This window comes from Amia ocellicauda, chromosome 17, assembly GCF_036373705.1.
Source record: "Amia ocellicauda isolate fAmiCal2 chromosome 17, fAmiCal2.hap1, whole genome shotgun sequence".
In the NCBI taxonomy this organism is placed as follows: domain Eukaryota; kingdom Metazoa; phylum Chordata; class Actinopteri; order Amiiformes; family Amiidae; genus Amia; species Amia ocellicauda.
The window spans coordinates 19,602,146-19,746,324 of record NC_089866.1 but is presented as its reverse complement, the minus strand read 5'-3'; the positions used below and the strand labels follow the sequence as shown (position 1 = coordinate 19,746,324).

The following is a 144,179-nucleotide window of genomic DNA, read 5'->3' as shown; positions in this document are numbered from 1 at the left end:
GAGCTTGTGCAAATTGTAGCCTCTTTTTCCTATTTGTAGTGGAGATGAGTGGTACCCGGTGGGGTCTTCTGCTGTTGTAGCCCATCCGCCTCAAGGTTGTACGTGTTGTGGCTTCACAAATGCTTTGCTGCATACCTCGGTTGTAACGAGTGGTTATTTCAGTCAAAGTTGCTCTTCTATCAGCTTGAATCAGTCGGCCCATTCTCCTCTGACCTCTAGCATCAACAAGGCATTTTCGCCCACAGGACTGCCGCATACTGGATGTTTTTCCCTTTTCACACCATTCTTTGTAAACCCTAGAAATGGTTGTGCGTGAAAATCCCAGTAACTGAGCAGATTGTGAAATATTCAGACCGGCCCGTCTGGCACCAACAACCATGCCACGCTCAAAATTGCTTAAATCACCTTTCTTTCCCATTCAGACATTCAGTTTGGAGTTCAGGAGATTGTCTTGACCAGGACCACACCCCTAAATGCATTCAAGCAACTGCCATGTGATTGCTTGGTTAGATAATTGCATTAATGAGAAATTGAACAGGTGTTCCTAATAATCCTTTAGGTGAGTGTATATATATATATATACACTTATATTTATAACAATTTTCCCCACAATGGGTGATCTCCAGTTTTTTTTTTTTTTTTTTATCCAGGAACCCTTTCTAGTAAACTAAACTTTTAGCACGTCAGTAAACATGTCTGGAGAATCACGGCCCTCAGCCTTGCTGTGAGGCACTTGCCGTGTTATTTCTTCTGCAGTTCTAATTTGAATGAAAAGATATTAGGTTTGATTAAATCACTTTAATGAGATGTCAGGCTACAATCTCAAAATCTGATCTTGTTTTACTTTAGAAGTTAATCAGAATTGTCAGGACATGCACAGAAGATACAGAACAGTAACCAAGCGCTGCTGACAAGAGTTAGTAATTAATTGCAGAACTCAGAGATTAACCCCCCCACCCCCAAATAAAAAAAGGAAACTTGATGCTGTTTAAGCACATTGAAGAGCCTCATTAATAAGAACACGCCGTGTTAATCATTGGTATTTGTAAGCACTGCCATTCTGAGACTAAAACAAAGTAGAAAGGTTTGATTTATTGGGGGACAAATAGCAGGGATGCAGAACACAAATATATTGTCGTAATCATCGGCACATCATGTCAGTACTGAACTCTTAACCATTCACATCTTGACAAGTTTCGAAACATGAAATGCAGTGACGGTTAAGATGTCAATTTGCCCACTGTCTGTATGCAGTATCTTACAATCTTGTAGCACATGAACACTGAGAAAGTGTACACATTCAATTTACACATTTAATTAAACAATTAAACCCTGTGCTGCTTAAGACAATATATTTTTCAGAAATGCTACTGTCTGATCCTTAGTACTTGCATGCACTAGTAGGTTGGAATTAAGTCTTCGAGTGTTCAGATGTCCAAAGGACCAGACAAACACACCCTTGATACAATTAAAAATCTCATTTGAGATCATTATTTGATGTCTGTACTCTTTTTCAAATTTGCCAAAAGTTATTGAAGTCAGTGAAACAGATGCAGGACATGCTGCATGCTGTTTTAAGTGTGCAGGAGACATCTTGCAGAAGTTGCAGATATGACTGGCTGAAATACACCAGCCCTCGCAATATATTTTTCATTAGAGCTGTTTTGATGTATCTGGACTTGAAAGTGTATATAGTCACTCCCACTGTATGCTTGTGTGTTTTGCTCTACCCAGCTTCTGTAACAGCTGTTACTGCTTTCCTTGAAATGTTACTTATTTAAGATTTTGTCCGCATCAAGGCCTTAAGTTGGGAATGGCATTTTTATGACTGTTCCACATGGACATGGCACATTTTAATTGCTGCTACTCCATCCCTCCTTGGTTAAGAATAGTTTTAAGGAAGGAAAATAAATGGATTTTTAGAAGAGAGAATTAATGATTTGCTGCACCATGGAAACACTGAGGCAAGGACTCAGGATTTCAGAAATACTCCTGTGGACTTGTCACCTGATGACTCTGTAGCCAGCAGCTCCAGCATGGGCATGTATTTATATTCACATTGCTGATATTTTAATCGTCAATGCTTTTTTTTAACTTTTAGTTATTTCCCAAACCTGTTGAAGATTTATTTTAAACAAATTCCATTTCTGTTTTTTTCAAAACAATGAACACAATATCCCAGCAACTCATCCCGCTATCAGTTTTAAATGCAGTTTTGGAACTGTTGCATCCAATGTACTCTGACTGGTTTCCATCCACAAATCCGCTGAGATGATTCAAACACACTACACACTACAAAAAAGTAATGAATGTCACTATTTAACGCTTGAGTAGCCTACAGCTCACTGATATTTAATTCAAATATTTTATAAAGTTTTATAATGTAGGAAATAAAGGTACTTGAAATTTGATTTGATTACAGAGCTAAAAGGACTATTGACATAAAAATCAAGTACATTGAACTGGACACATATGCCAGAATGCAAGAACACCTTAGAGCAGTGGTTGCCAAACCGGTCCTGGGGGACCCCCTACCCTGCTGGTTTTTGTTCCAACCGCGCTCTCAATTACTTAATTGAACCCTTAATTGAACTAATATTTTCCTAAAACAGAGACTTTTAATAATTTTAAACAGTAGGGGTGTTAAGTTAAGTATAGAATTATAATAAAAAAACATATTGAAGAAACAACTATTTTCTTACAAAATTTAAAAAGTAAAATCTACGCAGATTGTTACTTTAATTAAGGTTCAATTAGGTAATTGAGAGCTCGGTTGGAACAAAAACCAGCAGGGTAGGGGGTCCCCCAGGACCGGTTTGGGAACCACTGCCTTAGAGCAAATGTAAACAAACTATCCTGCACATTGGAATTTTTATTGTTTTATTATTGTTTACATTGCAGCGCCGCAGAATAAACGAATCCCCTAGCAACAAGGAACAATGAGTCGTCTAGCAACACGCTAATGAGTCTCCTAGCAACGACATTACGGACGCGTATAAAAGCAACGCCAGCGTCACTCGCGCTCATTCTCACTTCAGCTACCAGACTCACCTGCGAGGAGGAAAATCGACGATTTTGCAGATCGGACTTTGGATATGAAGTCCAACAACGCGCATCGGGTGGAAACAGGCGACGTCACGATCACCATCGAGGACGAGGTCACAGTCCGAGCTGAAATGGCTGAGAGGAAGAAGCGGTTCGTCATCCACCCGCACGGGTCATTCCGGAAAGGCTGGCTCATGCTGATGCTCCTGGCCACGGTGGTCAATGTGGTGATGACCCCGCTGGGCGTGACCTTCTTCACGGACACAGTGCAGGAGAGCACGGCGTGGATCGTCTTCAATGTCATCGCCGACTGCATCTTCATCTTGGACCTGGCTTTGAGTTTCCGGACCGGCTACACCAACGAAGAGGACGTGGTAGTTCTGGATCTGAGGCTCATCCGCAATCGCTACCTTAAGTCGTGGTTCATCGTGGATCTGCTCGCAGTGATGCCCGTGGACTACTGCTTTCTGATCAGCAGAGCTGTGGGGGCCCTCGCACCTTCCGCAGCCGGATACAGCGGCGTGCGCATAGTGCGCATGATGAAGCTGATGCGGCTGTTCGCCTTGTTGCGCTTATTGCGCCTGTCTCGGCTGCTGCGCTACGCCCGCTACTGGGAGGAAACGCACGGCTGGGACGTCGGCGGGATCGACGTGGTCCTGCGCTCCGTCTTCGCCCTGCTGCTCATCTTCGTCATCTGCCACTGGAATGCCTGTTTCCAGTTCCTGGCGGCGGATCTGATGGGCTTCGAGGGCAACACCTGGGTGGCTCTGGACGGATTAATCGACCAGCCGATCAGCCGCCAGTACACGAAGGCGATGTTTCGGGCCCTGTGCCACATCATGACCCTGAATTATGGGTCGAGAGGGGTCCCGAAAGCGACCGCTGAGATCTGGGTGGTGATCGTGAGCATGCTGGTGGGCTCCGTTATGTACGCGCTGATCCTGGCGAAAATGATCGCGCTGTCCACAGAGTCCGGGACCAGCGAGCGGATGTTTGATCGGAAGCACAACGAGCTGAAGGAGTACCTGCGCCACCATCACCTGCCCAACCAGCTCCGCGGCCGCGTCCTGGAGCACCTGGAGAACACGCACCGCGGGAAGTGGTTCGACGAGGACGCGATCCTCAAGGATCTCTCGGAGCCGCTCCGACAGGCCGTCATCGCCCACAACTGCGAGACCCTGGTGTCCGGCGCGGCCTTCTTTCGAGACGCAGAGCCGCTCTTCCTCTCCGCGCTGCTGGCGGAGCTGCAGTCGGAGATGTATCACACGGGAGACGTGATCCAGCGGAAGGGCGCCGTCGGACAGTGCGCGTACTTCCTCCAGAGAGGGACGGTGCTGGTGGAGGCGGCGGACTTCAGGCACACGCTGGGCGACGGCGCTTTCTTCGGGGAGCTGTGCCTGCTGTCCGGCGGGCGGCGCGGCGCCACTGTGACGGCGCTGACGCCCTGCCGCGTGTACCGCCTGCCCGCGCGCGGCTACAGGAAGCTGCTCGCGCGGTTCCCCGAGGAGGGCGCGAGGGTGCAGCAGGCCGCGCGGGAGCGGCTCGAGGCGCTGCGGGGGGGGGGGCAGCTGAGCAGAGCCGGGCTGAGTGAACTGGGGGGGTAGAGAGCCGAGATCAGCACTGAGGGGCCACAGCTGCCAGAGGGGCCACAGCTGCCAGGGGATCCGGCTGTGTAGGACACGCATGTTTCCAGCCCTATTTGCGGTTCCGTGTCTTACGTGTCTACGCAATGCTGCGCATGCGTGTTTTTTAAACAGGAGAACTCATGCGCACACTTCATTTCCCAGCGGCAATGGCGTGTGTGTATGTACAGTGAAATGGCTTTTAAAACTGTGTTTCAAAGATAAGATTGAAGGATTACAAGGATAAACTGTAAAATTCACAAAAAAACAGCTAAAATGAACCACCCCAAAAAGTGAAAACTTTCAAAGAAGAGGTCGGGTGCTGTAAACAGCCAGGTGTTACCTCCAAATAATATTGAAATTCAAGGAAAACAAAAAAAAAAAAATACAGTGCACATACATAAAATAGGTAAAATGAAAAACTGACAAACATGTTTTACCACGAAAAAAAAAGTTGTGTGCTAAAACATAACTTACAATAACATAAAAGCAGTAGATAACATGGAACGATTAGTATTTTTGTTTTTAAGTGTTGTTAAACACTTGATTTGCACGTTTAAGTTTAACTCGTATAAAAAAGTATTACCTTTCCAGAAACAAAACCTAACTATAATAATACATTTTAACACTTAAACTACTGACTTAAACTAGTAACCTACAATTATAGAACTATGACGAAACAGTAACAACTAAACACTAGTGCTTTGATTTCAATCTTTTTCTTTAAATCCCGATTTATTATTATTTCTGTAATCATTTAAATAATAAAAATTGTATTACAAAAAGTGAAGTGTCTCCTTCTGAGGATCAGTATTTCTTCCAGTATCATCTTTTCAATACTCTTTTCACAAGGTAATGTCAATGGAATGAAGTTGAGGGTGTAGTCTATGATGCAATAGAAGACTTCACCAGTGGAAATTAACTGATTACAGTTCTCATTAGACCAACTCTGGGTTAAAAAGTGTGATAAACATCCTGGCGGTTGCCAAAGTACATCTGTGTTTTGGTTTCTTGGTTCACAGAGCTTTGGCATCTTTCACTACACAAAGCACATCTGCCTGCCGTAGGAGTCTGCTCCTCTTCCCCCTTGTGGAAGGGTGATGACACTCTGAACCATTACAGAAGCAGCTCACAAAATGCAAAACTCCCATCTTGTGACTTGTTATTTCACTGTAAAATCAACCAGCCACTATGCCCCGCTGAGCCTATTTTGGGAGATGATAGGTTTTTGAATGGCTAACGGATGTGCAGCCTTCTGGGGTACACAATGTATTAATTTGTAAAAGCGATATACATATATATGAGACCCTGGTCAGTAAGAATGTATTTAGGAAATGCCAGCCCATGTAAAGAGCAAGTCACAGGGTTCCCAACAAAAACATAGAATTATTCCTCCCCTTATCCTGCTATAGCTTATCAAGTAACATAATTGTAATATTTCTTTCCATTGGGACTCGACTGATGTGTTTTTTAAGTGAAAAGATGTCCTGTTATTGTGTGTGTCTGGTGTGCCCCTCCTGTGTACCCTTTGACCTCCCACCTTGCAACTGTCTAATTGTATTTGAATTGTTAACAGCAACATCTCATAATGTCAGATTTAACCATAATTTTAGAGGATTGTTTTATATCTTGGAAGTAAACCTAAGAACACCTACATAGGTTGTTTGCAGAACAGTTACATATACAGAAAATAATATTACACGCACAAAAACACACACACACACAAGCACAAAAACAACACATTTTAATGGGCCTTCTCAGCGGAATCACTGAGAAGCAGATGTTTTTCTCACTGTTTTGGAACGTAATGAATTGTAAGATGAGACAAATGTTTTTTGTTCTTTTGTTTGTGATAAGCAGTGCAGTTCTTTTAATGTCTAGTTCTGGGACACAAGTTAAAAAAGAGAAACAACAATCAAAACAACAGAAACACAAGAAAGAATGTCATATTTCTTTTCGTATGTTAGATGAATGAATATGAGTTTTGTAAGACTTCTTTGTCTAAATGCAATGCGATAATTAGCCCTGGAACGCAGGCAGCACTGGCTCCTCGGACTGCATCTCCAGTGAGAAGTGTGTCCTCACATTAATGAAAGGAACACCATGTAAAATCACAATCCCCCTCCGTGAGCCAAAGTGACAGAGCTGAAAGGTCATGTTGCCATCTCCAATACTGGCCCTGTAAGGCATAGCCAAACTGTAGTAGCACGTGCACTGTGATGCAAACTGACAGGTCTGCAGGCTAACTGTGAGCAGGTCACGGGGGACCTTTAAACAGGGGTGATAAGATCAAGTAGGCAGTATGTTTTGTGTATATATAAACCTATCAAAAATACGGAATATGTGCATGCGATAATCATATACCCAAACATTAAAAAAATAAGGGTTTTCCTTTTATTTGAGAAACTATTTTAGACAATTTTTGTAAAACGACAAGCAGGCAAAATGAAATTCCTATCAAGACCAAAGATAAATATATCTCTGGAGAAGTGCAAGTAAGTGAAAAAAAATAAAAGAAAGAGACTATTCCCAGAAGATGTAGGCTACTTGCTATAGAATACCTCTCCCAGGGACAGGGATAGTAATGACTCCAAGCACCTGCACAGTGTGAAACTGGCAAAACCAGCGGTGTTGAGGAGCTAGGAAAAGCAGGACACACTCCTCACTGTGAAGTCAAACAGGAACAGGCCTGTGACGCTCGAGTCAAAGCCGCCAGCACTACAGGCTACACCTTTAAGAGATCAGTGCAATTCTGTCAATCACAAATGCAATAGCACAAAGTCAGTGGTTTTGTGCATGGGCTATTGTGTATTCCAGCACTCTTTCACTGGCCTTCCCATCCAGAGACGATGATGAAAGTAGACATTTTGCTAAGGCCACCCCAGCCCCCTAGTTGATGTCTACAATGCTTTATTCCTCGTGTGAAAGAAAACACAGTGTGGGAAAATATTCGTAATAAAGTAAGCGTCTGCAATTCCCAAAACATTGATTTATACATTTATCTGCAGGGTAAAGGAAAGTATCATACCGCCCACTGGTCTGGAAGGTGGAGGCAGGGTAGTTGTCTTCATAACATTACCTTGATCACAGCTCAACAGCAATCTTATGTTATATTTGCAAATTCCCAAACAGTAGATCTGGCCACTGGTACGGTTTCCACAGCAAGGACCATCAGACAGCTGCATTGGCTGTAATCCAGACTGAATAAGTGAATGGTCCGTGAGCTAATGTCTTTACACGGAACAACACAAGGATTAAATGGGATGTTTAATAGAATGTTTTGGAATGCAGAGTTTCTGCTTGAGGAATCAGCAAGCCAGCCAGCCAGGCTACAGCTGGTAATTAAACACGGACATCGACTAATATCAACTGTGAACGAGAGCACTCTACACCTGTTTGGTTTGAGGACCCAAGGTTAAAAAAACAAACTTCCAGCAAATGCAAGTTTTCAGTGTGTGAAACAGTGTACTTCTGAGAAATCATTAACAAGGCTCTGTGTTGTTTCTACCCCCCAAAATAGCATCTTTGTAGTCAAATCAATTACAGTATTTTGCTTTCACGTGGGTTCTCGAGGTTAAGCTGCCTATGTCAACTGTAGGAGTTTCAGACCATTAACATGAGAAGGTGGAACAGTATTTTTAGAAGGTCCACCTCATTTATATGCTGATGCTGTTAAACAGTGCTTGAAGAAGTCACTTTACTTGTTAAGGACAAATGTTGCAACAAAGTTATGCTTGGAAACAAATCAAGTTGAAATAGGTCACAGGGAAAAAAAAAACTTAAGGTCACTTACTAGCAATTAATATGGAAGCAGAATTTGAGATAAGGCTTTCGGCTAATTTTGTCCAAGTTCTTGTAAAGTTGATAGGCTTGTGTCATTTATAATTTCCATCACGGCTCAAAGAGAGGGATAGAAATTATTTATTCCGACAAAAGGGACTGAACCAACTTCCAGTCCTTGCTCTGGGCAGCACAGATGAAGTCAACTTCTACAGTGGACGCTGCACAATGAACCTATATCAGTTTCCCTTACAGATCAATATGGAAACCCAAATTCTCTACCATAAAAGTCTCTCTTGATTTTTAATCTATCTTAAAGTCAGTCTTAATAATTAATGACACACTATGAAAGAATAATGCAAACTTCAAAGTTATAATAAGACCGAAAGACAAATTCAGAGGATTATTTTGGGATGTTAGACATTTCTCTAATTGATTTCTGAGCGCTTTACTCCATATTTCAGAGAAGAATTTTCATTTTATGATTAAGATCAAAGGAAAAGTAATGTGCTTTTTTATGCTTCTAGGTGAGATCCAAGTAGTTTACATTCAGGGAAATCTTGCTTGCATATGTTGTTATATTACAGTTATACATTATCTAGAATTTGAAATTCCCTACCAAGATAAAATAAATACATACTTTTAAATGATTTCATTATGTATTGAAATATGAATATGAAACAAAAGTATGGAAAATAAAACTTTTACTTAAATAAACACCCCACAACAAGACCACCAGTACATTAGCCTAAACTCAACAATGCTCCCCAGGTCAATGTCTCTCAGTCCTTTGTTCCTCTACAGCAGGGGGTCCCAAAGTCTACACTTTGTATGAGTCCTTCTGTTGGGCACAGGGGCTCCTTAAAAAGGGTGTGGTGGCACACAGGGGGGATAATTGACAGATTGGCCAACCATACAGGAGACAGCAATTTGCTGCACTCTCACTGCCAATCACAATATATTTATCTTCTGAATGGGTATTTCTGTTTGCAGTGGACACCCTGGCAGTGAAGCCTCTCTAGCTGGCGCACACTGACTGAAGTTGACCACATGGCAGCTCTCCTTGAATGGTGACTTGCCGCACAGTGTTAGTGTGCTACCCTACAGTAGAGGGCCATTTGCTAAAATTATTGAGTGACTGGATATCGATCAGCAGAGGCTGGAGCACAAAGTGCATGGAGGGGAGGGAGGGTTGAGAGCGGAGGGGTCGTCCGGGAGGTTTCACTGACAGAAACAAATTGAGTCCCCCGGGGCGGCCCAGAGACATGCCATAAATCACCCTCTGATCAATAGACACGACATTGTGATTTTCAACTGAGAGCTACAGGAGCAATTTTAAATCATCTTCATGGAGAGGCTGCTTGGATTTTTCTCCTTCCCTATTTTCACAGTGGAACTCCAAGGCTACTTCGACCCTCAATATTACTACATTGCAACATGGTGGTCGTGACAGATGGCTGCTCTGAAATCTGTATTTCTGCTGCTATGTGGGTAGTATCCAAATGGTTACCAAAAAAACAAAAACAAATGGCAATGCCAGAGGGAGATCAACTGTGACTGATTTTCACCTACATTGCAGGACAAATGTGTTGGAGTTGCTTCTCACAATGATTCAGGTTGAAGAGCTGGAACTCATGTAAAACAGATTATTTGTCGACAATGTTAAAAATGAATTGAAAAGTAAATTGCTGTCTCCATTCTTTGGAAATAGCTTTGAACACGTTGATGAGTGGACTAGCCAGGTGATTTGTGCTTTGTAATAAAAAAATCCCTTTAAATAATCCTATTATACTTGGCTACATTTTCCTGTTCTGCTAATTTCAAGACAACTGGCAAATACATTTCCTTGAAATACATTGCATGTCAGTCCTATACGAAAAGTAAAAAAATAGGACTTCTTTCATGCCTCACTTCCTTTCCTGGCTGTCTGTGTAATACACATAGACCAGGCATTAAAACCAAGCGATCGCCGGTTTATTTTCAGCCATAGCCATATATACAGAACATGAGCGTTTCTAATCAGTTAGACACTGTAGGTATCAGGTGTTGTGTTCCTTTCCCCTTTAGTTGAACTTACTATGGGAGCTTTGAGTGGCTTGGTCTTGTTTCTGCAGCTCTGGAATTCCAGTGCACTCACACAGCAGAGCATCGTACGAAAAGACAGCTGCTGTCAGGCCACATCACTCACGATGGGCCGTAATAAGGCTCTCGGGGAGCTTTCTCTTGCGGATTCAAAGCTAAAGGAGAAAGGCAGTGAGGGCAATGCTGCCTTGTCATGGGTAATCTTTTCCAAAAGCCAGATGGTCCCTCGTTCAGAAGGTTTTCATTTCAGGCCGTTTTTCCCTCTCAGATTTAATTTGATTTATTTATTTGTGTGCACAACTGGCTGAGTGGCTGCAGCCTCAAGACATGGTATAGGAGACTCATTAGCTGGGTCTGTGCACATCTGAATAAGATATCAAACAATGTGCTGCACAGGTGTCTGTAGGTAAGGTGAAGGCTCCTCTGCCAAAGAAAATGAGAAGATGACAGTTAGCCTGTGCCACTGGAGAATGAGCAAGAGTGTTGGTTTGGACACCAACAGTGTCATTAAGACATTCAGTCTAATCCCCTATGAGTCTGTGCCAGCTGACACTGTTCTGGAATGCCTTCAAAATTGATTTAAGTAGCCAAACAGTTACTCTTAAACAACACAAAAGTGGCGCTAACACCTCTCATACACTTTTGTGTACCCCCTACCCATATGCAAACATATATTTTTATATCTGGAAGTGATGTGTGATCCTCATTTTTTTCATCTGCCAAAATTCCCTTTTCTGTGTATTTAAAATATATCGAATGTATTTGAAATATATTTTAGTCTCTAATCGATACATTAGTGTACAAATATATGTGAGGTTAATTTATATTATATATTTCCAACATTACAGACTAAAATATATTTAAAATGCATCCCATATATTTAATGGGTTTATTTGATGTACACTAGGTTTACAAAATTGGAAAAGCAGGTACCTACTGATGTAATACAACAGTGTAAAGCATAAGGCCTCTGCTTTCAAAATTGAAGTGCAGTAACTGAAGTCTGAACACAAATAGACATTTCAAGAATTTGAGAATTTGACTAAACTAAGTATTAATAATGGATACAGATATGTGTAGCCTGGTAAAAGAACATTATTTTTGAGCCATTTACTAAATAAATATAAGTATTATAAAAAATATATATTTTCTTTAGTTAAATCTATTAAAGAAATATACACAATATCTAGCACTGCAAGATAAGTGTGTCAGAGTCAGAAAACACATGATTAGTGCAGAGTTATAAAAGAAGAAGAAATTACCCCAAAATAGCCCAGTTTCCCTAGACATTATGAGTTCCTTTTAGCCATCACTAACTCAGCTGTAGCTAGAGTGAACCTACCTCCTCCTGATAAGGTTAGCTTAATTAGTATGATTGATTTATATTTACCTGCACTGCGTGAAGCCAGTTGCTCGACTCTGTGGCAATACAAGGAAACAGAATCTATGCAGAATCAAATCAAAGCTGCAAATGCACCTGGAATCTCAACGTTAGGTTCAAACAAGCAGCTTCACGAATACCAACTATCACAACACACTGAAATTCACTCGTTTTGGGAATGATTTCATATGCAATGGGCTCAGCCACAAAAAAGTGTGATGGCAAATAATCTGAAAGAAATGTTTGGTCAAACCTAAAAAATGTGGTCAGCACTGGGAGTATTGCTAAACCTGTCCAGCTCTTTATCGTGATATTCAAGAGACCATCCCTCCTCGCCGTACAGAAGCTATCAGTCTCCTTTCACCGGCTCTTTCTCCATCTTGCTCCTCGCTGTCTTCCCAGGACACTTTCAATTGACTATCTGACATCTGTCTATTGGCTTTCTGTGACATTTTAACCACAACATATAGTGCTTTCATTTAACAACCTTACAGAGATAATTACTCTCACTCCCTGGCTTCCAATCACAGAGTCTTTCACTCCGGGGGAATTCATTACTTTCCATATTAACATTCCCAATAATAAAGGGAAATCCGGTGAAAGCCCGTTTATAAAACGAAGTGGGACAATAAAAAGCTGTACAAAATGCCACTACTTTGTCTTAAACATTAATAGTTTGCATCCATCTTGTATGGCAAATCCTTTTCCCGATGAATACAACGACAGCTGCGCACATGAACCATAAAAAGTCCATTGGCAGAACAAAGAAGCCCATCATTATGATTTAGGCCCTGACATCTGAGACAAAGCAACTATCAGCACTGTAGTAAACCAAATCAGTGTGGGCAACTCTATGAACGTCTCATTTCAAGTTTTGATCATTAGGCCATCACAGAGCTTGGCTTTAATTTCCGACTGAATGAGTTGCTTCTGATAAGCAACGGAAAAAGAGTCAGTTGATGCTGTGATTTGTTATTGCAGGGCAGATAAGCTCTTATGTGCAGCAGAAACATATCTTATTAGCAAGCTGTAAAACTAATTAAACAGCAAATAGCTACAGTAGGCATATTGGATTTAGGTTACTTATATATATATATATATATATATATATATATATATATATATATATATATATATGAAGGAATCATTAACATTTATAACGCTTAAATCTAAATATGTGTGATGCACACACGGTAGTTTAAAATACGCGTTGGTATCTGTTAATGAGTTCGTTGGCAATCAATGATTTCTCTGCAGAATCAAACAGAAGGAGAACCTTTTATTAGTGACTGATGTAATACTTACAAACCGCAAAGGTCAGAATACTGTTATACTTAGGAACCACATCAATAACAATATCCTGTTGAATTTAGCATATTTTCCTATCTCAGTCGAAACAAAACAGGCCAAAATCACAGATATCGTGTTTTAGCGAGTCCTCTCTTTATCATCTGTGCTGGTGGAGAGCTTGAGAGACACACAGTGCCATCGCTTAGCCTCCTACATGGCAGCAGACATTGTAGCTCTGCTAGCGCTCTCTGGAAATGTGCCATCCGCAGAGAGGTCATGTCCAACCTCGTGTAGCTTGTGGTATCTGAAAAGATCAGGACCCAAAATAGTATGGCTGCAGGCAACAAGTCTGACCCCTGTGGGATTTCTTTTCCATTTTTTTTTTGGTGTCTTATTGAGAACTGTTTCCAGTTATGTGCCTGTGCCATCCTCTGAGGGCTGTGCTCTACATTAATTTTGATGGCTCGCCTCTTTAAAACATTAAGCGTGGCGTTATGTAATTAAAAAGGGGCACAGGAAGACCCTGGAAAGTCTTGATAAAGTTTCAAAATCATTATTAACAACAGCTCCTACACAAGATTTGTTTTCCCGATAACCTACAGGCACGGTTAACATCTTCAGATTTAGATTTGAAGACTTCAACAGAGACTAGACTACATAAATTACTGGCAACTGTGCTTAAAATATTTTGGTGATTAACAATGGGCAAATAATTATGTTTATAGGTATTACTTCAGCCGTCAGATTACCCAATAATTAATTTTGTTTTAGATAAAGAGTAATAAGACTATAATCCACAGTTAATTGTCTGATTATATTTGTGCAGCTGAAGGGATATTAATTCCTTAAGATAAAGACAGTTTCAATATATTTGAAGTACCTTTTTTTAAGTGTTTATCTGTTGCTGGCCTGCCTGTCATTAATGCAGGAAATTAGCCATCAGACATTAGGCAATCTGCTGCCACTAAGTCATCTACATGTTTTTTTTTTCCGACACAGGAGTCTGTTATAATACCAAAAGCTATCAAGTTCCGGCTATAAAAATAAATTCATTAAACAAGTGTCATTTATGGAGTCTTGGAAAATGTAGGCAACTGGCTTAGTATCAGACTGGTAGGATATTGAATTGAATGCCTTTTTTTCTGTGCATCATCTTCATCTTGATTTCAAAGCTCATACAACAGCAGAGCTGGTCAAATGTCACCTTAATACACTAGTTTGTGAATTAACATCCACACAGAGAGTATTGGATTAAGTATTTCACTGTCGCACAATGTATAAATAATAAACCAACAGTTATTGACTTCTTCTAATTTAATTCAGTTTTGCAAAAGTACATCCCAGACAAAATCCTTTCCCCCCTCTAATTATTATTCTGACTTCCAGCTGCCATTGTACATCACGTATGGGTTCGCAGGTTTGGTAGCAGACCATCTCCATGTGGATTGCACACCCAGATTAAAGCACGACTGCATGAAGAGATGATGATTTTGGAATGACAATTTCTATTTTTCATTTTCAATCTTCAGAAATTAAGAGTGGGCCAGCGCCATCAAGTCTATTACCTTTTAGAATCCATTAGGAAATTGTACCTCTGCTATCCCCAGAGCCAGAGCGGGAGCTGTTATAAATAATCCCTGTCAGTCTCACATTGCTGATAGCCCGGAGTTTGCCGTGAGAAATCTCCCTGAGAGGAATGATGGAATGTTTTCATTAGATGGAAACAGCACATATTAAATGAAAACATAACCCAAAAGCTTAAAGCCCTGCCTTTCCCAATCCACCACTCTCTCTTTTTACTTTTTTATTTATTTATTTTCCATCGGTGGGGATGCAACAAAAAAAAAAAAAGCATATCAGCAACAAAAAGTACCCCTGCTTCATCAATCACAGCTTTCGGCATCCGAGAGGGGAATTCTCTCCACAGGGGGTAGAATCAGCACAGATTTGAGTGATGCAAGAATCTCTCAACAAGGACTAGAAGGAGAAACAAATCTGTAGCTGTAAGAAGAAAGAAAAAAATAAACAAAACAAAACAGAAAAATCACAGCAAACTTATTTTAAGAATCCATCCAGCACTCTGGAATGTTCCTTGTATTCTCCTTTCAATGAATATGCCGCAATACGCATGCAGCCTACTTGAGATGAGCAGCTTAAGTATTCATTGATTGAAACGAGGAACCTTATCATACGGTGCTCGAGCAGTAGGAGCAGAACTGCTAATGAAACTCTGACTGTCCTCCTCAGAGCTGTTTAGTGCAGCTAGTACAACATGTTTTCTTGCAGATGTTGTGTAAGCTTCTCAGGGATTCTCAATTACTAATTAGCATGCTTGTATGTAAATAAACATATATACACAAATATATTTCACAGCTGGGGGGGTTCAGTGTGAAACACATAACGACTACGCCACCTCAATTGATGAGCGAGAGAGGAACTTGCAACCCCTTCGAATTCTCTCCCCAGGCAAGCTCGATCTGACCCCAAGACACAACAGCAGGAGGTAAGTAATAACAATTATTTTATTTAAACAGGTTTGGTTTGACATGCACAGGGCACAAAGGCTGTGCAAAACAAATAACAAAATAAATACAATCTGGGAAGATCACAAAGGCAATAAATACACAGATAAAACATAACTAAAACCCGCCTTTAATATTCGTGGTGCATAAAAGACTAAAATACCCTAACCTAAAGAACATAAAGAAATAATAATAATGGATCTAATACACACTATCAATATAAAACTAATCTTCCCGTAATGTAAACAGTCACACTAAGCAGTAACAGATTCAGAGAGAAACTCGCAACCAAGGATACTGTTAACTTCTGTCTCGTCAGGCAGCAGCCACCCCACAAACTACCTACAGGTAAGTGAGATGCCTACTCCGGGACATAGTTTCTGTTAGGTGCCTCCAGGGCTGTTAGCCGTTTTGGGCCAGGCAGAAGCTCGGACCGGCTCGGCACCGATTCCCCGGATTCTGGGAGAGATATGGGTCAGTTGCACTCGTACAAAAACAGTCTGTGCAAAATAAGCAAATATGAATGTCTCTTCCCTTTTCTATTTCAGTTCGTAAATCCTGGGACAGCCACCAGAGGAGAGCGAGGGAAGACAGCAGCGGTTAAACAATGCAATTGCAATTTCAGCCCTGGTTCCAGAAGGACTCTGACCGTCCTTTACCACTTTCCGTGGTTTTTGAAATGAAGTGCGCTATGTGCCATGTTTTAAATCTATTATTGTCTTAATCACTTTTCCAGCGACAGGGAGACAAGTACTTAAACACGCTGGGCAGGCCCGTCTTTCTCCCACGGTCTTTAGTTCACTCTGTTAGTTGGCTCTCCCTTCAGGCCAGGTCCCTGGCGTCTGTTGCTTCACTGTCCAATCCCCTGCTCCTTCCTCCAGCACGTGCTTGTGTCTGAAAGTGCTGTGCTGTGTCTCTTGTACAGCTCTGCTGCTAGTGTGTCCCTCCTCACTCAGTGACGGGAGCTCCCTAATTTTATAGGCAGAACAACAGGGTCAGGGGTGAATAGTGAAAAAGATCCCAACAAACGATAACTAAATAAGTGATTAAGACCAGTCACGCCCTGCTCGTGACACTCCCCCCCACTGGACCGATGGTTGTCCTGAACATCCTCCTTTCCTTTACAAAGAATCACCCCCTTCCCTATACCGCTGGGGTCTTACCCCAAAGTTGACCTGCTGTGACCTCAGGACCCCTTCTACTACTTGGACCGCTGGTACCATGGCCAACTCAGGGGTCTCTACCCCAGGCTTACCCTCCCCACCTACCTCTAGATCCAGGGGGAGGAACCCTCGGGCTGAATCTGATACACTGGGCCCCCGCCCCCCAGTCTTGCCAATATCACAAAGGGATCGGGGACCCAATGTGGTGCCAACTTGCCCTGGGCCCTCCCACCCCTCCAATGTCTGGGGCATAGTAGATGGCAAAGCTCCGGTGACGCCCAGCTCATGACATATGTTGTATTTGTGTATTTATGTTGGTTTGATACATAACATTTAATGGAATCCAATCAATGAGATTTTGATTTAATTAAACAGTGCGAGGTATGAATTTGTTCCAAGGGGATACGTTCCCTTTCATGCTCTGAGAAATCATGTCACAATGAAGTGTACAGAATTGGGGCTGTAACACTTTCCAAGGTTGTGGCGGCCGTGGAAATCCAGCCTTTCTTTTATACCCTCTCCAGTCAACACCTGAGCGGAAAGGATATGCCTTTGTGAGAAGACAGGAGACGTATTCTTCTCTGCAGCCCTTCCATCCATCATGTCAGGAGAGCGTGCTGTTCATGGAGACACAGCAGGCCTCTTCCTGTTATGTATTCGCGGCACAATGACTGATCTGAAGGCCGGGCTAGGAGGGCTTGCACTTGTTGGAGCAAACAAATGCAGTGTCAAGCCGAAGGGGGGCTGAGGTTAAAGAAGCCTGGGAGAAAGTCTCCAATTCATCCAATCAGAGGAACGTGCAATTGTGACTTCCAACGGGCAATGTCTCTGCCTATGGTGCAAGAATTTGAAAAGATAGTATAATCTCTGCTGGAAATCCACACAGTAACTGTTCCTATCTCTAGGTGTTGGCAAGGCAAATCTGGACATAATAATAATAATGAAAAGCCTCCGAAGAGGAGACATTGTTTGAATTCATAATATACTCTGTCTTATCTTCCACTCCAGCTGGTTCCCCGTGTTCCAGAATGTCCGTCGCCCCAGAGTTCTTGAGTAGTAGATTGCAAATCAACGTGGTTGGAGGTCTTTTGCAAGAAATCAAAAGATGAATGAAATGGGATGGAGTGCATTGGGATGAAATGGCACACTGTTGAAAAGAAATCTACCCACCAAATTGACCAAAGACCAAAGAAAGACAAAATAAACTATCAAATGGTTCCCAAGAGGTGAAAACTTGTTTGTGCACGAATGCTCTTTGATCTTAAAGTAATATAGACAAATATTCACTAGAACATTCCCTCCAGCATTGGGCTATAATATTTCTAATATAATCTAATGTATATATATAATGAGAACAGTTCTGATTTGAGCTGGGGAATAAAACAGTAAAATCTGTAGCTCTCCCGTGAAGTATTACTTTCAAAGCTACTAAATGAAACATAATTACAGAGCTTTTCGGTATTTTCCTCTACTTTGTGATCAATGTTCTCCCCTAAGCTTTAAAAGACTGAGCAGAGGATCAATAATGGATCGCATATGACAGTCTATTTGCGCCTGAGGCCTTGTCCATCTGAACACACTCTTCTGCTCCTTAAAACCAGTGAAATGAAACACTGATGAATGTAAATTACAAATGATGAATGAAAGTGGAAATAAGTGTAGAAAAAGGCAGCAGGACAAATGGCACTCAAGGACACATTTCCTTTTGACAAGAGCTTGGGGTGGGGGGGGCTGGTTGGAAGAATAAGTATTATTAATAGAACATCTTGTGCTTCACTATATATAAGTGAGTAGTCTCACTTTACAGATAAAACCCTAGTGTCCAAAAGATTATCTGTGAAGGTTCCTACCTACAATCATCCAGATCTTTGCACATAATTTTATTTCACCTCTTGTGAAAGGAAAATCATATGTTGTATCTTCCGGAGACACATTTACATTCGTGTTTTGTTCATATCACTGCTTTACATTTCAGACAGCTGCTCTTGTTTTGTTTTGTGTTTTTTTTTTTTTCCTTTTGAAAGCTACGTGTCGGAGAAAAGCTTTTGAGAAATCGGGCCCAATAAATCTTTAAAGACATCCATCCCAAAGTAGGTCAGTCTCAGAGCCATTTCTTTTGCCTTCTCTATCATATGTGTTTGCTAAACTTTAGTCATTCGTCTGATTTTGTTTTTGCTGTTCTCTGTCGTCGCGCATTAGGCCGGTCATCTATAAACAAAATTACAGCGTGTTTAACAGCCCAATCAATGGAATTTTAAACACCTCTGAATGACGTCTTTCTAGATTATGATGTAGAATAAAGTAACCTGTAATGATTTGGCTTCTACCGTGTAACATGTTTGCTCCGGGATTTTATGACCTTTTAACCATAAAAGTGCTGTTCAATAACATTTCTTCAAGGAAATATGTTGCAGCAAGCGGGAAAACATATGAAAATCAAATGCCTTGAGGGTACTTGGCTGTGAATGCACAAGTTGGGAATCTGTCTTCTTTGACAAGAACATTACTGCCATTCAAGCCACCACCTTTTCCATTTCGAATGAACCGTAATGGGTGATTTACTCTGGCAAATGCGTTTTAGAATCTCGAGCTTTGCACCGCATGGCATTCTTTACTGGTCATATTAAAAGTAATGTGCTGTGACTTCAAAACTCAGGCTCTTAACTCTCTGTGGTTCCTTCTTAATGTGTGCTGGATTTGTATGTATTCATTTAAATATCTGTTTTTTCCCTCCCTGCTTGAGGGAAACAAGTAGACTAGTGTGTTTAAGACCTGTAAAAGCCCGGGGACTGTATGATATTGCATGAAGGTTATGGCCAGAGCTTCCAGAGTGTTCTGTATCTCAAGCTTTTAACTTATTTACGAAAGCTTGCCAGCAGTGCAAGTTTCCACTTATAATATTTTCCCTGTAGAACCACAAGGAATCAAACAATTAAGACCTATGGAATGTGACAGTGTTTACTGGGGAATATTATTATTATTATGAAATATCACTTTTAGTGCATGCTTTCTCCTGGAATAAAACAGCCATTAAAAAAATAATTTTAAATATCGTAAGCAGCTGATCACACCTCACTGACCTCATAAAACTTGCTGGCAGCACGCATGCTGACTACCTTTTCTTCCCAGAGCAAACAGAAATACATTACCTTGGCCTACAGCTTGATCATCACTAATACCTCCCTGGCGTTAATTACAATGATTTTGCTTTCTCCACTGGGACTGAAATTATAGGAAGAGTGCAACAACCTTGCCAACGGGTGAAAATGGAAAGCTAATCCGTTTTCTTAATCCATAGACCCATATGGTCTCCTTACGATTGCAAAGTAAATAATTACTGTGTTTTTGTAATGTAAAAATAACAACCATTTACATAATGTTCTTTATTTCTCTGGTACAGCTGCAATGAAAGAATACAGATGTCTCTCCTCGTACACACAATGGGAAACTGCCATTAAAAACGTTCTTCATTCCACAAGCTTTTTTTTTCCCCTTTTAAAATTGTCTTAGATGTAAATGTGGAGTGGATTTCCCTAATTTTGCTCGACTGAACAGTACAAGGTGATAAATAGCATGCATAACACTAACCCTTTAGTATTACCCCCGGCACTGACTGACACAAAGAGGAGAAATAAATAAATGAACTGTATCTCAGCTTTCACGATGATGGTAATGCCAGCTCATTAAAGCAGGATACTAAGGGGATCCAAGCAACATGACATTTATCAGCTGTAGTTATGGGGATTTTTTTCTTTTCCTTTCCAATTTTAATACGCGAATTTATGCCGAGGTCAGATGAACAAACAATTGCCTATATTCACTTGTAAACCGATCTAACAGTTGCCAATTATGTTAATTGTGAACTCAGCTGCGGTTGACAAACTCTTGAACCGAGGATGAGGTGGGCTCTAATTCTCTCCAGGACCTTTGTGAGGAACCATGCCCTGGCAGTTATTTCATTTTCGACCTACCCCAGCTTTGTACATTCAGTCGTACATTGAAACCCAGCTCCTGGACTGGGTGAGCTGGTTGTGTTATGATGTGCCTGGATAAAAATCCTCTTGGAGTTATTTTTGGATAGCATCATACACTCCGTGGCTTCTTTCTGCTTATCGAGTGCATTTACTGTGCTCAAGAGATGATTGATTGGAGGCGACAATGCTGGATGGCAGGCACAGACAGGAGATGCTTTTTGAAATCAGCTATGCTTTATAAGGCTGTGAGAAATGTCTGTAGATTTCACTCATCAGGAAGCGCTTAGTGTGCATAATGATTCTGAGTGGCATCTTTCGCATTAGGCTGTTAATTATGCTATGGTGTTGGCTTAGTATGATGCAACATACTGTAACTTGCCTTGGTCTGTATTTGTAGTATAGGCCAGAAAACAAACAAACAAATAAACAAACAAAATAAATTAATACATTAATTACCCCCCTTCCACACATGATTTTGTCAACAAGTATTGAATTTCTCAAGGAAGGGAGCGAGGTGCAAGATATGGAATTATCTCATCCATCAAGACTGACAATATCAGCAAAAAATAAATAGAAAAAACAGATTAGACTAATGCAGAAAGCTGTTTAAAATTAAATACATCGATTTTTTTGGAAAGCACTCTGTATCTTTGAAATTCTGCCTCTTTCCTGTTTATCAGAGTATTTATTTTTGTGTCTTTTGAGTTATCATCCCTTTGAGCATCAATCATTTTGGGACCTGGTGGTGGGACAGATATATACAGCACCGCGTTCCTCCGCGGAGTTATAAGCCTTGCATGTTTATCGTGTTTGTGGGAAAATACCTGGCGGCGAACCCATTTTTGAAACTCTTTCAAAAGCCTCCCTCCTGTGATTTTGTGAATGCTGTTCTGTGGCTGAATCCTCCAGCTCTGATATGCCGTAATGCCACCAAACTGTATTTGCATATTAATTTAATAGAGGGGCCTCAGCCATATCATGTGTCTGGATTTCTACCTAATTAGATGAGTCTCAGGGAGCAGATTCAATCCAATAAATGAGAAAGACATTCAAATGAAAATTTTCCTTTACAATTACATCACAATGCATTTCAAAGCCAGGCTAATGCTGTGTTTATGCATGGTTAATGCAGGCGATGTGTGACAGGAATTCTCAAGATGTTCAGGCTGGTCGGCGACCACCAGACCGCTTCCCATCCTTAGTGCCCATTCTCTTTAAAAGGTGGGGAATATGTGGGGGTGGGAATGGCAAAATAATAGAGAAAATTAAATCACGAGAATGTAAAAGGTTCAATTGCCTAGGAAAATGAAAAAATCCACAGATTGAGTTTTGCTTTAATATCAGCTGAAGAAACACTAATTATACAGAGAAAACATTTCAGAAAGATTAGACAGTGGGAGCACTTTATAACAGTGTATTGTTTGGGATTTTGTCCATTGTGCTTAGGTCACTGAGAGAAAAACTTTACATATCTTTGGGCACAAGAAACCAAAGCCAAAATCAAAGATCTGATTCAGTGAACCATTTATTTGCTCAAATCTGTTCCTGCTATCATCTGCTCAAATAGCTGGTGGCATTTCCTTAATAAATGGTTTGTATGGTGCAAAAACCAAGAGGACAAAGTAGGATAATATCATTATGGTAAAAAAAAAACTGCATTAAATAACTATCAGTAGCTGTTAAATTCCAGCTATATGTATACTTACAACGTCATCTTCATTTTGCAGGCAACAATAATCACATGAAATATGTACATATTTTTTTAACTTGGCAAAGCACTAACAATACATCTCATTTACTATATTTTGTATAAATCAACAGCAATAACTGTAACAGAATCCTGGCATTCAAAATGAGACGCAAATGCTACTGTACACATCAAAAAGGGAGGATGCCTAGATTAGCATTTTCAAAACAAATCTTTCCTTCCTCCTGTACATTTCTAATCTGTTTAAAACATTGAATGTATCGCTCCAGGTCTGTATTTAATGAGCGTAAATCTAATTGTGTCAGCTTTCGTTTCGCAATACGATTTCCCATCACTACTACCAGCCCGCCCTGCAAACGTTACCTAGGTAAATAAATAGGCCCTGACCAAGAAAAGGTAATGTGGGAAAGTGTTCTGTAACAGTTTGACAAGTCACATCAGCACAGAAGATATTCACTGGCCTGCCATATATTAGACCTGCCACGCACCATGCAAATAACTTGCTCTTTCGTGCTAGAAGAGAAATTCATTGATAATTTTACAGTGTGATCCAGTTACTCAAAAATGGCATATTTCTGTAAAAGATAACGCTGTCACAAAACAATGCTATATTAGGATAGGAGTAAGGGAGGACCAATTTTTTCAGGTGTGTGTACAGTGTTTAAAAATGTGTTTTTAGCATTTATATATTTATTTATTTTTCTTTTTGAAAGCAGGCAATCTTTTGTAACTATATTTACCACTCTAATCCATGTTTGCCTGCATTATACCTGTGTTGTGGCTGTGGTTGGAGATTCACAGGGGGTTAATGCTGTTGGAAGATAGCAACCTAACCAGCAGTGGAGACCTGTGGTGAGACAGCGTCAAGCCCATAGAAACAAACGACTGCTCTTTCCATAGACCGCTCAGGGGCAGGTAAATTATGCCAAACCACAACACATCAAGCCTAAATCTTAAAGTAAAAGAAAACTTTACGACTGCAGGGTGTAATACAATTTGTTTAAAACTACTTTTTTTTTGGTTTGTTTTACTTATTATTTTATATACTTATATTGCAACAAAGCAGAGATCTTCAGAAGGATGATATTTACTTACTGTGTGTTGTTTGCAAAGTATATACCCCCTGACAATTCTGTCACAATTTGTATGAACATATGCATTCAGACAGACTGGAATAAAGAGACACACAAGATGGCTTTTAAAGATCTTTCCTCCAGCTCTGAGATGACAGTATATCAGAAAGAAACAGCAATTAGATTAATATCACCGCACCACTAAGAAAGAACTGGGATCACAGTAGAAACTGCAGTATATAATTAAAATGTTTGATCTTGTATTCATCTTGGGTAATGCTGGATTTTGTTGTTTTTGTAGATGTAAAGGGGATAAATGTTGCTTTGGAGTATAACCTTTTGGTATACATTTCCTGCTAGTCCGTGAAAAATATAACCGTAATAAAAACTGCGGGCTAGCGCTGCACAAATGGACTTTTGTGACACCAGCCTCTGCTATTGCCAGTGATTTTAAAGCAAGTCCTTCGTTCGCAGTGAAATGAATGAAGCATTGTGTAAGATCATGCTAGATGATACTCTTGCTTATTTATAGGTACCAGTATGTAAAAGAGACACCTGTTCCACTGTTTGAATAACCTTAATGTAAAAGCCAGTATAATAAGTTCGACACCTGGAAAACACAAGCATTCAGTGTTTCCTCAAATCATATTTTGTTAAAATTTTTGGTTTGAACAGGCATTCCATGGCGCCAGAGACTTGTCACTAGAAGTATCTAATTGTGTATCTTAAGTGTAAGTAAATACGTATCTTATTGTGTGTGTAATTAGGCCTGATTGCGACAAACATGTTTTGGTCCTTTTTGTGTTCAAATGCAAAAAAATCAATCATATTCTTGATAGAACCACAAACAAGAATAAATAAATAAATAAATAAGGACCTTTATCAGATGGATGAAGTAATCTATTTCACGGGTGTGATTTAAATATGAGAATGCAAAATGACATGTATTTTAAAGGCACTGTTATGTATGTTAATTTAAAAAACCCTCTCTCACATGGATACAGTGCAGTCAGTCCACACATGGAAAGCTAATTTGGAGTATTTGAGTAGAAAGGCACTATCTGTACACAGTTATTAGTCACTGAGCTGCTTTATTGCAGCAGAGGGGTTACTGACCTGAGTGCCCAGAGCTATGGTTGAGGAGGTTCTGGACTACCTACATTCAAAGCTAATTGTTCCTTACATATTGATATGCTTTCCCGCTCCTGTTGGGTAGCATGCTAAAACATTGATCACAGTCTCCTTCGTGATTTAAAACTAGAGGCTGGAAATGATGAGAGAATAAATTGGACAGCACTGAAAAATATATGTTTCTTCCCCACATTACATTCCTGAGAAGTTTTGGTGAGACAGAAAGCACAGATTTCCCTTGTCGGATTGCTTCATAATTCGCCCCCCACCCCCCACCCAAAAAACAACAACAGATAATGATTATGTAATTGCAATAGACTGTGATGCTGTATTGTAACTATAACAACAAGATCTTGGTGCAGAATTGTTATTGCTGTTGAAAGGGACTTTTTTGAGGAGGGCTCTTTATTTTTCAAAATACATATAAAATACTTATAATTCCTTCAGCTTTACACATTCATTATGAAGTATATATATATATATATATATATATATATATATATATATATATATGTTTCTTTAATCCGCGAACCCACTGTAAAATTGGAAAACAAATGTTCTGGCCTTTCAGATTGCAGTGGCAGTAACTGGTTTCCATGGGGCTGACTACTTATTTTAATTTACATATTCTCAAGGTCAGTTAAGGTATCCCACTGCAAAGGCTGGGATTTGGGAAGAAAAGAGCTGTGGTATCCCCAGAACCCAGACCTCAGCTATAAGATGTTCATTTATGTTTCACTTTTTGAGACTATACAGGTAATTTATACATTATTTACATTACTTATATATACAGCAGTTTGGATGAGATCAAAATACTGGTGTCTGGGAAGAAATCCCAGGCTAGATTCCAAAGTTTCATATTTACCTCCTCTGCCAAAATGTAATCTGTATTATTCTGTGGGTGAGATATTAGTGACATGGCATCTAGGAACTGAGAGAGATAACACACATAGGTTGTTACCCCTTTCTGGCATCTTATAATTGACAAGAACAGATCAGACCATCACCGGATTGCTTGTCCTGATGTGTTATGTTGATTTTCATCACATTGAACTTATGCATTTTTTCTTATTCGATTTTTAATAGAATAAAGAGAAAAATGGGGGAACAAATCTTAGCGTCAGACTGTCATCAGAAACGTGGTCAAAATATGAAACATTCACCGACACCAATATAAAAATAAGAGTCTGTTCTCTGTTTACCAGAAATAAAACTGTAGAAGTAAGTATTTCCATCGTGAAAATGTGTTTACTGTGTATGCATTCAGTATGACCTTGATTCACATTCGATTTAACGTAATTTGTAAAATCACTGCGATTATGATTAAAATGATAATAGAAAACAAAGGCATTCAGTGTTCAAAATAACAGCACGGGGAAATACACCTGTTCTAAGCATATATTTAATTAACATGCACTTTCAACTCCAATGAATGCTTAAGGCAGAGTCCTTTTCTTGGGGAGATATGATTGAGAGTCTGCAAATGTTTTCACTTTTCTATGTTAATTATTGTCACTCCTGGAACTGTACAACGTGGGGTAATATCCTGTGGCTGATGTGATTCTTTTGTCATTGACTAATGCAACATGATTGGTGTCTGTCTGGTGTCCATCTACACTTTTTGTTTCCAGAAAGGCACTTTCACACAATCCCGCGAATCCCCTTTTTAGCTACATTAACACATTCTATTGCCTGCTGATGAATAGCTAAAGCAGATAAAGTACTTCATCTGCTGATAATGTTTCCCCACTGAATTGTCACATGCTTTAATTTAGTATGTTCATTTGCTTTGCTAGAAGGTTCTTTGTGAGTGCCTAGAATGTAATGTTAAAGGTTTGCTTGGGGAACGTCTTTGATCTGGAAGGGCAAGGAGCTCGGTGCATGCTGACCCAGTCTCCGAGTTGGGCTTCAAAGTTTGTTGCCTCCAGAAGGAATGTGTTTGTTGCAAAACCACCTTAGCCACATGGTAGCACTGGGGTAGCTTCCACCCTGCGCTTTTGCAGGGAACCCTCCCTGCTTCTAAACTACTACATCAAAGCCTAATTACAAAACTACAGGATTAATTAATTTGAGTTCTGTGGGATTTATATCTTATATTAATTGCTATTATTTAGATGGATTCAGACAGATGCCCAAAACAAACAAACATTCTCAAACACTGATTTTAGCAGTCACTTGTGTCTTCTTCTTCTGTTCAATGCATTATGATATGTATACATGTGTTGCCTGGTCTTGTAAATGTTTTTTTTTTTTGTCTAACAGTTATTTATCTTACATTCCCATGCTGCTTCAGAGGAAGGATAGAAGGAATGTTAAACAAGTCAAATTATCTCCTGGATTGCGACTATAATAAGACTCACAAAGTTTTCCATTGCCATTGTGAGAAAACCCAGGTCAGACAAGGTTTGTGCTATTGAATTAATTTTATTTATACTGTGTGTAAATATTCGGATGGTGCACAATTAAAAGAAATGAACTCACTTTTCAGCACTGCTGGGAAACTATGTTATCGTTTCTCCCAGTGGACGTTTCAGAGAAAAAGAGAACAAACTGACAAGCTTTTTAGACATGAAATAATGTTGGCATTTGCATTTTTGTTCTGTGACACTAAAAGAATACAAAACAAACCATCCAACTGGTGAATACTAGTCATTAGATAAACGACTTTAATATCTATCTAGCTATAAAACCTTTCATAAAATCAGATTGCAGCTGCTAAGTACCTAGTATATCTATCTATATTATTATTCACTGATTTATATTTTATATTAGAACTGCACCGTCACTCTGCTGTCTTTTGGTCTGACTCAATCCCATGCTGTGTCTCTTTAAATACTGTAGGCAGTGCTGTAGGCCCGTGTGCTGCGCTTTACTTCAGTCTCAGTGCTGTGGATGGATGCTGGAGCTGCGGGTCTCTCTAACAGGCACTTGGGCTCCAGAGAGAGAGATCTCCCACCCGGACCGGCCACGGCACAGGAGTGGACATCGCGTCTGACCTGATCACTTGTAAGGGCTAGAGACTAGGGACTGGCACCCAGCACCCCTTTAAAAAGACTCAATTTCCCAGGCAGGACCTCAGTGTGACAGGGACATTTATTTGTTTCCCCCCCCCCCACCCACCCCCACCCCCCAAAAAAAGGACCACATCAGACGTGGTGCTGGCATTGCTTGCCCCGTGTTTCTGCAGCACCCAGTCCTCAGTGCTTGGCGCTGGCCAGTGGAGGAGGCACAGTCCAGCCGGGCGCATTTGGGAAGAGCTGCGAGAACCTGCAGACGCGCAGACGCTCTCCCTCTCTCCCCCCCTCTCTCTCTCTCTCTCTCTCTCTGATGGGAAAAGAAGTAGAATTAAGGGGAATAAAAATGGAAGTAGGACTCCAGCATGTGGATAGCCGGAGTGTCTCGGCACTGTGCATCTATTATTAAAGCCAACATCAAGATTACAACTGTGCGGGAGAGAGAAGGGGTTTTTCTCAAACTGATCCTTTTTTCGCGAGTTACTGCTGCACCGGCTACTCAAGTGCATACTGGTTTTCTTTTTTTCTTTCTGTTTTGGATTTTTTGTGTGTGTGTTGAATTGCGGGGACAGGTTTACAGGGATTTGGGCACAGTGGACCTGCTTCAGTACCGGGTCTGAGTTGTGCTCTGCGTGGGAAAGCGGACCTGTCCAAAGAGGTATGTAACCGGATCAATGACTAACGCGGGGCATGGTGTGGGAAGTGGCATGTGCAATATCCCATTCGGGGGAAGAAAAATATATGAAAGTTATTAATATTATAAAAGATATGAAACAACTCCCGGCTACTGGCATACCCAGGTGCGCAGAGCCTTGCACGCTTTTACCGGCGCAGGCGTGCGTAAGTGGCCGAATAGAGTCAAAATGTAATCTTTATTAAGATTAACATTGATCATAACATTTTCGGTAGTTTGATGTGTACCAGTTTACTATGATCTCCACCTCCCACCCGTCCCTATCGATACTTCCATTCAGATATAAATGGATTTGAGTATTCTGGTTCCCCCACAAATACACATGTCGGAGATCTATAACTTTTGCAGAACATGCATGCTGGGATCCAAGCAAGCCACTGGATAGAAAGGCATACAAGTCGCGATGGATCTTTCTGAGTATGCAGACTGCTCACCATTTGTGGTTTACAAAGTGCCAGGCTGAAAAACCAATGCACCATTGAGTTTTCTGAGAATGGTATTGAGTAGGCTTGTGTACTGGTTGTGGACCATCTGTGTGGTAAGTACAATTGTTCTTGGTCTAGGCTTTGTAAAAACAAACATCCCACACATCCAACATTAGTATGGTAAAAAAATAAAATTGTGCTTGTTCAAAATAGTATAAAGTAAGCTTTCATCTGCACATTGTATAGCTGCTTAATAATACATGTGTAAAAGACTTATTTCAACTGTTGTAGTTCAGTTAATCAGCTAACAAATCTATTCTAAAAAGATATTACTACTTTGCAATATCATGTATTATTTTATTTATATTAACTTAATGTGCTGTGTTGTTGGAGCTATCAATTGTATAGTAAATATATACTAAAATAGTATAAACAACCACCTTTAATGGACCTAGTTCCCGGACTGATTATATACACGATCAATGAATCTCTGCGTCAAACGCAATTGATTGTATGATCACCAAAGGTGTGGGGTTAATGAGTATAGGTTAAAAGGTAAAGATCTTCTATACATAAAAAATAACACCTGATATAGAAAGACACCGTTGCATTTTACAAGGGATAAAGCACTAGCCTTTTGTGTAAAATGTTTACCAGGCTTTCAAAACTACCTTTTATAATTTAGAAGGATGGTGTATTGAAATATATGTTCTCCTCTGTTTTGAAAGGAAATAAAGATGCAGAAAAAGATATTGGACAGTTAAAGGGACTGTTTGAATGGTTCTTGTGTTATATAGCTTTAATTTTCTCTTAGTAATTAAGATGATTCTTCACTTACAGTTATTACACTTGGTTCAGATTTTAATTTAGAAAAAGAAAAAGATTGGGCCTGTTGTGTGATTTAAATACCACCCAAATATACTTGAGCCCTGGAATAAATGTAATTTAACTTGTTTTGCTGACATGCCTGTATGGTAATGATGTCTAAATAGCAGATAGATTTGAGAAGCTGCTCTCTTTCCTGTCAGCTTTCCTCATAGCTTGAAATTACTGGGTTTTAAATAGAATGTTCCTGTGATTTTCTTTTTTTTTTTTTTTTTTTGCACCACATGGGCTGCTTTGGCACTGGCAGTAATAATTATTTTATTATTAATAATACTACTTTAAAAAATAGTCTTCAGTGCAAGTGTTGTCCAGATGATGCTGTGGTTTGGCACTTTTGTACAGAGGTCTGTCCGAAGGGCTTTTTTTGATAGACAGCCAAAGCTGCAAAATGGACACATGGCTCAGCATAAGAAACCTCTGGGGTATGACAAGTCCTGCTGCACAGGGCTGTAGTCCATATCCCTGTCAGAGGGGTCTGGGACAATCCGATTACCTGGTGGAGAAAATACCTTTCAATTTAGCACGTATCTTGCATGTTGCTTTAAGATAAAAAAGAATACTGCATACACCTTTTCACCTCTTCAGTTTATTTTATTTTTTATTGGTGCATATCTCCTACTGTCCTTTCTTGGGAAATTGCAGCACTGTTAGAAAGTATCCTTTTCCTTTATCTTGGAGTTTAAACTTTGACACAAGTAAATCTATGACTTGCGTTTTGTTTTTAGCGTCAAAACGTTTTATTAGTGTAAAAGGTATTGGCAAACATCAAAAGTGTCATAATAAATAATAGACTTATTATTATTATTTTTTTAATTCGACTTTATATTTGCTTATCAGTGGAAATTCTCATGAAGTTAAAGCCTCTGCTCAGCTTTCTTCAGAAGCAGTCCTACCCTTATGGGTTTGGGGCTGTAGTGAGTGTAATTGGTTGTGTGTACTATTTTGCATGCTAATGTCTTTTTCCAGACGCTTGAAACAATCAGAGAAAGGAAAGTTTATTTTAGTTTCCTTCCAATGTTTGGGGTTAAGTGTTCGAGCCCGTGGATATGTTGTATGAATTAGCAGCCTCTCGCTTTGATAAATGAAGTCATTATGTAGCTAACTGTCTTGTACAATAGCTATTCTGTACTGTATAATGGCTGCTCTCCCTTCAGACAAAGTGGGCAAGACAGCAGATCTGACTGGATTTGGCCAAGGGCTGATGGTATCTGTGCCAAGTCTACTTGTAACCAAAACTGCATTTTTTCCCCTCACATGTTTTGATCAGAAAAGTGAGTCAGTATATCCCCAGCAGTGGAAGATAAGTCTGTATGATTTTGGTAACTTGTTGCTTATGCTTACACTCTTAACTTTGCATGCTTTTTAATTGTATATCTTCCAGAAGCATACCTATCCATCTAGTATATACAACTGTTATATCTTTAGGGATATTGTAACTTAAGAAGATATTTGTGTATTATATATCTGAATGACATTTCTGGGAACTTGGCTCTCCTTTACATATTATTGTCCATCACCATCAGCATAACTTAATAAGGGACCTCATAAATATCACTTAACCTAAAAACAAGACATACTCTTAGACATCCTTACATATATGGAGATGTATTAATGTACTTATCTTATTTTTTATTGATTCACTGGGAATATATATATATATATATATATATATATATATATATATATATATATATATATATATTCCTTATACACAGGAATAGTAGCACTTTAAAACCTATATCTTTTAAAATATGTGTGCATTGCATACTGAGTGGCTGGACGCTATGAACCATCACTGGCCTTAAAAGCATGCAAATCGGCTTGACTGGCTGTGAAAGAAAATGGATGCGCTGTTTTTTCCCAACCCTTCGGTGACCTCTGTCGTGACCTCTCCGTGACCCTCTCAAAGACCAAGATCATAAACGTGGACAACAGCATGAAAATATCTGAGCTGAAAGCTGCTGCAAAGTCAAAAGTGTGTCCCTGATGGACAGTAATCTTGTGTGCAATAAAAGAAGTACAGCCCAAGAGGGAGCATTAGAGAAAACATTTTCATTAACAGTTAACTAACCCCTCCTGTAACCCCTACGGAAATTCATTCACATGCCTGAGTCAGAAGAGTTCAGAAAAATAACCTGTAATGCCATTATGAAGGAACAGTTAGTGATTTAAACAACAACAAAAAAACACTGCTAGGAAAATGTTCTTCAGCTTGTTAAATAGTATTTAATTATTTTAATGGATGAAGGTTATGTGACTGTGGTCTTCTTTGCAATAGAACAAGCTAAGAATAGACAGCAATAGGTCTATATTAGCTGCTGGTTGAGGTTTACATGAAAAAACAATGTCTGCTTACTCACAGCTTGCCTGTTTTTCTGTTGAGATGGTCTAGACGGGTTCAGAATCAGGGCTGATTGGTTTAAACCACAAAAAGAGTTTTGGAGATGGAAGCTGTTATGAAATGTACTATTGTATTGCAGATTTTCCCCTTGTATTATTTTAATTGGACATGACACTGCCCAGGATGGGTGTTTGTTGATCTTTGCCTTCCTTTCCAGGGTGGATCTGTGTAGCTGGCTTGCTTCTGCAACAATGATATACTTCAAAACTGCATTGCATTTTAATGATTTTGGTTAACATGTTGCAAAGTAAATCCATAAATTGAGCTGCATTAAACCATGCTGGAGCTATTCTGTGCTGCAAAGTAGGTGGGAGAACTAAAAGTGTATTGCATCTCTGCAGAAGTGTAGGTGTTTATTTTTTATTTTTTTATTGCACTTCAGTGCCTCCCTATACTCCCTGGCTTTTAATGCATTTCTTAAGAGTAAAGCCAACGGAGTCACGTGATGCTTCCATTCAAGTGTTTCTTTATTAAAGCAAAGCGGCAGAGATAGTAGCGAACTTGGAGATAGCATTTAAAAAGACAGCCGTCGGAATGCATTGTTGGAACGTGGCACTTCAAAGGGGGAATGCAGTGGTAGTTGTTATGAACTGATGAGAAGGTGACGTAAATAAGGAAAACAAACCGAGGAGAAAAGAGAACAGAAGAGCGGCTCTTTAATCCACTAAGACGTTGCTCACACTGAAGCGAAAGTCTTGCCTTCTGAAATTTTGAAGACATAACTAGCTCAGACAGTAAATAGTGGAAAGGTTCTGTGATAGCAGTTCACTAGTTAGGAAGCAAGCTGTGAGGCAGGCAATTTGCTGTCAAGCTACAGGTTAGGGGAGTTTGACTGAGGCTGTGGCACTGACTGCATATATTAAATGTTTGCTCACAGGGTGGAAAAGTGGATTAACTGCCTTGTGTGAATTGCATCAAAAAGTAAAGGGGGTAGATAGGCATTGAAATTGAGTAGCTTAGGTCTAAAACACCTCTAAAAGATAACGAAATACACCAAGCTCTCTATCTACTGTGCACAGATTGAATTCTAAAAGTACATTTATAGATATATAAAGTACATACATATTATATCACATTCAGATTAATAATATCAACCCCCCAAATAGTAAATATACAGTACGAATTCACCTGGGTATGTTTTAATGTAGTTTAAAACATTTCAGTGCACAACACTTTATAGATTACATTCATGCTAATTTGCTGTATCAGTGCTTTTCTTGTTATCAGTGCGTTCATAGTTTCCATTTAAACTATTTGCAAACTCTCAGTAGGGTTGTGGACTGATGCTTGCAGCTCTCCGCTGGCAAAGGAGGAAAAAGGAAACAGAAAACAAGTTCATCATCAACAAGTTCAACAACAAGTCACCCCATCCCCCCCGCCACAACATCAGATTTGCTGCACTGTCCCTTCCAAAACAATTACAAGCTAGAATATGATTGGAGCTTAGTTGTCTCTGTCTAGTCCTCTAGCAATTGAATAATTAATGCTAGTTCTCATGAAGAAGTGGCTTTGCGTTTTGCTGTACCACACATGACAACAATACAGTACCCCTCAATGATTTTTTATAATTAAGTGCAAGAAATGTGCCCCCGGGTCCGGATCAGCGGTTCTGTGCTTTAACCGTTTGCAGTCTAGGCAGTTCATCAAGGCTAGGCTAACCTATTATTCTGAAGAGCAAAGTCCTGGCAGGGGGTGAGAAATACATGTTATTTGGTGTTCAGTAATTACTAAAGTACTCTGTAACATTTGTTAAGTTTAGGGTCATTTAACTGTTGCTCTTTGGTTTTGTAAATGACCTAGTTATCATGGGTTTAAGAAGTATTCACAGCAACTTGAATTACATAGATTGTATTTCTTTACATTGTGGAGCTATTTCAAACTTGATGGATAGATTTCATGGGCAGCAAAATACTATTCATGGTGGAAGTTCTACCCTTTGGTTTGGTGGCTAAATTAAGATTAAAATAAGATTTTCTTGTATAAATGGCTATGGAGAGTTACCTGTTTAATTACGGCCCACTGCAGGTGTATGAGTTACGTAAAGTACTGTGTATGAAGTATGTAGAGCTAAGAACAGGCCTGGAGGATAATCTGAAAGAGTGGCCTGTAAGTAATTCTGGACCTAATCGTTAAGCAGACAGGTGGCATTGTTTCGTGGAAAGCCTGTAAATGCGCAAGGAGATAAGACTGACAAATGGTTAAAGACCATTGAAGTCATAAATGTAGTAGTTTCCTGTGTGGAATTAGCCAAGCCAGATCTCCACTCCACTCCACTCCACTCCGGCACCCTCCACAACAGTATGTGAGAGCGGCTGTCTGCTGTGTGTAAACTTCACAGGTACTCTGCTTGCTCAGAAATTGGGAACAATAACCTCTCACCAGGTGTTCTTCCTAAAAAAAACACAAAAAAAACTATCTGTCTTACTTTTACAAAAAGCTTAATTATTATAAAAAACATTATTGCCATTTAATCTGACAGTATCCTCTCAGCTACGTCTTTCGCATATAAAATAATTAAATCAATGCCTGGATAAACACGTTCCACTTGGAACACCATGTTCTAGTCGAAGTTTTTATCTTTTTTCTTTTTTCCCCTGCCTGTTTTTATTTATTTGGGCCTCGTAATTATGCTAGTGCTGTCTTACTTAAGTGCTTTTAAAGCTGTGCCTACCACCGTGCCATATTTATCCGCACATCCTTGTTAAGGAATGTGAAAAGGTCTGGATATTCTAACAAACACCTGCTTCGCTGTTGGCGCGCGCCCTGGAAATGCAAATATGGCAACTTTCACACAGCGGCTCTTGCTTGAAGTCAATTTAGAGACGCTTTTTTTGCCTCTCTCTCTCCGTCTCTTCCTGTGTGTGTTTGTGCTGGGGAAGCCGAGGGACCCACTTCAGTGAGGCAGCTCGCTGGTTTTGGTTTACTGAGCACAGCTGTAGTGAATTATAAAGTGACTTCTGCGCCGCGAAGGCTGTCACTTCGCTTTGTCAACATCTCAGGCAGTACTAACCCATTAGTGACTTGATGCTGCAGAGATGATGGATCAGCTGTGAGCAAGCTGTCTACCGGGATTAATGCCGTAGGTGAGACAGCAGTGCGTTCTAGGATCTTTTTTCTTGCTACTGCTTTTGTTATTACAATTATTAATATTATTATGTGTAGTGTAGTAGAACTGGTAGTACACTAGTAGAAATAGTAGTATTTTATTATTTTATTAACCTATTTTACCTGTTTGTCTGCTGAGCTAGTGCCAGTGTAGAAGATTTGATGGTGTAACTGCTGTAAGTATTAGTGTTTTTCAGTGTGATGTTCTTTAATTCCAGCCACCATCTAGCAGGTTTTGTAGATGTTTTAGAAATCAATGCCTGCCCTAGACCTGGTAGGAAAAAATGTTAAATTGGTTCTGTTAATTTAATCATTAGTTCAGTTAGTAATGAAGCAATCAGGTGGAATGGACCCAGAAATCCCCAGACGACTGGATTTTGTAGACGACTTCAAATACAAACCAAGTAGGATGCGTACTAGAGGAAAAAGGAAATTGAATTATTGAATTGTTGAGGTCTGTGTAACATGGTTTACAAGTAACAAGTTACAAGGTTCCTGTCATGGGCAATATCTCTTCTCTCTGAAAGGCTGCTGTCGACTGTCTGACTTGCATCTGCGAAGATAACTTGTTGTATTTCTTCCAACAGCTTTTACCCCCGACGAGCAAGGACGCGTGGATTTTGATAACACGCCTGTTTTCCAATTAGCCTGTTACAGCCCTGCAATTACCCTTCAGAGCATCGTCCTACTACTGTTTGCTCCAAGGCATTTAAATTAATGTGATACCCACACTGTCGCTCTACCAGTCCATCTGCATTATAATGGGTTCGAGGGACATTCATTTCTCAACAATAGTCACCTATAAGCTGCTTATACAACAGAGGCACAATGAGCAGCATTGCAGATGAAATTTAATGAGACAGTCATGCACTGTTGAGCTACGTTAGAGTGGCTGAATGGTTCAGCAACCTGTATCGCCCACTTCATGGCTACTGGTGAATCACTATTGATCGTGTGACAGAGCGTATTGGAGAGTCATTAATCCGCTGTAATACAGAGCTCCGGCACTGTTGTGATTCATAACTTTCATCACTCCTTGTTTTCTGAAAATGTAATGGCACTGTTTATTAGGATTCTGACACCTAAGACAGTACAAACCACAAACACTTACAACATGGGCACGGGCAGGCGGCAACATTAGGGTTGTGCTGGGAGAGAGGCAGTTATCCATATTAATAGGCCGGTGAAGGGGGCGTTTTTTCTGCGGGCGGCCTAAAGCTAAGGCCATTAATGAAGATTAAACTATCAGTGACAAGGGATTAGTAATCACTTACCTGGAATAGTAGGCCATTCTTGATCGGCCTAGGGTTGTACTTGAGAAAGGACGCTGGGAAAGGATTGTTGTCATGATGCTGCAATTTTTACGTATGAACTGAATGGACATTGTTGTTCTTTAAAGTTTGATAGAAAATATAAACCTGGATTCTGTTTACACTGCTGGAGGCTGTGAGGTGAAGTTACCACAGTGCTGTAAAAGCCCCAGTTGTTTTTACGTTTTGGCTGGTATCCATTTTTGGGCCCCAAATTGATGGGTTGTATATGGGTAGTGGATGAAAGCCCTATTTCATATGGACTGCGCAGCTCCAGAGAGCTTTCTCTGTATTTCTTCTTTCATATTTAATTTCACACTTGAGTTCCCTATTTGAACCAATTAAAGCTTTTTCAAAAGATTACTCTGTGATAGTTTCAAGGGAAAAACATACAGAGAACACAGAAACATGTTGAACCACTGCTCCAAACTTGCCAGACAGTAAGTCTGAATACCGCTTTTCACAATTTCCTCTTGCACAGAGGCAGGCACTGTTTTCTGTTCACATTATTACCATCTGTACATATCTGGTATACTTCCTCATCCAATGTGCGTTAGAGAATGAAAAACAAACTAAAAAAATACAAGGACTTTTAAACTAGCCATCTTAAACATATACACTTGACTAAATCCTGTGGGTGTTTTCTTGATTGGGAATAACAGAACTATACATAATGCTTTATGAATATGGCCTCCATATAAATATTGTTTTACCTGTAAATCACGGTGAAATCAAAAAGTCCTCCAATGTCTTTCGGCCCACAGCGTAACGATACATCACCATCACAATGCTTCCAGTTTGTCAGCAAGGGGGTTGGAGCAGCTTGAGACGTCTGTTTCTGCTCTTCAGTTTTCATTTTTCACGAGGTCCCTCTATCGCTTGGCGCTGGGGAGAAAAATTGGTTTCTGATGCATCAAGGACTAGGCGCTGTGAAATCGGCTCTTTAACTTCCATCTTAAATCCCTCTTCTGAGTTTTAACGACCTACTGAGTGAGCGGACCCAGGGCTAGACCGAATCAAAACTTTGACTCACTCGCCAGTTGAAAATGACAAAATTGTACCCTGTCGAATTTTTGATTTATAAATAGTGTGAAGTGGCTTCTAACAATAAATTAAACCGTGATAGGGTAGAGAATTGTGCTTTGTGATTCACAGCTGGATCCAAGTTTTAATTTGGTCTAGCTTCTAATGTTTGTTCTGTTTTGTTTTGGCTTTTCCAAATTGTGTTAATGTATTTAGAAGCTTTTTACAGGGACTTCCAATGCATAGCAGTTTTGGAGAAGGGCTTGCTTATTTAACAGTGGTGGGGAACCTGCTGGAACCTTCTCAGAACCTTGATACAAGCATTATCGGGTCATTTTAGCAGAGAAACAGGGAATCGAGATGGAATTGGACGACACTGTGGCCCTGCAGGACCAGGGATCCCCCCACTGCTCTAGAAGGTTCTGAATGATGTCAGACAGACAGTAGCTGTAAGGTGTTATTACACATTATTGCGACAGGAAATGCAAAGCCAACATCTTGAAAGACTAATGACCTGTGGGCTCTAAAACTCCGGAGTTGGGAAGAATAAAAAAAAGGAAATCTAAATAATTTTCCTCTGCTTTATCGAGAGTTCACACCATCGCCATTAAATTCTGCTGGTGTTTCTCTTTGTAAATGTGAAGCAGGTGAATAACGCATCAGAAAGATAATTAATGGACGCTGCTGCCACGGTTCGAAACCAGGGTTTGAAAGCAGGCCTACGTCTTGCTTATTTAATTGGCAGGTTTGGAATCTGAAAGCTAGTCCCTGCGCTGCCAGGATTCTGTAATTACAGATGGCTGTAACACGGAGGCCCAGCGCACAGAAAGCACCCTTCAAAAGCTGAGCGTGAAATAGGATACACTTGAATTAAGAAAGATTTAAGACGCGTTTTCCAATCTGCGCCTTTTTTTTTTTTTTCTTGTTCTTTTCTTTTTTTTTTTACCCGTACTTAATATCAGCTCAGGGAGACGTGAATCCAGAGATTAGCCTCTCCTTCTATGCCACGACACCGAGAGACACTCTAGGAATATTTTCATATCCAGTATTTCCTAATTGCAGTGATGTATAAGAGTGGAAGGCTTGTGTTTGTAGAAACGTCCATATGGAGAGTTGCCCTTCCGGCCGAGTGAAAATGACCAGTTTGTGCCACTCATGGTTTGGAAAACGTTCTCTAGGTTTGCTTAGGCTAATTGAACACTTTCATTTCATTATATGTCTTTATTTAGGTCCCTTTCAACACTGTGGTCAGTTCTTAAAAATGCTGATGGAGTAAAAAAATTGCATTAACCTAGAAATGAGTGCTGTCTCAGAAATCCCCCTATGGTTTTGATAAAGATGATGCATTGACATTTAAGCAACTGAGCCCATGCAAAATGAGGAGTGATTGTAATGGGAGTGGTTGATACAGTGCAATTCCCACCTGTGTCTGTACATCATTAATTGGAAGCCTATTAAAAACTGGTTAGAGGACAACAAGGGAGCAATAATTCATTAGTAAAGATGTGGAGAGCCTGAATTTCTGTTTGCTAATTGTCTTGGCAACGTACACCTTCAGAAGATTGTTCCAGAAGTCAGCTCCCGAGGATAGACAACAGTTTGTTAAATATATATGATTGGTACATTTCAGGGATTTAGTTGCAACACAAAGTAGAAAACACAGGTTGTCCCATGGGATAACCTGGAGAAACACTACTCTAGGACCCTACAACTGCCCCAGTAAACCTCACCACTGCCAAATGGAATATACAGTAACAGCCAATCGGATCTGACTATAGTCTTTCCTGATTGGTTGATTCAGGCCTTAGGTTTTCCTCCACTTAACGCCTGTTCTTTATATTCGAGACAGCCTGGCTACCAGCCCCTACTTTTCAGACACTTAAAGGGTTTTATCTCCATACATCTTTTTTTACTTTTCAATTCAAGCCGATTTGCAAAGATATTCTCTCTGACGGTGAATACAGACAAAGAACACTTTTTGGGAGTTTATGCCATTGAAAGCTGGCTTTCATTAGCCTAACTGTGCTCATATAAGAGCTTTCTCAATGACCCTTAAGGATGAATGCAACAAAGTCAGATTACAAATGCGTATAGACTAGTAATAATTTATATGCTACCATTAAGCCAACAAGGAGCCTACAAGGAGCACAGAAAATAGACGCATTGCCATCAAAGGCTTTAATTTCCATAAAAACGAGCTTTAAGCGAAACTCTTATCTTGTTCCACTAATACCAGAAGGCCCCTGGAGATTGATCTTGTAGTACGTTTGCTGCTATGCTGAACAACGATGGCACTTTTGCCCAATTCAAAGAACGTCAAATGTATGATCATCACATTTTGCGAATGGAGCAAAAATGAAAAACCCAGGCTGAGAAAGTTTACAGAGGATAATGAATACATTTAATTTGATTATTTGCCTTTCTACCAAACAGGCTGATATAACAAGTCCTTTTCATTTCACATAGTGGGATAAAATAATCATTCCATACTTAGTTTCCATGGAAATTAGAGAAGAAAAATATATACATTCACATTTGCTTATGAATCATTATTATTTTCTTTAAACTAAATGGTAACTACTCAATAAAAAAACTAATTAGAATAAGGACTTTTAGGCCGTGTTTATCTTCTTCATTGAACTCTTTCTGCCCCTCTCTCTCTCTTCCGCTAATAGAAAGGCTTATTATCACGAAGTTGTGTGGAAGTTGCTTATTTTCTTACACAGATTTGGCAGATGGCTCAGGCTGCAATAGTGGAATTCTTCCTCTGTTTCAATTTTTTTGAGGCTGCCTTCATACTCTAATGCAACTGGGACAACTGCTGTACCTGGAGTTCATATTTTATTCATTTTGCAAGCTTGAAGTACAGGCATTTTCAACAATGTAAGCCAAAATTCTTGGCAGCCGTCAGATTGTGTGAGGCACAAATAGCACGTTATGAAGGGGACCCTTTTGCCCCTCCTCCCCCACAAGACTTGGTAACACTTTCCTCTCTTCTTTCTGCATAACTCTCCAACTTTACCCTCCTAGAGAACGCCATGCTGAAGTGCCCTGTTGAGTTGCTCCAGAGTCCCGAGATGCTGCTTTGTGGCAGTGGTGCTGGCAGAGAATTACAATTACATGTGTGCTATTTATTTTTGCATTTACATTAATTATATAATCCTTGAATCTGTGGAAGCCAAATAATATCCTGCTGCAGGCAGTGTCTTTGTCGGGGAGATTACCATGACGAGAATTCCTCTGGCTCAGTGAGTATTCCACAGGGCAAGTCAAGCTTGCAACACTTTAGGAATTACATGTGGTCCGTTGCACGTTTTGCTCGAACTGGTTGGCTCTGGAGAACTCTGGTTTAACTGAAAAATAACTCTTAAATGTTTAAATGATGCCCTGCAAGTCCTTAGCCTAAAATGACTTGAAATAATTAACTCCTGGTCGTAGAACAAAAATCTATTAATTTATTCTGAAGGAATGAACCACTAAGCCATCTATTTGGATACCATAATTAATGTATTCGTTACCATATAGTAATATTTGGTCGTCCAATTCAGACCCGGAGTCCAGCTAGCTCACAGCTAACATATACACAAATATATATTGTGATGCCGTGCCAAGTGGTGCGGAGATAGACCTCCACGAACTGCCCTGCAGTTACCCCGGGGGAGGTAAATTACCTAGGGGGGACACCTGACCTGCTGTTCCCTCCGTGACTGGCTACCCCCTCAATAAAAAAAGGACGTAGGAGGCAGAGGAGAGACAGAGAGCGGAGTGTGTGGAGACAGCAAGAGAACCAGAGAACAAACAGGATTGATTACAGCAACGGACTGTGTGAATTGGATTTGGTTTGGATTGTGTTTTGGACTGGCAGTTGTATTAGTATTTACGTGCAGTTAGGGACCTGTGTGGCATGTTTAGTTTGAATAATAGCTAGGTTGTGGTTTGGATTTTTGTATGTCATTTTGTTTTGATCCCAGCAAACTGGAAATACATTGTTTCCCTGCCTCAGTGTTTCCTGAACCCCACCTTCAGAGCCCAGACGCCGTGTCCAACCCAACTCTCTCACACTATACTCCCTTTTTCGTAAAACAACATGTGCTGTTCCAAAAATAAAGACTCCAAAGAAACTACCAGCATTAGAAAAGTATCCCTCATTCTGCCAAGGAAAATCTTCTCCTTTAAGTATAAGATTCTAGTTTTTAGTGAGCTCCTCACCGAATCCTTTTAGTCCATCTCGAATGGCACTACAATTTTCTCTAACAGTGTCCCAGAATCACACTGGGTTGTAAGAGTGCTCTGTAGTGGCTCTTGATAAACACTGACATGATGGAAAATCTGTGGTATAAATGCATACGATCTTTGGGGACTGACACCATTTTACAACTGTTTTCTTGGAGTTGAGAAAACATGTCACATGCCCTGTCATATAAAGTATCTCTTGATCTAAATCCTATAGTTCTTTGTCTGTCTTTGTCTGACATTTTATATAAAGGAACACCTGTATTATATTTATCTGTATGGGGGGGTACGGGACATTTAAGCCGTTAATTCTGCTTCACCAAAGCGTAAGGCAACCTCATGCACTGGTTGAATGTTTCAAGGGACAGAATGAAAAGCAATGCTTTTAGCAGCTTATGGAGAAAAGATGTTTGTGGTAATGGTAGGTGATCACACACTGACACAGGTCAGTATCGGGGCTGGCTTCCAACACTTTTGTTCACAAAGTGACTGAATTCTTTCAAGTGAAATGCTTTGGAAATCAACCTGTATTTCATACGCTTGCAAGGAAAAGTTGGGCATTGTTCGGAAAATGTCCACCTGCTGTAAATGTACTTCCTAGTTTTATTTTCATATTCATGCTTCCTTTCCTATTCATAACAACAGGAATACAGGACCTCGAAGCACCAGCTAATCCCAGGATCCTCATCCTTACCATTGTTCTTCCTCTTGGGTTTATGAAGATGGTGTTGGTGCATGTGCAAAAAGTTAAAAACTGTATACTTGTATACCAAATATTCAGAATCTTACAACTGCACCTTATCAATTTTTCATTGTTTGAATAACTTAACTTCTACTGCATGCCTGTTTGTGATCAGTGTTTTCCCCATGTCACTTTAAATTTGGGTTTAGAATGGAAACTCATCCTCAAAGTACTGTTTCACATTCAAAACATTCTGAAACTAGGTCTTTTAAACTTTTCCACAAACACAAGTCTTTGAGGAGTTGCTGTTTTGTTTTTAAACACAGATTGTGGAATTATGGCTTGAACCTTCCCCAGACTCCTTTGTATAACATACAGTATAATCAGTAAAATCTATTTTAAACTGTATTTGTAAAGTTTTAACACTGAATGATAATCCTGTGTGAAAAACAAAACAAAAAGGCAGGAGCATTTCCTCTCATGGTGGTTTAAAAAGTGTGTTTTTATCAGTTTTGCACAGAAAGTGTATTTTCGACTCTGTTAAGATAAGGTAATATTTTTGGCTCATAATTTGATCTACCACAAAAAAAGAGAACAGCACAACCCCAATATAAAAAAAACAACTTAACAGGATGTGGCACAATTTTTCATGTTTTTGCTGGCCACGGTTCAAATGATTGAATCACGATTGCTTCAGATTCCTCTGCATCAGGCTGATTTTCTCACAAAAACTGTCATCGCTAGATTTGCTTTTAGGCCACTTGAGAATTCTGCACACAGCTAAACAGACACGTTACTCTGATGTCCAGACATTTTCCTGCACAGCACGACTTTCACATTTCTGCTCGGTAGTATTGTTCGCCTTCAAAGCCACACTGGACTGAGGAAGACGTAATGTGAGACAGGTCAGCTGATAGAATTGTCTAAAGCCGCCTTTATCCGGTTGGTTTCCTTAACTGAAGAGCGGAGATACGTAAACTGCAGTCTAATGGCAAAGAGGGTCATTTATTTTGTAGCGTTTGACCAGTTGAGCTCCAGCTACTTCTGAAATTGTTACCAAATATGATTTCAGGGGCAGCCTATCTTTTTCACAGTAGCTGGGAAAAAATCTAACGGATAACAAGGGGAAAAAGTATGCTACACAGTGAGCATGGAGACTTTTTCATTGTCAAACCTTTTCACTTAATTAAGTCGTTCTTGAAGGCATGGGCATTAATTAATTGCTCTAGACTTGAAAATGGGAATGAAAGAAAGAACATTTGGACTGAAAAGGTTAATCTAAGTACTTTTATTTTAATCAAAGAAACTAAGTACAGGCCTCTTTCTCTGTTGTAATAAAACTAACAATTTAATTTTGTTGAAAATGGCAAATTTCATTTGACTTTCACTGACTGACTAACATGAAAAGGCATCATTTTCAATAGAGAAGAAACGGACAGTCTTCACATTGGGAGCACCTTTTAACATCTAATATGTCGTACGCTAGCTGACTCAGACAAGAATCAAAGTGGTATCAGCTTGAATAAATGTAGTTAAGGGGTAAATGTACCATTTTATAGGTTTTGAAGTACAGGTATTTGTTTGCTGTTAAATATACTGAAATTGCTGAACGTGTAGAGAGAGACCTGAGTACCAGGAGACAGCAGGGTGTAAAACCAATGCAGGGCTGCCAACAGTGGATTCAGCATAAAGTAAATGAGCGACAGAGCAGTTCTGCCAGTCCAGGTGATTGTCATACTCAGACATTAGCAGCATTAAGACTGTCTGGCACGAGGTGCAAGCCGACAGCCAATACTATGTGCATTTAAATGTCTCATCATTTTAACAAAACGCACAGCTTTTCAGAAGCACCTTTTTTAGGAGGATAAAGAGCCCTTGTCTCACTCTGCAGTTGAATGCACACTTTTAATATTTCGAATCCTGGCTAAAGCAGAATTCAGCTTTTCACCAGGTTGCACTGTGTACGAGCTATAATAATAATAATAATAATAATAATAATAATAATAATAATAATAGTAATCACAATCATAATCATAATAATCTCTATAGCCTCTGTAAAAATCTTGATCCAGGTTATGTCCTGTTTAAAGGGGTTAAGGAGGTTATACATTATGGAACCAAGATATCTTATGCCTTAATGAATTATGAATTTATGAAGTGCAGGTCATGCTTGTTTTACATTAATAAAGGGAAGCTCAAAACACAGCTTATATATGCAGCATATTGATGATTCAGGAGTCTGGCTTTCCACGTCCGTGCTTTTCGGTCGAAAGCCGGCATCACTGTCTCTGAAACAATGCGCAAGACTCTGATTTAAGCAGAGCTGTTGGGATTTTTAAGTTGATCGCCCCCAAGGAGCTGTCTGAATGGAAAACAAAGGGGGATGTCTGTTTGTAGTGAAGCTCAAAACAGTAAAATGGCCAGTGAGATTCAGCAGATGGAAAACCTGCTAGGTGAGGGAAGGAAAATAAACATTCAGTTAAAAGCGCTTGCCAATTTCTGATGGATTTTGGGGGATGGAATTGTGTTTGTTTTATTTTATTCACCGTTTTAATTTATTTCTATTTCTTTTTGGTGACCATTTTCCATCTGTGGTTTCGTTAGAAAGATGCTCACATGGAATCCCATGCAGCCTAGAAAGCAAAATGCACCCAGACGTCTGTCCTGTATAACATTTTCAATCTTTTATATTCGGAATCGTTCATATTACTCAGGATTTGAGAGAGAGAGAGAGTTCCCCTTGAAAATCTGTACAGTTCTTTGATAAATGAAGCAAGCAGATTTTTTGGAACTCAATTCAGGACTATAGAATAATGGATTCGCTTTCAAAGGATTACTCTTACAAAGGCAGAGCTGTAATAGCATAAAGAAGTGCACTATAATTACAGAGAGGAACAGAAGACAATGCATGTAAAGGCAGGGACTGTTCTTTGTCACTGTTAAGTAATATGTTGGAATAAGCAAAGCCTAAAACTGCAGTGGTCAAGTTTGAGCAAATGTTAAGTTGAAAAGGTTGCCGTTTGCGGCCGGTTTCACTGGAACTTGAAAAGCTGTGTTGTGAGGTGACCTTGAGGTGTAATCTTGACATCACAAAGGGCAAGCTATGATCGGAGATGACAGTCATGCTAAAGTAGCTTCCTGACCAGTCAGTCGTGAAAAACTGAAGCTTTTCCAGTACAGTGAATTACCTAATAAGTTAGGTAACTTAATCTCTTCAGTCTTATTAAATGGGGAGCTGTAATTCCAGGTTTTGGGACATTGAAAAGAATGAATAAAGGTGACTCTGGATTTGAGTTTAGATTAAGTTAATCAAGCTTTACATGGACGTAGAGGCTTGTTAAACATAGATTGTGCACTGATGCAAGGAACAGTTTTTTTAATATATATATATAGACTTAGTAGTGCATTGAATACGTTTCCAAGCTATCTGGTGGAGAAAGATACAATGGTTTAAAATGCAGCTTGACATGACCTCTAATGGTCTGAATGGTTTCTTCTCCTCATAAAGAATTCTTGTTTCTTTTTCTTTTTTTTTTGTAAGGTCGTTCCAGAGTTGTAAGAGCTCAAATTAATCCTAGCAATATCATGCATATTTTGGAGTGAATATCTGTGCGAAATTGACTTTTTTTTAAACTTAGAAATGAATGCAATTGAAAATTAATCTCTGGCAATAAGAGGGTCTTCCTGAATAAGTACTGAAGATTAATTGTATTGAAATAGCATGCTTGCTATAGCTTTAAGAGGTGAGCTGCAAATACAATTCTGCTGCTTAAACCCTTTGGCATTATGTTTTTTTTTTTTCGTTTCTTTTTCAAAGCTAATAAAAACATTCTTTGAATCAAAACATAAAATGTGTCTTAAACGGTGTGGGTAGCACTGTACCTGGGATTGTAATGTTTAAATTACTGACTTTAACATGTTATGATTGCTGGATTTTGTAATTTACTCTGGCTGTCACCACAAACCCCCTGGGGTATATGGCCGGTGTCTTTAAATGAGAGTGCTTGACACACTGACTGCAAGATCTAGACTGGAAAAAGAAAATCCGTGTCAGCCATCCAAAGCCCAGTATCGGAGAAGTTTCTTAGGAGAATATGTTACATAGAAAGAAGGCTATGTTACAGATCAAAACATGGCTGGGCAGCCGTATTGGTTATTTAAATTTAGGACTAAGTGCTTTTATTCTCAGTCTATGAAAGCCTTTCCTATTCACTCATAATGGCGTTTTTTATTTTCTAGTGCAAATTGCTTCCCAGATGGATGCCAGGGTTATTATTTTTTTAATGAAAGGATGATGCATTCACTTTGTCAACACCATTTACGAATGGTTTGCATAACTGTAAATGTAATTACTTGTTTTTTTAATTAATCCAATTTCATTAATGGACTTGGACTCTGTTTCCGATCTCTCCTGGATTAAAATAGGAGGGGGTGGTCACCAGATAAAGCATTTTGTATGCATGTAAAAGTGACTTTCACCGATTTGGATTTGAATGTAAATAATATTGACCATGCAAAGACAACAAAGAGAAGTCAAATGCACATAATTTGGACTATTGGTAGTAATACTGCCTTTTGTTGCAGGTTTTGTGTGGCTTATACTGAAGTTTGTCTTTACCATTATTTACAGATTTTGTTGGTGTAATTTCTATGTGTGATCTCTTTGACTGAAGGTAAATATGAAATTAACATATTTGCAAGAGGCAGAATTAGAGGCAATACATCTCTTCCTTGTGGGAGCTAAGCAGGTTAATTGACACTGTAAGTTCGGTGTAATTTATTGCTACTCATTTCATGGTGTCCTACTGTTTAACATAAGTACCTCTGACCCCTCCTTTGGCCAAGCGCTGGAGCTGTGCACTGAATGATAAGTATTGTATGCAGCACATACCTCATACTCATCCACTGATATATGCTTTGATAAAGTAAAAAAGAACAATGGGAAAAAGGTGCTTTTGCAGTTCATTGCTAAGATCCTTGGGCTAAGTTATATATAAATATATAACACACACACACACACACACACACACAAACACACACACACTGAAGAAGGATTAAGGATCTTGTGCCAGATCGAAACATAAAGGCCCCTCTTTGGATTTAAATGACATTGCATTTGTTCTAACAGGCACCATTTGATCTTCCAATGACAGAGTTTCGCATTTGAAGGCTTTACAGATAATTCCTTGAGAGAATCATTAAACCGGGCTGATTCAGTGATTGTTTAAAATTTCTGTCTATTACATGGGTAGAGAGGGAGAGGGGTTGGCATCAGAGGCCAGAGACAGTCGTATCCCTGAAGGGGTTCAGACATTGGAAGGACCCCCTCTTTCAGATTGAATAGGCCCTGTTTTGGCCCATCTCTTTGTGCAGGATTTTTTTTAGCTGGACTAAAGTTAATTTTTTATAATGTTTTTTTTAACGATGCTAAGCTTTTGTCATGAAAGCTAATGCCACTGTTATGTTAATAGGTTTTCTTTTAAAACAGTCTCATCTAAATTTGTGAAGGAGCAATTTAGTTAATTGTGTTGCAGTAATCAAAGGGAAATACATTCCTCTCTTACTTTTCCAATGACTTCAGTCCACTATTACCATCCTCCCAAATGCCCTGTGCGAATGCCAAAATCCCATTCTATTTATTATGATTATATTTCTTATCCAGGCCAACTTACAATTGTTACAATATATCACATTCTTCTTTACATACAATTACCCATTGATACAGCTGGGTTTTTACTGTAACAATCTCAGTGACTGAGGGTACAACAGCAGTGTCGCTACTCCACACTGCCCCCCTATATTTGCCCTGTTTTTGTACACTCGGCGTTATAGATAGGAAGGAACTTATTTTATATATTTTTTTTATTTTTTTTAAGTATTTCGTTGAGTACCCACTGGCCCTAATGGATCCACTGAAATCAATTCAATCTTTTAAAAGCTCTCCATAATATTTTTATGCAATATATGAGTAACTCCAATATTTTACCAGTTTTAGGTTAATCTATTAGAAGGATTACAATGAGCTATTACAGGCCGCCCCGGCTTCATTTTAAGCTTAAATGGATGCACATTATATATTGTTTCTGTGTCATGAAACTAAATAACAAATAAGGTCATGTACAAAAGAAAAAAAAATGCAATGATTATAAATATAATTTAATATCATACAAGACAATGACAAATTATACAATACATAATTTATAAAACAATAATTTAGTTGTATGAAAACACACTTACAGGAAGTACATACTAATAGTAATACTAATAATAATTTTTTATTATTATTATTATCTTATTATAATTTCATCATCACAGCGCCAGGAAAGGCAGATGTGCGGGTACTGGGAACCTCAATTCCTTTGAGGAAACATTAAAGAAATGGATTTACAAATTCAGTCAGATTTGTATTATTGTGGTTATTATAAAAAGAAATACAGCTAAACATAAACATATATAAACATATATAACATATATAAACAGCATCTCTTTGCATTGTAATGTGATATTTCTGACTCACACAGGTCGATCTTGTCTGTGTACACTGTTATGAGGTCAGTGAAAAACGTGCAGGTGTTTAAATGGGGCCGCACTGAAGAAGGGGTTGAGAAAGCCTTGCTCTATTTATACTCTACAAGCTCCTTCCTTGGGTACAACTCGGGTGCCTGAGGACACGTATGACAGCAGGGGATTAGACTCATTTTAAGCGGCTCTTTGTCTCTTCTGTTTTGTCCACCTTGTTTCCTGTTTAGACCTTCCGTCAAGTTACTGCTCTTATCTATGCAGGTGGTGCATGTTGTGGGTCAACAGTCCTTTTCAACGGAACGGTAAAATCTCCGGTGCTGACCTGTCCTTTACCAGTTTATAAGTCACTATCATCATAATATTCAGTAACTTAGCATACTTCGAAGAGAGAGAGAGAGATAGAGAGAAATTAAATATTTGTAGTTCCTGGCATTTAGTGTCCTATTATCTGTTAATCGCTTTATACTTTCTTAAATTTTGCCCTGAAGACTCATGGATACTGAATAACCACAGTATATAAGACATTCCTGTGCCATTTACTCCCGCCCCAATGCAGCACTGCCGTCCAATGGCCCCGCGATGTCTCCGAGCACTTCGGAAATAAATGAAATTGTCTTAATGTTGCGCTTCAAGACGGGGCTGTGGAAACGTGGGCATGAATAATTAATGAAATCACAGGGCTGAACTGCATAAAGCCGAGATGAGTGAATAAAAATGAATCTGAAGTTGTTCTTATTGCTTTCTTGCAATTAAAAAGAGGAGAGAGAGAGCATCGGCAACATACGTGACATTTAAATACATTCATTAACAGACGGGTTCATTCCTGTCGTCCAGAACGCGTGGAGAGAAAAATCGTTCGGGAACGTTGTTATTCTAGACCCACAGGGCTCCCAGTGAATCCAGACCACGGCAGCCCTTGTACAAAAAAAGGGCCCTATCATTCGCTGCTGAAAGTGCTTCCAATCCGTTTCAAAGCATGGCCTTGTGTTTTAGCCTGTGTGACAAATATAAATGAGGAAAGGTCTATTAGTATGAAAGACTGTGAATGAGCCCATTATATGTGAAAAATATGTCTGTCTCCACACAGCATTATTTAGTTAATACAGTGCTGTAACTGTGATGCTTTTGCTGAGCAGTGACTGCTTCTGTGCTACCTTGAATGTGTACAGTCTCTCTTCAAGGCTTCTCTCAAAAATATACATAAATCTTGAGTCATGTTTCTGGAGAGATCAAGACATAGATATTTTTTGGTGTTTGTTTTTTTTCTTTCACTTGTCAGAAAGCGCTAGAAAGGTGGAGATTTCCTAGGAGCCCTCGGCACCTCTCTGGAATTGCAAAAATTGGCTTTGTTAAATGGAACACGTTGCCAAAGCGATTGAATTAGCGCCAGTAATTAATTGTACCTGGCACCGGACACTTAAAGCCACACGATACGATCAGATATTTTTTCTAATTAAAATGGCTGGCAAACATGCAGATCTTGCTGTGCACAGTGCCCAGCTGCCAGGCACAACAGTGAGTTGTATTTTAACTATCCAAAGCCTCGCGGTGTCCTTTGTAAACATAAATCTTTATCACTGTGGTGCCGTCACCTGTGCCAACCAAATTTACTTCTGTTGCCGTGAAACACAGTCAAATTCAAAAAGATTACCACCTTTTTAGGTTGAAAGTGAAGTGTTTAGGCCCGAGTAGGAGACTTCATGCTGACCGCTACTTCAAAACCTACAGCCTTGCCCAAACTACTGGTGGCATCTGCTGGCGAGAATCAAAATGTTGAACATGTACCAGATTCTCATATGATTCGGAAGCGCAAAGGCTTGAGGGCACCGATAATTGCAGCTGGGAGCATGTTGATCTAAACATATCATCATTCAAGTCAGTGTGGTTTGAAATCTTTTTAAATGGGATAATTTGACTTGATAGTTACAATAGTCAACCTGCAATTGAAATGCCAGCTGAGGCCAGGAAGGTCTCCTCGGTAAAGAGCAAATCATTACTGAAAGGACTGGACGCTGTTTCCCCACAGAAAGGGGACTAACATTCGATTGAGATGAAGTACGATGCGAAGAATCTATTGTCATCTCGCAGAGCAGTGCGGTAATGCACGCTGTGGTTTGTTGTAGGTGTTGTTTAAGGACCTTTTGTTTTCCCCCTCTCGGGCTTTCCATCTTTGTGTAGCATTTTTGAACAGAATAAAAGCAAAATAAAACACCATGTATACTCTGTTTTTCTCCAGTACTTCATCTGTGGCGTTTTGGGTTGATAGCAAAAGGTTTTTCGTAGAAAGTGTTCTACCAAATATTTAGCAAACTACGCTTCTGAAACGTCCAGATTTGTCAGTGTGCCTGTTGGGTTAATGTGAAGTGTTTTGTGATATGTTTTTCGGGGAGTATACCATCTTCTGCTCTCTGCAACAGTTTTGGGACCTACTTTGTTTTCGTACAGCCTGAGGTCTAACTATGTTGGGGTGAAAGTGTAGAAAAGAGGGGCAAATGTGTGTATATATGTGTCTGTGTCTTTCCAAGGTTTATATACGGATCTGGGTTCACCTGTCCTGAAATTGATATGTGTATGTTGAACAGTATACAGTGTAGAGTCTCTCAAGTTAAGTTTGGTTGCCAAGGTGATTGTATTTAAATCAGATATGGCCAAAGTGTGTCTCTACAGTTACTGCTTGCCTACTAAGAAGGCAGCTGAGATCAAATTAGATAACACAGCGAGGGACTGGGGCTTGCTACAAGTTCCATATGCTCATTTATCTCAAAAAATGCTTAATAACCATCAAAAGGGGAATTGCATTTCTATCTTATTCAGGTTTTTTGTCTTGTTAATGCACCAGAGAAGGTCTTTTATTTTTTTATTTTTCTAGGATGTGCAGACATATTCCCCAGTTGCCAACGACAATCGCACGGCTTGACATGCAGTGATGTTAGCGGGCGACCAATTGGAAACGTCCTCTCATGTCTGAGCCTTAACTACTCATTGCTTGTAAATGTGGCTGATGGAAATTAATGTATACATCTTATGGACCTTGTTTTTCTTTGTAGTGGGAAAATGTTCCTGTTGAGTATAAAAAACAATGTCAGAGAAAAGCAAAAACATCCCGTACGGTGAATATTTAAAGAGCCCAAGTATTAAACACTGCAAACAATGGAGCTTATAGCAAGGACTACTTTCAACGGTGAAACGCGTATTCCTTTATAAGCAACTCACCTTTCTCGAACTCTCCCTCTCTCTTTCTTATTTTTTTGTTTTTAATAGACCTTTTTGATGTATGAGTAGAAATTGTATCCGGAGGGCCATTCGAAAAGGTGAGGGAAACCAATAACCTTTTCTCTGAGGTCTCTCTTTACCCTTCTGCTCCTCAGAGTTGTTAATATCATTTATTTATTATTTTGTACCTTTCTACCCTGGAAATGTGCTATGCTAAACCAGTGTTACCTTAGAGGGAGGACCTCTCTGACAGGGAGAGGCAAGGCAAGCAATAATTGAATAAATAAATCCAAAAAAAGATTAGTCCTGCAAAGAAAGTGAACTCGGTGGGGTTTCCTTCACATCATTGAAACAGGCTTACTAATTAAGGTCTAATTAAGGCACTTTCAAGATTTTATTAGCAGTGGACTGTTTACAAGAAGGGCTGGGCTGATTTGTCACATTTCCCAGTGCTCATATTTAATCAAGTATCTTCATATATTTAAGGTTGACCCATTTTAATACGTCTTTACACTTCTCTACACTATGCTATACTTAGAATGCTCTGTAGCAACTGAAGAAACTCTTACAGTAAATATATATACATATATAAAAACACAGCTAATGAAGAGATTTGCCAAAGCTGATTGAGGAGGCAGTGAGTAGGAGAAAAAAAATGAGTGTGTCAGATGTAGCAGATATGGACTATATTGACGCACTTCTGCATTTTCCTTCCTCTCAGTAGTACATTTCCAAGCTGCAGTCTTGCTGAACTATGCAAAGCTAAGGTACATGTTTGGCATCATCTACCTGGTAAAAACTGTAGCAAAACATGGGAAGATCTAAAATTGATGGTGGATATTTTATATTAGCTATGCTTTCAAACTTTTTGGAAGGGGCCTTTTAAGGGGTGTCTTCCCAAATAAACTTGGCTTCCTACAACCTCTGGAAGAGAAAGCAGAACGCCTTGAGCTTGCGGTTGCCATCAGCTGATGTCTGATTGAGAAATCATCTGGTGGGCTTCTGAGGAAGAGTGTTAAAACAAAAAACAAGAAGACGACGAAATAAAAAAACAGCTGACGTTTGTTTTCTTATGGAGAGTGGGTCATCATATGGCCCAAGTGCCTTGTGACAGATAAAGTATATTTATGGAATTCCTGTCTTCATTTTGCGCAAGATCACCCAGAGAGTGCGCTCTGTGATGATTAACTCTGACATTTTCTCCTGAAATCCACTCTGATTAAATATTTGCTGGCTCATTTAATATGAATCTGAATTAATGACCAATCGGAGGTTTCTGCCTGTGCTTTGGTGAAGGATGGCCTGCCGTGACTAGGCTGCTAAATTTTTTAACCTTTTTATGCTTTTTAAGTAATTTTTTCTGTCTTCCTTGTTTAAAAAGCTCTAAATTCACACTAACAGGGGCCAAAGCTTGAGAGAGTCTCTTTATTTATTTGTTTCCTCAGAGGAGGCTAATAATGCAAGCAACGGCTGATTCTTTCTGAAGAAGTGCTCTGCAGGGAGTCTTTTAGGTAAATATAATATTGTGCAATAAATGTAACAAATGTGCAGGGATTCATAATAGTTCTACTTCTATTTCATAAGATAAATGCACAGGCCAAATGATAGTTTAAAGTGTCTTCAGAGTCACAGATGTAGTATTACCTAACAAACTTTCCCACTCCATAATTCCGTGAAAGAACGCGACAATAACAGATTAGATGTGATATTCTCTTATGTGTTAATATTCTTGTGAGTGTGGCAGAAGCCTGTGTTTAAGTGAATGCTCCAGGCACACTGAACACTGCTCCAGTATGGCCCAGGCCAATGAGTCGTATCAAATGATGAACCTGATTGCTGTTGCCATCTGTCACCAGATGTATACCCAGAATGCACCCTAATGCTTTATATTCTCTTGTCTGGAATGTAAATATTTCCCAACAGAGCGTGCCTCGTGTACCATCTGCCAGTTGAATTGGTGAAAATTTCAAGAATATCACATTTAGAACATGTTGTCGGCCCTGCGAGACTCTCTGTTTTTAAGCAGCGCAGATAGCCAAATGGTTCTTGGGGAGAGATTGCGGGAAAAAAAAAGCATCGCCTATAGTATAGTGGACCAGATATAAGCGATCAAGGTCTGCTCTTTATGTATCTGGCCACATTGGCTGTAAAAAGGCAATTTCCAGAGGTGACGAGACCCCTATCCATCATGCCAGATGTCTACAATGCCTGGAAGTCAATTCTGACACCCCTGCGATGGCCCTGGGATGCAAATCTTATGGAGCATCTGTGAAATGTGCTGGCCTGGGGGCAGCACAGTCATTCTCCAACTTATAACCAAATATTGTCTTTTATCTGCCAGGAAGGACAGAAGTCGGGCAATGTGTTCTGGCAAATCCAATCAATTAATCAATCAATCAATCAACGAATACTAACCAAAACAAACAAACCAACAGAGCAGGATACGGACCAAGCAAGGCCTAACTACCGCTAGAGGTTCAGTGTTTTATTTGAAGGCATCTTTCTGTGTTACAGACATTTTTCACTTCTTTAATACTTGCAGTGCTTGTCCTCTCGGTATCCAGAATTTTATGTGGTAAGTTATTTTATGAAAGCTATGTGTCTGCGAGGGGTTATGAAAAGCCTCAAGTGGGTATTATTATCCCGGTGACTTTCTGAATGGAAACCTATTATGCCATTTAGAGAATTGCTTTTGAAAATGCAGAAGGCCAGTAGTGGACCAGACTCATTGTAGGCAGTGAACTGGAACAGAAATCTTCACTTCATGCCTCACAAGTAGTGTATATATATTTTTTCTGTGTTATGCCTTGATGAAATGGCTCATTTTATCTCCCTGTCTAGCAAACAGGGGTTAGGTGTTGGCGCGCTGTTTTGTTTTTGTTTCTTTTCTCCCCGCGTGTTTGCTGATCTCCTCCGAACACATATTGGTCACTCACTGTTACTTCCTCTGTTTTGAAAGGAGCCGAAACCTTTTTGAGGTCAGTCAGCGGCTGAAACAACCACAAGGAGGATGTTTAAAATAGGAAGCACCCTAACATCGTAAATAATTTGGATTGGACATGGCACACTGGATGGGAAACGCCGCTCTATACTGGTGCCACTCAGAATCCCAAGGTCTGTGTGCTGGTTTGTTTCATGAATGCATTTATTTGATGAACGAGTGTTAGAGGTTGCGGATGGTTTGATCTATCAAAGGACAGCGACACACAATGCAGTGAAAGGACTCCTTGCTCCCACACCGCAATCAGGGTCTTCATTTGCTATATTGAGCTGGAGGCCTTGATTCAATGTTTCTTTTATGGCATGAAATAATGTTGCCATTAAATATAAAACCCACAGCAGTGAATTGTATTGACACCCCTAGATTATGACATATTAATTAGTTACACCTAATAACGTTTTAAAAAGATACATTTAATTTGCGGTATTGCGGCATTGAAAACCTATGGTAATCTCTGTCCCCTCGCCTTGAGAGGTTTGGAATGCTGTCACAATGGCTGGAATCAATGCAGATCGTTCAAATTAATTAGGCTGTAGTTATTTATTTAATTACTTATTACCCACCTGAATATGCCTTTATGCGTCAGGGTTTCAGACAGTATTTCAGTTTCAAGTGCATCAGGTTGAAGATGTTACTTGATGTCAAAGGAGCCACTGTGAATAAGCAGGCCGCACTAATTCAGGCACCTACTCTGAATTAACAAAGACATCTATTTAGGACACTATGCTGTTGCTTTGCCTAATCTTTGCAGAGATTATACAATGGAGTCGTAGGAAAGCAGAACATCACTGTGGCTTCATTGTTCTAAGTGTGTACCCACAGGAAATAAGCAGTTTAAATTCAAAATCAACAAACTCCAATCTTGATAAGAAGCATGGTGTAAAGAGTGTCGTTGTTTTAGCGTTTACTTCAGATTTGGCCACGCAAAATGCTATTGCACAGTAAAATCACACAAATGAACTACAGGAAAGGGAAACTCAGCGATAACTTGCATTGTGCTTAACTTGCACTGTGTTTATCAGATCTGTAGAGGAAGCGTGTTGTATAAGAATGAAAGTGGAAGAAAATGAAATACGTCACTCGCAGTGTGATACTGGTTGCAACTTCCAATGTTTTTTCCTTCTTTTTCTAAAACCACCGGCCTGAAATAACTTTTAAGCCGAAGCCAGACTTCGCATTAGGGCCCCGCAGATCAAAGCAGGATTCTGATATCCTGGCACCAGATGTATCTTTAACGCTTCAAAGGTTAAGTATTAGCACTAGGAGATACACACACCTTGTAAGCATATAAGCAAAGACTGACTTCTGGCCCTTGCTGTAATGGAAGTAAGACTGGGGCGTTGTGCAACACAGGTGCTTTGTGGGGCCGGCTGGGTGGCACACAGAAGCCAGTGTAACTGAAGCAAGCAGAAAATTCCATTCCTGTGGAAAATGTTCTTTTTTCTGTCTTTTTTTAACATCCTTTCTGTCCAGTGCACATTAGTTTAAAATGTGATATAAATGTCCACAAGAAATAAGTCTGACCCTCCCAATTAGCTACAGACAGTTCCCGGTTCTTTTTATATATTTATATGTGTGTGTAATTATATATTTTTTAATTAGAGCATCTGATCAAAGGTTGGCAAAGAGAAAACGAAACTGCTGTTGTAGAACAATTGTGTTTAAAGATCTAGGAAAAGAAAGAAAAATGAAAAACAAACGGAGCTAATTATCACTTCAAGGCTGAGCAAATGGCTGTGACGTATGTGAAATTCTTCCAAGTTTCTTTTGTCTTTTCCAAAGGATATACATTAAAGTAGGAGGCCCATCACATCCAGATAATCTTGTAATAAGCCCGGTGCGGAACAGCCATCAAAAATGCATTAAAAATTGGCCGTGTTAAAAAGCACCTGAAACAGATGGTACACAGTGCAGAGGACAGACAAATTACACCGTGGCTCATTGCAATATTGGCTGACAACCACCGCCGTGTCCCATTGTCAGATTGGAGAAATCCAGGCTTGCTGCGAGACTGTCACAATCAGGCTTCCGGCTGTATATTAAAACCTCGGTAACTGGTAGTAATTAAGTTATGGGGGAGTCTTTTAGCAACAGAAATAAACATCAAGAAGCAACAAAATCATTGTATGCTATCATAAATGTTATGACTGCCTAGACAGAAAAAAATATTCAGAGACAGTTTTAATTTGAGTTTAAAAAACAAACTTCCTCTGCATTTGAAAGCGTTTGCAAATACAGTATCTCTGCAAGCACGATCATTTTGTGAGGCGTCTTAAAACATCTGTATATAAATCAATATATATTTCAGTCTTTCCACATGTGCCACAGAGGATATGTTTTGTTAGTTTATGTGTGTTTCAGAAACCGTGCCAAACAACAAACGTATTTCAATCTCATCGATACAATTATCAGTTACATTTTGTATTTCTCTTCTCCGATGGATTACGGACTGCTAAAAAAAGGCAATTTGCAAATCTCTTGATATCCTTGTGAAAAAAATAGATTTAACTAGATTTGTGCAGACCTAAAGGTAATTTAAATGTGTAACGTGAGAATGACAGTAGGGTTTAAAGATGCTCATTCAGGGGTTGTAAAAGGGCTCACTGGGGTACAGTGATTTAAAATGGAAGGAGTTCATGAGATTATATTTCAAATGGAAAATCTATTTAAAATGGATTTGTAGAATTGTATACTTGCACAGGTTTAATGTTGACTGGTCCCAAAAGGAAATTATCAGATCTCCCACCGAAGTAGAGGAATTATTTTATCCAGATCGGGGGATTTTGTCGCTGAAGTTCAGAGACACTGTTTTTTAAATGACAGAATGATTTATGGATAAGAATTGGTCAGGTAATATTGGTGAAATGTGTTATTTTCTCATATCATTTGAAGCTTGCCACATAATACACACACTATACTCCCCAAAAATCACACGAAACCCTTGGTAGTACCTCTGTGAAGTCTTCTATGAGTATTTGTAGTAGTATCTTACACCATGCAGCTTAAGAAAAGAAAGCTGATTCTTGGATTGATTGTGTGGGGTTTATTTGATCTTAAATATAATTTGCCTCGCATCACTTAAACCGAGGTCTGTGCTGTGTGAAGGATGAGCCGCCTGTGGCTCTAGGAGTTTACAGCTGTGGAAGATTTTTGTGTTAATGTGCTACAACATGACAGCTTGGAGAGCTTGTGTGTAAAATTCATGGATCCAGGGTGAAAATTGGGTCCCACATGCCTAAAAGAATGTGCTAAAGAAACAAACAAACACAAAAAACAAACAAGGAAGGAATGTAAAGGAAACAGTTTAACTAATTTCCTGTGTAAACTTGGCCATCTGGAATGTGAGTTAAATTAAACTCTTCTTGGGCATTGGGCATCTATTTGGGCAGCCAGAGATAAATAAACCTGGATGCTGATGAACAGAATAAATCACTTTATTGCTTCTGCTACTGGGTACACAGGTTCCCATGCTACCTAGCTATTTTGGCTTCCCAGCCCCAAGCCCTACCAAATCTAGGATGCAGAACTTCAAGGGGTTAAGGAACTAAAGCACTGGCCAGCAGAAGTTAATCTTTGTGAATTCATAGGCGCAACCCTCTTAACAATCAGGATTAGTTGTATAGTCCTTTGTATGTTTTTATACCTTACGTTTTGTGTACCCCCCTTGACACTGCAGATGAACGTGCTGAGTGATTTAAAGTGCGAAAACAAACAAACAAACTAATGTAACTGTTTTACTTGCAGATGCTGAATTCGTCCCCCCTGGCTGTGGCTTCTTGAATGGCGTTTCATTAAAAGCGAAAGGCTATCAGTCAGCACTTTGTACATGGGAATCGGCATCCCGGGGCCTGGCAGAGGAGCGCAGACAAAGCCGTTGCCATTAGGAGGAGGGGAGAAAAATGCTCCAAAGAGTCTCTGTCCCTGGTTTGATAACAGAGCGAGAGCTGCATCAACTGATCCTCTTTCAAGCCACCAGCGAGCGCTCAATTTTCACGACATGAACCCTCCATCAGCTTCGTCTCCTGGGCTTTCCACTGGAACTTAAATAGGGAGGGGAGTGCTAAAACACAGAGACACAGGGCACATTTATCCAAAGGAAAGAGACACCATGCAAAGCACTGAATGACAAGAGAAAGTGATCATCCTTTTCTTTTTTACTTCTTTATTATTTATTAATATTGTTGTGCTTTTTTTTTTTTTTTTTTTTTTTTTTTTACAAAGCTGGCATTCCACCACAGAAGACCTTAATTTGGTGCTTCCCTTCTGTTCATTTCATTGTTTCTTTTAATCGTTTTGGCTGGGTTTGCGTTTTTCAACTGGACACCCTGCAGCTTTGTGAGCACCGTTCCTCTCTTCGCTGCTTTATGTTCGGCGGCGGTGCCCGGGGTTTGAGTGGCAGCGGGGCAAAGAATGGCTAGGCTACTTCTGAAACTTCAGCGCTACTTTCGAAGGAAGCCAGTGCGGTTCTTCTCCTTCATCATCCTGTACCTGACAGCCGGCAGCCTCGTCTTCCTGCACTCTGGGTTCGCGGGGGACACCACAGAGACCAGTAAAGAGCCAGCAGCGGTGGAGACAGTGAATGGGGCTCTGGACGCGCCCAACCAGGGCCTGGCTGGAAGAGTTTTGAAGGAGACTCAGAGACCGCCAAGACGTTATGGACCACCTTGGCTCAAGCCGGCCTCTATGGACGCTCCGGAAAGAGGGAGAAATGGGGACTACACCAGCAAGTGGAATCGGGCGCTGAAAGGGAGGAACACGAAGGACCCAGAAGAGAGTAGGGGTGAGTATCGCTTTTCTACCCTTTCTGCATTGAGAAAAATACAACAAGATAATGATTTACAGTGATTTAGTTAGTTTTCTTCTTTCTCCCCCCCTTTCTTTCTTTGCTTTCCTATAAAAAATATAAAAACTGAGTCTAATGACCTTTTAAAAGGGGAGAGACACACTGTGCAGTACGGAAAAATGAAGTTCAGCTCTTGCGCTGTGAGCTAAAGGTGTCTGAGAAGATAAGGATGAACCGCGCGTCTGGAGCCTGCAGCGAGACAATACAAAGCATTATTTATGGAACGAATCGGGCCTCTTTGGTCTAATGCAGAAGATTTTTTATATTAACACTATGTCCTTGTGAACCATCGCTCAATACCTTCATATGAAAATAAGGGCATTACTAAACACTAATGAAAGGGTTATTCAAACATTAGTATTGACAGAATGTGCCGGAAACCCACTGGGAGGTAACAGCTCTGAGTTGCGGACGACAGTTGACAAAGGCACTTGCAAAGTCCTTCCATCGGCATGCTAAGTGCTCAACGTGTCAGTGTGCTGTGAAGAGAAAGAAAGTCCTTCGTTTAACCTGTTAACCCACCACAGAATTAAAGCGATTGAAGTTTTTGTCATGCTAAACCTGCTCTAAAAAAAGAAAAGGATTGTTCCCCACCCCCACCCCCAAAAAATCACTTGAAAAGCATTAGGTTCAAACTAGCAGTATGTGCAGCTTTGAGAGACGATCTATCTCCTGCAATATGAAGGAGGTATAGAGGCTGCTGAGTCACTGTATGAACTGAACACGCCTTCATTATTTTAAATCAAGGTATCTCTCCGCAAAGTGATGTTGTTCATAAGAGGGTTTAATATCTCTGTTGACCCCACGCGAACCTGTCTCTGCATATATTCTCAAAGTCCTTGGGGTTAATCAGGGAGGAAATTAGCACTAGCCAAGAGCTGTCTGATTTCTGTGAATGGCATGAATATTTTAATGTATAAGTAATAATTGGCTCTCGTCGTGGTTAGCTCCTTGGCTTCATTCTCCGCTGGTTGCATTCGAAGAGCTCCGGTAGGTTTTCTCGCAGGGATCGCTCTCTCTCCCTTCGTTCTCCGTGCATCGAACGTCAAGGCCTCGTTTGAGATTGACACGGGATAGTAACCGACATCATTCCTGCCATCCATTGTCCGGGCAACTTATTATTATCATCACTTACTGAAACCGTGGGGCTCAAAGGTAGTAGAGGCTCAGTGATCTCTGCAAGTGATAAGGACAATTCCGTAACCGCTTGTCAGCGCTGGAAGAGTGGAATCTATTATATGAATCGATATGCGTTATATTAATATAGAGAGCAGATTGCCACAGTTCGGAGCTCTTTGAAACAGCTTGTTCTGTTCCGACCCCATGGGACCATACATGTGGCTGCAATTTGTTGTCATTAATAAAGTGGGTCAGCGACAAGAGGCACCGTACAGTAACATACTGCTATAGAACATTGAATTTGTGACAGCGGCGTAATGGATGGCATTGGTATTTAGGGAAATTGCCGCAGTATTATCATTTATCTAATGACAGAATTGTGTAAGCTGTGGCATGCCGTATTTATTCTGCTTTGCTTTGGCAGACCTTTCAGGGACAGTGCCCGAGGAAGTCTCTGCCCACCGCTGACTTTGCCTCGCCTCGGCTCGTTCCAAATCAGTTCTTCGTCTTTTGTGGTCGGTTCACCTTCTGCAGAATCTGTTTCAGTGTAAAAAGATGACTGAGATCTCACTGAGAATTTCGTGAGCAGTTTGCGTACGTCCAAGACATTGGAGAAGTCAGATTTCTGAATAAACCGTGCTGGGTCACAGTTGGGTCTCGTGATTGATGATTCTTTCTCCTTGCGATAATGTGAATAATTCTGAAGAGCACTTCTACCACTCATGACTAATATACTGGCTACTATGTAACATTTAATTGGGCTAAACTGAATACCTCATTATATATCTTATGTCATTGTTGTATGTACTTACACACCTATAATACATTCTAATCTTTCTAAACTTTGTCACTTCATAGAGAAAATGTGCTCTGTGTTTACATAAAGTAGGCTAGCTGTGAACTCACAAATTCAGCAAGAGGTGGTGAAACTGGCTTTATTTTATTATAACATTACAGAGACTTACAGAAAACATTTCTACGAGTGGGGGGTGGTGTTGGTTGGGGCGACTTTAGATATAATCTGAAATTGAGATTTGCTCGTCATCCAATCAGAAGTGTTCATTCGACATCAGCCTTTGTACATACCAAAATGGTGTCCCGGGTCTCAATCTTGATGTAAACACTGAACATTTTGATATTTCTTTAAATTCTTGAAATGTAAGAGCATTGATACAATGTTTATAATGCAATTTAAATTGATAGCGCCTCGACATTCTTGTATTTTGAATTATAGTGCCTGAGGTGCTTAAACGGCCTGTTATAGACTATGTCTTATAATATTTCTGAGTATATACGCTTATCCACGGCAATTGTAACAATATATCACATTTTAAAATGTTTGTAAACTCAATACTAGATTTTATCATTTTCTCTGTTATATTTGATTCAAAAACTGGAACAAATATTGTAAAGTAAACACGTTACTTTAAAAAAAATACTAATATGTTGCATATCCTTCACTCTCGATTACAGTAAGTACTTTTCTGATTCGTCCTTTAATTAAAATATACTTCTCTTTATCAAAACCTGCCATGGGCTTGTTAACGAGGCATACCGAAACCTGCTATTCAGTGGGGTTTGAAAAATATTAGGAAGCTTCCATTAAAAGAAAAAAAAAAAAAACTAATTTGAAGATTGTATCACTCTCTATTCATTAGGCTAATCCGAACTGACATTTTAAGAATTCCTAGCAGATGGTTTCTAAGTGCAAATCTCTAGTCACTGTAAAACTGCACAGCATTCCCTTTCCAGACCATATGTAATGTGTCCATAGTAATTAACCTCTGACAGACAGCCTCGTCCTCTAAGTGACAGAAATTAATTTTGTCATTGTGAGATTATCTTGGCTTTATCATTCCCAAATAATCAGCCAGTCCCCAAACTCAGATTTATGTATGTGCTTAAGATAGATCCCTGAATGTATTCTCATCCAATCTCTTTCTGGCAAGGCGTTAGGAGGAAGGCAGCAGGTAGCTTCGAACAACTCTAGAAACGAGGGCCTTCGGGTGACTCAACTGGTTAAAGCCTCTGCTAAGGGCACAGACAGGATCCTACTGTCCAGAAGTGTCGGAAAATAATTTGGGATATAATGATATTCAGTCATTACTATTGGGAAAGGTGAGACAGATCTTGGGTTGCTTCTCGGATAGCAGAGAGGCACTTCATTATGCATACTGTACGTTCTGATCTGACATTCTCTGAGAACACAGTGCATCCTTTAATCCCAATTGTCTTCCTGTATCCTTCAGGATCCATTGTTATTTTAAAGGTTGTGGTCACAAACCCTCTTTAATTTACTGACTGCAATGATTACTGGACTCACTGCTGACTGACTGGTTAAGTCTTCACTAGACTCCACATATATTTCAATATTTTTTTCTATAGCTATAGTGAGTGTTTGTTTTTTCCATGCAGGTCACAGGGTGTCACAATTTAGACGTGCAGAATAGACATGTTAAGTACACTGCTGTCGATTCCACAGCCTGACCCTTTTGAATCCATAAAAGGTCAGCCAAAGTCAGCTTCACTTACAAACAGCCTGAAAGTAGTAAATGGTACAGCTGTAAGGTGTCGAGACTGTTTTTCTCTTTGTTTAGTTTTTTTCTGTAACATCTTGATGATGACATGAGATGCGAACGCGAGGGGGGGAAAAGAAGAAGTGTAAAACGTTGTGGGATTGTGTGTGCGTGTGGGGGGTGGCGGGCGGGGGTTGCTTTTAAAATAGAATGAAGTCAGAGCCGTGGTGAAATCGTGACAGCTCCTGAGCTTATTGCGGTATAAAGATGTTCACACAATGTATGTCAGATAAGCTATTAAATCATAAGGTTCAAATCTGGGAGCAGCGTTTCTGTACTGATGCCATGATGTTCCCACATTTTATCAGCACATTAATTTTCTTATTTGCATTTGCCTCCCCAGGCAGTGATGTCAAACATTGATGTTCAATGAACTTATCATGCTGGGATGTCTCTCTCGCGCGCGCTCACACTTCCCCCCTCCCCCCCCTCCCTATCCCCTCTCTCCCTCTCTCTCCCTCTCTCTCCCTCTCTCTCTCTCTCTCTCTCCCTCTCCCTCTCCCTATCGGTCTCTCGGCGCTCTGACAGACAGTTGAAAAAGTAATTTACGCTTTCAAAGCTGCATTCTCTCCTTCACCCGAAAAGTGTTCTCAACCTTCAGTGTTGAATCGTCTCCTCATCAAACAGCAGTCTTCCAAAGTCAACTTCAAGGGACACCGTACGGCGTCCTCTCACCAGGGAACTGGGTCTCACATTGGCAGCCTCTCTCAGCCACTAGGGACCGAGCCCCGGCTGTCTGTCAGCCTAGGATCTGAGCACAGGAACTAGCAGCTTCTGAGCCAATGTGGAAAACTTGTTATCAGAGGGAAATTCAAGATAAATGTTATGGCACACCCAGAGGAGGCTGTATATCCAGAGCTCCTTTTTGTATCTTTTAAGAATTGATCGTCTAGCCTAATGCTTGTTTGTTTGTTTGTTTTTAGTTCCACAGTAAAATGCTATTATATGCTAGCATTGAAAGAGCTACCTAAAAGCAACAACTGTCAGTGTTTTGTAACAAACTTATTTATGGAAGTATTCCTTTATTTGATTTAGATTTATGAATATTAGCATACAGCCTTGTATTCAGAAAACAAGCTTGTCGTTTCAGCTTTAGGCTAGTTTTAAGGGAGGACTCGGTTTATGGTTCCAGTACATTCGGGCTACAGGTGAAGGTAGTAATTATATAATGGTTACATTCCAGTTGTTAGTCAGACACATTTTGACTAGTTAAACTACATTAAGTGTCAAGAGCTTTGGCCAAACCCTAATAGGACTTTGATGGATGGAGTGTAATAATGTATTTAGATTGGGTTTGAACCTGCTTGGCTGAGGGAACGATAGACTGGCTGTGTAGATGTGAAGCAAGGCATGCTGGGAAAGCAGTATTTAAGCCCCATATTTATACATGATGTGGGCGGGGGCAGGGTCTGACCCCTCTTGCAAAATTGTGTTTACAACACCAATTAGCATTCAGAATAGGTATCTCAGTTGGAGTATGATAATAGGATTACATTTCCCAGAAAACCTAGACCTCCATTAGAGTCAGGTTAGCATTTCTACTGGGTTAATTAAGATGAGTAATGTTTGGCGACCTGGGTGTCGCTCCAGATTCTGGTGTCTGCTTATTGTTGAGGTTCTGGCTATTGGCGTGGCCAATAAGGGGGTATTTAGGGATCTTATTAGTGTAATGCAATATGTTTCAAAGGGCATAAAAAGAGGCTTGTGTGGAAGACTTTAAAGCCATTATGATATGATACAATCTCATCACCACCTCCTACCAGTTTAAAAGATTGTCTTCGCTTTCCTAATGGGTAGGGTAACTGTCCAGGAGGGGTCTGAGCCCATTGATCCCACGAAGGGAGACGGACTTGGAAGGATGTTACATAAAGAGAAAGATGGAAATTGCTGTGTGAGGGGCTAAGATGTTTTTTTGGACTGACAGCCGGCTGTATTTATAAACGCTTTTTAGTTCTTGATAGAGAGCTCTGGGGACAACCGAATATCCATAGAACAGAGCCGGAGTCTTGTAATAATCCATTTAGAAGAGATTTGCTGTGACTTTGAACAATGAGCAGTAGATTGTGCTGAGACAGTGCACAGAGTGAGGCATCTGTAATGAACTCCCATCATATGTTTAACACACTGTGCGGGTGTGTGCCAGGCTGCGCAGGATTAAGACTCTGGAGGCCTGGAGACAGCAGGCTTAGATGCTGCTGCACTCGACTTCTTCAGACCTTCCAGGCGTCGAGATGCATGCATGACTCGGATTCTTTTTTTTTTTTTTTTTCATTTTTTTCCCAACACATCTCCTGATTTTGTTTAAATATCTTAGATTAACATTGTTAATCAACACCACCAAATAACCACTATCTGTAATTAAATACTATCTATTTACTATTTACTATACTATCTAATACTATTATAATATCTGTTATGGTTGTCCAAGACACTGAAGAGTTATGCACTAGACTTCTGCCACTTGTTGCAACTTCAAAGCTCTTGGGACTCGGTCAGCAATGACACCTGACCCGAGAGCAGCCGAGACACATTTTATAGAGTTGTGTAGGGCAGGCCACGTTGTCATCTGCACCGATCTAAAACAAGATGTAGGCTTATTAGGAGGTGGTGTGCAACTGACGGGTGAACTGAGGAGACCTGCTGTCAGCCGCTGATGTGGCGAAGCTCCTCTTAATGACCAACAAATGTGACATTGGCAGGCAAGAATATAGTGTTCACCTCTTATCCTGGGAGAAAATACCAGTTATTTCAGTGTTATGACACTAATTTGTGTTGTTGTTGTAATTCTAAGAACTAGAACTAAGCACTACCTGGAATTTTAATTCAGTTATAGAAAATCAATACTCACCAGTGCATTTGCAGTTTATATTTGTTTATTTATTTCATGTATGTGTCTTTTATTGCCATATCATAAAAATCGGGAGATTCTAAGTTTTACAGCGCACAGTTGCTCTGGAAGATTAGGAGAGATCTCGTGTTATAACTTCTGCCTGAATCTCAAAGGCTCCTTGTCTTGTGGATGCTTTATCCTAAGAGCACCATTCATAGCAGAGTTAAATCTTTTCAAATCTGCGACTTACTTTGTGATAAAGCAGATTACAAGGCAATGGCCCTGAATAACGTAGGGCAAAGCCTCCTGACCTTAGGCTTGGACTGTTTCGAAACAGTTGTAATTACAGTAATGGCCAATGGATTCCAGACTAAAGAAAAACTCTGCTAGGTTTTAATGGAGGTATTAAAGTGTAATTGGTAGCGTTAACAATTACACCGGACAGATGGCAGTGGACTTAAAGTCAGAGACATTTCTAGTGGTGTGTTTGAAGCCCATGGTGAATGGTGAAAATATAGACCATACGGCATTATAAATCCTGTGGAGTAATTGCCCAAATAGTCAGGGGTCTTTGTCTGTGGAACTGAAATGTACTTTATGAACCTTAGCAATAAATAAATAAAATGATACAGTAAAAGCAGAACTGTTGTTACAACAGCACACCACCAGAAGGTGCTATGAACATGTTTACAAAGCGTTTTAGGAAATCCTGAAACTATACAAAAACTGTGCTGGAGTGACTGATTTATATATTTAATTATCCAGAATTTGGTGTCATCTGACTGCACTGCAGATGAAAATGCAATATTAAAATTGAAGTAACATGAAATGCTAAAAGTTCTGTATGTCCTAGTAGAGTTATTTTACAAAATGCATACAGTGCACACTCACTGCACTGCAGTTTTGTGGTTTTATCCACATCATAATAAAACAATCTCCTCATTTCAGTACACTGGTGTTATGATTTCATACTTAGAGACTGGTTTTACAATTTTATGTAAAAACAGGATCTAAATTAATCTGAATATGTTTTGAACTGCTTGGGGAAAAAAGCAGTATGGAAACTTTGTGTGTTGTATATGTCTTGTTCTATTAATTACAAAAAAAAAATAGTAATTAGATTCAAATTAGTTTGAAGAGATATATTAATTACCACTATTACTGGAGAAAATAAACATTAAGAATATTTTGATGTTAGCAAAAGACTGATTGTGACAGGACAGAGTGAGCTGTCTTTTAATTTTTTTATGTGACTGCGACAGATGAATTTTAGATTTTTTGCATTTCTAGCCACCATAAATCATCCAAATTCACATATTGCAGACCTCAATACTTCCCCCCATTGATTTTCTTCATCCTTTTTTTTCCCCCTAAACATGATTCTCCAAAAAAAAAACAAAGCAAGTTTGTGTTTATTCTTTCGTAATTAGTCTACTCTAGACTTTAAGTTGTTGTGTGGAGATTTTACAAGGGTAGATCTAGCGCTGTCCTATGTCACGTGATCCTATCTGGTTCTGTTATCAACTGGGCTACAGCCTTCCCTGGTTGGTCCACGGAAGCAGCTGTTGCCATGATGCCACTTGTTCTGGTTTGCTGCCACTTCAGTGACACAATCTCTTAAGCAATCATTCAAGGTAATTATCAGCTAGACTTCAGTATCCCAGACATGATCAACCCGCACGTTCGTTTTTTCTCTTCTAAGTTGCTGATCCAACAGACAGTGATTCTTCCCCCAGCATATCCTCTAAGCCTGCAATATTCAACCACCAAACCCACAAGCAAAGAGTCTCCATGTGTGCGGCTTGTGTTGTGTGTGTCTTGTGTGCGGCGGTTGTGTGGACTCAGCACTATTACTGTATCAATTACAGTATGAAAACAAGCAATATGTGTGTTAATGAAATCCCTGCCTGCCTTTGTCCAGTTGGCTGCCAGTGAAGCAGGGTATGGAAATTGGAAAATCATTCATCACAGTTCTGCACAATCTCATACGTCACACTTCTGTGTACAATTTGGCATCGTCTGTCACTCAATGTTTAATTTACAGTACTGAACTCCAAGCATTCTCTCTCTCTCTCTCTATTCAGTGTATAATAAATATACTTTGTAGGAAATGAAATAACATTAGAAAAGAAGAGTAAATTGTTTAAAACTAATGCCTTGTTGTTGTGTTTTGTATTTCCTCAGCAAAATACATTGGCTGTTATACTGACAACACACAGAAGCGAGCGCTCAGGGGAGCATCCTTTTTTGACTACAGGAAAATGACAGTGTTCCGTTGCCAGGACAACTGTGCCGAAAGGTAGGCCTGTGTTTTTCCCAGCGTTAATTAAAACTGTTGATCAATGGCAATGATGTCTTTGCAATCATACTAAAATGACTTAAGGGGGAGTTTATTGCTTTATTGTTTTAGAAAGACGCTGTATATGAATAAGGACAAAAACAGAACAGATACCAAAAAATACTTGACGTACAACATGGTTAAAACTAGTTTCAGATAATTTGCCGGGGTGTATGTGAAACGTGATGATGCACAACAGGCTTCCTATGTCCTCCAGCAAATGACAGCATCCAGCTGTATGCCACAGATTCCTCCGGCACATCCCTATATGTATTTATAAGCAGTGCTCTGTATGCTGAGCTGTACAATATTCCCTAATGCACTTGAGTTCAACTTCTGTAAATAGACTTGGTGTACTGGATTTGGTGCAAGAGATCATTTCACTCTCTAACGTTTAAATGTATCCACCGTCAGGAATTTGTGGAAGCCTTTTCTCCGCTTATCTGCGCCTGTCCACCTCAGTGCCTTCCATTACACCCACCACTGGATTGTGGAAGTAAAAATAAATATTTTATTTATTTATTGGCGCGTCCTCTCTTGCTTCGCCTGCCCCACCCATCGGCTTCTGCATCAGCTGTAAATAAATGAATGCATCTGAAAGCCATTTCTCCAACCATGCAGCCATTTTCTATGGTGTTCTTACACCAGCAGACACCCAAGAGTTCTGTAATAGCTTTCGTTTGTGACATATGATGGGAAATCAAAAGTGAGGAGAGGCAAATGAGTGGTTTAGTCACCGTGTGAACAAGGGTAATTGTAATCAGATTTACCCATGTAAACCTTTTAAGGCTTTATTGAATTATACCATAGTAAAACTATAATATCGTTCTCACCCTCTTAAGTAGCACTTAAGCATGTCATGTCTGCGTGGTAGTCTTTGATAGGTGTGAAAACGGAAAAGCACCCTATGAGTACATGCTGCCGCTTTCTTTTACAACTGCTGGTCACTACAGCCAAATCAAAAGAAGGGGTGAGTGATTCAAAGAGTCAGTGAGGGCACAGTTCTCACGGTTGGTGAAATACAAATGATGGAGCTGTGGTTAATAACATATTCCCAGCTCATAGTCAGTCCCCCCTCCAAGTCATACTGCATTAGCAAGGTCACAGGCACAATTATATTTCAAGAAGGGTGAGCAATCAATTCCAGCACACTCAAGAATAGAATGAAGTGTGGTAGGCATAGCAGGAGGAGAAAGAGAAATTTATATATTTATTTTTGTCTTGTTTGTTAATTTACCCTTCTGTGTTGTAATAGAGGCTACATGTTCGCTGGCTTGGAGTTTGGAGCTGAGTGTTACTGCGGCCACAAGATCCAGGCGCCCAACGCCAGCGAGAGTGACTGTAACATGGAGTGCAAGGGGGAGAAAAACAATGTCTGCGGAGGAGCCAACCGTCTCTCCATCTACCGGCTAGAGCTGAGCCAGGAATCTGCCAGGCGATGTGAGTAGACTGGGAGTCTGCCGGTGCTTCGGAATGGTTCATATTCTCCTCGGTTTCTCTGCCTTCGACCAAAATCCTGTAGGATTCCTGCATATAATCCATCCGCAGACATTGAATCCTCAAGGATTCGGGGCCAAAGACCTTATTGATTCCTTCAAGTTTTTTTTTCTTCCCCCTGGCTTGCAAAATAAGTCCTGCAGGTAATTTTTGAAAGAGCCCTGCAGGAAATTGGCAGGAATCCAGTGTTTGGCCACAAAATCCTGACAAATTGTTCCTAAAGGATTAATTTTATATTTGGGGCGTTTGTGTAGAAATGATGTGATGTTCCTCCCCTCCATAAAAATAAGGAATAAATAATAGAAACTGATCAACCCCCCAGGGTTGCAATTTATAAGGGAAACATAAGCCAAACAGTCTGATGTTTAGATTTTGGGATGCTACCTATAGCTCAACATTACATCCATTATAAGCAAACAGTGACGTTGTGGTTGGCTTGAATAATACATTAAAACAGGAATAAACATTTACTTAAGCCGCAGGGGTTCTGACAACTTTGAAAGTAGTGAATTCATAGAGCTTCTCACTTGAATGAGGTTAATGTCTTGCTCTGACCGCTACTGTGAAAACAAAAAAAAGAAAAACAAGTTGGAGAATAAAAGCTAAGACCAGCATTTCTTTGAGCACGCACACTTTTTTCCTTTTTTTCCTTTTCGATTGGAACCAAGCGCAGCACAATTTGTCCAGTTCCTCCCAGGGTTCCGACACAAGATGTACGTTGAAACCTGTACAATAGATGCAGTGCATCTTTCTGCATTAATGCCTTTCCTGTGTGAATACAGCCTTCATCTGGGGCTTCACAACTGATGACATGCTGAGGTGGTGGTTGAGGATGTGACACCCTTGCTTCTAAATCATAAGGTTACAGTTTTAAATTGTGCCCTTGGGGCTGAGCTGGGGCTGTCTCCATCTGTCGCAGCTGTTGGAGCTCAGATCTGCAAGGAGAGCTGCCTTCTGGATGAGTTATGCTGTAAAATGACCCATTTCTACATTTTTAAAGCAAACGATTTGGATGTTAAAAAACCACAATAGTCCCCCAGTAAACACTCTGGGCTATGTGTTGTAGTGTTGCCTGCTCCCTCCCGTAATAAATGTCTATTGCTTGGGCAATTTGCCCTTGGCAGCAGATCAAGTCACTGTAAAGAGTTACACTTCTAGCTCTAAGGTTTGTACTTGTTATAAACTTTTCAGTCGTGGTTCAATGAATACATCCAGCACCTTTGTTTTTTTTGGTGTGTGTTTATTTTTGCCTTGTTTTATAAAGAAAGCTTTTTGAAATTAGTGTTCCCAAATCCCCCCCCCCCCCGAGATGCCAGCAGAAAATTGGCCAGAACCACCACTAAAATCAGAGGAATCAAACAAACATGACAATGCATAAAACCCAAGCCGGATCCCCTTTTCATTTTCTTTATGAAAAGCAAAAAAAGGAAATTAAGAGAATGCATTCAGTGCTCAAATAATGAGCTCATTTAGTTTCAGGAACTGATATTATATTCGTGGCTTCCTCACAGTTGCTTACTGCAGCCTTTTTTTTGTTTTTTGTTGCCAGCCTAAATCAAATTAATGGCAAAACAAATACAGTCCCCAGTCTTTGCAGAAATGTGTGCCAATCAATATTTATGGTGCTTTTGACCCATATTCAGGGGGAATTTAATTGCTTGTGTGATTGACTGCTGTGAGTCTCAGCCAGCCCCGATGTCTTTGAGGGATTCAGACATACAGCTCTGCTAATTGCGCATCCCATTGTCCTTGCTGCTGCAACAGTGCGGCCGACCCATTAACACCTAATGATGTCTGTGCTTAGGGTCCAATCCCTCATTGTCTGCTGCGAGATAAATTAGAAACGATAAACTCCAGGGTTAGGGCTGTGTTCTGATTAAAGGGTCCCTTCTGTCATTCCCCATTCCCTCCTTAATTAAAGTAAAAGAGGAATTCTTACGTTTGCTTGTATATATACATATATATATATATATATATATATATATATATATATATATATATATATATATAAAAATAAAACATGCTACACAAACAGAACAGAGTTGTTTTTGTGGGCTCTCTAGCAATGTACATTTAATTGCATGGGAAGGATGCCAGTTTTTGATTAATGTGTGCCTTAGTAAAAAGTGTCACATACTATGTTAGCCATCCTACATGTCCCCAGACTGTCTGCTGCTGGTCATTGGATGGTTATTATTACACTCTTGAAGACTTATGAAGATTTAGCGTCACTAATTCCAAACGACACAGAGATAGATGTATTTACTTCCACAGGAATAGGCCGCCTTGGCTGTACCATGTTATTCCATATCAGAACTGAATTCCTGTCAGGTAATTACTTAAATGAATCATCTGCATGAAGTGGATGAACCACATAGTCTCGGTTTGTTGAATTGTCTGAGAATTGCCAGCAGGCCATAGCCATTTACCCATAAGTTTGTGTCACAGGCTTGTTTTTTTGTCGCGCTTTCTTCTAAATATGCACAGTTAAATGACACTCCTTGCGAGTGTAAAGCAAAGACTCAGATACCTAAGCGTACTTCTCCTGTGTGCACAGTTTTATAGCACTCTTTTTCTGTGATACATTACTCTGACTGCGTAAGAAAGACGTGAATGAGCTCGACACTAGACAGAATGAAAAGACTTAAAAGCGCATTCAATATGGGTGCCGCGGCAGGCACATTGTGCAGCGAGTGACCCAGGTAGACACAAGGAGGGCACGCTGTGACGAACAACGGCACTCTGGAGAGAAAGTGTGTGAGGTTTGGGTGCACAGGAGCAGCCACGAAATAGCAAAGGAAATATTTTTTCCCCCTAGTTCCATGTGATATAAATAGACCATCTAATGACCGTTTCTGTCACTTCTAAAGACATCATGATAATCCCACTCATGATGACTAATTCGGTCCATTTTTCAGTCATGCCATCTGTACTTAAATTCTAATTACCTAGGGGATGAGTGTGCAATTAGATGAGTATTCTCTTCATTCTCGTCTTCCTTTTGTACAGCCCGCATATCTCTATTTGCAGTGCATCTCCTGGAGGTACCATCGTGGTGATTGACACCAAGGTGCATTAAAGTCATACCACACGCGGAAACTTGCTGTGTGGACGGCTTTGAAATTCTAATTCGTTACCAAAGCCGAACGTCTGGCATTGTGTGAAAGTCATTCCAATACATCTTTCTGAGCGCGAACTTCAATGTAATGGTGATGTTGTGGGGAAATATATATTAAAACAGGAAATCTGTAAAATGATCAGGGTGAGCAGGTTTTCTGAACCCCCGCAGTGAAGAATTCTCACTCTTCTCTTTTTTCTTTTCCCGTTGTATAGATGGAAGTGCAATCTTTAAAGGCTGCTTCAGGAAACCAGAGAACGTGTCGCTTGCTCTACCTGTCAGTGCTGTCATACTGAACATGTCAGTGGATAAATGTGTCGACTTCTGCACTGAAAAGGTGAGCGGGGCTTGTGTTTTTTTTTTTTTTTTTTGGTTCTCGCCTTTTGCACCTCAGTCTCGACGCACCACTGAAGAAGCCGAAGTGAAATGCACGCCTCTTCCGAGAAAACTGTGGCTTGTGCTGCAGAACCTGACTAGAATTTCAACTTCTAGCTATCCCAAATACAACCAATCACTGCTAAACAATCAAGAGAGGCTTTTATGTATAAAGTTTAAAGAAAATACCTGAAGAAGTTTGACACTTGATGAATTAAACTGAAACTGAACTATCTTAAGCAAAGAGAGCTGCTTTAGCCAAGGCGTTTTTTTTTACCACATTAAGTGATGTCATGTACAACAGCCATAAATACAGTGTGTGCTGTTTATGTCTTGATTCTGATCGTTAAAGAAGCAGCTTCTGTATGGATAATGCCCTTGAACACTATTGATCTTTTTCATGAAAGATACAGCTGAGATGCAGTGCAAAAACCTCGGAAGCTTTTGAAGTGTTCAGTAACAGGTGTTTCAGCAGACTTTACGTGTCCCTTCTGGGGCTTCTTTCTTGTTGGGCTGGAGGTGTTAGTGTTGCTTTTCTTTTTCGTTCAAGGACTACCACTAGCTGCCTGTGTCCTTGGCAAACCCATAAGACCAGCACCTTGGCCCGATGCTTGAAAATATGGAGGAATTTTGCGATAGAGAAATGTGAGCGTTTCTCTGGAATGAGAAGCAAAATCGGGAACAGACTGTATTTCACAAGTTGTCAGGGTTAAAGTTTCATTGTCTGTATCAAGCTCTTTTATGGCATTGACCTAATTCAGGGAGACACCTAATTTATTTATTATGATACCTTTCTCTCTCGCTCACTCTCGCTTTCTGTATCTTATTTCCTGTCCCTTGCTTCCTTTATACCTACCACTACAGTATGCATCTAATTAGTACATTTTTTTTCTTTCACAACCTCAGTCCTTGAAGTCCTTGGATTCCTGCAGGTCTTTTGCTATATCCTTAGAACTTTATTTTTCACCATAAGAAGACCGTCCATCTCTTTTCAAGATTTGAAACCACTTGACCACTTCCAGCAATGGTTGTATCATTAATCAGTTATCTATAGAAACAGGAATTAAGATCCGAGGTGGAGTGAAAACCAGAATACATGTGCGGATGCCAGTAGCAGCTGTAGGTGCATTTGCATTCCCTGCACACAATGGAAGGTGGGTGGCTGGATACGGGTGGGAGGTCAAAGCATCTACTGCTTAGTAGGCTTAGATGAGATGTGATGGTTTTGGCGGTGCAGGATTGTGGGTGATGAGTTGAGTGTGTGTCTGGGTTGTGAAGGAGCTGTTTGCTTGCCTCTCCCCCTCAGGAGTACTCCCTGGCCGTGCTGGGGGGCCAGGCGTGCCACTGCGGCTTCCCCACGCCGCTGTTCGCCCTCCACGAGCACGAGGAGGAGGAGCTGTGCCTGCACCGCTGCGCCGGGGAGGAGTTCGAGAGCTGCGGGACCCACGACTACTTCGTGGTGTATCAGACGCAGGTGCAAGGTAAGGGCTCAGGTTGTCGGCGCTGACTGAGAGAAAATCCTTCTCAGAGGTAACAGGGGAGGAGGTGTGCGGCTGTGCCTGGGAGAGAGCCAAGGGGACAAGGTAGTGCCCTGTGATAACCCCTCTTAACCGCTGCATTAATCCACTCCTTATCTGCGCCCCCACATCCACCGCGCACTGAGCACCAGGCACAGTTTGGAAACGGCTTCTTCTTTTCCGAAATGCACAGTTCAAGGTCAAAATTTGCATGCAGCCCTGCACTTCAGCCCGCAACAATTTATAGGCCTACATAAGTCTCACTCGACTGTGGTTTCTTTTTATCACACGGCTATAACTTCCTGTGTCACATAATTTAGTTCAAACACTTCTGACCCCTCCATTACATAAATATAGCGTGTTTGTTTCTCTGAACATACTTGGTATAAACATACATATGCAAATATGAACAATTGTGTGGAATTCCACGTATACAGATCAAATTGTATTCCTCAGATGTAAATAAGAGGAGATAATCTTCTCATAAACCTTTCTTATTTATTTATTGCTTCCTCCAAAAACCGTGGAGCATTCCCAAATTCTGTTTCATTATGACCCAAAATTGTTGTTTTGAGATGGCGTCGCTGTAGAGTTTAGAATCCATCATCAGACTTAATATGCTCCTGTCACTAATTATAATCAACATAAGCAGCTGCAGAAGTGGTCTTCTGTGTAAGATTGGAAGCACCATAATTGTGTTGTATTTTTTATGATGTGTGATGCTTTCACTGTAGTTCTTTTACAACACAATACACTTTTTAGAGGCAAAATTTGTTTGCCAGATTTTGATAGGGGTTTGGGAAGGGTAGAGTCAGTCAGGGCATCCTTGATACACAGGGAACCTTTTCCTTTAAAATCAGGCACCCTTTAGTCCGTCATACTGTTTGGTTGTAGTTTGATAAAACATTGACCTTTTTTTTTGTGTGTGTGTGTGACCAGTATCTGATAAATGAGACCCTTTGTTTCAATCTTGGCTCGAGGGAGGTAATTTTAAAACTGGCAGCCCGGCACCGCAGCCTCCTCGTGTTTACATAAGCAATCAAAAGCACTTGTGAGTATGAAGCACTGGCTCCTTCAATTCGCCTGTAAAAACGCAGCCCTTAAAAGAGCCTCTAAGTGAATTGACTCGGGTCTTTCATTTTCTAAAAACGTAATTCAGAAGCGGATCACAAGGGGACACCACAAGTTCAAATTGCCATTAATCAGTCTTCCTCATTAACTTCCCTACTGCATTACATGAAGTGCTCACAGAACTGGGTTTGAATGTGTCATGCTTTGAGTTGATTAACCTGTGAAAGTGTTTTAGCTTGACACCTTGACCTGACCTTCTAAAAGATTTATAGCCATTTTGCTCTGTATTAATGGCTGCTTCCTGGTAATTATTTCCTGACATTCTGTCTTTGGGCTTTTTTTTTTTTAATCTCACACATGTATGTGTTAAAAGCTGTTTGCCTATGTTACAGAAATATATGGTTTGTTTATTTAATCTATTTGTTTTCTTCGGTCATTGATTTTGGTTTTTGATTTAAACTCTATGAAGGTTTTGCTATTTACGATTGTTTTGAGGCCTAGACTTTGGCGGAAATTAAATGTGTATGTACCGTAGCTCTATAGTATGTGGGATGTTTCAGAAATTACATCATAAAAGATTATTCAGAAAAAAAGTAATACGAAGTAGCTTTGATTGTGATTTAAAGGCTTGCATAGATATTGGAAGAACCAGGAAGTTTATTTGAATTGAACAGTGTTTAAAAACACTCAAACACCCTGAAACAGTGGCTCCAACTATTATTCGTACACCTGTATGCAAAACCGTATTTATGTCACTGAGCTGGAGTGCTTGAGTTTCAGATGATCTGAAATGCATCCAGATTTCTGTTCTGAACCCAGTACAAATAAACCTCCCTTACTCAGATATCAGAGGATGTGTAATCATACCTAATGTGATCAGAAAGACTGGTTTAGCAAAAACAGGAAACAAAACTGAACAATCAAAAGAAAAAAAAGAAACAACAAAACATTTTATATTTTCTAACTTCTCCTGGCTTTGTACTTCATGGGATAAGTGTATCTCCTTCATTAAAAAAATGAAAGCACTTGTCATATTTTTCTATTGATGACTACAAAGATGTCAGTGCGAGTGACATGTTCGAGCTCATTATTATTTAAATTGGGTTACCTTGGGGGATTGGAAATGAGTGTTCTGAATTTGAGGGTTGAAAAGCCGACACTAAAACACACGGCTGCCTGTGCTGAGGAATGATAATGAGTCTGCGGGCACCGGCTCTTATGTAATTCCACCCACCCTCTCTTCTTGACTGCCCAGATAACCGGTGCATGGATCGGCGATTCCTGCCAGTGCGTTCGAAGCAGCTCATCGCGCTGGCCAGCTTCCCCGGAGCGGGCAACACGTGGGCAAGACACCTGATTGAGTTGGCCACTGGTTTCTACACCGGGAGCTACTATTTTGATGGATCTCTGTACAACAAAGGTGAGGAGCCGGTTTTGAAGGTCTCCTGGGTCTGACTGGGAGAGTCTTGGCCAGTGTTACCCGCCACCCTCCCCAATTGCCAACTGTGGGGAAACTCAGTTCAGCACCCCGTGTCTTCACTGGTCAGCAGTTACGCTTCTGTTTTTTACATCCCATTACAATCCCTATTGTTGCCTTGTATACAGGGGTCATCCAAAAAGATGCACAGTAAGAATAATTTGATTAACTTTGGAAACTCCATTAGACACTGTAGTGTTTTTAATTTGGAGAGGTTTGTAGTCTGCTTACTGCTTACTGGTAAAATGACCTTTAAAAAAAATAAAAATGTAAGTGCTGCCTGGTTTCTCAGTTTGTGTTTCTGACTAAATTGCATCATATTTACAACTTGTGTTTGAGTAGCTAAGCAACTACATGCTGTGTTTGGATCACACATGTTGTATTGTTGATGGGAAGGACACAGAGCGTGTAGATAATAAACATTTAGACAGGCTAATTAACACGTTTTTTTTTTTTTTTTGTCAAATTACCAAACAAAGCATTCAAAGAATTACAGGATACAGAGGTTAGGAGTACAGGAGAGTTTGGCACCAGTTTTGATCATTTTGTCTAAGCGTGGAATGGATTGCCGGTGGAGTTTTTAATCTTATTGTAAACTTAGTGGCTCTATTGATTTTATTTTTATTTGTTCCTCCTTTTTTAATAAAGGTTTTAAAGGAGAGAGAGATCACTGGAGGAGTGGAAGGACGATCTGCATTAAAACCCATGAGAGCGGGAAGAAGGAAATTGAGGCATTCGATACTGGTATCCTGATGATCCGCAACCCTTACAAAGCGCTGATGGCAGAGTTTAACCGGAAGTACGGTGGCCATATTGGATTTGCCTCTCAGGCCCACTGGAAAGGCAAAGGTAAGAGTAGGCCATGCTTTCTCCTCGGGCCTCAGAACATTCTGGACACCTTGGGAAAAGACAAGGTTTTTACAGTTGCCCCTGATCTAAAACATTTGAATCTGAAAATTGACCATTAAAGTCAAATACTTCCTTGATTAGCACAAAACAAACCAATTATTTGATTGTTATTATAATTATAATTATTATGGAATTAATTTTGACCGGTGTAAGGAATTCTAACAGCATTTCAATTTATAATGAATGAATATACCTCCACTATGATTTCCATTGCAAATTGTTATAACAGGATGTATGTGAGCAAAGAAGCTCACCGCATTTAGATATTTTAGAATCTGATTTTTAACATTTAGTTTACACCCATTTTGGTCAAATAATTTAGAACTGAATTATCTTCAGTGTTTTATGCATTTCCTTTAAAGTTACGTGTCAATGGTGAGTAGTGTCAATGTTAAACAAAATTATTTTCAAATCAGGCTTCACAGGGATTACTCAGCTTTATATTTGTATCTTGTTGACTGCACTTTATGGTACTCTTTCAAGTCAAAGTTATTTATTTTGGGCAATTCTTTTTCTCCTCACATGTCATGTTTATTGTGTGCTTATGCATACAGAGATCACTGCACTGTGAGATTGCACAAGTCTTGCCTGTCTCTGAAGTAAAATGTTTAGCTGAAAGCTGTGCGGGGGTGGTTCATGGAGATATATATACTCCAAACTTACAAATGCGCTTGTATACTTCAAGGCATGTTGTTTCATGGGATGTCATTCAACAATGTGTATTAAAACTCTGAAAAAGGATCCAAGCAAAATGTGTTTTTTTCAGATCCCCTACACACTAAATTCACTGGCACATTGTTTTCCTTTTCCCTTGACTATTTATAGGACAGTGTACTGAACATATTGTAGGCCTTGTTCTAAGCGTTTCTCTGAGGTTATGCACTGCAGACACTGGAGAAAAAGGGGGCCTTATTGGTGTTGACGTGGGAGCTGAGATACATACAGTGAGAGAAAAAAGTATTTGATCCCCTGCTGATTTTGTACGTTTGCCCACTGACAAAGAAATCATCAGTCTATAATTTTAATGGTAGGTGTATTTTAACAGTGAGAGACAGAATAACAACAAAAAAATCCAGAAAAACGCATTTCAAAAAAGTTATAGTTGATTTGCATGTTAATGAGGGAAATAAGTATTTGACCCCTTCGACTTAGTACTTGGTGGCAAAACCCTTGTTGGCAATCACAGAGGTCAGACGTTTCTTGTAGTTGGCCACCAGGTTTGCACACATCTCAGGAGGGATTTTGTCCCACTCCTCTTTGCAGATCCTCTCCAAGTCATTAAGGTTTCGAGGCTGACGTTCAGCAACTCGAACCTTCAGCTCCCTCCACAGATTTTCTATGGGATTAAGGTCTGGAGACTGGCTAGGCCACTCCAGGACCTTAATGTGCTTCTTCTTGAGCCACTCCTTTGTTGCCTTGGCTGTGTGTTTTGGGTCATTGTCATGCTGGAATACCCATCCACGACCCATTTTCAATGCCCTGGCTGAGGGAAGGAGGTTCTCACCCAAGATTTGACGGTACATGGCCCCGTCCATCATCCCTTTGATGCGGTGCAGTTGTCCTGTCCCCTTAGCAGAAAAACACCCCCATAGCATAATGTTTCCACATCCATGTTTGACGGTGGGGATGGTGTTCTTGGGGTCATTCCTCCTCCTTCAAACAAGGCGAGGTGATTTGATGCCAAAGAGCTCGATTTTGGTCTTATCTGACCACAACACTTTCACCTAGTTCTCCTCTGAATCATTCAGATGTTAGCAAACTTCAGACGGGCCTGTACATGTGCTTTCTTGAGCAGGGGGACCTTGCGGGCGCTGCAGGATTTCAGTCCTTCACGGCATAGTGTGTTACCAATTGTTTTCTTGGTGACTATGGTCCCAGCTGCCTTGAGATCATTAACAAGATCCTCCTGTGTAGTTCTGGGCTGATTCCTCACCGTTCTCATGATCATTGAAACTCACCGAGGTGAGATCTTCCATGGAGCCCCAGATCGAGGGAGACTGACAGTTATTTTGTGTTTCTTCCATTTGCGAATAATCGCACCAACTGTTGTCACCTTCTCACCAAGCTGCTTGGCCATGGTCTTGTAACCCATTCCAGCCTTGTGTAGGTCTAAAGTCTTGTCCCAGACATCCTTGGACAGCTCTTTGGTCTTGGCCATGGTGGAGAGTTTGGAATCTGATTGATTGAAAGCTTCTGTGGACAGGTGTCTTTTATACAGGTAACGAGCTGAGATTAGGAGCACTCCCTTTCAGAGAGTGCTCCTAATCCCAGCTCGTTACCTGTATAAAAGACAGCTGGGAGCCAGAAATCTTGCTGATTGATAGGGGATCAAATACTTATTTCCCTCATTAACATGCAAATCAATTTATAACTTTTTTGAAATGCGTTTTTCTGGATTGTTTTGTTGTTATTCTGTCTCTCACTGTTAAAATACACCTACCATTACAATTATAGACTGATCATTTCTTTGTCAGTGGGCAAACATACAAAATCAGCAGTGGATCAAATACTTTTTTCCCTCACTGTAAGAATATAACATATGAAAATTTACAAACAAGAGGAGGCCATTCGACCCATCATGCTCGTTTGGTGTCCATTAATAACTGAGTGATCCAAGGATCCTATCCAGTCTACTTTAAAATGTTCCCAAATTATCAGCTTCAACCACATCGCTGGGGAGTTTGTTCAGATTGTGACGCCTCTCTGTGTGAAGAAGTGTCTCCTGTTTTCTGTCTTGAATGCCTTGAAGCCCAATTTCCATTTGTGTCCCCGGGTGCGTGTGTCCCTGCTGATCTGGAAAAGCTCCTCTGGTTTGATGTGGTTGATGCCTTTCATGATTTTGAAGACTTGAATCAAGTCCCCATGTAATCTCCTCTGTTCCAGGGTGAAAAGGTTCAGGTCCCTCAGTCTCTCAGTAGGACATTCTCTTCAGACCTGGAATAAGTCTGGTTGCTCTCCTCTGAACTGCTTCTAGAGCAGCGATATCTTTCTTGAAGTGTGGAGCCCAGAACTGCACACAGTATCCAGATGAGCTCTAACTAGTGCATTGTACAGTCTGAACATTACTGTCCTTGTTCTCAATTCTACACTTTTGACAATATACCCTAACATCCTGTTTGCCTTTTTTATTGCTTCTCCACATTGTTTGGATGGAGAAAGTGAGGAGTCCACATAGACTCCTAGGTCTTTCTCATGCGTTACTTCATCTAGTTCTATTCCTCCCATAGTGTAATTATAGTGGCCATTTTTGTTACCTGCATGTAATACCTCGTACTTGTCCACATTGAATTTCATCTGCCATTGTATCTGCTGAACCACCTGCAAATTTGACAAGTTTTCTAACTATCCCAGAGTCCAGATCATTAATATAGATTAGAAGAAGCAAAGGCCCTAGTACTGATCCCTGTGGAACTCCACTAACAACCTCACTCCAGTTAGAAGCAACTCCTCTAATCGACACCCTCTGTTTACTAGACATCAACCAGTTCATAATCCATCTACTTACATTACCCTGAATGCCTACAGCTTCCAATTTGAGGATCAGTCTTTGGTGTGGAACCTTATCAAAAGCTTTTTGAAAATCTAAGTATATCATATCATATGCTTTCACGTGATCTACAGCTGCAGTTGCATGTTCAAAAAATTCTAATAAATTAGTAAGACATGATCTGCCTCGTCTAAACCCATGTCGACTATCTCCAAGAATATGGTTTTCATTAAGATGCTCCTCTGTTTTCTGTCTAATCATTTTTTCCAGCATTTTACAAGTAATGCAGGTGAGACTGATTGGTCTGTAATTTCCTGGCTCAGTTTTGTCCTCTTTCTTGTGGATGGGTATGACATTTGCCATCTTCCAGTCAGTTGGCACATCCCCTGTTCTAAATGTCATTTGGAATATTTGAGTTAGCGGCCTAAAAATACTTTAAGTACTGTTGGAAATATACCATCTGGCCCAGGTGATTTGTTTGATTTTAATTCTGCTAGTCCCTTTAGTACTTCCTCCTTATTTATCCTGATCTCTCTTAGGGTTTGACTGGACTGGTTGTTATGCTGTGGCATGTTCTCTGTTTTTTCTTTTGTAAAAACCTCTCTGAAATATTCATTTGGAACATTTGCCACATCTTGTTTGTTTTCCAAGATACTTCCATTTTTGCACTTTAGCTGTTTCACTTCCTCCTTTATTGACCTCTTGCTGTTGTAATATTGAAAAAAGCTCTTTGCATTAGTTTTAGCTCCAAGAGCTATGTTTCTTTCTATTTCCCTCTTTGCTTTCCTGATCCCTTTTGTAAGATCTCTTTGCAGCTCAACATATTCTTTGTATTTTGTTTAATCTCCATCCTTTTTGTATGCGCTATACAACATTTTCTTTCTCTTGATATTTTTTTTGCATACTTATATTAAACCATTTTGGCCAGTGTTTTTTGGTCCTCAATTTGCTAAGGTTTGGTACAAATTTCTCCTGAGTCTCAAGCAGTATATTCTTAAAATATAACCATCCATTTTCAACTGAATCTGTATCCAATGTGCTCCAGTCTACCTCTTCTAAGTGCCGCCTCATACCTTCAATGTTTGCTTTTCTAAAATTGTAGACCGTGGTTTTAGACTTGGACCATGATGAAATTGCAAGTTAGGAACCTCACTGAATATACAGAGTGGTGTTAAAGGTGTTCACAAAAATACTGCCTGCACACGCATGAACAAACGCACGCACACTCCGAGGCAGCTGAAGCAATTGGGCTGTACTCTGAGTGATGCTTATGGGTATCGCATAAAAACCGGGGGCACTTGACATAAATCACATTCACGCTTGAATTAGATGCCCCCCCCCGCTCCCAGTCTTCCTCTGCACAGGGAGAAGCACCAGAGGGGAGAGGAGAGCCTCCGTCCCGATGTTGTTCTGGTTGTTGTAAGCTGAAAAACGCTGACTCGCACATGACAGGAGACGGATGTATTCAGGTTCCGTGCTCGAAAAAAAAGGAAGCTCTAGCACTTGTCACATCTCGTTTGATTGGTCGAATAGTCTGTCTAATGAGGTCCTTTTTTAAAAAAAAGCTTTTGGCTTGCATCCATTTTTATTTTATTACTTTTTTTTAAATACGTTTACTGTTTATAACAGGGGCGCTGACATTTGCCTCGTTTTCACCAGAGCCTAACATGTTTTCTTCATGAGATTACAACACTGTGCATAACAAGTATCTTTCTTAATGAGCTGCGTATAATGAAATGGTGATATTAACAGAGCTAAACCTCCTTTTCTGATCAAGCATCCAGGTTTTTAGTAGCTATGAAATAATACTCCTAAACAGACCCAATCCTTGAGGTGGCTGAACTAGTTGTATGTGATAAATGAGACAATCACACACACAAATACAGACAGGTGACAAATTAAAGGAAAAAACAACATAAAGTGTCTCAGTAAGGTGTTGGGCACCACGAGCTGCCAGAACAGCTTCAATGCTCTTGGCACAGACTCTACGAGTCTCTGGACTCTACTGGAGGGATGAACACCATTCTTCCAAAAGATATTCCCTCATTTGGGGTTTTGATGATGGTGGTGGAGAGCGCTGTCTAACACGTCGGTCCAAAATCTCCCATAGGTGTTCAATTGGGTTTAGATCTTGTGACTCACAATGATTCACATCATTTTCATACTCATCAAACCATTCAGTGACCCCTCGTGCCCTGTGGATGGAGCCTTGTCATCCTGGAAGTGACCACTCCCATCAGGATAGAAATGTTTCACTATGGGATAAAGGTGATCACTCAGAATAACTTTGTAATGATTTGATTTGATCCTTCTCTCTGAGGGGACAAGTGAACCCAAACCATGCCAGGGAAATGCCCCCTACAGCATAACAGAGGGTTCAAGATGTCAGGCCTGTACCGTTCTCTTGGTGTCGCCACACTTGCACTTGCCCACTTGTCGAGAACACTAGCCAGCTGAGCATCTGTGACATCTCTTGCCATCTTGATCCAAAATCGAGGTCAACTGGGCCTGCTCAGCATTTTTATACATGCCACAGAGCATGATAGGATGTTAATTGTATGAAAACTATGCACTGGTCTATTTCTAAATATGGTCAGTATACAGTTGCTGGCAATTTAATTTTTTTATGCGAGCATGAGGCAAACTCTCAGGTTTCATTTCCTCTGCATAAGCCCTTCTCTTTCCATCCCCAGTTTCCTCCACTGGACCTGACATCACTGCGCTTTATTTTGGTATTTTGCTTTTCAGGGTCTCAAAATGTGCTTCCTCTGTGCCCCAGATTTAGACACTGCTCAGGGTTTCAATTCAAAGCAATTGCAAGCCACAAGGTTGATTTTTAAGTGGTTAAGAGAGGTATTGAGTCAATCTGCGAGTCATGTGAAACTGAAAACTGCAGCTAGAAGCAGTATGCATGAGCTGTATACTTACTAAACATTCTAGTGAGGAAACCATCTGGGCTGAACTTCCAAGAAAGAAGATACTTGAATTATACCGTATTTTTGGTTCCTGCTTGAGGATGTAAAGGGATTTGTGAAAGAGGATGCTACCTAGTTTATAGAATTACAAAAGACTTAGTAATTTCTCTGGCACTCGCTCACTGTAATAGAACAGAATAGGAGCCAAACTAGACTGAAATTTACTGAAGTTTTGTAATATCAGATTAGCTAAGTAAGTTAATCCTGTATCTTTGAAACAAACCAAGAAAAGAAAGCAAAACAACTGATGATTACGATGATTATGATGATGAAAATGATCATATAAAGCTGGGCAAAGTTTGCACAGAAGCTGTCGCATTACACTTAATAAATATATAAACAAAATTATAATAAAAAAAGGAATTGAGAACAGTTCTTCAAAGCCTGAGGCTGAACTCTAAACACAACCTACAACAGCAAAATAAAATGATACAATCAGACTTGTGTGAAAAATTGCTTAATTGTTAATCTGATGGACATCAATGGGAACATCTTCTCAGATTGAAGACTCTACAGCAGGCCCGTCTGGCCTTCTAACCCCTTGCCATAAATTTTCAGTAATCCATGCTCTACGTATCCCTTTAAAAAAATACTTTGTTCCATGCCATTAATTTAATCTCTCTAGGGTCGTTTCAAAGAAAAGCTTTATGTGCTGTGATTACACAAGGTGAATTGTGCAGGCCCTGTTTAATGAAATAAATTTTGTGTTTGATGATTCCTCAGGGATTTGAATGCAGTTTTCCACATAATCAGGCAACAGCTCTTGGGCAACCACATAGAGACCCAATAGGGGGATCGAGTAGGATTCACGTGAGCCATTCATTTCATGCTGTGCTTTTTTTAATCATTATTTTCTATATTATAAAACTATGGTGTTTGTTTTCTCCCTCTTTTTCTCTTGTTCATAATAAAGACTTGAAAAATGATGTTTTGGGAGCTGCCAAAACACTATTTTGTTTCAAATCTTTATTATAAATGATCAAGCATACCATAAAGGTTTATGGATCATCTATAAATGGAATCATGAATGGTTCCTAACTGTTTTATAGACTATTCACTGATCGTCTATTAATGACACCTTAATAAAGTGTTACTTAAATATGTCATTAATGATACAGGGATGTCAGAGAGGGAGATAGAGAGAAACACTTTATATTAAGGTGTCATTAATAAATGAAAAGGATCTGTGTTATCTGTATTAGGAATTCAATATTATCATTGGGAAAAAAATATATATATGCATTTTCAATTAGATCTTCAGTAATCTGTTTCAATTAATGTTATAGTGGAGTATATGTATATATATATAGTAACAGTAAAGGATCTTCCAGTCCCAAGTGACCATTTTATTCTTCCTTCTCATCACATCACATCTCAGTGTCATTATTTTTAGAATAGTAAAACAAGTCATTTTGATCCAGATTTTAGAAATGAGATGAAAATGGCCAAGTCATATTTGAAAGAAGTCTCTGTTTTAGTTCTCATTTGCACCAAGCTATACAATAATATAAATATTGAATAATTAACCTTCAAAGAACCTTCAGTTTTGGCCATTGATTTATTAAGGAATTTCAAAGAGGGTTTCCCAAATAGTTATAAAATGGGAAGAATTTGACCTGGGAGGAAAGGAAAAAAATTTGAAGAAAAAGAAAGGAGAAAAAAAGTCCCTCTTGCTTATTTTTAAACACATATGAAAGTGACTCACTTGCCAAAGAACTGGTATTTTTACCTAATAGTAATAACAGTGTTGTTTGCTTGTTTCTCTCTCCCCAGAGTGGCCAGAATTTGTGAAAAACTATGCACCTTGGTGGGCCTCACACACTTTGGATTGGCTGAAGTACGGGAAAAATGTGCACGTGGTCCATTTCGAAGACCTAAAAAAGGACCTCTTCATCCAGCTGAAGAGGATGGTGACTTTCCTGGGGCTGGAGGTGTCCGAGGACCGGCTGCTGTGTGTGGAAGGGCAGAAGGACGGAAACTTCAAACGCTCCGGCCTCCGCAAGCTCGAATACAACCCCTACACCCCTGAGATGAGAAGCATGATCGACGGCTACATCAAGACAGTGGACGCAGCTCTGAAGAAAAGGAAGGTGACGGGGGTCCCAGAGGAATACAGGCCCAGATGATACTGCTTTCCACTTCTTCCTCTCTGTCTCTCTTGATCTCTGTCTGTCAACCCAGCTTCTTCATGAAGAAAGTGAAAAAAAGAAAAAAGTGGATACACTTCTTAATACTGATACGTTAATGTAGAACTTCAGTTGCACATTCGCAATACCGGTAACATGCAGTTAGCACAACACTCTCTGAAGGGGAAATGGTGATGAAATACAATATGTACTCTTCATTTGAATTGACTTCTGGCAGTCAACCATTTCCTCTCCAACACAGAAATGTGTGTTAAGTTCATGCCTTAAGTATAAGAAAGCTGTAACTATTCTTAACGCTGTTAAAGTACTTGTATTCGGAAGTATGTCCAAATATGAAGTTATGGCTGATTTATATTCAGCCGCCATGTTTTCTTCCACTCAGGGGGTGGATAACAGAAAACAAGCTATATGAAAAGAGATATATATTTATATTATAAGTGTGCTGCTATTACCCGTACCCAGAACACATATAGCCTTTTTCTATAATTCAGATATTCTTACAATCTGTGTACAATATTGAAAATACAGACTCCGTTCTCTGGCTGTAAAGGGCAACATATATAGCGTTTAGAATAGGTCAGGCAAATATACTGGGTACATTTTGTGAATATGCCCATTTTCAAGAAATATATTTTGTATTTTTAAAAGATATATCTGTTTTTGGTACGGGTAGCTCACGGATAAAATTGAACATTACCAAATCATGAAGCTAAATGGTGTAGGGCAGTTCTGGTCCTGGATTACCCCGGTGTCTTCAGGTTTGCATTCCAACTGAGCACTCAGTTACTTATTGAATCCTAAAACTGAACAATTTGCTTGATTGGAACATGAACTGGTTCCAACTGCTAAAGATTTGGAGGGGGGTAGAAATGAATGCTAACTCTACAGTAATTGCAACATTTAAGACTTTCCTCATTTAAAGCTATGTAGGTATGACAAATTATGAAACTAAGATGGGGACAGATAGGATAGACTTTATTTTACTTCCTTTCTGGTTGAAACTAAATATGTATATAATTTTTAACCAGGGTGTGTTGCACCTTTCTGGGGGTAAATTGTAGAAAACTGCGGCACCTCTGGGGGCACTGATGGGGGTGCGGGATTATCATGGATCACTGCAGGGGGTGCTAGCCTGCAAAAAAACCCCCCACCATTTTAGAGTATTGCCACCATTCTAGAGCATTGCTGCTGTTCTAGAGCATTGCCACTCTTCTAGAGCATTGGAGTGCAGATAAAGATCTAACCGTGAAAGTATTTTTGTAAAGGGCCACCAGAAATGATCTCCAGAAGACACAAGGGGACTCCAAGACTAGGGCTGAAACACTCTGTTGTAGGCTATGGAAGGGGGAGAGTCATCAAACATATTCGGTAACTCATAACATAACAAACTGATAACCTCTTTCAAGCGGTCAGGCCAGGAGAGTCTAGTTCTCTAAAATACTATTGTTATTGCATCTTCATTTATTACTAGGATCGTGAAGCCCTGAGATTATACTGCTAGGCTCTGTTGCCTGGGAGAGGTTACTCAAATGTTTCATCACTGTAGATTCCCACTACTGTACTTAACACATCAGAATATCAGTTGGTCCATACAGAGGGAACAATGTTTCTAGTTCTGCCTTTTCAAATGCCACCTCTTTTAGTTCTTAGTGTCTCAATGTCTATTTGGATTTCCCCGTCCCCCTGCAATCTGCATTGAGCAACAAGGCTGAGATATCTTTGTCCTGTTTAAATACATATGACTCATACAATCCATTAAATCTGATTATTACCATTCATAGAAAAAAAAAAAAGCCAAACAGAAAAAACAAAACATTAATGCTGTGATGCTGTTGGAAAACTAGAATTACATTTTGTCTTGCCTTGCATGATGCAACCTTCTTATAAATGAGCTTCATGCTATTGATTTATCTAATGTTCTTGAGATGAAGCCTCCTTTACATCTGATGGAGCAATTAAGACCCTCGATTGTCAACCATATTGACTTGCACAGTGCATGTTGAATTGATTGTGCAATTACTTGGCAATTATACACATATATTCACAATTTTAGACCTCTTTGTCTCTGGAATAAAATAGCAATTTGTCATTTGCCAAAAACAAATCTTGCATATGTCAGTGTTTCAGGGTGAAGGCTGAATTAAAATCTGTTTGATTATATGCTGTAAAAGATTAAAATATGTACTGTATATAGCCAAGCAGAATAGACCCACTTTTGATACACTTTCACATAAAAAATTTACCCCTGATTTTAAGTATATTTTCAATACGAAATGATGATGTTACTGAGCAAGGATATGCATCCCTAGAGAAGGGCCACAACATATATGCAAAGTTGACCCAGATTTTATACAAATATAATACAAACCTTCAGGTTTTCCCCTCATCGTTACTATTTTGTTTTATTCTCTCAAGGCAGCAATAGAATCCGAGGTCTCAGAGGGACTTCACATAAGGACATGCTTAATGACACACTGATACCCAGAGACTGTTATTTTGTATAACAAAGAAAGGAAAACACATTGGGTAAACCACTCACATTTTAAGTTTGAGTTAAGTTAAAGTAGCTCTCAAATTTTCAAAACATCAATGCGTGAGATTTGTCACATTATGGAAATGCGGTGACAGTAACCACTCCCGCTGGCAAAACCAACAGCCTGAGGGAGGATATTTTGGGGGAAAGGCGTGAGATTTCAGCAACTAGGCGTGAGAGCGCGAGGTGGAGCCTCAATACATGCAACTCAATCTCAATGGGTGAGACTTGAGAGCTATGAGGTTACGGTGTTTCTTGTGCAGATCTCGATTATTCAACTTGTCACTTTCAGTGCTGTTTGTGGTTGACCCTGAGTTAGTGAAAGAGATCCTTTTTTAAAAGAAGGAATTGTTTTCTTGGATCAGCAAAAAAAAACAACATCTACTTTGCATTTCACTTTTGAAACGGTCTCAATGTGGCTAGCACTTGGAATTCTTCATAGATTAGATGAACTCATATTATAACCCCAGTGAGGACAATGCAGAACAAGACCATTATATCAATTTCTACAGGAGATAATGCAAAGGAAATTGTAAAGCTACCTTTTGGTATGTCATTGACAAAATCCCCGTTCTTTTTACTTTATTATTTGAAGATTTAAGTGCATTTTGTTTAGAATTAACAAGGCAACATTTAATAGTGACTGTTCACAACATGTAATCACAGTTGCTAAAAGACCAGTGTAATTATAAACTCGTTTCACTAATATATTTCTCAGACCTGCACAAAGACACTAATGTTCACAGTGTTGACCATGACCAGAGGTCAACATATTCCCACTTAACATTTAAATGTTTAATGCTGACAAATTAAACAAAGCAACAACCAATTACATTTCATATCTATTAATTATTTCAGTTCTGTTCTGAGTACGAGTACAGTGAACATTAACTCGGTAGGCAAAAATGTGGTTACAAATCACTTGTGGTGGCTTGCTTTTCATAGTAGAGTGCTGGTGGCAACTTTGATGCATTTTCTCTCGCAGCACAACTGACTCATATAGATGAACTCTATTGATAAGCACTATTGTTCCAGTCATTAAAGTAATAAAGTATAGTTTTTTTCTTCTTTTCTTTGCAACAAGAGATTTTGACATTATTCTGCAAAGCAAGCTGGGACCTGAACACATACAATCAATGTCTCATGTTCTTTGTTGTTTGAACAATTTGCTCTCCGGGACTTATTATTTGTTCAAGCCTCTTTTAATAGTGCTTTTCAAAAACTGCCAATGCGTTTAAACCTGACATTGTTGTCAGACTAAACACTACACTACAAAGAAGAATTGTTCTCAATACTGTATAAAAAAGAAACAACTAAATTAGGGCTTTTTTGGGGGGCTTTTCATCACAGACTTTTCTGTAAGAGTAAGGAGTCAATGATTACTTCCTCTCTGTCAGTCTGTTTCTTTCCTTCTGCTTTAACTATAACTATGACATCCAAGGAAAATGGGTGATACATTTTTATGAATTACGATTTTACAATACAATTTCTGAAGCTTGACAAAAACGTGTTAACGTCGAAAATGATTTTGAATCCTAACCTGGATGTCAGACATAGACCGCTGTTATCCGGACATTAAACGTATAAGATCCAGTTGAGTAAAAACCATAAATAATGCAAAAAGAAATCTGCTTCATTCTTCAGGACACATCACTGATCAAAGAATTCCTGCAAAAGCATTTGCATTCATGTGTTCTAAAACTCTCCTGACACAACATTTTCCAACTAAAATTGTTTATGTATGGTTTTGTAATATGTGGAGTGTAATTCAACAGAAGAGCAGGTTAGACCCTGTAAAAACAAACAAAAAAAAGCAAAAAAACAGGGAAGTGACTTATATCTGGCATTTGTGTTTCAGAAACAAAAGTGAATACTGTTTTTCTTATATTCCTATATGTTGCACATCTATACTGGCTTTGAAGCCCCATAGTCAAAACTATGCCGAATGTCTTATTGCAGAGAACAGATCCCTCTGAAATTCTTTTCAGCTGCATAAATAACGGTGCATAATACTTTCTCCTAAGAACGAAAGTGTAGCAAATGCTATTAATTGTGGTCTGCCTGCTGTGCCTGTGTTTATGTTGCAGGAGGGTGTGCGTTGCTAGCTGCTGCAGAATACAAATGCAGATTCTTTACACATGCATTACAGAATCATTAGTACACAACTTAACCCCTACACAAAATAAAATACAAATAGAAAGGAGGACTGATTAAAACAAAAATAGAAAAAATGTTATTTCCTTATATATTTTTATAGTTCGTACAAAGAAAATGAGCTCAAAATAATTTATAATGCAAAGACATAAGGGAATTTTTAGAGTTGCAACTATTTTTTGACACGGGCTACTTTTGAATGTTTCATGCTATTGATTTAGACTTGGTACTGTATGGGGGTCACTTCTTTGAATGTATTTTGTATGGAATGAATGTAACATGTTTTTACCAAAAATAGTTCAAATAGAGAAAGAAAGGCAACAACAATAAAAACAGTATGCTAAAGGGATATGTTGTGCAATGTTTCAGATTATGTTTCTGGTATGCTCGACCAAATGCACATGTACATTTCCTGAGAAAGGAAATTAATATTCTGTCCCCTTTTTGATATAATGTTAAGGTATTGCACTTGCCTGAATTTTCCTCAGGTTGTACCTGTAATTAAATGTTTCCTAATACATTATTTTGATTTAGTGTGTTGTGTTTTTTTTAAATCATATTGTAAGATGGCATCATTTTATAGGTCACGAAAGAACATTTTGAAAGGGTACAGCTGATGCTACCAGTTTGTGATGGGGGAATATTCTTGACGTTTGCTCATTCTGAGTCCTGTTGTTGTGTAATATAGCATGTGTGTTTCTGTGCAATCCTGGAGTTTGGCTTCTCATTACAAAACTATCAGCTAGTTATGTTTTTGTTCTTTTTTCCTTTGGCTAAGAACTTCATATAAAAATCGTGAGACCTTTTAATGTCAATGGTTCAGCACTGATTTATTTTATTGTATTTGTAATAAGACAGCGACCCAGCTACAGTAAAAAAAAACAAAAAAAAACTGGGTGTCAGCATGCATGAGCAACATGGTAATCTGCTCAAAACAAAACGACTTTCTTCAAAACATTGCAATCATGATATTCCAGAAGGCATATTCGCCTCCATCCCTATTGGTATTCGGTGCTGAGTTTGTCCTTTTGGTGCATTGTAACTGGCATTTGTTGCCAGTGTAACTCGTTATTCCTTTCTCCTTAAGGAAACCCCATGGGGTATTGAGTCTGATTTGTAAATAGAAATGTTGCAGTGTTATGGATAAAAACATAGGGGGGAACATTCTAGAAAGAAAGCCTTACTGATGTTTGTAGCTGTATAGGTGAGAGGGAGGCATAATTGTTTTGAAGAATATTCCATTTCCTTGGTGGCTGAAACACAGAACAAAAAATAAGCCTGATCGAATTTGCTTCACCTTATAAATCCATGAATGTGAACGATTGAACATGGATGCTGCTCCTTTAAGGCACTTCTTTGTCCCCAGATACTCCTAACTAGACAGATGGGAAAGTCAAGGCCAGGGAGAACTGTGGACATAACAGAAGCACTATATCTGACCTTGAGCATATGCCATAAGTGCACCAGAGAGCTGCGAAATGTAATTAAATGGGTGTGTGATTCATAACTTTAATTACATAATACAAGGGGAGAAAATGGTAGTGATTGGCAAGGTCTCGCTCCACTTTTAACTTCATTGTATCAGAACAGGTGTGTAGTTTGTACATTCATTTAGTCAGTTTATTGATATGAGTAACATTAGTGATATTTGTAAGAGATAACCACCCCCGAATAGTAAGATCTAATTTAAGAGAGCAAACAGTTGGTTTGATTTACTTTCAGTTGTGTGCTGGTTGGACACAACAGGGAATAGGAAAACCAAGTTTATTTTCTGAAATTTGGCCATATGTAATAAATCATTGTAGTTATTGTGAGATTCAGCGAGGCATCTGTGGGGTTTTAAGCATTGCATCCTAGCCGGTTTCACTGATTGAAAACGAAGAGTGACCAGGGACGGATAGTCTAAGAATCAAATACACTAAAACACATATTGCCATTCATTTTTATTAGGGAGTTTGTGTTTTTCTAACAAACACATCTGAACCCAAGTCCACCAAGAATGTGTAGGACATTCAGCATATTATAATGGAAACCACGGTTTTGTCTATGCTGTGAAAAGCTGCTAAACTATTAAAGCTACCAAGGGCTAGATTATCTTGATTGTTGGCCCTTGCAATCTTTGAAAACCACATGCATCTTAATTAAAAGTCTTGTGTTAATGGACAGTAAATATATTTAAAAAAGCACTTTTCACAGATGTGTTAGATGCCATTATATAAATAAATGAAAGTGTGGTTTACTTGTCATGCTCTTCCCGACTAAGCTCCAGAAGGAAACCTTTCCTATGACAATGCTACAACCTAAAAGACGAGAAACACGAGATGCGTTTCAGATCTGACATGTGTGACACGTTTGTGCTCGACGGTTGTTTTCATATTCAACCAGCCCACGATTATCTGCCACAGGTTCAAAGTCATATTTTACTGCGGTCCATGTTTTCAATGATGGGTGATGCTCTCTCAGCTGTCTTTCCTCCCTGGAGATTGACACTTATCTAAAATCAAACTGCTTGTCTGTTCATGTACAATTTAAAATGCATTTATACAGTAGGCGAGGCGTGCATGTAACTCTGTTCATTACAAATTGAATTTATGCCACAAATACAGAGCTTGCTGCTTACAGTTACAGGAAGAACGCTACATTTTTGGGAAAGTGTACACTCTGTTTTCAGCAGATGTGCATTTTGATTTATAATTAAATTCCCCTTGTAGCTGTAATGAATAAAAAAGTGGGATGGACTTCGGGGCACATCCTAAAGCATAACTGGAAGCACATTTAGGACCAGTCAGATTAAGTACTGAGAAAAGTGGAATCAAAGCCTTGGCAATAGTTCACATGGAGTTCAGAAACTTCATCAAAAGCTCTAATTTGCATAGTTATTGTCTGAAGGTTTTGAATAGAAAAAGTTTCAAACTAATGCCTAAGAATTTTAAAATTGACACCTGATAGATAAGAATAGTAATACTGACTGTGGTTATACTACTGCTATTACTAATATGAAAATGATGCACTACAATTAAGTTGAGGGGTCAAAGTACACTTACTAGGTTGCCTCCAGATCAATAACTGTTGATTCCAAAATAGGGTGAAAAAGGAGGAAAAAAACTATTGAAAATTAAAAAAAGGTCAGAGAGCATGTATTTTCATATATGTATTATTTGTTTTTGCTTTGGTTTTATTCCATGCTTATGAATAAAAGGAAACAGCAGGAGCAATAATGCTAAATGACATATTTCAATTCTTCTGGATAACCAAACGGAGCACAATACGATTGATGCCACCCCCTCTCCATCCCATATATTTTTGAAAGGATTAATTTATGTCTCACTTTCCGGAAAATGAAAGTCTATTTCCTTATATGATTCTCCTGGCAGACGGCGGGTGTGTAAATTATGGGCTGCACATTGAGGTCACGGGGACTGACGCATGATGGGCCGTTTCCTTCCTTCATCTCAATCGCAGGGTTATAAAAGAACCAGATTTTCCTTTTGTTTCCCGCAAAGTGGAGGAGAGGTATTAAAATTCAAAAGGTGATATGCAAATCATCTGTCAAGCCGGGAAGTGGCATTGACACTCATACTCAGCTTTTTATCTGTCCTTCCTGCTACAACAGCTGCCATTTTAAGTTTTTTCTTCCCGTCGTTCTAGCTGTGAGAGTCCCCAGGTGCTCTCGTCCTATTATTGGTGTCATATGAGTCTGAAAGTAATTAATGTAAGTGGAGTATGTCCAGGACTCCCTCGGGGGACATCACCCAGGTGTCTAAGTCTTAAACATTCTGCAATAATTGGCATAAAATGTGTTTTTCCTGTTTATCTATCTACTGTATGCTCACAGAAATAATTGAGACTGCAACCCCCCTGTGTGTTTCTTCTTCAAGACCCCCGATACAGCCGCAGAGGAAACGATTGGGCGGAAAAGCCTAGAAAGTTCAGCTGAGAATACCGCTGAGACAAGTACATCTTTTAGCATTAGCTGTAATTCTACTCCTAATCTGTGGGGGTGGTTTTGAAACCATTAATTCACTGGCAAGGATGATTTATTTATTTATTTTTTAAGTGGCATCTAAATCAAAAATGTATTTTATTTTCAGGGTCAGTGTCAACCCACTCACCTGCTGCAAATTCTAATGCTATTCTGTCTAATATGTTTGGATATCACAATTGATGGCCACAAGATATACAAGAGAAATATTAAAAACTGTAGTTTCTGAAGCTGAGTGTGAAGTCTGGCAGCCTTATATCTGACCGTAGTTCAAAGAAGATCATGTAAAAGACCGGTTGCGACTGCAGATATTTCTAGTAATGTCTCTAAGCAAAATGCTGCCCTAAAAATATATTTCTTTTCAGACAGTTTTTGTAAAGTGTTAAAATAATATACTTACGTAAGGCTGTTGGGGAAGTTAGAACCATTTACTTGTGTTTCTGTCTAAATTAAGTCTGTGTTTGTTTGAAATCCACATTTTAGGAATTCATGGGGACTACAGATAAAAATGTGCCATTTGGCTAACTCTGGCACATTTACAGCAATGTTTATCAATGTGCACTGTCCCTGTCAAATAAACAAATAAATACAAATACACATTCTCTTTGTGAATACAGCTCAGGATATAATAATACTGAACAACAAATCAGACGGGCCATTTTTCTGCCTGGTTTTGCACATAAAAAATGTATGCATTGAAAATAACAGATCTTCCACCACTTGAGACATCATGATCTTGAATTGTTTATGTAACATCAGTCACCATAAAACATGTCTTGCAAGGAAGATTACAATAGCTCATGATGTTCTCTGGGTTAAAGGAAAATTCACTGACCGCAACTGGGTAGTATGTGCTTATGCAGCAAAAAAAAAAACCACCACAACAACACATGACAGCAGCTGAAGTCGGCAAAATCTGTCACTAAACTTAACAAAATGTGCCAACAAGTTCAAAACCAACTGTCAATCAAGAAACATAACTTCTGTGTCTCCTTAAATTCAGGTATACATATATATGTGTGTGTGTGAGAGTGTGTGTATGTGTGCTTGGAATAACAAAAAAGTTAGAAAAATAAATGACCAGATCCAAGAACAAATTCAATTATGTGACATCACTGAAAGAATAGGAATGTTGAAATGGCAATGGGCCGGACACATTGCAAAAGGAACAGATCACAGAAGGAAGCTATTGAATGGATCCCAAAAAATGAAAAAAAATATCTAGAGGACGACCACATGAAAGATGGGAAGATGAAATCGTGAAATTGCAGGCATTACATGGAAAAGAGAAGCTGTAGATCGAAGCAAGTATAAACATCTTTGGGAGGCCAATGCCCCAAGAACAAGCAGGAACTAAAGACAGCTGCAGGACAGGCCTGGCAGAGCATCACCAGGGAAGAAACCCAGCATCTGGTGATGTCTATGTGTTCCAGACTTCAGGCACCCATTGACTGCAAAGGATTTGCAACCAAGTATTGAAACTCACAATTTAATTCATGATTATGTTAGTTTGTCCAAATACTTTTGAGCCCCTAAAATTGGGGGGACCACATATAAAAATGGGTGTAATTCCTAAACCTTTCACCCAATTTGGATGTAACTGCCCTCAAATTAAACATGAAAGTCTACACTTCAAGCACATCTTGACTGTTTCCTTTGTGTCACTGTCCAAATATTTATGGACCTAACTGTAGGCAGATGATGATGGTGATATATATATATATATATATATATATATATATATATATATATATATATATGAAATCATGAACATTGCAGGCATGGATGCTCTAATATACAGCTCTGCAAACAATTAAGAGTGGAGTGGTCTCTTAATTTTTTCCAGGGCTGTATATATATATATATATATATATATATATATATATTCTGCCGTTCTGAAAACTGCTGAGTCCTTCAAGATGTGGCTTTAGGTCATACGACCACATTTTCTCAGCAGACAAACAGGACAGTAAAACAACAATAACAATCAAAAAGGAAGAAGGTCACCACTAATGTTGAAATAAATAATCATTTTCAAAATACATTTATACATGCTTCCTAGCAGTTCTTACTTATGGCTCTGAAATCTAAATAGAAAACTGGTACAAGAATAAAGACTCATTATTTCTCTGTATAGCTGATTGGTTGGTATTTATATGTTAACACTGTGTTTTTCAATACAAATTCATGTCTGATAAATCCACTGTCATGATTCATTGATTAGAATACAAATGTCCAGATTAAACCCCCTAATATACAGGTTTATTTTATTTGACATGATAAATACTGCCTTTATAGCCAGATTTAAAGGATCACAAATGGAGTTCCAAGCAATGAGAAACGGCTGTAACCTCATAAACTGCCTTTGAGGTTGGTCATGTGGTCAGCTGTCTGAAGGAAAGAACTCATTACTTTATTTTCCATGGTCCATTAGGCGCCAGAGCAGTTCACGCCGATATCTGCAACATGGTCTTGACAATAACATACTGTCTTACAAGAGTGTCTTACAAGAATATGTCAGTTCAATCAATGGAATTGCATTTGAAAATTCTATTATTCTGCTCTGTGGTTTCCATGGCTTCAGCTCATTTCGTGTTTAGAATCTACCAGGATTAACCCATTGCTGCTCTCTTCTTCGGATAGTATCACCTCCCCCCCAAAATCAGTTACATTCAGTATCTGAATATATTTCAATCTCTGTGCAAATGTACCGCTCCAAGGCTTCTGATGAAAGTGCTTCTCTAATATTAAAAATACACCCCATTTTTGAAGACAAATCATTCAGAGCACAAACTTGAAGTGTTGTATTAGATTTTTTTCCCCTGATTATGTGTCCAGTGTGTGGAAACTAGTGCACGAATGCTCTGCACAAGGAATGCAATAATGGTGCCAGGCAAAATACATTTTCTACTACCGTTGTATTAGACTTCACAGAATAATTTAATACCTTGAAAATTTTATTTTAGGCAGCTGTCATCAAGATGTAATTTAGAGTGCACAAGGGTTTTTGATGCATCTGCCCCCCCCAAAAAAAAAACATAATGAGTCCATTGTTGAGTGCATAGGATTGCAGACATTTGCTGTATTTCCTAGTTTCGTAACCGTTAAATATTAATGTGGAGAAATAAGAAAACAGCAAGGGATCTTTTTACATACGTGGAGAATAAAACCTCAGGAATGATTTTGATTGATAATTTTTCTGATTGGCGACCCCCAAGACCTATAAGAGGAGGAAGAAATCAAGAAATTACCTCTGAAAAGCTGAACTGAGAGGGCCATCTCTCTGATTTTGGCTTTGTTAGCTGATAAAACCTAGTGAGCAGGCCCAGAGAAGTGGAACAATCTTCAGCTTCTTTGCTCAAGGCAGCACAAGCTTGTAGCAAAGTCAAATACTAGCTCTTGAATTTTGTTGTTTAAAATACCACAGAAGTGAGACAGGGCTGGTTAAGAAAAGAAATATATCTGTATAAGCCTGATGTGGCAACTACTGTAAATATGAGTGTCTTCCATAAATGCAGTTATGTAGTGTGCCTCTTGATGATTCCCCCTACAGTCTCATAAATGGGAAAGAACCGGTGCTTTTTATGTCATATTTGAATGTCAAGCTGCCAGCACTGCACAGAAAAATACACTAGAACAAGGGACATCCGATCACCATTCAGTGTTTATAAGTTTCATTTGGGGGCTTAAATTCACCTGTAAATATGAATTCTATAATGTCTGATGTCTGGTAGTTTGTGCATTTAGGCACCAATGCAGTACAGTGAGCAGAATGCTGGATAGTTAAAACTGTGAGCTAGAAAGAGAGGAACTGAAACACATTTCTGTCATGTCTTCCTGTTTTCTTCTTATCTGGTAACACATTTTTATTATATGTAAACACAAACACAAAAATATCGCACATTTATGAAGATGCTTAAGGACTTTGGTTTTGCGAACTTGAATATTGGAACACTAAGTTGTGTGCAGAGGGACAAAATAGCCAAAACCGATCTTGAAACAACAAATGCAGGATTGAACGTCTTGCTTTTCTTATGTATACAAATTCGAAACAGGATATATCTGTCTTAACAATGAAGACATCCACAGGTATATTAATTTATAAATGGTGTCTGCTTCTAAATAATCCTGAAGTGTGTGTTTTATAGCATGGTGCTCTCTCTCCGCAGGTCTTTGATTGATTGGGCCTTCATGACACGATGCACTGTAACGTCAATGCCACGCTTTAAAAATTTCAATAAGCATTTTTTTCCTTTCCCTATTAAAATATTAGCTGTTCCATTGGCTGAATGATTGAGCTTGACCTTTCTTTGCTAGAATAGATGAGATGAGAAATACATTTTGGCAAAATGTGTATTGTAACATTTTAAACTACAAATTTGATTACAAGAGTTTGTCACCCTGGGAATTGCTCCGAAGTGTTAAACTCGATGTTAACAACATCAACAGATCAGTTGTTAACCATATTTTTACTGCAGTGCCTCTTCCATGTCTGCTTTCAGTATTATGTTCTGAAATCTCCAGATATGAAGGCTATAAAGGTGGTGCTCTCAGTCGGACAGGCCCTTTTGACTTTTATTATTGTCACATTTTGCAGACTCACCATCACTTAAAAAACAGAAATGGAAGCTTACACATGTTGAAGATATACATTATGCTGAAATAAAATATATCAAGATATTAATGAGTCACTGTGTTTGCCACCCACTGCCGAAAGTGCCCACAATGGGCACTTGAGTATCAGAACTGGACCACGGAGCAATGGAAGAAGGTGGCCTGGTCTGATGAGTCACGAGTTCAAGGTGATGACTTGGCCTCCAAATTCCCTCGACGGGTCAGGGCTGTTTTGGGGCCTACACAATATTAGGCAGGTGGTCAAAATGTTATGTCATAATGTCAATAACATTATGACCACCTGCCTAATATTGTGTAGGTGTAAGCAGAGAGAGTATTTGTATGAAATTGAATCTATTGATAAAGTCGTGCAAAGTAAAATGAATGTATTTTTGAGAGAAATATCTTTATACTAGCATAAAAACAAAGTCCTTAAATTACTCTACAGCATATATTATATAAAAGCTCTTAAAGTCTTAAAATTTACTTAATCACACTGCATAAAGTAAGCTGTAAATATTGTCTGGCATTGTGGTTAGAAATACGACGTCATCTTCCTGCACACTTCAGTAACACCATTAAATAATACACCTTCACTGCACCATAGAGTTCCAGGAAGCAGAAGACAATCAAATATATAAAAAACACTGACCAGCTTAATACAAATCATGATAAAAGTGCTAAAGTTAATAGTATACAAACTTATATTCAGAGTAATGTTGAATGGTAGACATTTGTACAATAATTAGACTGTAATAGACACACTCCTCTATTGTGTGTAATGTTATGCTATGAATTAAGTATTAATATACATTGTTTATTGTACTGTATAATGCTTATTCAGACTGAGTTCTCAAAAAGGCAGCTTCTACAGTTTTTCCAGTATTATTAGCACATACAAAAAACTTTAATCATGTATCAAAATGGCAATGCAATATTACTATTATGCATTTACTGCCACAGTTTGTATCAGAAATATGTTTACACTTCAGGGTGATGTATACAATCATATTTGAATCTGCTCAGCTCTGTTTCTTCGAAGGGTCTGGGTTAGCAATATGTAGCAGAACAACTGCAGTGTTTTGTACTTAAGTTTCTCACACGACAGTTGATCCTTTATTATACACCGAGCTGCTCTTCGATAGCCGCCTGCTTGTGGTGCGCCCATCCTCGCTCAGAGTGTTCTCGATTTTGGAGAGGACAGACATCTTAAACTTCTGCTTGAAGTCGTTGCCCATGAACACGTACAGGATGGGATTGAGGAAACTGTTGGCGAAGGCAAGAGTAACAACAACACTAACTGCTTTTTTAAAAATCTCGGTGTCGTGTCGATGGTGGTTTATCTCGAGTATTATGACAATGTGGTAGGGTAACCAGCAGACAAAGAAAGTGGCGATGATGGCAGACATGATTTTGAATGGTTTGTTAGATCTTGCCATCCGATTGTTCTTCAGTTTCCTGATGATGATAGTGTAGCAGAAGACAATCACCACAAAGGGAATCACAAATCCAAAGATGAATCTGCTGAAAGCAACACTTTCATGATTTGCATTTTCATAGTTGTTGTAGCACAAAGTTTTCCCTCGACTAGCTGTAATGTCCCTGAATATCAATGGCGGTATACTTAAAAGACAAGCGGCGACCCAGGCAAGGAAGGCTATCACAGAAGCCATCCGTGGTGTGCGGTAGTTCTGGGACCACACTGGGAACACAACAGTCACACAGCGGTCAATACTGATGATGACCAGGAGGAAGATGCTGCTGAACATGTTGAGGAACAGTATGAATGCGTTAAACTTGCACATTAACAATCCAAAGTACCAGTGCGAATCGCAGACAACATGCACAATGTAAAAGGGAAGGAAAACACAGAACAAGAAGTCAGAGATGGCCAAGCTGAGGAACCAGGTGGTGTTCACAGTTCTCTTCATCTTGAAGCCAGTTATCCAGATCACCAAGCCATTTCCACAGAACCCCAGGAGAAAAATAATGGAATAAAGCACGGCGATCACATTTCTAAATGCAGAGCTGGCCGTTTCAGTACCGGCAGCGGCGCCAGTGGAAAGGGAAGTTGCGTTGGTCTTCACTGGACCAGTTTCAGTAACGTTATTGAAATAGTCATAGTCATAGTCATAGGAATAGTCATCTACTGGGTCCATAATCAATCAATACCTGAGAAAATAAACAAGAACATAGATTCACATCACATCACTGACCTCAAAATACTAAACAGTATATAGTACACACATTTGTGATTTTATATGAAATAGATGTATTATTATTATGATTATTCTATTTCTTAGTAAAAGTATGCATGTCTATATAAAACAACCTGAAATTCATAAGTACAAAAACCTTACATTAAAGAACAGCAATTGCTCGTATGTTCAGCTGTGTTTAAAGAGGTGAGCAGCAGAGTCAGGCAGGAGATTTGACTGAAGGGGTTTGTGCATTAATTTTATAATGCATATATTCAGTTATACTGTCACTGTAACAGAGAAGGATTCTATAAACATCACACGATTCTTCACAATTACCAAGACTGATCATTTCTCATTCAGAGTCTCATAATGACAAATACATATAACTCAAACTGTTTTTGAAAGCTAAAACAACGTTGGCAGAACACAATTGTTTTACTAGATCAATATTATAAATACACCTTTCTTCGAGATTAGATTTGAAAAAAAAAAAAGTGATATGAGGCAGAACTATATACAACATGGGCAGCAATTTCTTGTATCAAACATAAGGACCTCGTATGTCATTATGGTAACTGAATATATATTATATTGTTGTATGGACTTGGCGGATTAAAAAACAACTTTGCATTTAAATAGATGATAAAGCATAAATGTTCATGGTACAATAATGTGTTTTGAAGATGTTCGAATAATTCTGCCAAGAAAAAGTTTTAATACGAGCATGTCTGATGATTATAAAGGAATACATCTCTTAAAATAACTGTTAAACTAAATACACGTAACTAACAGTTTACTCAGAAATTGGATGATAATCTTAAGACTTTGCCACAGTTAACAATATTATATCATCTAGTGAAAATTAACTCACAGAAGAGTGCTGTTGGTACAAATTTGATATGTTTCAATATTTGTAGATATACATATTCTTGTATGTGCATTTTATATTTAAAAGCGTGAACAATGATAAGAAAACAAACTCACCCCAAATATATGGTTGAACAATGAGTTATACAGTCCTCTGTTTTGTGTGGGGGACAACTCACAGCCTAGCTGAAGTACATATTTCACATCCTTTTTTGACAGCACTGTCAGAAATACGCATTAGGACTTGTAGCTAATTTTAATCTATAATCTTCACCCAATGATTCAAATGGTCCACCATACTTGCAATTTTCTGAAAATTTGTGTTGGACTCCCTCCAGTGTTTGCAGAAGTCATAGTTGTTCAATTACATCTAAACAGGATTTATCTGTTAGAGAAAGGTGTAGGGGTAATGCTCTCATTTGTGTTTTACAAAATTAGCAGGTGATTTTAAAGTGCATGCATTTTGTTATTGAATAAAGTCAAGGAGCACCAATGTGTTTGTCAAAATGCTGTTATACTGGTTATGTGAGCATATTTCTTAGGCAGCAAAGTGTGTACAGGAATTTCATATATAAACAGAAGACATGGAAACAGAATTGAGGACTACTGCTAATGAACATCTACTTATGGACTTTGGATTACTCTCTGAATCATTTCTCTACTGCTATCTTCACTGTCCAACTTCCTGCTTTTATGCAAGAAATCAGTCAATCAGGGGCATCCAGCTGGTCAGGTGGTTCCAAAGAATGATTCATCCACTTAGGGCTTCTGGGAGGTGTAGTGTTAGCCTTCCGGCCAAGTAGTGTTGTAATCAGCACTATATCACAATATATACAGCTCTGGAAGAAATTAAGAGACCACTGCAAAATGATCAGTTCCTCTGGTTTTACTATTTATACTGTAGGTATGTGTTTGGGTAAAATGAACATTTTTGTTTTATTCTATAAACTACTGACAACATTTCTCCCAAATTCCAAATAAAAATATGAATGGAATGGAATGGCTGCCATACATGTAGAGATGCTGATTTAAGAAACATTTGCTGTGGTCTCTTATTTTTTTCCAGAGCTGTGTATACACTCACCTAAAAGATTATTAGGAACACCATACTATTACTGTGTTTGACCCCCTTCCGCCTTCAGAACTGCCTTAATTCTACGTGGCATTGATTCAACAAGGTGCTGAAAGCATTCTTTAGAAATGTTGGCCCATATTGATAGGATAGCATCTTGCAGTTGATGGAGATTTGTGGGATGCACATCCAGGGCACGAAGCTCCCGTTCCACCACATCCCAAAGATGCTCCATTGGGTTGAGATCTGGTGACTGTGGGGGCCAGTTTAGTACAGTGAACTCATTGTCATGTTCAAGAAACCAATTTGAAATGATTCGACCTTTGTGACATGGTGCATTATCATGCTGGAAGTAGCCATCAGAGGATGGGTACATGGTGGTCATAAAGGGATGGACATGGTCAGAAACAATGCTCAGGTAGGCCGTGGCATTTAAATGATGCCCAGTTGGCACTAAGGGGCCTAAAGTGTGCCAAGAAAATATCCCCCACACCATTACACCACCACCACCAGCCTGCACAGTGGTAACAAGGCATGATGGATCCATGTTCTCATTCTGTTTACGCCAAATTCTGACTCTACCATCTGAATGTCTCAACAGAAATCGAGACTCATCAGACCAGGCAACATTTTTCCAGTCTTCAACTGTCCAATTTTGGTGAGCTTGTGCAAATTGTAGCCTCTTTTCCCTATTTGTAGTGGAGATGAGTGGTACCCGGTGGGGTCTTCTGCTGTTGTAGCCCATCCGCCTCAAGGTTGTACGTGTTGTGGCTTCACAAATGCTTTGCTGCATACCTCGGTTGTAACGAGTGCTTATTTCAGTCAAAGTTGCTCTTCTATCAGCTTGAATCAGTCGGCCCATTCTCCTCTGACCTCTAGCATCAACAAGGCATTTTCGACCCCCACAGGACTGCCGCATACTGGATGTTTTTCCCTTTTCACACCATTCTTTGTAAACCCTAGAAATGGTTGTGCGTGAAAATCCCAGTAACTGAGCAGATTGTGAAATACTCAGACCGGCCCTTCTGGCACCAACAACCATGCCACGCTCAAAATTGCTTAAATCACCTTTCTTTCCCATTCAGACATTCAGTTTGGAGTTCAGGAGATTGTCTTGACCAGGACCACACCCCTAAATGCATTGAAGCAACTGCCATGTGATTGGTTGGTTAGATAATTGCATTAATGAGAAATTGAACAGGTGTTCCGAATAATCCTTTAGGTGAATGTATATGTATGATATATATTATTAGCTATTCCACTGTCTTGAATGATTAAAATTTAACACATTTATTTGGCATTACAACAGAGTTGAAATTGCACATAAACAAATCAATTAATATCCCACTTAAGCCATTATTAAGTGAGATTGTTTTTAATGGTTTGATAGTGTTAACATACAAATGCATGCTGTAACTCATCGGTGGCACTGCAGGCAAACTAAACTTGTTACTATCAGTTAAAGCCCAAGAAGGCCGATCAAAGAGGTGATCGCATGCCAAGGGAAACTGCTCTTTCTGGAATTGCACAAGTGGACAAAAAAAATGAAGCTTGCAGTTATGCAATTTTGTATTGCATGAATCAGGGAACCAGTCATTCACATTAAAAACAATACAGTGACGTGGATGACATTCACATGATTTCAGTATGAGTTGATCGCAGTGTTTTTAGGAAGTGAAAGTAAAATAACTTTGCCCATTTGACATCTTGGAAGGATTACCTTTTGTCTTTGAATCAAATCTATACCTCATCTATAGAGCAGGCTATTGTAATGCATAGCAACAGTATTACTCTGCAGAAAATGTATGAGTAAAACTGTGTCATCCGTCATAACAACATCAGTGCTATGGTATTTTATTAGAAAACGTTTCTCGAGAATGGCAGCAGAAATGTGCTTTTATAATCTAAAACACTTACATATTATCCATTACAATTGTAAGGTAAGATGTCAAAACATATGTCTATAACATTAGAAAATGTTTGATTATATTTTCACTCAGGTTACCCAATAAGTAAAGCCTATATCAATTTCTGTTTGTGCAAATAGTACTACATACTAGTGTAAGCAGAGAGTATTTGTATGAAATTGAATCCATTGATTAGCTCTTGCTCAGTAAAATGAATGTAATATTCAGATAAATATTAATACATTAGCATAAATAAAAATACATTAAATTACTCTACAGCATATATTATATAGAAGCTCTCAGATATTTTACTTTTACATTTCTATTTTACAAGTCGTACAATTTACTTAATCACACTGCATAAAGTAAACTGTAAATACTGTCTAGCACTGTGGTTAGAAATACGACGTCATCTTCCTGCACACTTCAGTAACACCATTAAATAATACACCTTCACTGCACCATAGAGTTCCAGGAAGACAATCAAATATATAAAAAACACTGACCAGCTTGATACAAATCATGATAAAAGTGCTAAAGTTAATAGTATATAAACTTGTATTCAGAGTAATGTTGAATGGTAGACATTTGCACAATAATTAGACAATAATAGAAAAACACTCCTCTATTGTGTGTAATGTTATGCTATGGATTAAGTATTAATATACATTGTTTATTGTACTGTATAATGTTTATACAGACTGAGTTCTCAAAAAGGCAGCTTCTACAGTTTTTCCAGTATTATTAGCACATACAAAAAACCTTAATCATGTATCAAAATGGCAATGCAATATAACTATTATGCATTTACTGCCACAGTTTGTATCAGAAATATGTTTACACTTCAGGGTGATGTATACAATCATATTTGAATCTGCTCAGCTCTGTTTCTTCGAAGGGTCTGGGTTAGCAATATGTAGCAGAACAACTGCAGTGTTTTGTACTTAAGTTTCTCACACGACAGTTGATCCTTTATCATACACCGAGCTGCTCTTCGATAGCCGCCTACTTGTGGTGCGCCCATCCTCGCTCAGAGCGTTCTCGATTTTGGAGAGGACAGACATCTTAAACTTCTGCTTGAAGTCGTTGCCCATGAACACGTACAGGATGGGATTGAGGAAACTGTTGGCGAAGGCGAGAGTAACAATGGCACTAAATGCTTTTTTGAAAATCTCTGTGTCGTGTCGATGGTGGTTTATCTCGAGCATTATGACAATGTGGTAGGGTAACCAGCAGACAAAGAAAGTGGCGATGATGGCAGACATGATTTTGAATGGTTTGTTAGATCTTGCCATCCGATTGTTCTTCAGTTTCCTGATGATGATAGTGTAGCAGAAGACAATCACCACGAAGGGAATCACAAATCCAAAGACGAATCTGCTGAAAGCAACACTTTCATGATCTGTGTTTTCATAGTTGTTGTAGCACAAAGTTTTCCCCCGACTAGTTTTAATGTCCCTGAATATCAATGACGGTATACTTAAAAGACAAGCGGTGACCCAGGCAAGGAAGGCTATCACAGAAGCCATCCGTGGTGTGCGGTAGTTCTGGGACCATACTGGGAACACAACAGTCACACAGCGGTCAATACTGATGATGACCAGGAGGAAGATGCTGCTGAACATGTTGAGGAACAGTATGAAGGCGTTAAACTTGCACATTAACAATCCGAAGTACCAGTGCGAATCGCAGGCAACATGCACAATGTTAAAGGGAAGGAAAACACAGAACAAGAAGTCAGAGATGGCCAAGCTGAGGAACCAGGTGGTGTTGACAGTTCTCTTCATCTTGAAGCCAGTTATCCAGATCACCAAGCCATTTCCACAGAACCCCAGGAGAAAAATAATGGAATAAAGCACGGCGATCACATTTCTAAATGCAGAGCTGTGCAGAGTTACAGTACAGGCAGCAGAGCCAGTGGGAAGGGAAGTTGTGTTGGTCTTCACTGGACCAGCATCAGTATCATTATTGAAATAGTCATAGTCATAGTCATCTACTGGGTCCATAATCAATCAATACCTGAGAAAATAAACAAGAACATAGATTCACATCACATCACTGACCTCAAAATACTAAACAGTATTATTATTATTATTATTATTATTATTATTATTATTATTATTATTATTATTATTATTATTATTAATAATAATAATATTATTATTATTATTTTAATTATTGGCAGACGCCCTTATCCAGGGCGATTTACAACATAAGTGCAAACAAAGTGCAATAATACAGTGAAGGAGTATATAGTACTCACGTTTGTGATTTTGTATGTAATAGATGTATTATTATTATGATTATTATATTTCTTAGTAAAAGTATGCATGTCTATAGAAAACAACCTGAAATTCAAAGTACAGAAAGCTCACTTCAAAGAACAGCAATTGTTCGTATGTTCAGCTGTGTTTAAAGAGGTGAGCAGCAGAGTCAGGCAGGAGATTTGACTGAAGGGGTTTGTGCATTAATTTTATAATGCATATATTCAGTTATACTGTCACTGTAACAGAGAAGGATTCTATAAACATCACACGATTCTTCACAATTACCAAGACTGATCATTTCTCGTTCAGAGTCTCATAATGACAAATACATAGAACTCAAACTGTTTTTGAAAGCTAGAACCCAAATTGTTCTACTAGATCAATATTATAAATACACCTTTCTTGGAGATTATATCTGAAGTTAAAAAAAAAATTATGTGAGGCAGAATTATATTTGACAAAGACACCTTGGGCAGCAATTTCTTATATCAAGCATAAGGATCTTGTATGTCATTAGGTTAATTTAATATATATTGCACTGGTGTATGGACTTGGTTGGAAAAAAAATAAAAATTAGATTATAGATTATAAAGCATAAATGTTAAACTTCATTGTATGATAGTGTGTTTTGGAAAATTTCCAAAAATCTTTGCCAAGAAAAAGGTAAAATAATATGAGCATGTTTTATTACTTACATCTCTTAAAATAACTGCTAAACTGAATACATGTAACTAACAGTTTAAGAAATTGCACCATAATCTTACAACTTTGCCACAGTTAACAAAATTGTATTATCTATTGACAATTAACTCACAGAAAACTGCTGTTGATACAAATGAGATCTGTTTCATTATTTGTAGACATACATATACATCTATGTGCATATTCTATTTAAAAGTGTGAACAATGAAAAGCAAACAAACTCACCACAAACAAATGGTTGAATAATGGAGTACAGAATACAGTCCTCCGCTTTGTGTGGGGGACAACTCACAGACCAGCTGGAATATATATTTCCCCATAAATCCACTTCCTTTTTTGAAACCACTGTCAGAAATACGCATTAGGACTCGTACCTAATTTTAATATGTAATCTTCACCCAATGTTTCACTTGTCCATGATGCGTACAATTGCATGAGAATTTGTGTGTTGGACTCCCTCCAGTGTTTGCAGAAGTCATAGCTCTCTAGTTACATCTGAACGTGATTCATCTTTCAGAGAAAGGTCTTGGACTAATGCTCTCATTTGTGTTTTACAAAGTTTGCCGGTGATTGTAACATTAGTGCATTTTGTTACTGAATAAAGTCAAGGAGCACCAATGTGTTTGTCAAAGATGCGGTTCTGCTGGTTATGTGAGCACACAGAAATTCCAGATTGTGCAAAAATGTCATAGCCAAGACTGCTGTGCTTATTATTGAAAAACATTATATTTTTTAGTGTATTAATTAAACAAAGAGCATCCATAATAAAATACATCAAATAAAAAAAAATATATATATAAAAAGGTAACATTCACATTCAATATGGAAGATTTTTCAATCCGTCTGTTATTAATAAATACTCCTTACACTAAAGCATCATGGGAAGCAGGAGGCCCGGGTCACAAGGCAGGGGATACCGGGATGGGAGGCCAGTCCACACAGGGCAGGCTACACACAACTACAGGATCATTTAGAGTAGCAAAAGACATGATTAATCAAACTAGAGAAGAAGAGCAGCTGGGTGTGGAAGGACACAGAGGGAGAGACAAGAGACAAGGGCAGTTTTGAGTGGTGTGCACGGACTCGAGTGCAGAGTATGGAAAAGGAAATGAACACGAGAGGAGCGAAGCTGGAAGAATCTAAAGCAAACAGCAGACGTTGAAATCAGTTGAATGGTTGAAGCCAGAAAGCCAGGTTGAAGAGAGTTATACAATTGTATACATCCTATATTGTTCCCAGTGTGGTGTGTTTTGAGGTTGGCAGGGAAGAGCATTAACAAGAACAAGAAGAGCAAACCACCATGCAGTGTGATGAGCATGGCGTAGAGCTGCTAGTAGAATAACTGTTCTGGGATTGTCAGAGCAAAGCACCACTATGTCTTGTGATCATTTTAGAACAAGTAGTATAAATCAAACAAAACATAGAATAAAATTAGCAAAGAAGGATATAATATGTTCTATATGAAATAGTTAACATTGTTTGTTAACAATGCAAAACCACAAGATATTCAATTCATAATGATTTAAATTACTCTATTTGATTTTCTGTTCGTCAATGGCATATCCAGGTTGACTTATTTCCTTTCTGTGTCCTTTAAGAACCCTATGAGATCCCATATAGCACATTTGCATCATATGCATTGTATCCTCCCCCAAGCCATGTGATGTTATCATGTGATTGAAGTGAAAAGCACAGTTTTTGCATCCCTTGCCTTGCCACATTTGGTGTGGACACCTATTGGTAAAGTGAGGCATTTTCCATCACATGGTAAGAAAACTTGTCCTGATCTCTCCAACTCATTTCTTATGAAAGTTTGGCTTCAAATTGTGCAATTTCAGGTATGGAGATATACAAAAACAAGTACAGGTGTCTTGAGTAGGGTCTGTAGAAGTCTTGTGTTTAGAAATCATTTTCAAAATTAAACATTTTAAGATATTTTGGGAGCATTTTGTGGTTGTTGCATATTACATCAGCGTGTCATAAGGTTGTGAACTCTGAACCTGATGGCTGCAGTAATTTCAGTTGGTTTCTATGAAAGTATTTATTGTCAGGTGCTAAATAGCTGTTGATGGGTGATATATAGTTATAAGATTTAAAGTTAGTGATACATTTATATTGTAATAATTATTGTTCTGTGTTTTTATAGGGTTTAACATCATGCACTGTTACATCAGTTTTCACTGAATTAGTGGAAAGCCTGACTTTTGTAGGATTACACTTGTTGTATTTAAAATATACAAATATAAAAGCTTGCAAGGAACAAATTATAAAGTGCCAACTACATGGATATAATAAACACTATTTATGCATCATACATCTAAATTATTGTACCATTACTACTGCATGTGTTATTACAAACATCTATGTATATATATATACCATTTAGGTCAAAATGGATTAGTCAACATAAAGAAAAATCAGTTTCTTCTCAGGCATCCACCCCAGAATGATGAGATTTTAGTGGAGTACTCACTTCTTCCAACTTGTTTGGTTCCTTTGTGACAAATATATCCTCCATCCATGACATTTTCATGTCCTTGCCCTTCAAGATGTAGATCATAGGATTGATACAGCTGTTACAGGTTGCTAGTATAGTCACAACAGACATGCACATGATTTCAGTGTGAGTTGATCACAGTTTATTTAGGAAGTGAGAGTAAAATAACTTTGCCCATTTGACATCTTGGAAGGATCACCTTTTGTCTTTGAATCAAATCTATACCTCGTTTATAGAGCAGGCTATTGTAATGCATAGCAACAGTATTACTCTGCAGAAAATGTATGAGTAAAACTGTGTCATCCGTCATAACAACATCAGTGCTATGGTATTTTATTAGAAAACGTTTCTCGAGAATGGCAGCAGAAATGTGCTTTTATTATATAAAACACTTACATATTATCCATTACAATTGTAAGGTAAGATGTCAAGACATATGTCTATAACATTAGAAAATGTTTGATTATATTTTCACTCAGGTTACCCAATAAGTAAAGCCTATATCAATTTCTGTTTGTGCAAATAGTTCTGCATACTAGTGTAAGCAGAGAGAGTATTTGTATGAAATTGAATCTATTGATAAAGTCGTGCAAAGTAAAATGAATGTATTTTTGAGAGAAATATCTTTATACTAGCATAAAAACAAAGTCCTTAAATTACTCTACAGCATATATTATATAGAAGCTCTCAGATATTTTACATTTACATTACTATTTTACAAGTCGTACAATTTACTTAATCCCACTGCATAAAGTAAGCTGTAAATACTGTCTAGCACTGTGGTTAGAAATACGACGTCATCTTCCTGCACACTTCAGTTACCCCATTAAATAATACACCTTCACTGCACCATAGAGTTCCAGGAAGACAATCAAATATATAAAAAACACTGACCAGCTTGATACAAATCATGATAAAAGTGCTAAAGTTAATAGTATATAAACTTGTATTCAGAGTAATGTTGAATGGTAGACATTTGCACAATAATTAGACAATAATAGAAAAACACTCCTCTATTGTGTGTAATGTTATGCTATGAATTAAGTATTAATATACATTGTTTATTGTACTGTATAATGCTTATTCAGACTGAGTTCTCAAAAAGGCAGCTTCTACAGTTTTTCCAGTATTATTAGCACATACAAAAAACTTTAATCATGTATCAAAATGGCAATGCAATATTACTATTATGCATTTACTGCCACAGTTTGTATCAGAAATATGTTTACACTTCAGGGTGATGTATACAATCATATTTGAATCTGCTCAGCTCTGTTTCTTCGAAGGGTCTGGGTTAGCAATATGTAGCAGAACAACTGCAGTGTTTCATACTTAAGTTTCTCACACGACAGTTGATCCTTTATCATACACCGAGCTGCTCTTCGATAGCCGCCTGCTTGTGGTGCGCCCATCCTCGCTCAGAGCGTTCTCGATTTTGGAGAGGACAGACATCTTAAACTTCTGCTTGAAGTCGTTGCCCATGAACACGTACAGGATGGGATTGAGGAAACTGTTGGCGAAGGCGAGAGTAACAATGGCACTAAATGCTTTTTTGAAAATCTCTGTGTCGTGTCGATGGTGGTTTATCTCGAGCATTATGACAATGTGGTAGGGTAACCAGCAGACAAAGAAAGTGGCGATGATGGCAGACATGATTTTGAATGGTTTGTTAGATCTTGCCATCCGATTGTTCTTCAGTTTCCTGATGATGATAGTGTAGCAGAAGACAATCACCACAAAGGGAATCACAAATCCAAAGATGAATCTGCTGAAAGCAACACTTTCATGATCTGTGTTTTCATAGTTGTTGTAGCACAAAGTTTTCCCTCGACTAGCTGTAATGTCCCTGAATATCAATGACGGTATACTTAAAAGACAAGCGGTGACCCAGGCAAGGAAGGCTATCACAGAAGCCATCCGTGGTGTGCGGTAGTTCTGGGACCATACTGGGAACACAACAGTCACACAGCGGTCAATACTGATGATGACCAGGAGGAAGATGCTGCTGAACATGTTGAGGAGCAGTATGAAGGCGTTAAACTTGCACATTAACAATCCGAAGTACCAGTGCGAATCGCAGGCAACGTGCACAATGTTAAAGGGAAGGAAAACACAGAACAAGAAGTCAGAGATGGCCAAGCTGAGGAACCAGGTGGTGTTCACAGTTCTCTTCATCTTGAAGCCAGTTATCCAGATCACCAAGCCATTTCCACAGAACCCCAGGAGAAAAATAATGGAATAAAGCACGGCGATCACATTTCTAAATGCAGAGCTGGCCGTTTCAGTACCGGCAGCGGTGCCAGTGGAAAGGGAAGTTGTGTTGGTCTTCACTGGACCAGTTTCAGTAACGTTACTGTCATAATCAATGTCATAGTCGTAGATACCCATTGTTTGTATTATCAATAAATACCTGAGAAAATAAACAAGAACATTGATTCACATCACATCACTGACCTCAAAATACTAAACAGTGTATAGTACGCAAGTTTGTGATTTTGTTATCATTATAATTCTATTTCTTAGTAAAAGTATGCATGTCTATAGAAAACAACCTGAAATTCATAAGTACGAAAACCTTACATTAAAGAACAGCAATTGTTCGTATGTTCAGCTGTGGTTAAAGAGGTGAGCAGCAGAGTCAGGCAGGATATTTGACTGAAGGGGTTTGTGCATTAATTTTATAATGCATATATTCAGTTATACTGTCACTGTAACAGAGAAGGATTCTATAAACATCACACGATTCTTCACAATTACCAAGACTGATCATTTCTCATTCAGAGTCTCATAATGACAAATACATAGAACTGAAACTGTTTTTGAAAGCTAGAACCCAAATTGTTCTACTAGATCGATATTATAAATACACCTTTCTTGGAGATTAGAACCGAAGTTAAAAAAAAAATGATATGACGCAGAATTATATTTGACAAAGACACCATGGGCAGCAATTTCTTATATCAAACATAAGGATCTTGTATGTCATTAGGTTAATTTAATATATATTGCACTGGTGTATGGACTTGGTTGGAAAAAAAAAAAAATTAGATTATAGATTATAAAGCATAAATGTTAAACTTCATTGTATGATAGTGTGTTTTGGAAAATTTCCAAAAATCTTTGCCAAGAAAAAGGTAAAATAATATGAGCATGTTTTATTACTTACATCTCTTAAAATAATGCTAAACTGAATACATGTAACTAACAGTTTAAGAAATTGCACCATAATCTTACAACTTTGCCACAGTTAACAAAATTGTATTATCTATTGACAATTAACTCACAGAAAACTGCTGTTGATACAAATGAGATCTGTTTCATTATTTGTAGACATACATATACATCTATGTGCATATTCTATTTAAAAGTGTGAACAATGAAAAGCAAACAAACTCACCACAAACAAATGGTTGAATAATGGAGTACAGAATACAGTCCTCCGCTTTGTGTGGGGGACAACTCACAGACCAGCTGGAATATATATTTCCCCATAAATCCACTTCCTTTTTTGAAACCACTGTCAGAAATACGCATTAGGACTCGTACCTAATTTTAATATGTAATCTTCACCCAATGTTTCACTTGTCCATGATGTGTACAATTGCATGAGAATTTGTGTGTTGGACTCCCTCCAGTGTTTGCAGAAGTCATAGCTCTCTAGTTACGTCTGAACGTGATTCATCTTTCAGAGAAAGGTCTTGGGCTAATGCTCTCATTTGTGTTTTACAAAGTTTGCAGGTGATTGTAACATTAGTGCATTTTGTTACTGAATAAAGTCAAGGAGCACCAATGTGTTTGTCAAAGATGCGGTTCTGCTGGTTATGTGAGCACACAGAAATTCCAGATTGTGCAAAAATGTCATAGCCAAGACTGCTGTGCTTATTATTGAAAAACATTATATTTTTTAGTGTATTAATTAAACAAAGAGCATCCATAATAAAATACATCAAATAAAATAAAAAATATATATATAAAAAGGTAACATTCATATTCAATATGGAAGATTTTTCAATCCGTCTGTTATTAATAAATACTCCTTACACTAAAGCATCATGGGAAGCAGGAGGCCCGGGTCACAAGGCAGGGGATACCGGGATGGGAGGCCAGTCCACACAGGGCAGGCTACACACAACTACAGGATCATTTAGAGTAGCAAAAGACATGATTAATCAAACTAGAGAAGAAGAGCAGCTGGGTGTGGAAGGACACAGAGGGAGAGACAAGAGACAAGGGCAGTTTTGAGTGGTGTGCACGGACTCGAGTGCAGAGTATGGAAAAGGAAATGAACACGAGAGGAGCGAAGCTGGAAGAATCTAAAGCAAACAGCAGACGTTGAAATCAGTTGAATGGTTGAAGCCAGAAAGCCAGGTTGAAGAGAGTTATACAATTGTATACATCCTATATTGTTCCCAGTGTGGTGTGTTTTGAGGTTGGCAGGGAAGAGCATTAACAAGAACAAGAAGAGCAAACCACCATGCAGTGTGATGAGCATGGCGTAGAGCTGCTAGTAGAATAACTGTTCTGGGATTGTCAGAGCAAAGCACCACTATGTCTTGTGATCATTTTAGAACAAGTAGTATAAATCAAACAAAACATAGAATAAAATTAGCAAAGAAGGATATAATATGTTCTATATGAAATAGTTAACATTGTTTGTTAACAATGCAAAACCACAAGATATTCAATTCATAATGATTTAAATTACTCTATTTGATTTTCTGTTCGTCAATGGCATATCCAGGTTGACTTATTTCCTTTCTGTGTCCTTTAAGAACCCTATGAGATCCCATATAGCACATTTGCATCATATGCATTGTATCCTCCCCCAAGCCATGTGATGTTATCATGTGATTGAAGTGAAAAGCACAGTTTTTGCATCCCTTGCCTTGCCACATTTGGTGTGGACACCTATTGGTAAAGTGAGGCATTTTCCATCACATGGTAAGAAAACTTGTCCTGATCTCTCCAACTCATTTCTTATGAAAGTTTGGCTTCAAATTGTGCAATTTCAGGTATGGAGATATACAAAAACAAGTACAGGTGTCTTGAGTATGGTCTGTAGAAGTCTTGTGTTTAGAAATCATTTTCAAAATTAAACATTTTAAGATATTTTGGGAGCATTTTGTGGTTGTTGCAAAATTACATCAGCGTGTCATAAGGTTGTGAACTCTGAACCTGATGGCTGCAGTAATTTCAGTTGGTTTCTATGAAAGTATTTATTGTCAGGTGCTAAATAGCTGTTGATGGGTGATATATAGTTATAAGATTTAAAGTTAGTGATACATTTATATTGTAATAATTATTGTTCTGTGTTTTTATAGGGTTTAACAACATGCACTGTTACATCAGTTTTCACTGAATTAGTGGAAAGCCTGACTTTTGTAGGATTGCACTTGTTGTATTTAAAATATACAAATATAAAAGCTTGCAAGGAACAAATTATAAAGTGCCAACTACATGGATATAATAAACACTATTTATGCATCATACATCCAAATTATTGTACCATTACTACTGCATGTGTTATTACAAACATCTATGTATATATATATACCATTTAGGTCAAAATGGATTAGTCAACATAAAGAAAAATCAGTTTCTTCTCAGGCATCCACCCCAGAATGATGAGATTTTAGTGGAGTACTCACTTCTTCCAACTTGTTTGGTTCCTTTGTGACAAATATATCCTCCATCCATGACATTTTCATGTCCTTGCCCTTCAAGATGTAGATCATAGGATTGATACAGCTGTTACAGGTTGCTAGTATAGTCACAACAGACATGCACATGATTTCAGTGTGAGTTGATCACAGTTTATTTAGGAAGTGAGAGTAAAATAACTTTGCCCATTTGACATCTTGGAAGGATCACCTTTTGTCTTTGAATCAAATCTATACCTCGTTTATAGAGCAGGCTATTGTAATGCATAGCAACAGTATTACTCTGCAGAAAATGTATGAGTAAAACTGTGTCATCCGTCATAACAACATCAGTGCTATGGTATTTTATTAGAAAACGTTTCTCGAGAATGGCAGCAGAAAGGAGCTTTTATTATCTAAAACATTTACATATTATCCATTACTATTGTAAGGTAAGATGTCAAGAAATATGTCTATAACATTAGCAAATGTATGATTATATTTTCATTCAGGTTACCCAATAAGTAAAGCCTATATCAATTTCTGTTTGTACAAATAGTTCTGCATACTAGTGTAAGCAGAGAGTATTTGTATGAAATTTAATGCATTGATTAACTCTTGCTCAGTAAAATGAATGTATTTTTCAGAGAAATATTAATACATTAGCATAAATAAAAAGTCCTTAAATTACTCTACAGCATATATTATATAGAAGCTCTCAGATATTTTACATTTACATTACTATTTTACAAGTCGTACAATTTACTTAATCCCACTGCATAAAGTAAGCTGTAAATACTGTCTGGCACTGTGGTTAGAAATACGACGTCATCTTCCTGCACACTTCAGTAACACCATTAAATAATACACCTTCACTGCACCATAGAGTTCCAGGAAGGCAATCAAATATATAAAAAACACTGACCAGCTTGATACAAATCATGATAAAAGTGCTAAAGTTAATAGTATATAAACTTGTATTCAGAGTAATGTTGAATGGTAGACATTTGCACAATAATTAGACAATAATAGAAAAACACTCCTCTATTGTGTGTAATGTTATGCTATGAATTAAGTATTAATATACATTGTTTATTGTACTGTATAATGCTTATTCAGACTGAGTTCTCAAAAAGGCAGCTTCTACAGTTTTTCCAGTATTATTAGCACATACAAAAAACCTTAATCATGTATCAAAATGGCAATGCAATATTACTATTATGCATTTACTGCCACAGTTTGTATCAGAAATATGTTTACACTTCAGGGTGATGTATACAATCATATTTGAATCTGCTCAGCTCTGTTTCTTCGAAGGGTCTGGGTTAGCAATATGTAGCAGAACAACTGCAGTGTTTCATACTTTAGTTTCTCACACGACAGTTGATCCTTTATCATACACCGAGCTGCTCTTCGATAGCCGCCTGCTTGTGGTGCGCCCATCCTCGCTCAGAGCGTTCTCGATTTTGGAGAGGACAGACATCTTAAACTTCTGCTTGAAGTCGTTGCCCATGAACACGTACAGGATGGGATTGAGGAAACTGTTGGCGAAGGCAAGAGTAACAATGGCACTAAATGCTTTTTTGAAAATCTCTGTGTCGTGTCGATGGTGGTTTATCTCGAGCATTATGACAATGTGGTAGGGTAACCAGCAGACAAAGAAAGTGGCGATGATGGCAGACATGATTTTGAATGGTTTGTTAGATCTTGCCATCCGATTGTTCTTCAGTTTCCTGATGATGATAGTGTAGCAGAAGACAATCACCACGAAGGGAATCACAAATCCAAAGACGAATCTGCTGAAAGCAACACTTTCATGATCTGTGTTTTCATAGTTGTTGTAGCACAAAGTTTTCCCCCGACTAGTTTTAATGTCCCTGAATATCAATGACGGTATACTTAAAAGACAAGCGGTGACCCAGGCAAGGAAGGCTATCACAGAAGCCATCCGTGGTGTGCGGTAGTTCTGGGACCATACTGGGAACACAACAGTCACACAGCGGTCAATACTGATGATGACCAGGAGGAAGATGCTGCTGAACATGTTGAGGAACAGTATGAAGGCGTTAAGCTTGCACATTAACAATCCGAAGTACCAGTGCGAATCGCAGGCAACGTGCACAATGTTAAAGGGAAGGAAAACACAGAACAAGAAGTCAGAGATGGCCAAGCTGAGGAACCAGGTGGTGTTCACAGTTCTCTTAATCTTGAAGCCAGTTATCCAGATCACCAAGCCATTTCCACAGAACCCCAGGAGAAAAATAATGGAATAAAGCACGGCGATCACATTTCTAAATGCAGAGCTGGCCGTTTCAGTACCGGCAGCGGTGCCAGTGGAAAGGGAAGTTGTGTTGGTCTTCACTGGACCAGTTTCAGTAACGTTACTGTCATAATCAATGTCATAGTCGTAGATACCCATTGTTTGTATTATCAATAAATACCTGAGAAAATAAACAAGAACATTGATTCACATCACATCACTGACCTCAAAATACTAAACAGTGTATAGTACGCAAGTTTGTGATTTTGTTATCATTATAATTCTATTTCTTAGTAAAAGTATGCATGTCTATAGAAAACAACCTGAAATTCATAAGTACGAAAACCTTACATTAAAGAACAGCAATTGTTCGTATGTTCAGCTGTGGTTAAAGAGGTGAGCAGCAGAGTCAGGCAGGATATTTGACTGAAGGGGTTTGTGCATTAATTTTATAATGCATATATTCAGTTATACTGTCACTGTAACAGAGAAGGATTCTATAAACATCACACGATTCTTCACAATTACCAAGACTGATCATTTCTCGTTCAGAGTCTCATAATGACAAATACATAGAACTGAAACTGTTTTTGAAAGCTAGAACCCAAATTGTTCTACTAGATCGATATTATAAATACACCTTTCTTGGAGATTAGAACCGAAGTTAAAAAAAAATGATATGACGCAGAATTACATTTTAACAAGGACACCATGGGCAGCAATTTCTTATATCAAACATAAGGATCTTGTATGTCATTAGGTTAATTTAATATATATTGCACTGGTGTATGGACTTGGTTGGAAAAAAAATAAAAATTAGATTATAGATTATAAAGCATAAATGTTAAACTTCATTGTATGATAGTGTGTTTTGGAAAATTTCCAAAAATCTTTGCCAAGAAAAAGGTAAAATAATATGAGCATGTTTTATTACTTACATCTCTTAAAATAATGCTAAACTGAATACATGTAACTAACAGTTTAAGAAATTGCACCATAATCTTACAACTTTGCCACAGTTAACAGAATTGTATTATCTATTGACAATTAACTCACAGAAAACTGCTGTTGATACAAATGAGATCTGTTTCATTATTTGTAGACATACATATACATCTATGTGCATATTCTATTTAAAAGTGTGAACAATGACAAGCAAACAAACTCACCACAAACAAATGGTTGAATAATGGAGTACAGAATACAGTCCTCCGCTTTGTGTGGGGGACAACTCACAGACCAGCTGGAATATATATTTCCCCATAAATCCACTTCCTTTTTTGAAACCACTGTCAGAAATACGCATTAGGACTCGTACCTAATTTTAATATGTAATCTTCACCCAATGTTTCACTTGTCCATGATGTGTACAATTGCATGAGAATTTGTGTGTTGGACTCCCTCCAGTGTTTGCAGAAGTCATAGCTCTCTAGTTACGTCTGAACGTGATTCATCTTTCAGAGAAAGGTCTTGGGCTAATGCTCTCATTTGTGTTTTACAAAGTTTGCAGGTGATTGTAACATTAGTGCATTTTGTTACTGAATAAAGTCAAGGAGCACCAATGTGTTTGTCAAAGATGCGGTTCTGCTGGTTATGTGAGCACACAGAAATTCCAGATTGTGCAAAAATGTCATAGCCAAGACTGCTGTGCTTATTATTGAAAAACATTTTATTTTTTTAGTGTATTAATTAAACAAAGAGCATCCATAATAAAATACATCAAATAAAAAAAATATATATAAAAAGGTAACATTCACATTCAATATGGAAGATTTTTCAATCCGTCTGTTATTAATAAAAACTCCTTACACTAAAGCATCATGGGAAGCAGGAGGCCCGGGTCACAAGGCAGGGGATACCGGGATGGGAGGCCAGTCCACACAGGGCAGGCTACACACAACTACAGGATCATTTAGAGTAGCAAAAGACATGATTAATCAAACTAGAGAAGAAGAGCAGCTGGGTGTGGAAGGACACAGAGGGAGAGACAAGAGACAAGGGCAGCTTTGAGTGGTGTGCACGGACTCGAGTGCAGTGACAGAAACAGCATCTCTTGACCTGCTGTTGTTGCCTTGCCACATTTGTTGCACCACTATGTCTTGTGATCATTTTAGAACAAGTAGTATAAATCAAACAAAACATAAAATTATCAAAGAAGGATATAATACGTTCTTTATGAAATAGTTAACATCAGTGTATTGTTTGTTAACAATGCAAAACCACAAGATATTCAATTCATAATGATTTAAATTACTCTATTTGATTTTCTGTTCTTCAATGGCATATCCAGGTTGACTTATTTCCTTTCTGTGTCCTTTAAGAACCCTATGAGATCCCATATAGCACATTTGCATCATATGCATTGTATCCTCCCCCAAGCCATGTGATGTTATCATGTGATTGAAGTGAAAAGCACAGTTTTTGCATCCCTTGCCTTGCCACATTTGGTGTGGACACCTATTGGTAAAGTGAGGCATTTTCCATCACATGGTAAGAAAACTTGTCCTGATCTCTCCAACTCATTTCTTATGAAAGTTTGGCTTCAAATTGTGCAATTTCAGGTATGGAGATATACAAAAACAAGTACAGGTGTCTTGAGTAGGGTCTGTAGAAGTCTTGTGTTTAGAAATCATTTTCAAAATTAAACATTTTAAGATATTTTGGGAGCATTTTGTGGTTGTTGCATATTACATCAGCGTGTCATAAGGTTGTGAACTCTGAACCTGATGGCTGCAGTAATTTCAGTTGGTTTCTATGAAAGTATTTATTGTCAGGTGCTATATAGCTGTTGATAGGTGATATATAGTTATAAGATTTAAAGTTAGTGATACATTTATATTGTAATAATTATTGTTCTGTGTTTTTATAGGGTTTAACATCATGCACTGTTACATCAGTTTTCACTGAATTAGTGGAAAGCCTGACTTTTGTAGGATTACACTTGTTGTATTTAAAATATACAAATATAAAAGCTTGCAAGGAACAAATTATAAAGTGCCAACTACATGGATATAATAAACACTATTTATGCATCATACATCCAAATTATTGTACCATTACTACTGCATGTGTTATTACAAACATCTATGTATATATATATACCATTTAGGTCAAAATGGATTTGTCAACATAAAGAAAAATCAGTTTCTTCTCAGGCATCCACCCCAGAATGATGAGATTTTAGTGGAGTACTCACTTCTTCCAACTTGTTTGGTTCCTTTGTGACAAATATATCCTCCATCCATGACATTTTCATGTCCTTGCCCTTCAAGATGTAGATCATAGGATTGATACAGCTGTTACAGGTTGCTAGTATAGTCACAACAGGTAAGCCATAAGCGACCACGTCTGCACCGAGGAATCGAGAATGGAGGGCCACTAGCATGAACACATGATAGGGCCCCCAGCACAGGAAGTATGCAAAAATCATGATACGGACAATCCGGTACGACTTAGAGGATGTGAACTTGTAGTTGCTTTTCAGCAACACCAAGCTGGAGCCCAGGCCAATAATGAAAAAGGGAAGAAATAAACCAAAAATAAATCGGGTTAAAATAACAACTTTGATTCTTACTTTACCTTCAGTGGTATTGAGGTTCAGGAATCCGTATGTATAATTGTCGAAACAGATCACTCTCTCAGGGGTTTGGGCAATATCTCGTAGCACCAGCGACGGGGTGCTCAAAATCGCCGATATGAACCACGAGGCCCACACCATGTTGGTGGCTGTCAGAGCGGTGCAGCACTTCTTAAAGCAGTCGGCATTCAGGGCAGAAAAGCAGCGGTGAACGCTGAGGAAGGTTAGGATGAGGGCGGTGGAGAACATGTTGATGAACATTACATAGGAATTGAGCTTGCACATGATGAGACCAAAAGTCCAGTTGAAGTCGTTCATTGCATAGATGATCATGAAGGGCAGGAACACGCAGAAGGTGAGGTCTGTGACAGCCAAGCCAAGAAACCAGATAGTGCCAGTCGTCTTCTTCATCCTGCAAGTCAAAACGATCACCAGGCCATTCAGACACACCCCCAGCAGTAACACCAAGGAGTACATCCCGGTGTACATGTACTTTAGTGGTACCCTCTTACTTGTTATGTTAATTTCTTTTGGAAGACAGTCCAAGATATCCACTAGTGCTTCGTTTGTCTCATTGTCATAGTCATAATCATACAAATATTCTGGACACACCATTGCTGATAATCTCCTTAAACCTGTCTAAAGATAGAAATAAGAAAAGTTAAAATTATTAGGCCATTTATAATAGTGCACACTCTAATCCGAGGGCATAGATTACAAAAAAGACCAGAACCATGGGTTAAACATTTACAGCAAATAACTTGAATGGATTACATATTAGTAGTGGTGACAGATATCAAATGCTTAGTTTGCACATGCCTGACTGTTTCAATTGTTAAGGGAATACATGTTTTCATGAAAGAAACCAGTCTTTTGGACCAAACCAGTGCAAATCTCTAACTTTGTCCAAAAATATGGTAAACGGCTCAGAAAACTCTAGAAAATGTCAGGAATTTTCAAGTTGAAGAAAATGTTTTTCATCAGACTGTTTAGGATTTCACAAAGATTACATTTATGAGCGTTAGTTATACGAACTTTAAATGTGAGGTTACGTAAGTTATTATGATTACTATGATGATATTACTGTATCTAAGCAAAGAAAGGCATCTAAAACTGATTAGTAGTATGCCACTAATACAGTTTTATGTAATTTGTTTAATAATAACAAGACAACAACAGATCAATAATGTTTAAGAGACATTTTCGATAATCAAAGCAAGACTTACCTGAAAAAATACAATAATAAAATATGCCACACAGCTTCACACAGTAATATTCCAATGCACTCCTGGCAGTTTTCTCTGCTAGAAATGTAACCCGAGACAATAATGTATGTGTATGGCACCATGAGAGAGAGAGAAAAAAAAATACTCACGAATAAGAAAGAAACACTTATGCGATCAGTCCCTCTTTAAACTTTTAAACCCCTTAAATACTAATTCTCGAAATGCAGCTGTTTTCCCCACGCAGCTCCCTAGGGATTTTGTTCCAGTCAGAATGAAACTGAAAGTTTAACACTTAACTTTAACAGGGATTGCTCAAACAGTTGAAAGCCATGGATATGCATACACGTTAAGCCTAATGTTAAATATTGTCACCGTCAAATCAAAGTAGAAATATAACGTAAATTTAATTAGCGGTTCACATCTGACGCAATCTGTTCAAACCTATTTTAACATCCGTCAAGATGCATGTGTATATTATCCTTGTATTTATTCCAACTTTATATAATTAAAGACACACTGATCCAAAAGCCTTTGCAGCATGCCACAAAAAAAGGATTCGATTTCATTGGATTAACTTTATAGATGACCCAAACATCTGTAAAATAACCAAATGCATAAAAGAGAAACAAGATTCACATTATTATTATTATTATTATTATTATTATTATTATTATTATTATTATTATTACGTATTTCTTAGCAGACTCTCTTACCCAGGGCAACTTACAAAACACAACAGCATTATATAAGTGCAATACAGTCTAGAATTACAGATCAAACTTAGTATAATTTACAAGTTCAAGTGCATAAGAGAAATACAGTTTTTAATTGAACAGATCTTATTATATTTCTTGTAGATACATGTGCTTTCCTGTAACTCAACATACATTCATTATTATTCATTATTATTTTGTGTGCTGCACAATAAAAACTATATATATATATATATATATATATATATATATATATATATATATATATATTATTATATGCATTATTATTGATCTTACATTATATAGCAAATATCTTTGAGCTGCTTAACCTGGTTTTACAAACATTAACATGCAATATACTAAACAAACAGGGTAACAAAATCTATATATGTATGTAAGTGTGTGTAGCATGTGCATGTAGAGCATATATATTTAAAACAGAAAATCAGATAAGGGAAAAAAAGCAAATTATTAAATTCTTTTGCAAACAAGCTGGACAGGTCACAGGTTGTTTCGGTTCTGCCACTAGACAGTTACTTGCTCAGAGAAGGCGCTCTCCATCCTGGAGCGAACGGTCTGCTTGAGAGTGTCTCTGAAGTCTGAGCCCATGAAAACGTACAACACTGGATTGAGAAAACTGTTGACAGTAGCAACACAGGACACAACAGGAATAATAATAAAGCACGACCTTTCCCCATCTTTACAGAAGAATATCTCTAATAACTGTGCTACATAAAAGGGCACCCAGCAGATGAAAAAAGTGAAAATAATGCTCAGGATGATTTTAAACGGTTTGGAGGATTTGGCCAGGTGCCTGGTTTTTAATTTCCACATGATGATGCCATAGCAAACCAGTATAACCACACATGGAAGGAGAAAGCTGAAAAAGAGCCGGGTGAATACAACCACTTGGTGATTAAAGGGGGTTTCGTAGTTGTAGTAGCAACGGGTTATCCCATTTCCCAAAGGAACGATGTGACGGAAAACAAGTGAGGGGATGCTCACAAGGCTGGAGGCAGCCCAGGCAGCCAGAACGAGCCCAGTGGCCTTTTTCACCGTACGGCTGTTCTGCGACCAAACTGGGAAAATAACTAACACACAGCGGTCAAAGCTGATAATGGCCAAGAGATAGACACTGACGTACATGTTGAGCAACAGTATGAAGGAATTGGCCTTACACATGTGCAGCCCAAAGACCCAGTTGAAATCGTTGACTAGATTATAGATGGGAATGGGCAGAAAAGTGCAGTATAGAAAGTCAGCAATGGCCAAGTGGAGGAACCAGATGGTGTTGACTGTTTGCTTCATTTTGAAGCCAGTTATCCAGATCACTAAGGCATTCCCAGGCAGCCCCAGTACACAGGTGGTGATGTAGAGCAAGAGAAGTATAATTTTCACTGGCCGTGGTAAAAGAGGTGAGGTATCTGAGGTATCCTCTGGCGTTGGTGGATGGGTCGGAAAAGGGTAGTCAATGTACTCATAGTTCTCTGTAACATTCATCCTTAGATCAGTATAGTAGTGGATTCTTCTCTGTTAGAAAGAAAAACTACATTTATGAATGGACCTCTATGTTCTTTTATGTTCAAGATTCAAGTTTCAGATTACAAAATAATGTATTTTTGGAAACAGGAATGTAGAAAACCAAACAGACCTTTTGGCTAATTAAATGTAGAAAAATAATTAACTAGGTACACATTAAACTACTCAAAATTCAGAAAAAATAGTGCATGAATATATAACACTTCATTTTAATTATGATTGCAGAAACAGTTAAAATGTATCCCCTCAAATGCTAGCTTAACTTTAATAAGCGGTTCTCATGCCGACACAAACTATTACAACATATAATTGTATGCAGAAATTGTGGTTTCAAGTTCCAAATAATCGTAAAGAATTGCAAATATGAGCTATGAAACTATTAAAAATGTGATACTTACAGTTAGCACTGGTCTCCACGATAATGACCACAGTAACAGGAAATTCAATTCAGTTATACTCTGGCGAACAGTCCAATCATGCTATTTTAAAAGTGTCAGCCACTTGTAATAGGACATTGGTTATATGCGCAAATAACTAAAGATGAAATCAGCAGTAAATAAGTCTGTATTTTTTTTCTTGGAGGAAGACGTCTAAGAACACAACCTACGTAGGCCGTTCAAACACCACACATCATGGGATTGACCTTTGGTGTAGCAGGGGTATCGCTCATTTAAGGTTGTGCAGATCAACGAGCCCAGAGGTGGGTATCTGATCACAAGAATAGCTCAGGGTCAGCTGGGGTGTGTGGTGAGAAAGGGTGAGAGAAACCAGTCTAAAACTTGTATAACATAAGCTAGGAAGCTGGAAATAACTATTACACATCTATACTGTGTTTAGTTTTTATTAACCTTCTTCTCTTCTTCAGACTTAGTGATCGTATGTGTAAACCATGGGCATTCATTATCTGTAATATATTTGGCCAATCTACAAACAAACGGTTTGACAGACAGGAGGACTCCTTTTTGAAGAACTGAGAACGGAGACAAAGCTTATGGGTGACATGTTAAATCTGACATATGAGTATATAATTTGTTTTTGGACTACCCACCATATTATATTATATGTAGGGCCTATATATTTTTTTTATTTAATCACTTTTTATGTGCAGGGTTTCTTTTTCTTTCATGCATATAACAGTATAAAATAAAGTTTTATACTTAAAGTGTGAAACATACACAGCCAAAATCTTACTGATAAACTGTTGCAAACCACTTCCTTAACAGCCTGTGTGCAAAAAACTAATCTTGCCCCTTTTCCACAGATCTGATGAAGTTATGCATCCTTGATGAACACACATTTCTAGCTGGAATGCAAATAGTAACATATTTTATTTATAATACCAATCCTTACTTGTCAGCAATCGCAATTACTTTGCTGCACAATTTTCTGCGCTGATGATGAAATACATTTATTTTGTATTAATTGAGCATGGTTTGAAAACTTTTGAAGATTTCTAAATAACACCATCTGCATTTTATTGACTTTTTAATGAAGGTGTGTCACAGAATAACTTGAATTTTAAAAATGCAATCTACAGCTATATATATGTATATAATTCTACTATTTTACATGAAGCCTGCTAGTAGTACTTAAAAATGGGAACACCCAAAATAACATATGAATCTAAGCCATACTTTCACCAAACGTTCACAAAGAGTTCTTCACCAAACACAGATTTTTCCAACATAGTCAGATGGGTTTTGTTACAGAAAAGGTAGCTCAATCAGGTTTAATTTAGAACGGCTTACGAAAAGGATTTACTCAGAGAGGGAGACAATACGTTCAGCTTTATTTGCAAGTAAAATTACCTACATTATAAGCAGGACTACAATATAGCTACACTTTCTGCCTGACCTTGGGACTGATGAAAAGAAACCACTGTCCTGGACCATAGAGTGAAAACAAACAATGGGAAAAAAGTTTTACAAAGTTCAAGATGGAGGATTTTTAATGTTGATCATTTAATTTATTTTAATTTCTGTTCCTGCGCTGTATGGCTGTGATAGTTTCAGATGTCAAGCAGTGCAGGGAAGGCCTCTAACTTGCCAAACGGCAAATGCATCAGTGAAGCACCGAGCTCCCAATGCCTCATCTTCCCTCTCTCCTCTTCCCATGGATACACAAGAGCTGATGCCTGATTATGCAGTTAGCTGTAACATTCCCACAGGAATCGTCAAAAGCAGAATTTATTTCATTAAACAGATACAGTGCAATTCACCTTGTGTAATCACAGCACATAAAGCTTTACTTGGAAGTGGCCCAAGGGAGAGCATAAAATTAATGTAATGGAACAAAGTTAAAAGAAAAAAAAGAAGAAGAAAAAAAGAAAAAATGATTTGACTGTTACCTCAAGCCTGGGTTAATGAAAATGTCCTGCTGCAACCAGACAGCTGGAACCACATAAGCTCCCACAACCAGATCCCTTCAATTATGTTGTTCATTGGTCAAGGGAAACTTGCTTGACCTAAATGCATTGTCATTTAAGGAAACTTGTGTTCCCTGACATTATCCTTTATAGTCTGTCTCTGGAAATTCAGCCCCTGTGCGAGATGATGCTTTAAGGCTTATGTACATGAGCAGGAGTAGGTTTCCCATCATCCGATAGAGGACGAAGTAGGGGTTCCAAAAATATAGTTTCCATCAATATGAGTTGCAACTGTTTAACTAAAAAGCCTGTCATTTTCATTGTCCTGACATGTATTTAATAATGAAGGATTAGCATCAGATTAGCCTTAAAGAAGCACTAAATATGAAAATGCCAAACAATCCATGGCTGCCAAAGAAAGAGAATTTCAATCTATGTATTTAGGTTTTCTGTGGGCCTCACATGACGTACTTCTCATTGCTGATGTAATTGTCACTATCATACTCTTTCTGAATGAACGTGGATCCACTGTATGATATTATGCCGCCAATTTACAGCCATGCCTTATCGCTGAATTACAGCGGCGAAAACAAAAGGGATTTCATCTCTGTGAGGTTTCTATCTAGAAGAAATCAGTCACTGAATGAATTAGACAGCCAATGCATCACAAAGGCATTCACATTCGTCTCTGGTCCCAGGTATCAGGCTTCCTACAGGGCGATGCAGGAAAAAGTCAGATTGGATTCGGTTATTGAGGAAAAACGTCAAAAGAAATGAAAACGCATTTTCCTCTACCAAAAACAAAGTAGCTTCAACTGTGAAGTGTATCCCATCAGGAACTTCTAAAAAACAAGTAATTGATTTTCATAATTAGCTTCCTCAGCATCTAAATAAACATACTCAATAATTCTGGCATTCATTCCTCCGGTAGCTAGATTAATGGGACAAAGTCTAGACACAAATTGGGTAATGGAAAAAAACAAAATAAACTTTTATTGATCTATTACTCAGCTCTACTGTAGAAGGTGTATGTTGCTATGTATCATACAGCAGCAAAAGGCAATTTCTTAGAAATGATACACTTCAAGATAGCGCCAATGGTACAGCTGAATTTATTCTGCAGTTACAGCATGTATGACGAACAGGTCAATTTATCACTCTTGGTGTGGAGATATTTCACAGGGAACAGCCTGAGTTAACTATCTGCGAATGCTGTTCTATTCACATTGAAAAGAAATGTTATGAAGTTAAAGGTTGGACAAACTGATTTTTAAAGCACTGCCTCTTCTACTTCTAAGGGTGTATGATAAAACCACCTCTCTATATCTGCATTTCTTCTGATCACAACCACACTGTTGATTTGACCACATGTGTAACCAAAGTTTCCTGCCCAGGTGTTTTGTGATTACCTGAAGAATAATCAAAGCAAGATTAAATACTGAACCACACTATGCTACTCAAGGTTAAAATAAGACAAACATTACTTAGCATTTAACATCTGAAATATCCCTTCTGGATTTCATGAGAGATTTTCTAGGTTACTGAAATCCAGCCAAAAAATGTCAAGGAGAAATTTCATTTTTATTTCTCCCTCTCCCCCCCCCCCTCTTTAAATTTAAACACATAGAGGGCATTTCATTCACAATTTATGCCCCACAGTTGCATGCTTATCTCAGGAAATTTAATTTTAAATATTTTATGACACAACAATTAACAATATTATGGTCCTTGTGATGTACATTCAATAAATCTAAATCTTGACTAAAGTTCTTCAACAACAAAGTATAAAAGTGCATATGTTGTGAATGTCATCTATCATTCAATACTGATTATTTTAATATCTAAAGGAAGGAATTCAGAAACAATAACCTTAAATGGCACTTTTTGTGTGGAGGTTCTGGGTGTGGTAGTCAGAGGTGCTCAGATTAAGTAGCCAAATAGTCCTTCATGAAAAATGCATTGCTTCTGATTTTAACCCAGTTTTCCCTGCTTCACCACACTGATTTGTTGCTCTTCGTTTAGACGGCTGCAGCTGAGGCTCGGCCTGTGGGAGGAAAAGTGGCTGTTATTCCCTTTTGCACAAAACAAATATGGAAAGCAATGAGAGAGAGAGAGAGAGAGAGAGAGAGAGAGAGAGAAAGAGAAAGAAAAGCATATGCATCCATCACACCCTGGCTCCATGCCAGATTGATGGAAAGTCGTCAATCTTTCATTACCATATCATCACATTTCTTGAAACATTACTCTCAAGGAACAAAGAGGATGAGCACGCTCAGACATCATTAGACTAATGATATGCTCTGACTACAAGACCGAGCTCTCAGGAATCGCATTGGAAGGAAGCAGGGCTCCTGAGAGCCAATGACGGAGTGAGATAAAACTGACCATTTAAAATGCTTTAAAAAATAAAATAAAAAAGCTCTGAGGGGACAGAATAAACAGGACCTTAGGCCAAGGTCTCACTTTAAATTTTAAATCTATATTTCTGACTATATTCACCTCAATCTGCTGGCATGTGGTTTGTAACTAGTAAAAAGGCCCATTTCCGAGAGAACAAGTGTTGAAATACGATTTGTTTTTATTGACTTGTTCTCTAGCAATTGCACTTCATGGTTCACAGTTAAAGGCAGACCTTTGGTGGGAGACAAAGCGTTTCTGAATATCTATGGTAGTCAATTCATATATATATATATATATATATATATATATATATATATATATATATATTTATTTATTTATTTTCCCTAGCACAATACACCAGCAGCTCTTAAGGCACGGCAGAGGGTACAGGCAATTCTGGAATTCAAGGAAAATGAAGTAAAGTAGTTGGCAGAAGAAAACAAAAATCCTGCTGAGCTTCTTGCAATTTTGATGGCAACCTGAATGCACATCTACAGTTGAGCCTCCTGGCCTGGCAATTAGGGTCACAGCCCTCATAAATAAGGAATAAAGCTCTTAAAAAAGGTTGAGGGATTTCTGACAGTTCGAAGCCTCGTGTGCTTCCTTTCCCCTCCACGTTGGCTTGCAGGGCTCCGAGGGAATTAAATCTTCATGAGTCCACAGTTTGCCCTCTCTTGTTAGCTCACAGCTTTTGTTTAATGATCTGCCACAGCACAGCCCAGCGGCGTGCGCCTCGCCCGGTTACACACCAGTGTGATCTCAAGTAAACTGCCCTGAGCGGTTTGGTACTTAACTGAAATTTTGTGAAAGCAGAGATCAGTTGGATGAATTTAGTGATTTTGACAACATTGGGGATCGTTGACCTTGACTGGACCAATAAGCATGGCATTTATGAAGAAAATCACCTTCAAAAACAAGTTTTTATTCTACTGCCAATAATACAATGTCTCCTAGAATAATTCTCCTGATCAGCAGCACAACTCTAAGGAAACGCATTCACATGATGTCTGATTATCATCAATAGAGTGGGGGAAGCTACTTTAAAAATATCCTCAGTTTGAGATGAAATATTTGAAATAGGCATGATGTGGCTTCGTTTCCTGCCAGAGTTGCAAACACTGTAGTTTGATAACACTGCAAATAGCATGTAAATGAAATGCCTTTGGTAGAAATCAAACTGATATAATAAATTGCCAGGGAAGTATAGTTGCATAAGTTTTGTTCATGCATTGTTGCTAAATTGTGGGACACAAACAAGTAAATTTCATAAACAATATGTGTTTGCTTTTGTAACTTAAAAAACTGGCAAATAAGCCACATAAAACAGTTCCTTAAATACAAATCTAACACATTTTCTGGGTACATTACCACAGAAATGTGATGATATGGCTTTCTTATCTGTCTCACCACAGTGAATACGTCTTGCAGAGAAACTGAGCTTTCACTCTGTAGGCAGGGAAAATGCAGTCTGTAAATATTTAGCCCATTAGTAAGACAATGAGAAGGTGGAAGATATGAGATGCATTTAGAGATGAGAAAATGAGGAATAACTAGACTAGACATGCAGTCAAAACAACAAAATCTTGATCACCTTTCAGAACAAGCTTACCTACATATTTTGAAATCAGTTGCTTCAAGCCCAGAAAGTTGACTTCTCACTTTCCAAGACACTACATAAACACACCATTAAAATGTATGTGTTTTTATCACTGAAAGTTAGCAGGTTAGTAGGTGCTACTGACATGACATCCCAGGATATATAGGCATTGCAAAGGCAGGATTCTACTCAAATAAAAACCATGAACAAAATTTGAGAACTAAAATCCGTCGAGATAAAAAAAAATAAGAAAAATGCACAGGTATTGGAGGATGTAGGGACAAGTTCTCATGAGGGCAGTTGCACACCGCTGGCCTATATACAAACGCGTGATCATATTCAACATGACAGGGTGACAATATTATTTCCACTCTGCCCCTTAGGTACAGGTGAGAGGCAACATATTAAAAAACAAAATCTCAATCTGATGTGTGGCGCCATGGTACAGCTGTACGGGAAGGAAAAAAAAAAGCGTCTAGTTGTGTCAGTGAGTTATGATTAAAAAAAATCTATGAGCCTGCAAGGGGCTTTTATTCTCGCAGCTTCATCTATCAATCTGTCTGCGACGCTTTCCACTTGTGAGCCGCTAGAAGAGCAAAAAAAATAGGGGGAGGAAAAAAAAAGTCTACAATGCGGCAACTTGAATAATTCAACAGCCACTGCTGCCCTTAGGAGGAGAAACACTCCTTCTCAGTTCCCATGCAGTCTTTTGAAGAAACAATGCATGACTTTTTATGTGACACGAAGGTCTTGTTTACTACATAATATATTTTTTCAAATCTCCTGATCGACCTTTAATAACCTTCGGTGCCTCCACTCCTGATAGGGTCAGCAAACCCCCTCCCTAAGGATCTGCCGCTTTATCTCACATATACAGCGCCTGTGGACAGCCCAAGGAGGCAAATCTCTGTTACTATCAATGATTATATATACAGCACAGGTTATTGGTTTATTTGGAGATGTATCCACCATGGCAGCTTGACTGAGTTGAACCCTCTAATTTGCAAGGGAGTCCCAGGGGATGAAGGCCAGATACAAGTCATACACTTTACAAATGCAAATACTGTAAAAAATTGCACCTAATGTCTACTGAGCACTGTCTCAATAAATCAGTTATGGCAAAGCGATTAACACAGGAAGTTATGCAAAACCAACAAAAAGGATTATTTAGAACTCATCACTGACTACTTTCTGATTTGCTTTATTTCATTTTAATAAGAAAAAACAAATCTACAATGCCTACACAAGGTATTTTAACATAGTAGACATAGCTGATTATACATGTTAAGATTTTGTATATGATAATATTTATTTTTTTCTAGTGTGGACGGATTTTTATTCTTATTTTTGGGGATATGGGAAATCAAGACAGCTGTGCTTCCAGGATCACTTCGACAAGTTGATTTTCAGTTTATTATTTATTTATTTAATTGTTTATTTTACAGCTTTTAATATTTTTTAAGCTTTTCAGAATTCAATTATATGCTTGAATGGATAACTTAATCCTTGAAAGATGTAATTACAGCTCCCATTGTACATACTGATATATACATAGATAATTTAAATATGTGTGTGTGTGTGTGTGTGTGTGTGTGTGTAGAACAAAGGTTCAAATAAAAACTGAAAAATATGACACTTCACAGTTCACAGCTACCCATGTGGAAAGACCAAAATCAATAGGAATCATTCAACCTTTTTGTAATCTATGCATGTATGCTGTATTTTACATATAATACTATATACTGGGAATTTATTATTTAAATATTATCATGCAAGGCACACACTGCCCAAGGCAAAACAAACTTGTGGTGCACGTGGAATCTGTTACGATGACAGGCACATTTCTTCTATTTTTCATACATTAATACCTGATACAGGAGAACACCAATGACCAGCCATGAATAATATCATTACATGTACAGTGTCAACGGAAGCTTGACGAGATGGTCGAAAATGATCCCTACAGTTTTACACCTAGGTGTAGCTCATCAAGGACTGTTAAAGGACATTTAGCAAAAGCCAGAGCCCAGGGGACACACCACTTCCACCAAGTAAACACTTAGAAGACTACAGCGAGTCACACCATGACCTCTGTCGAAGTTTTCAACTTCAAATTCTCTTTTATGAGTCCAGGCACTGCTGAAATACACAGGGGAGCGAGGGAGAGTCTCTGTACTCATCTCCACATCAGGAGCACACAGTGTGAGCCAGTCGGGCACGGGGAGAGGAAAACACAAATCCTTCAGTGTCAGGATAGTTTAGTGCTGCAAGAAAATGATGAGCCCCCAGTTGCTGCCGATATAAATATGAAAGAAAAAAAACTGGGAACAAGGGGTGTGACATTATTGAATCTATAGTGAACACATCTTTTTTTTTTATCATTTGAGGTGAATGTAATATGCGCTCTTCCTGTTATTTAAATCGGGGGGGAAAGTCACAGACCAACAATCAGCAAACCAATGCAGTTTTTTTTTACCACTTCCAGACCTGATTAACCAGTCGTCCTACATTTCATTCTTTCTCATTCATTCTCTAACCTGCATTGATCCTTGCCCTTTCCTGAACTGGTTGTACAGGGGATTTACAGCTTGATTGGATACTAATGATCCAATTCATTAGTTCTCTACCTGGAATGGGAGAGACGGAGCTCCGATCAACGTGAAGACCACTGTGTGCTTTGTCACATTTGTAAACAAGTATGAAACCTCTACAACTGCTCAAATCTAAAAACTCTGGCACAGTGAAATACATTACCAGAAATAAGAGAGTAGAAATACAGCACTGGTACCATAAGGCGGCTAGGGACTGCACAATAAATAAAATGTTCAACGATGGGGTTCTTCTGGGCAGTTTATCGCTGTATTCTAGTGGTGCAGTGGTACTGTAAATTAAACCCCACAAATTCACCCCACAGCCCAAACCTCCCCAGCCGGCCCATGCAGAGAAACTCTTGTCCAGTGCATGGCTGGCTCTGTTCCTGGAGAGCCACATTCTCTGTATACCTGGAATACACTGCAGCTGTGACAAACGTAGCCCAGTAATTTAACCAATTAGGAGTTAATGGTTTGGATAGGACAATCCAAAAACCCAGTGGCTCCCCAAGGTTGGGATGGCCTTGCACGGCTCTAGAAAGCCTCTTTTTGGAGGTTGGATCTTCTCTGCCTCTTCCCACTCAAGTGCATGTGGTGCGCAGGGGTCATGTTCTTTGAAGATTTCTGCCCACCAGCCACCTCAACAACATCCATCCTTGCTCACTTCAACTGGCTGAAATGGGTCACCAGTGGTAGGCATCCCAGCAAACCTGTGTGAAGGTAAGAGCTTAAAATATGTTCATCCTGGTTACCCTGCTTAGTGGGGGCATGTTAGATGTTAGGAGAAGGTTCTCTGGGGGATTTCTCTGGCACCGGCACCGTCTCAGTACCTAGATCCCTTCTTTTTTTGTCAAAATGCCCAGACTCTAATTACATTATGTCTTTGTTTATTTCCTAGCCATATTCTTCACTTTCAATGTGTTGTCTTGCGATTGAATAAAGATGTTTTTATGTGCGTGTCACTGTTATTGAGAAATTGCTGCAGAATCTCTGTACTGATGACTATTTTCTGCAAAGAGAAGGATAATAGTAATAGAGGAAATTAACTGGTGATGATACAAATAATGATATAAAACCAGATTTTCTTTCAATTATTTCTATTGCCTTTTAGCCTCACATCCACCCCTAACTCGAGCCCCAAATTAAAACAGGGCAATCTACAATAGCTTTTCAAGAATACTCTACTTATTTATTTATTCTTTATTTACACTATTAAAATTAAAGTCATGTACCATACGATTATACATTTAACAAGAGTGTGATTACAGGTTTATAAGGGTGAAAAATAGTATAATCTCTATGAAAAAAATAAATAGATTAGCAGTTCTTATATTACTTTGCAATCTGCTTTTATAAATTGGAGGCATTGTAAATAAATGGCTTTTGTGTATGCCTTTCTTGAGAGAAAATAAAATCGTTTCTTTTTTTCATTAACTAAGTACTCAGGAGACTAGATTATGGGCTGTTTTCTTATTCTGTGGGCCTCTACCAGCCACGATGAAAGTAATTCTAGCTGCCACTTCCCTTAGCATTGGAACAAATTACCTGTTAAATTGAAAAGTATCAGGAGCATTCATGTATCTGAAGGCAGGGCAACATCTTAACAAAATGAGATTTGCAGAGGCAGTCAACAAGACACTTAGCTCGATCTTGGTCTTCTGGAACAGTTTCGTTGATTTATTTATTTATTTCCCACCTTATTTATTTATTTATTTATTTATTTATTTATTGATTGCATCATACCTTTATGAAATTATTTCAGTGTGGTTGCCCATTGCAATGTCCTTTTTAATTTTACTGGCTTACTTTATGCGATACAGTTGAACTTTGATTATATATTTATTTTCCTAGGTGATATCATAAAGCACTAGTTATATTTCGCAGTTCTATAAGCTAGAACATTTATGTATTGATTCTCTTTGTCACAGATTGTTTTCTTGGCCTGTTGACTGTCATTCTGTATGTATGAAATACTTTGCATTTGCCATTCCCTATGTCTATATTGAAGTCTTCTGGCTGAATGTCTCAGCAGAGGCAACAGGGTTTGTAAATGGAAATGTCAGTGGTGATAATTATCTAATCTTCTAGTCTAAGAGGGATAGAAATGACTACTGAGGTGATATCCATCTACCTTAAAGGTGATATTGTAGGGGAAAGTAATGCAACACGGTAATAATAATCCTTATTCAGGATTATAGAGATTATAAAGCAGTAGAAGAGGCTGCATTAAGGACACAAGTAAATGTCTTGCTCATCTTATGATAGCCAGATAGGTAGTATAGGTTTAAGAGGACACATTTCCAGACCTTTCTGTGATGACAGCTTTCCATAACTACCCTCTCCCCCCTCTAGTCAGAGAAGGAGTCATTTGGAAAGGTTATATATTCCCTATACTGTATACAAATAACTAATTTCAATATTTTAATGCTGAATATACACTTGCAGACTTTATGTCTTGCATAATTCCCCCCCCAATTGACGCACAATGAGCACATGCCATGACTATTCCTACATATCTTTTAGAAAGTCATAATTTACCCCGTAGAAACCCACACCTGTAGTAATGTGTGACTGATGCTTTAATCTGGCCCATGTATAGGAATGTTGAGCAGAATAAGACTGCTGGTGTGAAAAAACGATTTCTTTCAGTCCAAATGAAATCCCTTCCTGCATGCAAGGGGCTGATTAGTGAGACAATACTTTTCTTTATATCTCTACCTGCCAAAATCAACAGTTTGATATAGATGTAATTTATTGCAAATGCCTCTTTGGTCAATCTAGTGGCACCTTGGGAAATCAAAGCAAAAGCACTCTACGACAATCTACACCAAATTGTAACGTGTTTATTTAATCCACACTGCACTGCCTATATTGCATGCAGGTCTGCTGAAAGCACAGGACCCCTACCCACAGGAAACTGGCTAATGTCACAGTATTCAATTCAAGGAAAATCAGTGTTTTGGTATTATTATAATATAATTCATAAAATGTTACATTTAATTTTAACAGAGCTACAGTGTCTCTGTTTGTATATGATCTGTGTGAGGCTGTATTGAGAGCTAAGAAACTAATTCATCACACACTTTGTAACCTAGGCTATAATATGTTATAGCTTACTATTCAACATTTGTAAGCAGTATTTAGATGTGTATAATATTGTTTATTGACCAATAATAAAGCCATTAATTCATTCCTTTATAAATCCGTTTATAGCGCATGTGTACCTTTATTAATTGTTTATTCACTGCTTATAAACTATATATTGATGCGGTAACATTTTACAACAAGTATTAACTAAAATTAATTAATATGTTACTTAACATGAACATTACAGTAACTAATGCATCAACAAGGCATGAAAAGTATTTGTTAAAGTTAACTAATTAATTACTGTAACCACTGCATTAATTAATGTTTTGGTTTGTCTTTCTTAATGTCTGACTATTTGGATGCAGTAACTTATGAAAACAAATTACTTAGTTAACATGAATAAACATTACTAATTTTAAGGAGGACATATTGAATTCGAATTTTATCAAGTATTAGAAAAAGAATACACATTTCCAGAACATTTTATGTAAATTCTATCTGATTTTATTGATTTGTACTCAGAAAAAATATTTATTTACTTTGAGATTCTAGATTTTCTAGGCTGAAGAAAATTTCTACCGGATGCATATACTGCAAAAGTTTCATACTCCTTCTCTTTGACACCAAAGTGTGAAGTATAGCAACAGCTACTGTGTGCATAAATACTTTAGTACATAAATATGATACCTTCTGGATTGTATTCCCAGGTGACCCAGTTTCCTTCCCCGTGGCAGTCCAGACAAAGTCACTTTCTCTTGTCACTGTGACCTGCAACCAGAAGCCTGAATGAAACACCAGCATGAATCCTCAAGTATAAGAGATTAAGTTTCTTAATTAGGCTTGCCACCATAAATAATGAATACAGCAATAACATAAAAGCAGTTGGATGGTGTGTTTGTATTTCTTTCAGATCACGCAGGAAATGCAGTGGGAAAATTGCAAAACAACAACTCACCAACACGGTCATAAAAAATAAATAAAAATGCTCCTTTGTTCGACATACAAGGAACTCAAGGCATTCTCCCCAGACAGATGGATACAGGCAGAAAGGCCAGAATTTGTTCCGTGGGTAATTATCTTCAGACATTGACTTGGCATAAAACTAGAGATGTTTCAGTGGACTTTGAGATACAAAGATAAGCATTGTATGACCTCGAAACAAAAATACAGAATTAATGCAAACAACAACAATAACAAAACCACCTCACATTTAATTGTATAATTCATAAACTAGTCATTCAAAGGATGCTTCCCATCCTTAGATTATTTAAACCCATGAAGTTTAAATTCCAAATTCACTTGAAAGTGAATGTCATTGAGACTGCAGTATCACTCTTCCCACATTGCCAGATTCTCTACGATGACAGTCAGCCTGAGCAAATGTTTTTTCTGTCTTCTTTTTATTAGAATAGTAGGGGTCACATCACTGACAGGGGATTTGTCTCTTTAATTGCCAGACATGGGAGGGCTAAAGTTTCACTGAAACTCCTTCCAACATCCAGTGTTCAAAAACATTATGCAGCTCAAACCGTATGCAATGAATTGACCTGCTGCAACCACACTATTTTGTTGATACATGGAGTTAATTTTGTCATGATGTGGATATATTTTAACACAATAAACATATAATGCTAAAGATTGAACAGGTAGGATTTTAACAACAGCTTAGAAAAAATGTTTATGCGTTGTTTCCTAATGTCATTACATAATCCAATTTGCCCCTGTGCTTTACTACCTTGTGAAGCAACATTTTAGAAATTCAATAGCTATGTCGTGGAACAGACAAGATGAGTCACGCAGTACATGTGCATAATAATCCCTTTTATATGAAAAAATCTAAGCAACTGAAGCCAGAAGTTGACTTTAATAGAAGTTTGACAGTGATTCCATAAACAGAAATCCTGTTTGCATGGCAGTAGCTTGTATACATTAAAGTCCTTGGGAAAATGAAGCTCATCTGTGCCAGAAATACTCCCTTGAGATTTTCAGTGTGAGAGTCATTCACATAGCTATTCAAAACCACTTCACAACTCAGATAAGTACAGGAGTCAAGAGCTTGAGGTAAACACACACAGACGACACACAAGCAATGATATATATATATATATATATATATATATATATATATATATTTATTTATTTTTCTTCCCAAAACCCTGGCCATGACACCCTTTAAAAACACATTATGTTGGTATTTCAGCTTTATGCATTATTACTATGGCAAATGGATTATACAGCATGTTAGAAAATCAGACTTGACACACAAACCGGTAGTCTTGGCAAACAGTCGGCCAGATCTTATAATAGAAAAATAAATCATAATTAAATTGTAATTAGGTTGATTTAAATATATTTAATTTGCCAGGACCTAAATGTAATTAAGGTATGGCATCCCTGTACATTTTCCTTGGATACAAATTCTGTATGCTTAAAAGCATTCAGCAAAAATTGGAAAGAGTACTCATCCATTAAATTGCACCGTTGTGCAGCCATTCCTGTCCGTACTGTGCGTCAGTCCAATTTAATTTAATTTTTTCACAACAAAAAACAAATAGGAATGTTGTGATCTTTTGAGCTGTGAAATGTCTCTGCTGATGTTGTCTTTTGATCCATGTGACTATGTACTTTGTTTATACAGAATGAGTAAGAGAAGGGGGACAGACATACAAACCATTCATTTCAATGGTGCAAGTAAAACATCGGAATTAGAGCAAAGCCAGTTACTCTTTTTTTTTTTTTTGTTTACCAAAACTATTTTGATCCAAGGCCTTTATTCCTGCAAAACAAATTGAAGATAGCTTCCTAAAACAAATACCCTATTAATTATTTGATTCAATAAGGTAAGTATGTCTCTATATTAATAGTTGTGTGTGAAGAACTGCAGATTGGAAAGTCCTGAAGGACACAAAGCCTAATCACAGGGTACCCTGTGTACAAAAACAAACTCAGACAGGAAGATAGAGGAAGGAAAGAAATAGTACTGCCTTAGCAGCATGAAAAAGACAGAACATACACAGAGCATACTGAAACACCTAGTAACATTTAAAACAATAATTCTGAGCACTTTCAGTAATGGAAGAGCCACAAACAAATCTAAACCGCCACTAAATATAGATCTCTCTTACAGGAGGAGCAAGGCGCCTTTGCTAATCCTTAGAGATAACAATCTCTTTCACCCCTTCAGCAGGGAACCAGGAGCAGGCAGCTACAGAATATAAGTAAATGTGTGCATGTAAACCATGAAGTGTAGATTTCAAATGCTTGTCCTAAACAGAAACACATGCCTATATTGATTATCAGTATCAATGTGAAAGCAACTGCTACACCACAGACAAACCAGTCCCTCCTTTAGTGCCATGATATCCTCTCTGTCCACACTACTACCCATGCACTTGCAGTGATCGTAGCAGCATTCACCATTATTCTTGCCCTCTTAATGTCAATGTTCATGTCCTCCGCCCTCCTGAGTGTTCTGTACTACCTATAACCATGCCCTCCTAACACTCATGTTGGTCTCGGAGATGGAGTTATGATAGCAGTCTGTGTGGGGGAAAATGTAGATTCCCATGATGAAGGAGTGAGTGATCCAGGAGTGTTGGCTATGTAGACCTCCATAAAGGTACCGTGTGACAGGGGATACAACACACCACTAGGCACTAGGTGCCTCACAACTACTACAGCCCTACCCTCTCGTCATGAGGGAGACTCATGGCAGTAGTGGGCATGAGTGTGACCCCATCTAACCAGGCGTGCAACCTGGAGTTCTCGACTATACTCATAGTGTTGGACTGAGCTGCTTCCAGTAGGGCACGGGACTGAACTGGGCCTCAGTGAGTGAAATGCAATTATCTCAGGGGAAGAGGGAACATGATGTCTTAGTGTATCGTTCTAGAATGGTGAGTAATATAATGCTGCACAATAGGATTGACCCTTGTGTAGTGTGGAGAGGCACAATCTCTCAGGCGCAGAACTAACAAGTACATCTCAAGCCAAGCCTCGACAGGCTTGTGGTCAGCATGTCTCATGTAGTGATATATGCTGTGAGCTGTGGTGTACAGTGCATCCGGAAAGTATTCACAGTGCTTCACTTTTTCCACATTTTGTTATGTTACAGCCTTATTCCAAAATTGATTAAATTCATTATTTTCCTCAAAATACCCCATAATGACAATATGAAAGAAGTTTGTTTGAAATTTTTGCAAATTTATTAAAAATAAAAAACAAAAAAGCACATGTACATAAGTATTCACAGCCTTTACTCAATACTTTGTTGAAGCACCTTTGGCACCAATTACAGCCTCAAGTCTTTTTAAGTGTGATGCTACAAGCTTGGCACACCTATTTTTGGGCAGTTTCTCACATTCTTCTTTGTAAGACCTCTCAAGCTCCATCAGGTTGGATGGAGAGCGTCGGTGCACAGCCATTTTCAGATCTCTTGTTCAGGTGCCTTTTGGCAAACTCCAGGCGGGCTGTCATGTGCCTTTTACTGAGGAATGGCTTCCGTCTGGCCACTCTACCATACAAGCCTGATTGGTGGAGTGCTGCAGAGATGGTTGTTCTTCTGGAAGGTTCTCCTCTCTCTACAGAGACACGCTGGAGCTCTGTCAGTGACCATCGGGTTCTTGGTCACCTCCCTGACTAAGGCCCTTCTCCCCTGATCGCTCAGTTTGGCCGGCGGCCAGCTCTAGGAAGAGTCCTGGTGGTTCCAAACTTCTTCCATTTACAGATGATGGAGGCCACTGTGCTCATTGGGACCTTCAATGCTGCAGACATTTTTTTGTAACCTTCCCCAGATCTGTGCCTCCATACAATCCTGTCTCGGAGGTCT

The 144,179-nt window shown here is 38.8% G+C and overlaps 7 protein-coding genes and 1 pseudogene across 9 annotated transcripts; 2 read left to right on the top strand and 6 right to left on the bottom strand.

The window, feature by feature from the left end:
- Positions 1 to 3,095: 3,095 nt before the first annotated feature.
- On the top strand, positions 3,096 to 4,649 carry LOC136713045 (potassium/sodium hyperpolarization-activated cyclic nucleotide-gated channel 3 pseudogene; annotated as a pseudogene).
- Positions 4,650 to 28,027: 23,378 nt separating this feature from the next.
- On the top strand, positions 28,028 to 92,768 carry wscd2 (WSC domain containing 2). The gene is made up of 9 exons (XM_066689468.1): positions 28,028 to 28,443; positions 59,024 to 60,059; positions 68,832 to 68,946; positions 70,241 to 70,425; positions 73,816 to 73,937; positions 75,282 to 75,456; positions 77,819 to 77,983; positions 78,689 to 78,889; positions 87,185 to 92,768. Exons 2-9 carry the CDS (start codon positions 59,690 to 59,692, stop codon positions 87,535 to 87,537), a joined length of 1,686 nt encoding a protein of 561 aa, XP_066545565.1. The 5' UTR covers positions 28,028 to 28,443; positions 59,024 to 59,689; the 3' UTR covers positions 87,538 to 92,768.
- A 7,293-nt stretch (positions 92,769 to 100,061) lies between these two features.
- LOC136712961 (chemerin-like receptor 1) lies at positions 100,062 to 104,090 on the bottom strand. The gene is made up of 2 exons (XM_066689807.1): positions 104,027 to 104,090; positions 100,062 to 103,013 (listed from the first exon to the last, which is right to left on the bottom strand). The coding sequence occupies exon 2, from the start codon at positions 102,998 to 103,000 to the stop codon at positions 101,939 to 101,941; it is 1,062 nt and encodes a 353-aa protein (XP_066545904.1). The 5' UTR covers positions 103,001 to 103,013; positions 104,027 to 104,090; the 3' UTR covers positions 100,062 to 101,938.
- Positions 104,091 to 106,255: 2,165 nt separating this feature from the next.
- On the bottom strand, positions 106,256 to 110,243 carry LOC136712886 (chemerin-like receptor 1). Its single transcript, XM_066689703.1, has 2 exons — positions 110,083 to 110,243; positions 106,256 to 108,907 (listed from the first exon to the last, which is right to left on the bottom strand). The coding sequence occupies exon 2, from the start codon at positions 108,892 to 108,894 to the stop codon at positions 107,842 to 107,844; it is 1,053 nt and encodes a 350-aa protein (XP_066545800.1). The 5' UTR covers positions 108,895 to 108,907; positions 110,083 to 110,243; the 3' UTR covers positions 106,256 to 107,841.
- A 2,767-nt stretch (positions 110,244 to 113,010) lies between these two features.
- On the bottom strand, positions 113,011 to 115,221 carry LOC136712975 (chemerin-like receptor 1). Its single transcript, XM_066689849.1, has one exon. The coding sequence runs from the start codon at positions 114,740 to 114,742 to the stop codon at positions 113,696 to 113,698; it is 1,047 nt and encodes a 348-aa protein (XP_066545946.1). The 5' UTR covers positions 114,743 to 115,221; the 3' UTR covers positions 113,011 to 113,695.
- Positions 115,222 to 119,055: 3,834 nt separating this feature from the next.
- On the bottom strand, positions 119,056 to 120,738 carry LOC136712948 (chemerin-like receptor 1). Its single transcript, XM_066689782.1, has one exon. The coding sequence runs from the start codon at positions 120,410 to 120,412 to the stop codon at positions 119,366 to 119,368; it is 1,047 nt and encodes a 348-aa protein (XP_066545879.1). The 5' UTR covers positions 120,413 to 120,738; the 3' UTR covers positions 119,056 to 119,365.
- A 1,163-nt stretch (positions 120,739 to 121,901) lies between these two features.
- LOC136712924 (chemerin-like receptor 1) lies at positions 121,902 to 125,984 on the bottom strand. 3 transcript variants are annotated; one of them, XM_066689751.1, is made up of 3 exons: positions 125,057 to 125,984; positions 124,343 to 124,469; positions 121,902 to 124,242 (listed from the first exon to the last, which is right to left on the bottom strand). In XM_066689751.1, exon 3 carries the CDS (start codon positions 124,239 to 124,241, stop codon positions 123,405 to 123,407), a length of 837 nt encoding a protein of 278 aa, XP_066545848.1. In that variant the 5' UTR covers position 124,242; positions 124,343 to 124,469; positions 125,057 to 125,984; the 3' UTR covers positions 121,902 to 123,404. The 3 variants fall into 3 exon arrangements, with proteins under 3 accessions (XP_066545848.1, XP_066545846.1, XP_066545847.1); XM_066689749.1 differs by having other exon boundaries at positions 121,902 to 124,469; positions 125,057 to 125,983; XM_066689750.1 differs by having other exon boundaries at positions 121,902 to 124,469; positions 125,206 to 125,983.
- Positions 125,985 to 126,040: 56 nt separating this feature from the next.
- LOC136712571 (chemerin-like receptor 1) lies at positions 126,041 to 127,293 on the bottom strand. The gene has a single exon (XM_066689216.1). The coding sequence runs from the start codon at positions 127,267 to 127,269 to the stop codon at positions 126,295 to 126,297; it is 975 nt and encodes a 324-aa protein (XP_066545313.1). The 5' UTR covers positions 127,270 to 127,293; the 3' UTR covers positions 126,041 to 126,294.
- Positions 127,294 to 144,179: the final 16,886 nt, after the last annotated feature.

Bases quoted from the DNA above. Each gene is read 5' to 3' on its own strand.
- wscd2 (XM_066689468.1), top strand. From the start codon at position 59,690: ATGGCTAGGCTACTTCTGAAACTTCAGCGCTACTTTCGAAGGAAGCCA. The intron at 73,938-75,281 runs GTGAGCGGGGCT...TCTCCCCCTCAG, and splicing joins TCGACTTCTGCACTGAAAAG to GAGTACTCCCTGGCCGTGCT. The intron at 75,457-77,818 runs GTAAGGGCTCAG...TTGACTGCCCAG, and splicing joins GTATCAGACGCAGGTGCAAG to ATAACCGGTGCATGGATCGG.
- LOC136712961 (XM_066689807.1), bottom strand. From the start codon at position 103,000: ATGGACCCAGTAGATGACTATTCCTATGACTATGACTATGACTATTTC.
- LOC136712886 (XM_066689703.1), bottom strand. From the start codon at position 108,894: ATGGACCCAGTAGATGACTATGACTATGACTATTTCAATAATGATACT.
- LOC136712975 (XM_066689849.1), bottom strand. From the start codon at position 114,742: ATGGGTATCTACGACTATGACATTGATTATGACAGTAACGTTACTGAA.
- LOC136712948 (XM_066689782.1), bottom strand. From the start codon at position 120,412: ATGGGTATCTACGACTATGACATTGATTATGACAGTAACGTTACTGAA.
- LOC136712924 (XM_066689749.1), bottom strand. From the start codon at position 124,445: ATGGTGTGTCCAGAATATTTGTATGATTATGACTATGACAATGAGACA.
- LOC136712571 (XM_066689216.1), bottom strand. From the start codon at position 127,269: ATGAATGTTACAGAGAACTATGAGTACATTGACTACCCTTTTCCGACC.